The sequence below is a fragment of the Zalophus californianus genome, chromosome X (genome assembly GCF_009762305.2).
Source record: "Zalophus californianus isolate mZalCal1 chromosome X, mZalCal1.pri.v2, whole genome shotgun sequence".
Classification (NCBI taxonomy): Eukaryota; Metazoa; Chordata; class Mammalia; order Carnivora; family Otariidae; genus Zalophus; species Zalophus californianus.
The window spans coordinates 82,402,785-82,546,963 of NC_045612.1; the positions used below are offsets into that span (position 1 = coordinate 82,402,785).

At 44.7% G+C, this 144,179-nt stretch overlaps 2 protein-coding genes across 9 annotated transcripts; one reads left to right on the forward strand and one right to left on the reverse strand.

The window, feature by feature from the left end:
• Positions 1 to 10,945: 10,945 nt before the first annotated feature.
• Positions 10,946 to 111,754, reverse strand: LOC113931545 (guanine nucleotide-binding protein-like 3-like protein). Of its 8 annotated transcripts, none has more exons than XM_027609634.1 (17): positions 111,641 to 111,745; positions 111,388 to 111,478; positions 34,810 to 34,875; positions 29,018 to 29,058; positions 27,919 to 28,026; positions 27,033 to 27,149; positions 26,192 to 26,275; positions 25,890 to 26,025; positions 24,844 to 24,947; positions 22,972 to 23,116; positions 19,676 to 19,763; positions 18,972 to 19,146; positions 18,743 to 18,885; positions 18,287 to 18,423; positions 16,134 to 16,261; positions 12,857 to 13,076; positions 10,946 to 11,291 (listed from the first exon to the last, which is right to left on the reverse strand). In XM_027609634.1, the coding sequence occupies exons 1-17, from the start codon at positions 111,722 to 111,724 to the stop codon at positions 11,209 to 11,211; spliced, it is 1,950 nt and encodes a 649-aa protein (XP_027465435.1). In that variant the 5' UTR covers positions 111,725 to 111,745; the 3' UTR covers positions 10,946 to 11,208. The 8 variants fall into 8 exon arrangements, with proteins under 8 accessions (XP_027465435.1, XP_027465434.1, XP_027465437.1 ...); XM_027609633.1 differs by having other exon boundaries at positions 111,388 to 111,523; positions 111,641 to 111,736; XM_027609636.1 differs by lacking the exon at positions 27,919 to 28,026 and having other exon boundaries at positions 111,388 to 111,523; positions 111,641 to 111,736.
• FGD1 (FYVE, RhoGEF and PH domain containing 1) lies at positions 65,531 to 106,183 on the forward strand. The gene is made up of 18 exons (XM_027609632.2): positions 65,531 to 66,365; positions 83,636 to 83,809; positions 84,104 to 84,281; positions 84,408 to 84,846; positions 86,154 to 86,243; positions 86,946 to 87,094; positions 88,475 to 88,631; positions 88,737 to 88,875; positions 97,867 to 97,925; positions 98,063 to 98,209; positions 98,578 to 98,670; positions 98,837 to 98,916; positions 102,358 to 102,388; positions 102,898 to 102,999; positions 103,355 to 103,480; positions 103,657 to 103,818; positions 105,123 to 105,266; positions 105,809 to 106,183. Exons 1-18 carry the CDS (start codon positions 66,059 to 66,061, stop codon positions 106,112 to 106,114), a joined length of 2,883 nt encoding a protein of 960 aa, XP_027465433.1. The 5' UTR covers positions 65,531 to 66,058; the 3' UTR covers positions 106,115 to 106,183.
• Positions 111,755 to 144,179: the final 32,425 nt, after the last annotated feature.

Consider the following 144,179-nt stretch of genomic DNA (forward strand, 5'->3'; position numbering starts at 1 on the left):
CAAAGGCTGTCCTAAGAGGTAAGTATATAGAAATACAAGCTTTCTCAAGAAACAAGAAAGGTCTCAAATACACAACCTAACCTTACACCTAAAGGAGCTGGAGAAAGAAGAGCAAATAAAGCCTAAACCCAGCAGGAGAAGAAAATTAATAAAGATTAGAGCAGAAATCAATGAACTAGAAATGAGAAGAACAGTAGAGCAGATCAATGAAATGAGGAGCTGCTTCTTTGAAAGAATTAAGATTGATAAACCCCTAACCAGACTTATCAAAAAGAAAATAGGAAGGATACAAATAAATAAAATCATGAATGAAAGAGGAGAGATCACAACCAACACCAAGGAAATATAAACAATTACAAGAACATATTATGAGCAATTATATCCCAACAAATTAGGCAATCTCGAAGAAACAGATGCATTCTTAGTGACATATAAACTACCAAAAGTGAACCAGGAAGAAATAGAAAACTTGAACAGACCCATAATCAGCAAGAAAATTGAAGAAGTCATCAAAAATCTCCCAAAAAACATGAGTCCAGGGCCAGATGCCTTCCCAGGGGAATTCTATCAAACATTTAAAGAAGAATTAATACCTATTCTTCTGAAGCTGTTTCAAAAAATCAAAATGGAAGGAAGATGTCCAAACTCGTTCTATGAGGCCAGCATTACTTTGATCTCAAAATCAAAGACCCTACCAAAAGGGGGAATTACAGACCAATATCCTTGATGAACATAGATGCAAAACTTCTCAACAAAATACTAGCCAATAGGATCCAACAGTACATTAAAAGGATTATTCACCACGACCAAGGAGGATTTATTCCTGGGCTGCAAGGTTGGTTCAACATCTGCAAATCAAACAATGTGATACACCACATTAATGAAAGAAAGGTCAAGAAACATATGATCCTCTCAATAGATGCAGAAAAAGCATTTGACAAAGTACAGCATCCTTTCCTGATTAAAACTCTTCACAGTGTAGGGATAGAAGGATAATACTTCAATATCATAAAAGCCATCTAAAAAAAGCCCACAGCAAATGTCATTCTCAATGGGGAAAACTGAGCTTTTCCCCTAAGGTCAGGAACACGACAAAGATGTCCACTATCACCACTGTTGTTCAACATAGTACTAGAAGTCCTAGCCTTGGAGCACCTGAGTGGCTCACTTGGTTAAGTATCTGCCTTCAGCTCAGGTCATGATCCCAGGGTCCTAGGATGGAGCTTCACCTCTGGCTCCCTGCTCAGTGGGGAGCCTGCTTCTCCCTCTCCCTCTGCTGCTCCCCCTGCTTGTGCTCTCTCACTCATTCTCTCTCTCAAATAAATTTTTTAAAAATTTAAAAAGAAGTCCTAGCCTCAGCAATCAGATAACCAAAAGAAATAAGAGGCATCCAAATTGGCAAAGAAGTCAAACTCTCACTCTTCACAGATGACATGATAACAATGTGGAAAACCCAAAAAAAACTCCACACAAAAATTGCTACAATTCATACAAGAGTTCAGAAAAGTGGCAGGATATAAAATCAATCCACAGAAAACTGTTGCCTTTCTATACACTAAAAATGAGACAGAAGAAAGAGAAATTAAGGAGCAATCTCATTTACAATGGCACCAAAAACCATAAGATACCTAGGGATAAACCTAACCAGAGGCAGATCTGTACTCTGAAAACTACAGAACACTCATGAAAGAAATTGAGGAAGGCACAAAGAAATGGTAAAATGTTCCATGCTCATGGGTTGGAAGAACAAATATTGTTTAAATGTCTATGCTACCTAGAGCAATTTACACATTCAATGCAATCACCATCAAAATACCATCAACTTTTTTCACAAAGCTGGAACAAATAATCCTAAAATTTGTATGGAACCATAAAAGACCCTGAATAGCCAAAGGAATGTTGAAAAAGAAAACCAAAGCTGGTGGCATCACAATTCCGAACTTCACACTCTATTACAAAGCTATAATCATCAAGACAGCATGGTACTTGCACAAAAACAGACACATAGATCAATGGAACAGAATAGGGAACCCAGAAATGGACCCTCAACTCTATGGTCAACTAATCTTCGACAAAGCAGGAAAGAATATCCAATGGAAAAAGGACAGTCTCGTCAACAAATGGTGTTGGGAAAATTGGACAGCCACATGCAGAAGAATGAAACTGGGCCATTTCCTTACACCATACACAAAAATAGACTCAAAATGAATGAAAGACCTAAATGTGAGACAGGAATCCATCAATATTCTAGAGGAGAACACAGGCAGCAACCTCTTTGACCTCGGTCGCAGCAACTTCTTGCTAGACACATCTCCAGAGGTAAAGGAAACAAAGGCAAAACTGAACTACTGGACTTCATCAAGATAAAATATTTTATGCACAGCAAAGGAAACAGTCAACAAAACCAAAAGACAAATGACAGAATGGGAGAAGATATTCGCAAATGACACATCAGAATAAGGACTAGTATCCAAAATCTATAAAGAACGTATCAAACTGAACACCCAAGAACAAATAATCCAGTCAAGAAATGGGCAGAAGACATGAACAGATATTACCCACAAAGGAGACATACAAATGGCCAACAAACACATGAGAAAATGCTCACCCTCACTCGGCTAGGAAAATACAAATCAAAACTACAATGAGATACCACCTCACACCAGTCAGAACAGCTAAAATGAACAAGTCAGGAAACAACAGATGTTGGTGAGGATGCAGAGAAAGGGGAATCCTCTTACACTGTTGGTGGGAATGCAAGCTGGTGCAGCCACTCTGGAAAACAGTATGGAGGTTCCTCAAAAAGTTGAAAATAGAGCTACCCTATGACCCAGCAATTGCAGTCTAAGTATTTACCCCAAAGATATAAATGTAGTGATCTGAAGGGGCACCTGCAGCCCAATGTTTATAGAAGCAATGTCCACAATAGCCAAATTATGGAAAGAGCCCTGGTATCCATCGACAGATGAATGGATAAAAAAGCAGTGGTATATAACACACACACACACACACACACACACACACACACACACACACACACACAGTGGAATACTACTCAGCTGTCAAAAAAATGAAATCTTGCCATTTGCAATGACGTGGATGGAACTAGAGGGTATTATGCTAAGTGAAATAAGTCAATCAGAGAAAGACAATGATCATATGATCTCACTCATATGTGGAATTTAAGAATCAAAACAGAGGATCATAGGGGAAGAGAGGAAAAAAAACAAGACGAAATCAGAGAGAGACAAACCATAAGAGACTCTTTTTTTTTCTTTTTTTTCTTAAAGATTTTATTTATTTATTTGAGAGAGAGAGAGAATGAGAGATAGAAAGCACGAGAGGGAACAGGGTCAGAGGGAGAAGCAGACTCCCCGCCAAGCAGGAAGCCCGATGTGGGACTCGATCCCGGGACTCCAGGATCATGACCTGAGCCGAAGGCAGTCGCTCAACCAACTGAGCCACCCAGGCGCCCAAACCATAAGAGACTCTTAATCATAGGAAACAAACTGAGGGTTGCTGGAGGGGAAGGGGTGGGGGGATGAGGCAGCTGGGTGATGAACATTAAGGAGGGCATCTGATGTAATGAGCATTGGGTATTATATAGGACTGATGAATCACTGACCTCTACCTCTGAAACTAATAATACATTATATGTTAATAATTGAATTTAAATTAAAAAAATTTTTAAAGAGCTCTTTGGAATGGAAAATAAAGACACTTTTTAGAGAATGAAAAGGCAAACCAGGAACTGGGTAAAAATATTACAAAGCAATATCTGACAAAGAACTTGTATCCAATGAATATATAGAGAATTATCAAAACTCAACAATAAACGACCTAATACCAGATGTGGAAGAGATTTAAACACTTTGCCAAAGAACATATATGGATGACAAATAAGCACATGAAAATATGTTCAACTCACTAGTCAGTAAGGAAATGCAAATCAAAATCACAAAATACCACTTACATCCTACTAGAATAGCTAATGTCACAAAACCAAAAATGCCGAGTGCTGGAAAGGATGTAGAGCAACTTAAACTTTCAGACACTGATGGAAATGCCAAATGGTAGAGTTACTTTGAGAAACAGTATAGCAGTTTTTGAGAATGTTAAACACATACTTACCACATATGCCAGCAATCCAACTGTAAGTATTTACTCTCAAGAAATAAAAACACAAAAAAATGCATACAAATGTTTATGGCAGCTTTATTTGTAATCACCCAAAACTGGAAGTAACCTAATCAATGTCCCTTCAACTGGGGAATGGATAAACCAAATGGTGCTATATCCATACAATGGATTATGACTCAGAAATAAGGAACTATTGATAAACCCAACAACATGAATGAACCTCAGATGTATTATGCTTAGTGAAGGAAGCCAGTCTCAAAAGGCTAAATACTATACAATTCCACTTACATGACATTCTCCAAAGGATAAAACTATAGGGATGAATAATAAATCAGGGTTTCCAGGAGTTAGGTGTAGGGAGGTTTTTACTATAAAGTAACAGGAATGGAGCACCTGGCTGGCTCAGTCAGTTGAACATCCAACTCTTGATTTTGGCTCAGGTCCTGATCTCGGAGTTGTGGGATTGAACCCAGTATCAGGCCCCATGCTCAATGAGGAGTCTGCTTCTCTCCCTTTCCCTCTTCCTCTCCCCAAGCTGATGCTCTCTTTCCCTAAAATAAATAAATAAATAAATCTTCAAAAAATAAATAAAAATAAACTAGCAGGAATAAATTTGGTGGTAGAGTGCAGGGAATAATGGAACTGTTCTGTACCTTGATTGTGTTGTTTACACAACTCTGCATTTGTCAAAGCTTATAGAAGTGTACACCAAAAGGAATTTTATTCTATGTAAATTTTGAATAAAATTTAAAAACCTATAGGCATAAAATAAGCCTACATGTTGTATGATTCTTTTCATATCACATTCACACTAAAGCAAAACTTATAGGGACAGAAAACAGATCAGTGGTTCCCAGAATCTGAAGGTGGGGGTAAGGGTTGACTACAAAGGGCCCTAGTGTTTTGGGGGTGAAATAACTATTCCATATCTTGATTTTAATAGTTTACTACTGTATATATTTGTCCAAAGTGACAGAACTTACCCTATAAATGATGAACTTTATTGTATGTACATTAAACTTAATTTTTAAAAAATGAGTATGGAGTTAAGATGGCAGAGTAGTAGGGGGACCTAGAGTTTGCCTTGTCCTTTGAACACAGCTAGATCAACATCCAACCATTTTGAACAACTAGGAATACAATCTGAGGATTAAGAAAACAATCTGCACTGTTGGAGGGAGAGAACATGGCAGATGTGAGGTTCGGAGCCCTGAATTGGGGGAGAGGAAAGTCGTGCCACAACAGGGAGGGAACCCTTTTCATGGAGCAAAGTCAGGGAGAGGGAGAAAGTGGAAGAGAGCACAGTGGGTAGGGATTGTACATTAAGTTGTGGTGAGGAGCTCCCCTGGGTCGCATTGGGAGAGATCGCTCCCCTTCCTGGGGTGTATTTGGAAAAGGGTATTTTGCTTCTGCAAGGACAAAGGGACAGACAGGAGCCATTGAGCAGCACTCAACAGCAGGGTCAGAGGTGTGCACAGAGGGCAGAAGACCTCCTAACAACTTTGCTGTGAGCCACAATAGGCTTAAACCTCTGTATGCACAGAGCAGCTGCTTGTGTGCAGCAGAACTGAACAGAGAGCAGAGATAGGCAGACTGCAGATAACCTGGCCACTGCTCTTCACTGTCCGCCACAGTAGATTCAAGCCTCTGTATGACTGCTTTTCTCTGACAGAAGAGAGTAGGGGACAGAGTCACACACAGATGCCAATAACCTGGTTCCGGCTGTTTACTGAGTGCTAAAATCATCTCGAGACTCTGCTTGCGCACTGTATGACTGCTTTTTGGGGACAGATGGTGCTGAGCACAGCTCAAGACTCCCCTCCGAGGGAGGGGAGTGGGCCCGCACATTACCAGGCCCTTTAAAACTTGGAGTTTTGAGTCCCAGCCACTCGCCAGAGATAAAATACTGGAGATCTGTACTGCCAGGTGCACCAATGGCCAGGAACAGACAGGTTAAGGCTCATGGAACTGATGAAAGCCCAGGACACAGGAGATTGTTGGCTTTTCTGAGAGGGCCTCCTGAACAACAGTAGCCAGTTCCCCTCCCCAGGAATGAGAGGGCCATATTCATCCTCCTCCACCACCCCTCCCTCCCCACCACACAACAGAACAGTCCAACTTCAGAGAGAAACAAGCGCATCTAGTGGAGACCAGAGTTCCCTACACTAAACCCCACTCTCCTGCACCTGGCAGGGGCATCTTTACAGGGGCAAGTCAGGTTGTGGGCCAGCCCAGCAGGACACTCCCTCAAAAGACCAACATAGGCCCCTGCGTGTATCAAGTCTACTGATGAAAGAATGCTCTAAAACATGAAAATAGGACCAGATTTGCTTTGTTTCTCTTAATTTTTTAAATTTTTTATTTTTTACTTTTCTATTTCTTATTTTTATCTTTTATATTTTTTTCCTTTTTTATTCTTTTTGCTTTACCTTTTTTTGGTATGAGGCTTATAATTTTTTGTTCATTTGTTGCATAATTTGTTGTTCATTTTGTTCATTTGTTCATTTGTTTCCTTCCTTTTCGAATCAGGCTTATTTTTTTCTTCTTTCCTTCTTCTTCTTTTTCTTTATTCGTTGGAATCAGGCTTATAGTTTCTTGTTTGCATTTTTGTTCCTTTTCCCTTTCTCTTGTCTTGGATCAGGCTTTATTTTTCTTCTTTCTTCTTTTCCTTTTTTATTTTATTTTTAAGATTTTTATTTATTTGACAGAGAGAGACAGTGAGAGAGGGAACACAAGCAGGGGGAGTGAGAGAGGGAGAAGCAGGCTTCCCACGGAGCAGGGAGCACGATGCGGGGCTTGATCCCAGGACCTGAGCTGAAGGCAGACACTTAAGACTTAGCCACCCAGGCGCCCCTCCTTTTTTTTTTTTTTTTACTTTACATTCTTACCTTGACAAAAAAATCAAAGCACAGCTAGTTAAAGATCCAAACACTCCCCACTACAAAGAAGGAGGAATTCTGTAGAGGATGGGCCAGTGGGAAAGAGCAGTCAAAACACAGCTGACTGTACAGCAGACTGTACAAGACATACACCAGAAACACTTCTGAAGTTTTTGTTGTTGATCTTGTTGTTGTTATTATTTTGTTTTTCTTCTTCTTCTTTCTTCCTTTCTTTTCTGGACAAAATGACAAGATGGAGAAATTCATCCCAAAAAAAGAACAGGAGGCAGTACTCACCGCCAGGGATTTAAGGATATAATTAAGATATCTGAACTAGAATTTAAAACCACGATTCCCAAAGATACTAGCTGGGCTCGACAAATGCATAGAAGATACTAGACAATCCCTTACTGTAGAGATAAAAGAAATAAAACCTAGTCAGGCTGAAATTAAAAATGCTATTACTGAGATGCAGTCCCAAGTGGATCCCATAAAAGTGAGGATGAACAAAACAGAAGAATCAGTGATACAGAAGACAAAATGATGGAAAATAAGGAAACTGAAAAGAGAAAGAAAACTATTAGATCACGAAAGGAGACTTCGAGAACTCAGTGATTCCATTAAGTGAAATAATATCCAGATAATAGGGATTCCAGAAGATGAGGAGCAGGAGAAAGGGGCAGAAGATTTATCTGAACAAATTATAGCTGAGAACTTCCCTAATCTGGGGAAGGAAACAGGCATTCAAGTCAAGGGCACAAGGGCATAGAGAAACAAGAACATGAACAGACATTACCCACAAAGACATACAAATGGCCAACAGACACATGAAAAAAACGATCACCATCACTCAGCACCAGGGAAATCCAAATCAAAACCTCAATGAGATACCACCTCACACCAGTCAGAATGGCTAAAATGAACAAGTCAGGAAAAAACAGATGTTGGTAAAGATGCGGAGAAAGGGGAACCCTCTTACCCTGTTGGTGGGAATGCAAGCTGGTGCAGCCACTCTGGAAAACAGTATGGAGGTTCCTCAAAAAATTGAAAATAGAGCTACCCTATGACCCAGCAATTGCAGTATAAGTATTTATACTTATACTGCAAAGATACAAATGTAGTGATCTGAAGGGGCACCTGCAGCCCAATGTTTATAGCAGCAATGTCCACAATAGCCAAATTATGGAAAGAGCCCAGGTGTCCTTCGACAGATAAATGGATAAAGACGTGGTGTATATATACATATATATATATATATATACATATACGATGGAATACTACTCAGCCATCAGAAAAATGAAATCTTGCCATTTGCAATGACATGGATGGAACTAGAGGGTATTATGCTAAGTGAAATAAGTCAGTCAGAGAAAGACAAATACCATATGGTTTCACTCATATGTGGAATTTAAGAAACCAAACAAATCAACATGGAGGAAGGGAAGGAAAAATAAAATAAGATGAAAACAGAGAGGGAGGCAAACCATAAGAAACTCTTAACTACAGGAAACAAACAGGGTTGATGGATGGGAGGGAGGGGATGGGGTAATTGGGTGATGGGCATTAAAGACGGCACTTGAAGTAATGAGCACTGGGTGTTAATATGCAACTGATGAATCAGTGAATTCTACCTCTGAAACTAATAGTACAGTATATGTTGATTAAATTGAATTTAAATTAAAAACATTTTTAAATGAGGGTGTGGCTCCTGGGTGGTGCAGTAATTTGAGTGTCCAACTCTTGGTTTCAGCTCAGGTTGAGATCTCTCAATCTCATGACCCTGAGATCGAGACTCCTGTTGGGCTCCGTGCTCAGCGCATTGTCTGCTTAAGATCTCTCCCTCTTCTTCTGTCCCTTCCCCCACCCCCCCACTCATGTGCTCTCTCTCTGAAATAAATAAATCTCTTTTGTAAAAATGAGGGGAAAGACTCAAGAAACACCTTTTTAAAAAAGTTATGATGGGACGCCTGGGTGGCTCAGTCAGTCAGGTGCCCCACTCTTGGTTTCAGCTTGGGTCATGATCTTGGGGTCATGAGATAGAGCCCCATGTCAGGTGCCACACTCACTGGGGAGTCTGCTTAAAATTCTCTCCCTCTCCCTCTGCCCCTCCCCCTGGCTCTATCTAAAATAAAGAAATCTTTAAAAAAAAAAATGTTGTGATATGTTGTAGAGAATCTGGAGTCCCACATTCTTACCTTGACATGACTACTTCAGTTCTTCTAAGCCAAATTATGTTCCCATGCTTTACATTAAGTTCCATGCCCAGCATGGGGCTTGAACTCACCAAGAGAACAAGCTGCATATTCTACTGAGCGAGCCAGGCATGCTCCCCTCCCATCTCTTTCTTACTCAAGATACCTCTTATGTCTAGTAGTTCACCAGTATCTCTTAGGAGCACTAGAAAACATTTTAAATGTTCAACTATGAAATGCCATATAAGCTGTAAAATGGACTTACCTATCTTAGTATCCAATTTTTCATTATAACATCATTTACCTACCAGGAGAGTTTGATAAGATAGTGTGAAATAAGTTGGACCCCACCTAAAGGGACTTGAAGTGGAATTTTAGCAAGACCCTAATTTTTTAAAAAAAGTAAAACCAGAATGTATTTAAAGGGCTTGATAATAGAGGCTGGCACAGAGTGGGTGCTTAATCAATGTTAAGGAGACAGTACAATGCAGAGGAAAGAACCTGCACACAGCTTTTATCACATCTGGGTTCCAATCCTGGCACCAACATTTAATATGTTTTGGGTATGTCCTAACGGCTTCCTGAACCTGTTTATCTTTCATATGGGGAGACTAATCCCTTACTGGCGGAGCTGTATTGAGGGTTAAAGGAGCTAACAGGTTTTCAGGGTTTGGTGCAATTTGTGCTCAAGTAGTACTTAATTCTCTTCTTTGGCTGCCCCAGAATGCAGTAGGCTGCACTTCCCTGCCAATCAGCCTGCAGCCAACTGCTCCAGTCCATCATTTGGTTCTGCTTTTAGAATTTGAATAGGTAAATTAGGGGGTGACAGCATGAGGCAAGGCTAAGATGTGGCTATGGGTCCAAAGATGATGTGGAAGTTTGGGGTAGGGGGAAAAGACTGAAGTGATCTAACAGGCACTCCCTTCAAATATGTTCAGTTTCAGGTAGATTGCTGGGACAGATGTCATGTGCACAACCCAAACAAACCCGGGTAAAGTAAGAAGATTATGTTCCTGCTGCCATCTACTCCAGTCCCTTCCTGAGGGCCCCTTGACACTATCTTTGTCTGATGGGGTAGCCCCCCACCCAGGGTGGCTAACTATATTTTAATGGAGTATAATGACATCAGCCAAGGCACCTCCAATATAGCAGCTCCCTTGAGGATGCAGGCTGTGAATAAATGGTACCATAACCCTTTTGAATCACGGAATTCAAACACTGGTGCTAGATGGGAAGTGGTCATGGAAGGGTGGGGCCCAGCCAGAGTGCCTCAGTTCAAGGGATCCTCCAACCCAGTGTGCCTAGAAATGCCCCAAGATATGGTTTGCCCCTAACATATCTAGCCACCCTACTAACAGGCACCTTGTTTTCCTTTCATGGAAACAAGGTGGCACTTACCACACTTCAGCACCCAGCCAGGCTTATGTTCTCTTCTTCCCTCTATCCCAGCCCCAGACCCCTCCAGAGACAAGGCTCATCACTGTTCCCCCTACCATCACTGCCACCCAGGTGAGGATCTGCAGACTTGGTGGAAGATGCATAGCCTACAGCCCATCACAGGAACGTCTTACCACTGAGATCTGTTGCAGACTGATAAAGAAATCATCACCCTGCCAGGGACCCCCAGGTCTACCAGCAGCCTCGCCTTGTACCTTTAGCTGTTCAAGACAGTTTTGAGAGTTTATCCTCCAACCAGACCAACCTACAGGATGAGGAATAAATTGTTAGCCTCAGGGATCTGACAGTAATTTTACTTCTCTTGTAAAACAGAGTTGGGGTTAAATAAAGGGTATGGGGTTTGCTAGTTCCAGCAACTTGGGACTCTTTTTTTTTGGAAAAATGGAGGGGAGAGTGAAAAGGGGCACGGTGGGTGAAGAGTTCTTTTAATATGCTGGTACTTCAGGGAGAAGCACACCATTTCATCTGTATTCCCCCATCCCACTGGAACTGGTGCTTGGAGGGACGGGGGGCAGGGGGGAGAAGGTGAGATTAGTCGATCAGTCACCAGCACTGTCATCAGCGTTGCCAGAGAGGTCGAGGACAGACATCATGGAATCAGACAACTTGCTGGCGAGTTTATCTGCAGATGGAGAAATACAGGCAGTCACTTAGCGGCTGGCTCACCAAGAGGACGCCTGCAGGAGCTGGCCTAGATCTACCTTGGTCTACATCAAACTCCCAAACCGACTCACTTACCCCCAACACTAAACAAAACAACTGGGTGGGGGGTGTTGGCAGCCAGTGTGCAATCTCACAGGTAGAACCATTTGTCTACCTGTGAAATGATCACCCCAATATAGCTTCTATCTCAGAGTGTCAGACTCACTGGGCTCCAAGTATTTTTATCCCTTCCTAGTATCCAAACAGCAATTTTCTTTTACTGTGTTGAGCTTAGCACTCTGCCAGTACCCTCAAAGCTCTCACAGCAAAAGGGCAGCATGGATGTAGGGGCCTTAAGCCTGAATGCTCACCTCCCATCCTCCAGCCATACCCTGCTGTTCTTCAGGATTCCCCTCAGACATCATCTCCTCCAGGAAGCGATCACCTCTACCCCACCACCATCCGGGTTAGGTTCACCAGGCTGAGTTAGGTTTCCTTACTCTGCTTTCTGTGTCTGTGAATACTCTGTGTTGCCAATGTCTGTTTTATTTCCTCCTCACTCCCTTATAATAGGACCAGCAGTTTAAGGGTTATTCATCTCTGGATTCCCAGCACTCAGAGTGAAACCAGGCCAAGAGCAAAGAATTGGGCTTATGGGGTCAATCAATCCTAGGTTTACATTTTGGATCGATTAAATACTAGTTGTTTTACCTTGAGTGTGTCATTTAATGTCTCTGGGCCTCAGTTTCCCCACTTACCAAATGGGGATAAGACTTGCAATGAGTTAGTAAAGATTAGCATAGCATGAAGACCTAAATCAGCCAACCACATAACAAACCACCATTAAAATGAAGGAGGAAATTCTTTTGTGAACGGCCATTAAATGGAAACACGATGTGGCAAAATTATGTTCAGGTGACTAGTGTTCGCATATTTGCATATGTACCTATCTATGTACCATATTTGCCTGTGTACCTATCTCAGGAATGAGATAGAAAAAATTAACTGGTCACTCCGTGAGGAGGCCTAGATGACTAGGAGACTGGAAGGAGAAAAACATTTCACTGTATATCCCTTTGTACCTTTTGAATTTTGAGTATATTGCCTATGGATAAAGTAAACATTACATATAACCTATAAGCTTCCAAACACATAGAAAGCAGCTAAGAAATAAATCGTGGCTATTTGACACATAGACTAGGCCAATGGTTCTCCAAGTGTGGTTCCCAGAAGAGCAACATCAGCATCAACCAGGAACCAGTTAGCAACACAAATTCTTGGGCCCTATGGCCAACATACTCAATCAGAAACTCTGGGGGTGAATCCCAGAAATCTGTGTTTTAACAAGCCTGCCAGGCAATTCTAACAAGCTTAAGTTCGAGAACCACTGTGCTAGTAGGTGAGCCTCCTAACCCATCCCTGCCCCTTAACCAGGGTTAGCCTGGTGCTGGACACATGTAAATGCTCATTCAGAAGCTCCTAATCAGGGCCCAAGTGGGTGCTTTTTGGAGCATGGGGAAGAGGGGTATGGTCAGGTGCCCCCACCAGTACGCTTCTGCATCTTCTTCTTATTCTTCAGGGCAGATGCAAGAGCCTGGCCCTGCTGCAGGGGGTCGGTCTCCATGATCCTCTGCAGCACTGGGCGGCGGTCCACAGGGCAGACGTCCACCATGCTGTTGTTCCTGGGGCGGTGGTCCACGTTGCGTTTAGCCCACCCCATCTGATGTCGGTTCGGATTGGTGCAATACCCAGTGAGATCTCCAATCTAGAGAGAGAAAGGACAACAGTGAGGTCTGGGCCCCCAGAGTACCGCCAAGGACTTCTGCAGAAGAGACAGGGACAGGTTTGGTTAAGAACAGGAAGCCTAGAGCCTCGCAGAACTAAGCTCCGAGTCTGGCTCCATCACAAACTAGAAGGTAAGCTTAGTTAATTTCTCAGCTGTAGTTGGCTCATCTGTCAAATGGGGTAGACAATGGGTAGCTTGCATGCCTTTTACAAGAATAAAATAAAAAAGCAGAGTTACTTGATCAATGACAATTGGTATTATGATTCTTTTTTCAAGTGACCCTACAAAATCTTACTCAATTTAACAAGTATTTTCAGACGTCTCTTCTATGCCCAGCTCTATGTGGGGAAATGTTGGAAAAATGAATCAGATGCAGTCCCATCTTTGAGAAGCAACTGGTCTAAAGAGGATAAAACCAACCCATACCACAGGCCAAGTCAGAGTGTGTTAAGTGCCCACCAGAAGGACACAGCGTAAGTAGCAGCGGTTGTGGGGAAGGTGGTGGTCAATACGTTTCTACTGATGGGAAGGTCATTCCTGACCATGAACAATGGAAAAGCACAGAACATAGATGGGCACCCAAAAGGGTGTCTGTTTGGCTGGAGTACACGTGGGTACATGTGGGTAGTAAAAGCTAACATTGACAGAAAGCTCACTGTGTGCCAGGTACCATTCTAAGCACACACAAATACATGTGTGTATACATATATATGTACACACGTGCGCATGTGCACATATTAACTCATTTAATCCTTGCCAACAATGCTATGACAAACAAAGCACCTCAGGTCACACAGCTAGTAAAGAATGGAATAAATAAGAACCCTAGCAGCAAGGCTTGTATGTATATATGACTACCCATTACACTATGGTGGGGAAAAGGCAAGGCTACCAAACTATACATCTGGGGTTGCAGCAGGAGGCACCATTCACAATACGGCACACAAAACTGGTATCTCCCAGAGTTGTACAATGAAGTGGCCCTGCTCAGGTTCCCTGAACCTGAGTCTGGAACCTGCAGCATAGAGCGGGGAACTACTGTAGGTCCCTAAGGAAAAATGGTATGTTCTGGGGCTTATGGGCTCATTGGGGCATATGGGCCTTAAGCACACAACTCTACACTGGTTTTCCTGTAAGCAGAAGGGAAATCTTTAAAACTATGTGGGAATGAGAATGGCATAATTCCTGTCACTACCACACTGTAGGCCTCATCATCTCTTATAGAATATAAGACTGACTTCCTAGGCCCCCTGCCTCCACCCTGGTCCCTTTCTTTCTAACCTGATTTTTACTCTGGCTGCCAGAGTGACAGTTCTTTTTTTTTAAAGGTTTTATTTATTTATTTGAGAGACAGAGAGAGAGCAAGTACGAGTCCGTGGGGAGGGGGAGAAGGACAGAGGGAGAGGGAGAAGCAGGCTCCCTGCTGAGCAGGGAGCCCGATATGGGACTTGATCCCAGGACCCCAGGATCATGACCTGAGCAAAAGGCAGATGCTTAATTGACTGAGCCACCCAGGTGCTCCCAGAGTGACAGTTCTAATACACAAACCTAACCATGTCATTTCCTTAAGAAACCCTTCCAGATATTACGGAGCCATCAAAAATAAAGGACGGCTCTTTAAGTAATGATGTGGAACAATCACAAGATGAATTTTTAAATGAAATAAGCAAAACACAGAATACAAATAGCATGCTATTATTTGAATTAAAATGGATCTATCTGTGTATATGTACGTATGCATGTGCATTAAGATGGAATAGCTATGAAAAGGGCATTCAAGTGTGCTACTAGTGACTGCCTCCAAAGAGGGGACAAGGTGGCTGGGAGACAGCTGCAGGAGAGAAACTTACTTTTCACTATATACCCTTTAGTACCTTTTAAATTTTATACCACGTACACATACTACCTAGTCAAAAAATAAATAAAAGGTATCTTTTTTATAAAAAATATAAAATATAAAAAATATTTTAAATAAACAAAATGGGGAAAAATAGAAAATGCTTTGACAGAAAAAAATAACCGATTTTCAATGTTTTCCTAATATCCATGGTATAAGGTCTAACTCAAGGACTGCTGTGATCTAATTCCAGATGATTCATCCTTCCTTGCCTCATCTCTCATTCCAACCACCCCACACCACTAACATTTCCCCATAAAACACCACTCTCTCTCCTCTTGGGCCTCAGCATAAGCACTGTCTGAGCTCCTAGCCACGGGCTGCTGCCCGCCTCGTACAGAGAATTCCTCAGCCTCCAAGAAGGGGCGCAAGGATCAAGGCCTTCAGGAAGACTTCCCTGACCCACAAGTAGTATAGGTTAAGGCCCTCAGATCCATGCTTTCCCAACCTCTGTCCCCACCCCTAGTCTGTGTGTCTCCCATAACAGTGCAGAGGTCTATATGTGAAACCCACTAAACTGTGACCTCCTGAAGGGCAGAGATAGGGACACTGGCAGTAGAAGCTGAAAAAGCCTCCAGGAATCATAAGCATGGCATATTGACTTGATCACGCAGGTACTGGGGAGCCATGACAGGGGAGGTGACATGGTCAGATTGTGCCATTAGAAACCACGGGACATATGTCCAGGTGAGAAAGGGTGAGAAGCTTAAACTAGAGTTATAGAAATGATAGGAATCGAAAGAAGCTGATAGCTTCTCAAGAGACTTGGGAGGGAGAAGCCACAGGACTTGCTGACTGACTGTCTGGGATACTGGATGCTAGTTGGAGGGAAGAGTCAGGGGTACCCAGGTTTGCAACTTGAACAACTGAGTGGCTGAAAGGGGGATGGATACCTGCTTTCTAGGCTGGACCCAGGCTGGAAAAGCTGCTTGAGACAGCATGCTTCCTCCCTGGACCTGCCATTGCCTGGTAAAGGATGCACACCACCTGATGCCCAGGGCGCCCACAAGGAGTGAATGAATGACCTACATCTACCCACCATTATAGGCAGACCTTGTGGGAGCCAGATAGAAGGGACCAACCACTCCCCAGAGCCCTGGGTAGAAGAGAGGGTTACCATGAAGAAAGGGGATGGGTACCTTGTACACAGTGGTTTTATTTTCCATGGCATCTGCTATTTTCATCATCGGAGAATGGAGCCACTTGATCTCCATTTCGAGCGGGTCCATGTCACCCAACAGTTCATCTGCTTCTCCGGTAGCCAAGCCTTTAACACAACCAACACCACTGTCAGGGCCCTAGTTCCTCCCTGCTGCCAGCCCCCCCACCCATTCAGGCCTCAGTGGAAAGGATATGTGGACACTGCCCAAGGGAGTTGGGGAGGGAAGGCTCTTTCATTCCTGATGGGAGGCCACATGACAAAGGATTAAAGGCATGGGTTTTGCAGTAGGGCATTCGCCTGCTGGGAGCTGGTCTTGGAGCCTCAGCTTCTTCATCTAGAAAATGAGAATACCACAAGCCTATGACATGGGGCTGCTGTCACAGCAGAGGACACCTGAAATGCACTGGCCTGAAATACTGCTCAGTAAATGGCAGCCACTGGGTTTCCTTCCCCGGGACCAGGCCTCTCTCCCCTTCCTTCTGTCCCCTTGCCTGGAGTTGGCCTCCACTGCAAACCATTAATGCACCCATTGCCCTGGGCCCATGCTATCCTCCCGCCTGCTTCTAAACTTTGCTACCATCCCCTTCCTCTAATTCCTACTCACTCTTCAAGATACAACACTAGAGCCAACTCCCCTAGGAAATTCTCACCATTAACCTCTCCCTCTCCTCAATTTCCCAGACCTCAATCTTTTGCCAAAGCCCATTCTCAGTGATGGAGCCCCTCTTGCCCTCACATGCAGCCAGGGTCAAGCATCATCATAGGAACGTGACCTCAAATTCCTCCCAACTACCCACTTGGTAGAAGAGGGAGGTAAAGTTCAGAAAGCGAACTGACTTGCCAGAAGCCACCTGGGGAATAAACTCTGAAGCAGGCAAGTCCTCTTGTCCTCATCTATAATCTAAGGACACTAAAAGACCCAGAGAAGGAAAGCTAGTGGCCCTCAAGAGAAACAGAGAAACCAGAAGCCAGGCCAGCCAGGGCTTTTTCCACTGCCCGAGTGTCCACAGACAGGCCCAGAGAGCACCAGGCACCTCTCCGAGGTGGGGTAGAGAAGGAAGGAGCCGTAAGCCAAGGTTGCAGATGGTAGTACCTAAAGAGAACAAATTTCCCACAGGAATTTCTCAAAGCCACACCTCTGTACTGCAGCAAATGATCATCTTAGTAACAACTAATATTCACCAAGCATGTACTCTAAGCCAGCACTGCTGTGTTTTTACATATTAAATAAGTCTTCATGACCATCTTATTGGGTGAGTGCTACTGTCCCCATTTTACAGAGGATGCCACTGAGACATGGAGAAATGAAGTAACTTAATCACAGAGCTAACAAGAAACAAAACTTGAATTTGACTCCAGGCAGTCCATTCTTTTAACCACTTAGCTACTCCAAGCTGGGATGGTCTCAGACTAGAGGGCAGAAGAGTTGCTTTAAATGCCACCTCTGCCTGCCACTGACCATGCATCGTTCAGGAAATACCAGCTTTCTGTGACTCAGATGCCTCCCTGCCAGTGGGGGTGAGAACAAAAATCTAGGAACAGACATGCAGTAGCTGAGGCAAAGCCTAGGGCAACACGAGGGAAGGGGTTTTGGAGAGGAGTGTCTTAGTCCACTCCAGGTCCCAAGAGATGGGGAAAGGACCCTCATTATTTCCTGAGCAACTCACTGTGTACACAGTACTTTGCTGACTTTTTTTCCTATCTACCAAGAGCCCACAACCACCCCCAAGGCCCAGATTAGAATTCTCTGCCTTGTGGGAGAAAACATTAAGCTTAGAGCTGGTTAAATAATGTTCCCAAAGCCAGAGTAGGGCCAGGGCAGGGGAAGATCAACCATGGGATTTTTTTTTTTAAGATTTTATTTATTTATTTGACAGAGAGAGAGAGACAGCGTGAAAGGGAACACAAGCAGGGGGAGTGGGAGAGGGAGAAGCAGGCTTCCTGCAGAGCAGGGAGCCCAACGTGGGGCTCGATCCCAGAACCCCGGGATCATGACCCAAGCCGAAGGCAGACGCTTAATAACCGAGCCACCCAGGTGCCCCAAACATGGGATTTGTTGTTGGGTCTGTGTGGCTCCCACCCAGGGCAAGACAAAGTACCAGGCAGGCCAGTCCACTCGCCCCTACTTACATTCCATGGTGTCTTCATTGGCCTGCTCGGTATCCTCAATATCAAAGACTTCGGTCATCTCCTTAATGATCTCAGCACTGAGATGGGCAGGCAGAGTGTGGGTGGCAGGTGGGAGTGTATAGAAGCTGATCTTCCCACTGCATCGGGAAATGGGAGGAAACTGGTGATGTCATTAAGAGAGCGAATGACCAATCGAAGAGAGGATGAGTTCCCAAGTCAGAAAAAATGAGGAACAACAAGAAAACCCACAGTAGCTTCCGAACAACAAGAAGTTGAGTTGCTGGATAGTCACTGGCCATAAATTCCTGATGGGGACATGACCTGGTGCCTTGGCCTTCCCCTACCCTAGGAAACAGGCTGCCAGGCTGCCCCACCGCTGCAATAAACACAGATGCACCCCCCTTTGTGGAGTCTGACTCTCGGCAGGTGCACCCTCACCCCTAGCCCTCTCCTCACCTCACCCAGTCAGCCAGAACAGCTTTGGCTGCCTGCTCCTGACTGTATATGCCTCCTTTCTTCTTCTTCCCCAAGCGGTGAGCCACCGCAGTCAGAAAGTGCTCAGTGGTCTGGAACCCAGAGATGCCATAATAGTTGGAAATCTGGCGAAGAGAGAAAGAAAAGAAATCATGAGGAAAAATGAAGGGCGCTTGGAGTGGGGCAGGGCATGAGCAAGAACCTTCTGTACCTCCTCCAGGTTACAGCGTTGCAGGATGGTCTCTACCGGGGTCACGGGGTCTGCCAACTTCTGCACGTGGATGCAGTTGCGCAGGATGGTGCCCACCTCTGAGTTCGGTCCTGGGACAATGCCTGGGGCATCCAGCAGCCTGATGAACTTGTCCAGATAGACCTCCTGCATGAACCTAGGACAGGAAAGGAGGTAAGAGAATGCAGGACACTGATAAGCTGGGATGTATCTAGTATCCCCCAGGCCCCAGGGACACAGCTGGGAGAGGGGTGAGGGACAGACAGCATACAGATGAAGATGGGAGAGATGTGGGGCTGGGGGCTCTGGGGCCTACAGACCTGGGACTAATTCTAGTCTACTAATACTAGTCTAATTCTGCCACTGGGGACTGAGCTGCAGGGCTGTGGGCAAGCTTCTGATTCTCTGAGCCTCCACTGCTTCATCTACAAAGTGGAGTTGCTTATCTGTAGCCCAACCTTGCATGGCTGCTAAGAGACTTGAAGAAGCTAAGGGGGAAACCACCCAGCTCAGTGCCTGGCCCGCACCTATGGCGTACCAGGTAAATGAGAACTGTTAGTGAGAGTGCCCAGGGAAGAATCAGAGGCTGGGCCAAGATAAGGAAAAGGGCAGGGGCTGAAGTCATGAGAGATGGGGGAATGGGAAGGTCAAGGAGCTGTGGAGTGGGGAAGCAGGCAGGTGCTTACTTGGTGACACCAGGAACGGCTCCCACACTGCATGCACGGCTGCGCTTCAGGCTATTGATCAGGCTGCTCTTCCCAACATTAGGAAGACCTATAAAGGGGCGGCAGATGGCTCAGGGCAGGAAGGGCCCTCAGGAACATTTGGGCTGGCCTGTATGTGGGTGGCCCAGGAGGGGACAATGACCGAGCTATGAAGAAGCCAAAAACAGAGCCTGGCCTCCTGCCTTCCCATCCCAGGCCCTGACCAAGCCTCAACATGGCCTACCTACCCCTTTCCTCCATTTGTGAGCATACTGGGTAGACATGTCCCTCTCTCTAGATAGGACACTCACCTTCCACCTACAACCAGCCTGGGAAAGGTGCTCAATGCAAGGCCTCTGTAACACGATCCAACAGAGGGCAGACATCAGGAAATGTCTGTGAAACAGAGAACCATCTGTCCTGGTGTGAAATTCACCTAGTGGGGGGTGGGAGAGCCCTCTCCAGATGTCAGTCTCTCTGAGCAGCTGTCTGCCTGTGGTGCATGTTTTCTGTTCAAGCATCTGTGAGCACCTCTAGGCCTGTGGATGTCTTTGTGTGCTACCCCCTCACCAGGTCTCTTGTTCTCATCATTCTCCTTCTCTGTGTGCCAGAATTTATGCACAGACCACTCTCTCATTCTCTTAAGATTTTATTTATTTGAGAGAGAGAACAAGAGAGAGCATTAGTAGGAGGGGGAGGGGCAGAGGGAGAGGCAGACTCCCCACTGAGCAGGGAGCCCGATATGGGGCTCGATCCCACTGGGATCATGACCTGAGCCTAATGCAGAAGTTTAATCCACTGAGCCACCCAGGCGCCCCCAGACACCTCCCTTATGGATGTACCTATGTGTGTGTACCCCTCATGTGTGGAAGTCTCTGTACATCAGTGTGTGTGTACACACATGCACATCCATATCTCTTGGTTGTTCTCATTCTAAATATTACTTTTTCCATGTTTACTTTCTCCCGCTCAGTCTTTTTCTCTAACATATTTTTCTTTCTCTGTGTAGCTCTACCTAAGCACCTTACTCTGCTGGTCTGTCTCTTTGTCTCTCATTCTGGCCACTGTCATTTCTGATTCTCCCCACCCCACCAATTCTGCCCCTCTTTTTGGTTTTTGCTTTTTTAAGTTTAAATTCAATTAATTAACATATAATGTATTATTAGTTTCAGAGGTGGAGCTCAGTGATTCATCAGTGTTATGTAATACCCAGTGGTCATTACATCCTGTGCCCTCCTTAATGTCCATCACCAGTTATCGCATCCCCCCACACCCCTCCACTCCAGCAGCCCTCAGTTTGTTTCCTATGATTAAGAGTCTCTTATGGTTTTTCTCCCTGATTTCTTCGGTTTTTTTTCCTTTCTTCCCCTATGATCCTGTCTTGTTTCTCAAATTCCTCATATCCGTGAGATCATATGGATACTTGTCTTTCTCTGATGGACTTATTTTACTCAGTGCCCCTCCCCCTCCCGCTAATGCTCTCTCTTGTTCTCTCTCTCAAATAAATAAAATCTTAAAAAAGAATGAGAGAGCAGTCTGTGCATAAATTCTGGCACACAGAGAAGGCGAATGATGAGAACAAGAGACCTGGTGAGGGGGTAGCACACAAAGACATCCACAGGCCTAGAGGTGTTCACAGATGCTTGAACAGAAAACATGTACCACAGGCAGACAGCTGCTCAGAGACTGACATCTGGAGAGGGCTCTCCCACCCCCCACCAGGTGAATTTTACACCAGGACCTCTAGTTCTATCCATGTTGTTGCAAATGGCAAGATTTCATTTTTTTTTATCCTGCCCCTCTTTTCAATTCCCTCGATGACAACTTCTCTCAGTGTCTTTCGGTGTTTCTTCTCTCCATGGGCCCGTCTCTGTATGCTTCTCTGTACTGTTTCATTGTGCTTTCTTCTGTCTATGTCTGTATATCCCTAGCCTTCCCTCTGTCTCTATTTCTCTACGAACATGTATCTATCTCATCATAGACATGTTTGTGTATTTGTCTCCCTCTGTGACTCTGGGGAAGTGACTGGGTCCAAGGGTCCAGTGTATCTGGGCACATGTGTCTCTCTGTGCCTCTATTCGCTTGTGAGCAGAGTTGGGGCGAGTATGTGGGAAGGACCTGGGTCTACATGTGTGTTGCCTCTGGGTCTGGACATGTCTGCACAAGTGTGGATCTGTACATGTATTTGTGGATCTGCATGTGTTCCAGGACTGTGTGTGTGTGTGTTCCTCTATGTCTAACTCTTTGTCCCGGTTCCTTCCATATGTACCTCTCTCTGAATCTGTCTATCTGTGTCTGCCTGTCCCTCTCATTGTTTTGTTTTTTAAAGATTTTATTTGTCAGAGAGAGAGCGAAAGAGCACAAGCACAAGCAGGGGGAGGGGCAGGCAGAGGAAGAAGCAGGCTCTCTGCTGAGCAAGGAGCCCAATGCGGGGGGGGGGGGGGGGGGGGGGGGGGGGTCCTAGGATCACGACCTGAGCCAGAGGCAGACGCTTAACTGACTGAGCCCCCAGGTGTCCCTTTCTCATTGTTTCTTTGGTATGCATGTCTGCCTCTCTACAGGCATAAAGTATCTAGCTCTCTTATGTCTCTCTGCAGGTCTTCTATAGTCCTTCTGGTATCTTTTTCTGATCGTTATCTCCCTCTCTCGGCATGCCTCTGTCATTTAAATCCACCCTTCCTTTCCACTCCCCACCAATCCCATCATTTCCCAGTTCTTTTTCTATGTCTATTCAGGTCTGTATATCTCTCCCTTTTTCTCAGTGTCCAGCTCTCTCCCAATGTCTTTCTCTTTTGGCTTCACTTCATCTCCCTGACAGTCTATCTCTGCTTCTCTCAATTTCCCTCTTCTTTCCCCTATCATCCTTCCCTCAGTGCCCTGGGTTCCAGACAGGCCCAGGTTTGAGTACCAGCTCTACCTTGTCTCACACAGGGCTGATCCCCACAAGTCCCTTTCACTTCTCTGGGCCTCAGTGTCCTTATCTGTCAGAGATATGTTCACTCCTCCCCCCCACCACCCACAGCTCTGGTAGGATGAGATGGCACCAAATCCAAGCACAACCCTGTGTATTTGATCCACGGTTCTAATACTCAATGCATGGTGGTGATTCCCAGTATGCCTTCCTATGTCCACCAATATGTATCACAAGTCACAAAACCGTTTCTGAACTGCTCCTCTCTTCCTCAGAGGGGTAACACAAAGCTCCCAGAATCCTTTGCCCAGTGAAACCCCTGCCCAAAGAATGAGCCTGGGCCCCATGGCCTCCCCACAGGTCTTACCCACAACACCCACACGGATATGAGTGCGCACTTCGCCAAGGCGGCAATAGTTCCCCAAAACCCTCATGAGGTTTTCAGCTCCAAAGCAGGCTTTGCTTTTCAGCAGTGACTCGGAGGCCTGATCCACTGGTACAGTGCAACGATTCTGGAAACCGAGGGGTATTACAGAAGAGGCATCAGGTGGGAAATACAGTCTGAGTCCAGATTTCCAACTTTCAATGAAACTTTCAGGGCCACCTCCCTGTGATCACCGAGCTCCCCAAGGCTGAAGCAGAGGGCTTCTCATGAAGGCCCTGAATACCCGCCATTTCCCTGCTTGCACAAGGCTTGTTTTTCCACTGTCATTGCGTCTTCAGTCTTCTCTGTCCCTGCCTCTCTCTAGACACACGTATCTCTTGCCTCCCTCAGCAGGGAAAGGATGGCACCCCAGCTTCTAGTCAGGCCAGGTTTGAGTTCCAGCTCTGCCTCTCACAGGTGTGTGGGCATCAAATCCTGCTTCCCTTCTCTGGGTTTCAGTGCCCTCATCCACAAAATGGGGACACTGCTCTCCCTACCTGTGGTGGGAAGACCGCGCCTGGCCCATAGCCTACCTTCCCTTAATTCCTCACACAAGACAAGGCCACTCCAGCTTCCATCTCCTTACTCCTGATGCCACCTCCTCAGCCCAGAATGCCCTTCCACCTCTTCCTCTCTCCTTACTTACCCACCACAGCACTGCAAATTAGGAATTAAGCTAAATATCCATCAGTAAGAAATAGGTTAAGGAAATACATCCTTAAAGTGGAATACAAATGAAAGAGAGCTGTTAGAAAAGGATGCTCACCACATTTTTGCCATCGAGAAGGCCAAAAATTATATAAATGAGGTATCAGGTTTCCCCAAATGAGTAAAGATTAAAATGTTTAACGATAGCAAGTGTTGGAAAGGGTGTAGGGAAATAAGCCCTCTCACACATTCATCTACCCCAGGGGTAGGAAGATAAATTGGTACAGCCACTGGAAGGGAGGCAATTTGTCAGTGTCTAGGAAAATGTAAAATACATACCCACTCCACCCCTCAGTATCCAACCTATATAAGCGCTCGCCCACCAGCCAAGATAACATATGCAAGGGTATGTGCTAAAGTACTGCTTATAATGATTAAAAATTGGAAACTAATTTTATTTAGCATCAAAAAAGTACATCTCTATAAAAAAAATTGCCACGGGAAAAAAAAGCAAGCCCCAGGATGACACATAGGACACTCCCAAACACTTCCTTCTCTCTCTATATACATCTACATATGTATAAAGCACAGAAAAATATCTGAAAGGACACACACCAAGCTAACAATGTTGGTTACATCTGGGTATGGATAAAGGAGCCTAGAATTAAGGGTACTGGTAAAGGATATTTAAGCTGTCTATAATTGCTTTTTTTTTTCTACTTTATTTTTCATAAATAATAAGTTCTACACCTAGTGCAAAATTGAAAAAATATCCCCTAGAACCCAGTTTCTCTCCTCAGAAGCAACCAATGTTTCTGTAACACTTTAATGTTTTACAACTAAAATGTATTTGTGTTAATGATACAATTAGAAAATAGTGTGATTTGTGTTAAGGAGAAAAATGAAGACATATGTTTTTAAAAGCTAACAAATAGTTAACTATATTTTCCAAATTTTCTATGGACAGTATGTATTACCCTTACATCTGAGAAAGAAAAAAAAAAAAAAAAAACTTTCCCCAAAAGCTAAAATATAGGAAGAAGTGAAACAAATATTAAAAGGTCATCTAGTAAGGCAAAAAGCTCAAAGTTGAAAGCCCAGTTCAATTACCAAAGGGCTGGAGGCCCCAGTCCAAGTCATGATCCTCTAACCCTGGCCCCAGCTTACCAGGTTTTTGACCTGATGCTGTGTGCTGGCCTTGAAAGCCACGGTCGGCAGCTCATTCCGAAGGTAATCCAGCCACTTCTCCACAACCTCTTTGGGGACCAGGTCTGGGGAAAATAGAAATAGGTAGGACTTATAAGGAGAACATCACTTCAGTGGCTCACTCTAAAGATATATCCACCCACACCCAAGGCTAGGCCCACCTCCTGCCAACAGATGTCTCCCTGGCCCTATCAGTACCTGTCCAGCTCCCAGGTTAAAATTAGAAAGGAAAGTCTAGTCTAGGAGACTAGTTGGCCCTCTCTGAGGGGACCTCTGTCCCTTGGGGAAAATGGGCAAATTAGCTGTTTGGTCCCAGATGCCTTCCTTCCAAGCCAGGCTTCCTAAAGATTGTTTCACACTCTCTTTGTAGATCCTTCTAGGTTGGGCCAAATGTCAAAAATAACTCTTGACAAGAATATCGCTACCATTTGTGGGGTACTAACCATGCATACACCAAGCACTTTATCATTAATTCTCACAACAACCCTGTGAGATTGGGACAATCACAGCCCATTTTACAGCTAGAGAAACAGAAGCTCTCAGGTGACACGACTTGTCCAAGATCCTAGAGAAAACTGACAGTACAACTGGGATAAGACCCAGACCTCAGTGACTCCTGAGTCCATGTACTCTTCTGCCCTAGTCTTTGGTTCCAGTTTGGGGCAGAGAGGAATTCTCCAGGGTTGGCCAATAAGGCTCAAAATGGCAAGAACAAGGGACTGAAAGGCAGACAGGCTTTGACCCCATCCCCAATTTCTGTTATACTCGTGTGTGTGTGTGTGTGTGTGTGTGTGTGTGTGTGTGTGTGTGTGTGTGTGTGTGTGTGTCTTTAAACAAGTGATTTCACCTCTCAGACTCCTGGTTTTAAAAAACTGAACACAAATTCCTACCTCACACAACTGTTATAACTACCACTGAGTTGCTGAGGCTCAGGGTCTGGTCTGAGCTAGTCTTTCAAGGAGGTCTGGCCCCCGTCCTGCCTTACCCAATTCTGCCCCAACACCCACCAATCTTGTTCAAGACCAGGACGAGCTTCTTGTTGCCTTCTGCCTGCAGGACAGCCTCCTCCATTTGGAAGCAGCGGCAGCCCAATGGGTCCCTGGCATCCAGGACTTCCAAAATCACATCAGAGTATTCCACCACCTACAGGGGAAAGGACAGGGGATGAAGGCAGGGAAAGGACTGGGTGTGAATCACACAGGCCCATAAAAGAAAAGTCTTCATCTCAGTCAGGAAAAGCAGAAATGGAGGGACAATTGGATGGGATTGGTGCCCTCCCTAAAGAGCCTTAAGAAATGGGTCCCCATACCTTACGGAACTCCTTGTAATAAGCCTTCCTTGTTGCCTCATCATCCAACTGAGGAAACATATTTAATTCCTGCAGAACTTCCTCCTAAAGGAAAAAAAAAAAAAAGAATGGTCCAGAGAGGAAAGAGGGAGTGAAAGTCAGGGCTTTGGAAACCATGACAGGCTGGGGGAGCAATGGGAGTCCCAGCCCAACGAAGAGTAACTTTGACCAGCCAATAAAGCTGGGAACTGGAAGAATGGATGGAACCACATAATGCATGTGTGTGCCTATGTTTAAGTATGTGTTCAAGCACTAGCTAGGGACCTGAGTGTGCACCTGTGCATGTAAGGAAAGAATGTGAGAGGGAGGTATAAGTGAGAAAAACAACCCATGTGGGAACATGGGATGCGGGAGGCAAAATATGCACTTTACGTTAGGAAAGGAACTTTGAGCTGGAAAGTGCATATTATGTGAAGTGAGAACATATGCCAGAAGGGCAGTGAGTCCCAGAAGGAAGCTGGCATCCCCCTCACATACCATCCTCTGTCAACCCTTCCCTCTCACTTATTCCCTCTCCCCCTGTCCCCTGGTCCTAGGTCTCCCTTCCTCTACTCCCAACCCTGTCTTTGGGGCCTATCCAGGGTTGTCCAGTCACAGATAAGGCTCAAAATGGCTCTCTGCTTCCTTCTCATACCTCCCTCCCTCCATCCCCACTGTTTCTCATCTTCTCTGCACCTATTTCCTCCGTCCCCCCCCAAAAAATCTCCCATCTTTCCTCTTTCCCTTTCACAGAGCAACGGCAATAGATGCTTTTCAGCAAACCAGAACGAGTCTGAACCAGAAGCAAAGGTTGTCCTCTTACCTTATGCTCAAATTCCTCCTGGCATTGCAGCACATCCTGACAGTAGCTCTCGATAGTCCTGCGCCTGTGTCTCTCTTGCTCCCGGGCAGCCTGCTGCTTCTCCCTCATCTCCTCAACCTAACAAGGGAACACATAGCAGGACTACAGCTGGCTAGGTCTGTAACCTAAGGGAGGTGTGGGAGACCTACAGTAACAGAGAGCGGGTGACAGAGGGAAGAAACAGAGTTGATGTGGCAGAGGTAGGAGGGGCAGGGATGCAGGGAGAGAGCAGCTATGATAGTAGGAGATACAGGATTTGAGAGAAAGGAAACAAAAGATGAAGGAAGGGAAAGTGTGGCAGAGAACAATAAAAAGAGGGCGTGTGAAACAGAGAGAGAATGTGCTCTAGGCAAAGGGAGTCAAATAAGACCAGAGGGAGAGAGAGGACAAGGTCCTGGGATGGTCCATCCTCTAAAGAGCAGGAAAAGGAAGGAACAGCCAAAGAGACTGGGAACGAGGAAGGAGGACATCCAGGATAGTGAGATGACAAGAAAGTCAAAGTGACAGTGCTCCAAAGAAAGCATGGTCTCAAATTCTGACAATTCGGATGAGACAATGGAAGGAGACTATCCCTGAGTGTGATGGCACAGAACAAACTGGTGAGGCTGACCGGAGAGTTTTCAGTGGGGCAGTGGGAACACAGCAGGGCAGCAACGGACGGGGAGGTGAGAGGGAGATAAGCAAACAGAGACACTAAATCAAGTATCAAAGTGACCCCCTTCTCTTCCTTCTTCCACAAACAGCCTCAACAACCCTAACAACTCTGGTCTTTTCCCTTTCAGTCACCACTTCTGTGGACCTGGCAGTCAGGCCAGGCCCTCTCCTTCCTCCAAGGTCAAGGGCTTACCCTCTTCTTCTTTAATTCAGCCTCCCGACTGGCATGATCATTGGAGTGAACAAACTGGGGAGCAGAAGCCACTTTGGAAGCTGCTTTCTTTCCATTCTGCTTTGCAGGCTGGTCACCACACAAAAGGAAACAATCAAACTGAGCGAATGAACCCATGGAAATCACGCTTCCTGGAGGGTTAAAGCTGCTCAAAAGTGTACTTGTAGGGAAAAGAGAGGAATAAGCAAAAAGAAGGGCTCTGTCCTCAGAGGTCTGCCCATCTGGCTAGAGAAGAGACCCTCCCTCTCCTAGGCAGGGACTGACTGAAGAACCCCAGGAAAGGTGGGGGCAAGTGGAAAAGTTTCCCAAGTAAAGGCCAAGGGAAATGCTAAAGTAGCTCTCAAAGTGTGGTTCGTGGACCAGAGCAGCACCATCACCTGGAAACTGGTTAGAAATATAAATTATGGCATCAAAAACTAATGATGTAATATATGGTGATTAACATAACAATAAAATTTAAAAAAAAGAAATATAAATTATGGGATGCCACAACAGACCTACTGAATCAGAAACTCAAGGGTGAGGCCCAGCAATCTGTGTCTTAACCAGCCCCAATTACCTGGAGGGTTGGTTAAGGTTTGAGAACTTTAACCACGTTAAAATTTGAGAACCACTGCTCTGGCCCATCTTACCTGTCTCCACCTTTCCTAGCAGGACCAAGAGCTGGAGCCAAAGATTATGTTTTGGCCTCCCTCCTCAACAAGAGCAATAGGGACTTGGGAATCAGAGAGACTCAAGTCCCAGCCGTGCTACCCTGAACGCAGGAACTTTCTCACTAAGGCTCAGTTTCTTCATTTTAAAAATGGAGCAATCCCTACACCAAGGTAACTCAAGCACAAAGCAGCACATGGCTCATGGAGGAAAATTAATAAATGCTGCTGATTCTCTACCTCAGTCAACCAGAGAGGGAGGGAAAGCCAGATCCTCTGATTCCAATTTGCTGCTCTGTCTGGAATGACCCAACATCTACTGGGGTTTGTAGACCTCTTCTGGGGCAGGGAACCTGTTCCTGACCTTACCAACAATGGGTATACCTTACCTGGGGGTCAAGCCAACTTACCTTCTTGCAGCCTTTGGAACCTTTACCTGGTTTTTTATTTTCTACAAAAAAAAAAAAAAGCCATTATCCACCTACCCAACATCTGTTTATACCTTAATCAAAGCCAGGCCACACCGAGAACCTAAGGAGGACTGAGCTACTATGTCTGTCCAGGCCCAGAACAACAAAGACATGGAGATGACAGCAACAGGGTCAGAGGAAGTACTGGAGAAAATGTTTGAGACATTATTTCAATGCGGACTGAAACAGTGCTTATGGGAACCCTGTGAAGAGGGCTACCTGAATGCGTGCTTTTAACTCCTCTCTCTCCCCAAACTTCTGGCTGGGAGCAACTCAACAATTGCCACACCGAGCTCAAGTTGGGGGCTGCCGGCATGGGAAGGTGATCTGAGGAGGCCCAGGTGGCTAAGCCAGGGCAGATGCCCTCAGCACATGGGGAGAGAACTGCTCCTTCCTGCTGATCCTGCTCAGGCCATTAACTCCAAAGGGACTTGCTCTATCTAGCCAAACTGTGGCCTCCATTGGATACAAGGAAGAGAGAGCTCATCTTCTTCAGTCACATCTAAACAGAGCCCAAGAACTTAAGAGGCCTCACCCTCTTCATGAGAAGTCCCATCTGTCATCCCCTTCACAGATGGCCTCCTGGGGAAGAATGGTTGCCTTAATGCTTACTACCTGTAAGGGAGCTAAAGAAATTCCTAGAGCGGTAGGTTCTGGAAGGTCAGGATATATACAAACAAATATAGGAGCAGCTTGGAATTACCAGAGAACAGGCTCTCCAATAAGGTGGTTCACACCAAAGCAGAATTAATATAGGAAACAGAATTTAAATACTATTGCAAATACTTAAGGAGATTCAAGAAGATACCTCAAAGGAACTGTGTGAGAAAAAAAAAATTCCCAAAACTTGATGTTGGATAAAAATTCAATAGATGTAGTGAAAAACAACAAAGACACCATTAACAACCAAACTAATAAGCTGGAAAATCAAGAGAAGAGCTTGCTTAAAACAAAAATCTAAAGAAATGGAAATTATGAGTAAAAATAAAAAATGGAGAATGGGCCCAGGAGAGCTGGTATCTAAATAACAGGAGTTCCTGAAAGAGAAAAAGGTACAAATGGAGAAGCAATTATTTTGTTAAAATAATATATGAAAGTTCCTTAAATTGAAAACAGGCTTGAGGGTTCAGATTAGAAAGGCTCATAGGACACCAAGATTAACAAAAAAAGCCATACCATAGGCATACCCTGATGAAAATTCTGAACTCTAATGATAAAAAGAAAATCTTATAAACTTCCAAACAGGAGTTTCCAACAAAGGCAAGAGAAGCAGACAGCCTTCTCAAATCTACAACTCTTAACATTTAAGACAGAATAACCATTACAAAGTTCTTTTTTAAAAAGATTTATTTGAGAGAGAGAACAAGCACAAGCGGGAGGGGCAGAGGAAGAAGGAGAAAGAATTCGAAGCAGACTCTGCACCAAGCATGGAGCCGGACGCAGGGTTCAATCTTACAATCCTGAGATCACGACCTGAGCCGAAACCAAGAGCCAGACTCTTAACTGACTTCACCACCCAGGCGCCCCGTACAAAGTTCTGAAACAAGGAACTGTGTACCAAGCTAAATTCCTATACTTAACCAACAGATTACTCTTACACAAAGTTAAAAGGCATTTTCAGATGTGCAAAGATGAGCACCTGTGTTCTGGTAAAACTACAGTTGACCCTTGAACAACTTGAGTTTGAACTCCATAGATTCACTTATACACAGATTTTTTTGATAAATACGCATAGTACTGTAAATGTGTTTTCTCTTCCTTACGATTTTCTTAATAACATTGTCTTTCCTCTAGCTTCCTTTATTGGAAGAATACGGTACAGAGCACATCTAACAAAATATGTGTTAATAGACTGTTTATGTTACTGGTAAGGCTTCCCATCAGTAGTAGGCTATTAGTAGTGAAGTTTTGGGGGAGTCAAAAGTTCTATGTGGATTCTTGAGTGCACAGGGGCTTGAGGCCCCTAAGCCCCAGGTTGTTCAAGGGTCAATTGTACTAAGGAAGTATACCAGCAAAAATAAAAATTAATTCAGAATAAAGATCTCAAGCTAAAGGAAACAAATAATGATGGGCGGGATATCGATTAAAACTTATCACTAAATTAAAAAAACAACTTACATTAAATCTTCAAAATGCTACTAATGTAGCTAAGAACTATAATACATATTTAGAAAAGATTTTTAAAAACCAGGAAGCATATCATAGGAAATAGCTCAGTACCAAAATACCAAATTATTTCAACAAAATCCTGGAATCAGGCAATAGGGGTTGGAAAAGTAAAATCATGAAAGCATGATCTTACTTTGGAAGGATAGGATAAAAATAGTTAATACTTAACTTCGGTAAAGTGACAAGAGAAATTCAAGTTTAATTATGTTTGATATAAACATGAATGCAACTACTAACATAACTTTATAATCACTGGGGGACACCTGGGTGGCTCAGTCAGTTAAGCGTCTGCTTTCGGCTCAGGTCATGATCCCAGGGTCCTGGGATGGAGTCCTGCAGCGGGATCCTTGCTCAGCAGGGAGCCTGCTTCTCCCTCTGCCTGCTGCTCACTCGCACTCTCTCTCTGACAAATGAATAAATAAAATCTTTAGAGAAAACTTTATAATCACTGGTGGATTTTTTTTGAACTTGAAAAGTAAATAAATGAGACTAAAAAGAAACAAACAAAAAATATAAAATAAAATGGCAGAAATTAGACCAAATATATGAATACGAATGGATCAAATTTTCCTGTAACAACAACAACAACAAAAACAGACCTCAAGTCTCCTTTTGTTCCAAAGTACTCATGTTGCAATGAAAAGAATGTGAGGTTGGGAATGAACCAGGACTGGCCATTTTACTCAACAATTTCTATCTGCCTAACTTCCCTGGAAACCGAGGGCCTGTGCCGGATATAGGCACGCAATAAAAACAAAATAAATCACTTAGTAAGGAGAAAACACTCCTTGCAGGGCTCCTCAATAACCTCCCCAGATTTAACCATTATCATTACCATTTGGGTCCAAGGTATTGCTGAGAGTTCAAGTAGCTGCACCATGAGGCACCTTCCATTGCAGTCATTCCACTTAGTCTGATCATTACTTAGTTGCAATTTACCAATCACAGTCTGTGTTTTATGAGCACATGTTAAGTTTTTGTTTAATAATCACCATTTTTCCCACTCATGTAGATGTATATGATTGTTCTTTAACAGGTAATGGTCATATGGTTCCAAAATAAGAAGGTGTATTTTGAGAGGTCTTCCACACTTGTCCCTAGCCACTGCACTCTCCTCACTGCAACAAGAAACCACTTATTAGTGCAAACGCAAATATATGTAATCTTATTTCCCCCATTTTCTCCATTAAAGATAACATAGTATGTCCTCCTGTTGACAACTTGCTTTTTTCACTTAACAAATCCTAGAGATCTTTCTATCTAATACTTCTTCCATATAATAGTCTTTCTATATAATCTTTCCATACAATACTTCCTCATTTATTTTAACTGCCAGGGTTCTTGGGCGCCTGGGTGGCTCAGTCGGTTAAGCATCTACCTTTGGCTCGGGTCATGATCCCAGGGTCCTGGGATTGAGCCCCACATCCGGCTCTCTGCTCAGCGGGGAGCCTGCTCCTCCCTCTTCCTCGGCCTGCCGCTCCCCCTGCTTGTGCTCACTCTCTCTCTCTCTGTCAAATAAATAAATAAAATCTTTATAAACTGCCAATGTTCTTTTGTATGCATATACTCTACTTCATTCAACCAGCTCATTATTGTCTTTTTCATCACTATCAATAATTTTATTATCCTCTGGTATTTGATGTTCTTAAATAGAAAATAATTAATTTTGTTCATTTTTCTTGTGTTACTTGAAAAAAATGATTATTTGCTTTTGGTAGTCACATAACCAAAGTCTGATTCTTGTTGATTTTTTTATAATTATATAAAGTAAGTGTATTGAACTTTTTTTCACCAAGCCCACATAGGCAGGGCCACCATTCACACAGAGTATGGGGTCACTGGGTTGCACAAGTCTTGTCTAGTCTATGATGTCGTTTTCTATGTGGGCTATAGCAAGATAAAGGCAGGAAGCACAGAACCAGACTGGCCCTAATGCCCTTGCCTTCCCTCTTATACGGGAGAATCATGTATCACATTTGTCTTTTCTCTCTAGGCTGTAAGCATGGTGGGAGGAGGAGGAGGAACTGAGTTAGGACAACTGAGACATTCTAGTGCCCGGCACACAGTAAGTACCAAATAGCTATGCCCAGTTATGCTGGGCCCTTGGGACAAAAAGATAAACTAGATGTGGGTGAGAAGTTAACAGTGCAGTGGAGGAGACAGACCCAGTCATACAGTGCCAACAGCCCCAGTTCTTAGGGGTACAGACCATAGAAACCAAGGGAGAAGCTTAATGGGAGAGATTCCTAGAGGAAGTAATGTGTAAGTTGAAATCTGAAAAATGAGCAAGAGTTATCCAGTTGAAGAATGAGGGAGAAGGAAAGAAAAGCATCTCGAAGGCAAAAAGAAGAGCAACTTGTCCACACTGTCTGGTATTTACTGCTATTCACCTCAGATCAAGTCACTTAACTTTGCTGAGTCTCAGTTTCCTCAACTGTAAAATGGGAATGGGGGATAAGGGGAACACCACCATCAAGGAAGTTGGGAAGACAACAATGATACCATACGTAGAAGACAGACTAAATGATCTGGTACCTACTGAGCAATTTTTTGAGGGTTTTTTTTTTATTATTTTAGTATAGTTGACACACAATGTTACACTAGTTTCAGGTGTACAACGTAGTGATTCCACAAGACAAGTCTAAGTCTATGCATGATGCTCTGCTCACCATAAGCATAGCTACCATCTGTCACCATACAATGCTACAATACCATTGACTCTATTCCCTATACTGTATATTTTAATCCCAAGACTTATTCATTCCATAACTGAAAGCCTGTGTCTCTCACCCCCCTTCACCCATTCTGCCCCATCCCCTCATGCCATACTGAGCAATTTTTTAAAATAGAACTACCCTATGATCCTGTGATCACACTACTGGGTATTTACCCAAAAAATACAAAAACACAAATTCAAAGGGATACATGCACCCCAATATTTATAGCAGCATTATCTACAATAACCATATTATGGAAACAGCCCAAGCTCAGGTAGCTAGCTGCACCATGAGGCACCTCCCCCACCTCCCCCATCGACTGATGGATGGATAAAGATGTGGTGTATATATCCAACAGAATATTACTCAACCATAAAAAAGAATGAAATCTTGCCATTTGCAATGACACGGATGGAGCTAGAGAGTTTAACATGAAGCAAAGTAAGTCAGAGAAAGACAAATACCATATGATTTCACTCAAATGTGGAACTTTAAGAAACAAAACAAATGAGCAAAGTTAAAAAAAGAGAGAGAGAGAGAGACAAACCAAGAAACAGACTCTTAACTATAGAGAACAAACTGATGGTTACCAGAGGGGAGGTGGGTGTGGGGATGCGGGAAATAGGTGATGGGGATTAAGGAGTGCACTTGTAATGAGCAATGGGTGATGTCTGGAAGTGCTGAATCACTATACTATACACCTAAAACTAATATAACATTGTATGTTAACTACATTGGAATTAAAATTTTTAAAAAAAAGAAAGAATAATTTTTAAAAAGTTGCCATGAACTACTACAAATATTCATTAAAGCTTAGCATTGGGAGGGGTGGTAAAAGAAACTCACTGTGTCTGTGTTTCATCATGATGACTAGCTTGAAAGCAGGTAGGTTCAAATCTGCAGTCTTTCTTCCTGTCAGAATGGAAGAACCAATGTGAAGACAGAGGGGGGAACCACAATGCCACAAGCCCCCTTCCAAGCCCCCTACAGGCAAAATGAAATGTGCAAAGAACTTGATAAGGAAGCCCTAACAATTGGAGGAACTAGGAGAAGAGGCTATAATGGAGTTGGGGCCTGGTGTAGCTATCTACACAGGGAAAGCAGCATCACACTACCCAAAAGGAAACTCTCTTGATGGGTGGAGTCAGTGCCTCAATGCATCAGATGAAGTCCTTGGTCCTCAATCCTCCACCCTGTAGTGTTATACACCCTAGTACTAAACCTCTCTAGGCTGAGGGGACGGGGTATACAAGGATGGCCTGTTTCTACATATTAATAGTACCTCTTTTCCCAGGTAGGGGGTTCTATATCTGATCTACCCTGGAAGTAGGGGAAAAGACAGGTACCAGGAGTCTACCCTAGGGAAAAGGGACCTTAGAACAACGCTTTTAACTGTGTTTACTAAACTGAGGCTAGGAGCCAGTGCAAAATCTTGCTGGGGCAGGGGTTGGGGGGGGAATGTATGCCTGCATGTGTGGGTGGGGTCTGTTCCTTGTGAACGTGGGTAAGGAGATGCCTTCTGTTGCTCTACTCTGGGGTGTAGAGGAACTGGGAAAACCAGCACAGTGGCTGTGTGCATCTCTGCCACATGGGAGAGAAGCGCAGGTGTGTACATCTCTAAGTTGGCGGGGAGGAATCCTGGGTCTCTGTACCCTGGGGAGGGTTGGGGTGAGGGGAAGATGATATGCCTGTCTCCACTACAAGGTGATATTAGTTGACACACTAACAAACGGGGGGGGGGGGATATATGCAGTTTTGCATGAATGGGGTCTGCACCTTGCCTGTTGTGGGCTATTCTGGACCCTTCCATGTGGGTGGAATGGGGAACAATCTGTTTATCTTTTATATGGGTTGAAGTCAGCAGTGTGCTAACACTGAAGGGAATAGGACCTCTGGTTCTCCACATGGTAGTGGGGGGTAGGTACACAACTATAAATTCAGTGGATCAGCCCTTACACTTTGCAGGGAGGGGGGCGGTTATCCTGAATGGAGAGAAAGATGTTTGAGCTCCTCTACCTTGGGTAAGGGGGGGAGCCCACATACACAAAATGTAGGGTAATCAGTGATGTCACTGTCTCTCAACACTGCAGGGAGGGGGAGCTGCACCTCTCTGCTCCCTTGATGGGGGGGTGTGTCTCTGTTCTGCGACATTTGGTGATTCCAAATCTTTGGGGAAGGAGGAGGGGAGGGATGATCTGTTTACCTCAAAAGGAGAACAAACCTGAGCCCCTCTACCGCAGCTGCCCAATAAGGGGCAAATCTGACAATATTCCCTGGTTAAGGTCTGTTTCTCTTTGCTGCAGGGCATTTTTGGGGCCGGGCCTTTACAAATTCGGTAAACCAGTGCTTCTTATGGGGTGGGGTGAGGAGTCAGGTCTGATTTTCCACAACGGGGACTCACTCTAGGCAGGGAGAGGAAAATCTGCGTGGTTCTCTATGGGCTGAAGCGGGTGCCAACCACTTGGAAGAGGGGTGATCTAACATATCTGCAGTAGCAGGGGCGGGGCTTCCACAATTAGTTACACGGGGGCGAGGCAAGGAAGTCTCCAGCTCTTCCGTCTCTGTATATTAAACGTTTCTAAGCTCCTCTGTACTGGCGGTCCTGCCGGGGTAGGCGGTAGTGTATGTCTGTGGAGGAGGTAATATATCAAAGCCTCTGTCCAAAGTGAAGAGATGCGCCAAGGCGGCTGTGTGTGCCTCCGCGCCAGTAAAGGTCCGCGCCGCTCAGCCAGGGGATTGGGGGACGGGGAGGGCGGTATGTCTCTATAACCATGGGCTCGATGTCGCCACACGGAGACGCCTGTCTATACTGGAGGAGTGCAAAATGGAGCCTTGCTATCCTGAAGGCAAGAGGGCACTCGATGCTTCTCCACACAAGTGGGGTCTGTGGCTTTCTACATATTGTGACCAGAGGTCTACACCTGCCGAGATGGGGTGGGGCCGTGCTCCTTTACCCAGCGAGAGTGCATTTTCGCACATGCCCATTTGCGGAGCGATCCCTGTTCCTCATCTGGGCCCTTCTACCGTGGATGACAGCCGGTTCTCTATCTCTCCATTCCAGGGTGGAGGACACCTCTAGTTTCCAACTCAAATACACGATCCTTACTGCGCGGCTGGCTGGGTGAGCGCTCACAACGAGAAAAGAGGAGAGTCGTCTCTTACCTCCACTTCCGGCGGGGATCAGACAGGAGAGAATGGCAGTACGATAGGGTTGGTCTGCAAACTGCGCTCGCGCCGCTAGGCTCCGACTTCCGGACCCCAGCCTTGCGGCGCTGGTTGGCCCGCCTTACGTCCCCCCCGAGGGGCGGGGCCTCGGATTGACGGCTCGCGCCCGCCATCCCTACTCCACAAGGGCACTGGTCCCGCCTCCCCCGCAACCCTGTGAGGTGAGGAAGAAGCCGAGAGGTGGTAGGTTGGGAGCGGCGGGTCACCATATACCTACTTGTAAGCCAAGATCTTGTCTGCCGGCCTCTACCTGCGCCCGAATATGCGTGTTCCCGAATCATAGTGACCAAGCAATCACCGTGATCGCAGGTGGGGGTCAGTCCCTTTGTCTACAAAGGAAGATGGCGACGGGCAGGGTGTGGGAAAATGGCCGCCTGGGTCACATGTCTTGCCGAGTGCCCCCCCCCCCCCCCCAAAAAGTGACTTGGTTAGCTGTTCCCAACAACCTTCCTGGCTGGTAAGGCCCCAGACAAACCCTGAAGCAGGTACTCCCAGCTCTTTATGCAGAAATTCAAATCCATGGTCAGGCCCAGGAGCTGAACAACTGGAAGTCTCTCCCACCCGTTTTTCCTCTTCCCCTCCTCCCTCCTTGTCTTTGGCCGCAGAGCGGCAAATGCAGAAGGGAATGAATATATACCTCTGAAGTGGGAACAAATAAGGATTTCTTTAGAAACCATCTTGAGGAGCTCCTGACATGGCTGGAGAATGAGGTCTCCCCTTAAAAACAGTAAATATTAGTCTGAAAATGTCTTTATGATAATTTAATTCCAGCCCCTTCTCTTCTTCAAACCTAAACTTTGGGGTAGGGCCCAGCCCCACTACCCCTAGGGTATGTTCCTCCACTTCCAGAATATCCAAGCGGAAATCTCTGCCTACTCCTACCCCTTACGTACGCACTACTCACTGCCCCTACCTTGATGAAAGGCGCCTAACCTCTCACCCTGGAGATTAAACAGAACTCCTGGGGACTCCAAACCAACCCTAACCACCTTACCCCTTACCACTGCATTAGCAAATTCTTTTTTAAGACCTAACTCTTGTCACTTGTATGAACTTTCCCAGCTGAGTTAGAAACTCAGAACACCTTTCTGCACTTATCCCTTAATGCTGTAATCATTTATGTGGATGCATCTCCACATAAATGGAGTTGGAGTCTCGCCTCCTGAGACTAGGGACCATATATCTTCAAGACCTCAACAAGACCCAGCACAAGACTGGTACAAATCAGGCTTCAGCCAATATATGTGAAATGTGTGAGTTTATAGGCCTGCACCACAAATCAATGGGAAATGGACAATCTAGTAGATAGCACTGGGAAATTTGGCTCACTATAAGGAGAGAAATAAAACTGGATCCCTACTTATTTACATGTAAGATGGTGGAGAGTATCTTTGTCACCTACAACTGGGGAAAGACTTTTTCAACAAAGGCCCAAATGTGCAAACTATAAGGGGAAAATGCAATGAAATCTTTGATAAGAAAGAAAATTGGTGTTTCTACTTTGGAAAACAATTAGGAAGTTATCCAGAATAGTTGAAGGTGGGCCCTGGGACCCAGCAATTCTACTGGTAGAGATGTATATAACCTCCAGACTTTTAAGTCCTAGAGAAATTCTTATACATATGCATAAGGAGGCATGTGCAAGAATATTACGTTGCATAACTGTTTATAATAGAGAAAAAATCTGAACAATCTAAAAGTTCACCAACAGGAGAATGAATAAATAGCAGTACAATCATACAACAGCATACTATACAGCAGCGGAAAAAATGAAATTGAGTTACATATATCAACCCAGATAAATTTAAAAAACACAGTGCTGAGATAAAATATAAGTTATAGAAGGATATATGAAATATGAGACATTTATGTAGATTTTTTTAAAAAATTTTAAGTAATCTCTACACCCAATGTAGGGCTTGAACTCATATGACCCCAAGATCAAGAGTCAGGTGCTCTACTGACTTCGCCAGCTAGGAGCCCCTATATAGACTTTTTAAATCTAGAAAATAATGCACTAAATTACTTATAGGTTATATAAATAAATAAACAATATTTTTAAAACGGCATTAAATAGGAAATGCAGAATGGTAATTAGTTCTGGGGAAGAAAACAAAGGAACAGAAAGAGAGATACACAGGGGACTTCAACTGTTTGTCTAATACTTTATCTGGGTAGTAGGTATATGGATGTGTGTTACATTATTCTCTATACTTATTTGTATGCCTGAAATATTTCATACTTTTTTAAAGAAAGACTACAAGGATCTATAAAAAAAACTAATGATGGTTAAATATAGATCAGTGGTTCTCAAACTTTGGCCAGCATCAGAGTCAGTGGGAGGGCTTGTCAGAACACTGATTGCTGGGCCCTATGCCCAGAGTTGTGTTTCAGTAAGTCTGGTAGGGCCCAAGAATTTGAATTTCTAACAAGTTTCCAAGCAATGATGATGATGATGATGGAGAAGAAGGGGGAGGGGGAGAAGAATCATCTGGGGCTGCTGCTAGTCCAGGTACCATATATTGAGACCTACTGGCAAAGAATATGAGATTCTCAGTGAATTTTGTTGTCTTCATTGTGCTTTTCCGTGTTTTCCACATAATGAATATGAATTACTTTACAGAGAGGTTTTTGTTGTTTGTTTTAAATTCACCTTAATCTCTATTTCAAACTCTTATTTCCCTCATAGGCATCCATTCTATGGTATTTTATGCAGATCTTTTTGCTTATATGTGTTCTTGCAAAATATGTATTATTGTTTTAGGTGCATGTATTTCCTCAAAATTTTTATTTTTCACTTTTTCAAAATTCAGAAAACTTGAAAGAATAGTACAATGAAAGCCCATATACCCTTAATATTGCATTTCTCTGATTATTAATGAATTTTTCAGCATCACTTCGTGTGTGTGTTAAATGCCTCTTTTGTAAATTGCCTGCTTATGTAGTTGGCCCATTTTTCCGATGAGTTTCCTATCTTTCCTATTGATTTGCTAGAGTTCCTTATGTAGTCTAGCTACTAGTCCCCTGTCAATTTCAGGCATTGCAAATATTCTGTCCCTATTTTAACTTTGTCCATGTTAGCCTTTTTTGAATAGAAATTGTTGTTTTTAATGCAATCAAATCCATCAAATTTTTGCTCTATGGTTTCTGGTTTGGGGGTTTTATTTAAAAACTAGTTACCTCCTCCCAGGTCACAAAGATATTCTCTTATTTTTTTCTATTAACTTTATAGTTTTATCTTTCACCTTTAGGTTTTAATCCATCTAGAATCCCTCTCATATGTAGTGATAGGTAGGAATGCAATTTTATTTTTTCTATACACAGTGAGCCACATTTCCCACCATCAAACACCGAACGATCCTTACTTTTTCACTGATTTGCTGTGCCACCTTTGTCACATATTATGAAACACACACGCACAAGTCTGTTTCAGTTCTTGCACTAATACTGCCTTGCTTTTGATATTTTGTAATATAAGATTTGATAGGGCAAGTACCTCTGCTTTAGTCTTGTTTTAGTATTGTCTTAGCTATATCTCCACATAAATTTTAAAAAGAGTTTATCAAGCTCTTCAGAAATCCGACTGGAATTCTTATTAGGATCACACTAAATTTACAGATTAATTTGAGAGAGTTGACATCATCAAAATAATAACTCATCCAAGGACATGGACTATCTCCTCATTTGTTGAATTCACCTTCTATCTATGTCCTTTATTAAGAGTCGAGTTTTCTCTTTGGAATTGTGTGTTTTTACTAATTTAATTCCTAGTTGCTTTGTAGTTTTTGTTACTATTGTGAATATTTTATAGTTATTTCTTTTTGAATAGATAATACACATACATTTTGAATATCAAAACAAAATAAAAATTATACTTTGAAAAGTGTCACTCTTGTCCATTTCACCCAGTTGCCACTATACACACCCCCAGCAGTTACCACTTTTTTTTAATTTCTTATTTATGATTAATATGCAGTGTTATATTAGTTTCAGGTCTAATGATTCAACAATTCTATTCATTACTAAGTGTTCATCAAGATAAGTATACTCCTAATCCCCTCTATTTCACCCATCCCCCCAGCCACCTCCCCTCTGGCAACCTCCAATTCATTCTCTGTATTTAAGAATCTGGTATGTTGTTGTTGGTTGTTTTTTTTTTTTTTGTCTCTTTTTCTCCTTTGCTCATTTGTTTTGTTTCTTAAATTCCACATATGAATGAAATCATATGGTATTGTCTTTCTCTGACTTATTTCACTTAACATTATACCATCTAGGTCCATCCATGTTGTTGCAAATGGCAAGATCTCATTCTTTTTTATGGCTGCATAGGATTCCGTTATATACAGAATATTTTATATTTAATATTTTTTCTTGTATTTAAGTTTACTTTCAACAATCAAGACAGACTCTATGAATGACAAGAGGTTCAAAAAACCCTACATTTTAACATGCTTTTTAAAAAACAAAACATTCTGGGGCGCCTGGGTGGCTCAGTCATTAAGCGTCTGCCTTCGGCTCAGGTTGTGATCCTGGGGTCCTGGGATTGAGCCCCGCATCGGGCTCCTTGCTCAACCAGGAACCTGCTTCTCCCTCTCCCACTGCCCCTGCTTGTGTTCCCTCTCTAGCTGTCTCTCTCTTTCTGTCAAATAAATAAAATCTTAAAAAAATAAAAAAAATAAAAAACAAAACATACACACTGATCTCTATCTGGTATCTTTGTACAGTCATTTTGGTACACAGATACTGACTTCAAGCTTCTTTCCACCTTAAGAATGCTTTCTTTTAGGTTCAACAAAGAACATTATGAAATAAGAATTGTACCAAAAAAGGGACAACAAAGACTGTAAGGAAGGAAGGAAGTAGAGGGAACGAAGGAAGGAAGTAGAGAATGCCTCCTTAATTTTGATTTTTGTATATTGTTTCTTTAATGTATTAAATAGACAACCCAGTAACTGAACAGGCCAACTCCCCTAGAATAAGGAAAGACAAAATTAACAAAGACATGATGGAGATATGTAGGTACATTACAGTCAATCTCCCTCTTCAGAATGTTCTGTTAACCAGATTATACTGAAAAGTATCACATCACTGAAACATCCCTATGTTCAAAGGCCAGTGATCTATTTGATAAGAAGTTTGATATATATATATAAGTACTATTTCATATAGATATAGATCTAGACCACATCTTCTTTATCCATTCGTCTATTGATGGATGCTTGGGTTGCTTCCATATTTGGCTATTATAAATAATGCTGCAATAAACATAGGGGTACAGGTATCTTTTCAAATTAGTGTTTTCATTTTCTTTGGGTAAATACCCAGTAGTGGAATTACTGGATCATATAATTCTATTTTTAATTTTTGGAGGAATCTCTATACTGTTTTCCACAGTGACTGCACCAATTTGCATTCCCACCAATAGTTTTAGAGGATTCCTTTTTCTCTACATCCTCTCCAACACTTGTTATTTCCTGTCTTTTTGATAATAGCCATTCAAACATCTGTGAGGTGATATCTCATTGTGGGTTGTTTTTTTTTTTAAGATTTTATTTATTTGTCAGAGAGAGAGAGGGACTGAGCAAGCAGGGGGAGCAGCAGGCAGAGGGAGAAGCAGGCTCCCTGCTGAGCAAGGAGCCTGATGCGGGACTCAATCCCAGGACCTTGGGATCATGACCTGAGCCAAAGGCAGACGCTTAACTGACCGAGCCACCCAGGCATCCCATCACTGTGGTTTGGATTTGGATTTCCTGATGATTAGTGATGTTGAGCATCTTTTCACAGGTCTGTTGACCACCTGTATGTCTTCTTTGGAAAAATGTCTATTCAGGCCCTTTGCCCATTTTTTAATTGTATTGGTTTTTTTCCTTGGTGTTGAGTTGTATAAGTTCTTTATATATTTTAGATATCGACCCTTATCAGATATATCATTTGCAAATATCATCTACCATTCAGTAGGTTGCCTTTTCACTTTATTGATGGTTTCCTTTGCCATGCAAAAGCTTTTTATTTTGGCATAGTCCCAATAGTTTACTTTTACTTTTGTTTTCCTTATCTAGAAAAATGTTTCTACAGCTGGCGTCCAAGAAATTACTGCCTATGTTTTCTTCTAGGAGTTTTATGGTTTCAGGTCTCACATTTTAGGTCTTTAATTCATTTGGAATTTATTTTTGTGTATGCTGTAAGAAAGTGGTCCAATTTTATTCTTTTGCATATAGCCGTCCAATTTTCCCAGCACCATTTGTTGAAGAGACTGTGTTTACCCATTATATATTCTTGCCTTCTTTGTCACAGATTAATTGACCATATAATCATGGGTTTATTTCTGGACTCTCTATTCTGTTCCACTGATCTATGTGCCTGTTTTTTTATGACAGTACCATACTGTTTTGATTCACAGTTACCAGTTTTATTAGTTTATTTTTTATTCTTCCAGTGTTTCTTTATGCAGATACAAACAAACATAAATGTATCTTAATCCCTCTCCCCCTTTCTTACCCATGTGTATTCTGTTATACATGTTGCTTATTTCTCTTAATAATACATCCTGGAGGTCTTTCCATATCAGAGCATTAGAGTTTCCTGTACATAGAAAGTCACTGTATGGAAGCTTATAGAGTACTTATTCAAAGTGTTACATTATGTGGATATATAATAGGGTTTTTTTTAATGACTGCAGTCCCCTTTTGTGGATGCTTGGGATGTTTTTTAGTCCTTTGGTATTACAAATGGTGCCATAATGAATAGACATTTCATACATATGCAGATAATTATGTAGGATAAATTCCAATAGTTATATTTGTAATTATGTAAGATACATTCCAATAATTATATTTGTAGATATTGCCAAAATTTCCCTCCATAGGTATACCATTTTGCACTTACCACCCATGTATGAGTTTATCTGTTTTATCACAGCCTCACCAACAAAGTGTATTGTTAAAGACTTAGATTTTTTACAATGTGATAGGTAAGAAATAGTATCTCATGGTAGTTTTAATTTACATTTCTCTTATTATGAGTGAGGCTGAGCATCTTTTCATATGTTTAAGGGTCAATTTTACGTCTTTTTCTGTGAATTGTCTATATATATCCTGTATTTTTCTGTTGGATTATTGGCCTTTCCTTGATTTCTAGAATGTTGTTATATATTAGAGAGATTAGACCTTTGTGAATCATATGATTTGTCAGTGTTTTTCCTCAGTTTGTTATCCTTTTGACTTTGCTAATGGATTTTTTCCAGGCAAGTTTTATTTTATTTTATGTAAACAAATTTATCTTTGTTTTCTTTTATGGATTCTAGATTTTGAGTTGTTGTTGGTGGTATAGATTGCAATTAATGACCCCAATTTCTCATGTGTCTATGTATCCACACCCTTTCATAGTGCCCTGCTTTATTGACTCTGAGTGTGGCCATATAACTTGCTTTAACCAACAGGATAGTTGCAAACTTGATATTAAGAAGAGACTTGAAAAAGCTCTTGCATATTCTGTTTCCTCTCTTGGACCCCTGCCACTGCTACAAGAACATACCCAAGCTAACCTTGGAAGGATGTGAGAGACATGTAGAAATGAGCCCAGTCCTCCCAGTTAAGACATCCTATAGTGGCCAATCTCTAGTGAAGCCATCAACTTAGTGCAGACACATGAGCTAGCCCAGTTGAGATCAACAGAGCTTGATCCAGATTGTAGACCCTCCCAAATGACCCACAGACTCTAGGTTTTGGTACATAAATATTCATTTTGTCTTTTTACAGAGCATTATTATGGCAATAGTCCCATATCATTGCTCTTCCTTTTTGGAGATATCCTGGCTAAGCTTGCTCGTTATTTTTCCATTTGAACTTTTTTTAAAAGATTTTATTTATTTATTTATTTGAGAGAGCGAGAACGTGCATGTGCGTGAGCCACGGGAGGGGCGGGGGCGGGGGGGGGGCGGAGGCGGAGAGAATCTCAAGCAGACTCCTGCTGAGCACTGAGCTTGAAGCAGGGCTGGATCTAACAACCCTGAGATCGTGATCTGAGCTGAAACCAAGAGTCTGATGCTAAGCCAGCTGAGCCATCCAGGCGTCCCTCCATTTGAACTTTAATTCAGCTTGTCTAGTTTCAGAAAAAGAGAAAAAATGGCATTTTAAATGAGTTTATACTAAATTTATAAATTAATTTGACATCTGTATAATTTTTTTTGCTCTTTCAGCCGTTTATTTTTATTTACAGTTTGTGTTCAATGCAAATCAATTCCATAACATGAGAAGTTACTATGAATCAAAGCATAAATACACAAACACAGTATACAATCCAAAATAGATGTACATTCAGGTATGGAACAAAATGGAATGTTCATTCACACACACAGTAGCTTGAGATCTTTTGGGTATGGTTGTTCTGGTGTAGGTTCCTAAAGGTGGGAAAAAGTGACTTTGGTTATCAAGACTACTGTGGCCATATTAGATACTGGAACATCTAAGCATCAGTGTGTGACCATGCGAACAAAAGACCTTAGAGTGTCTACTTTTAAAAAGCTTTCTGTGCATCGAGGCAGTTGTAAAAAGATTTAATTTCCAGAATCAAGCCCACTTTAGGCTTAGGACCAGGTTCTAACTAAAAATATTGACTAACAGAAAGTGTTCCAAATGTGGCTATTCTGGTTCAGAGTTAAAAAAAAAAAGTATTTACAGAAAGAGTATAAAAGTTTTTCCAAATTTAATGTAAACTTCCAGTCTTCACTTCCCAAATACTTGATTTACAGTTTTGGCTCCTGCACATATTTTGCCTTTTTAATTTCAAGATTTGTCAATTTTACCTTCAAAACAGATCTTTTAAATTATAAAAAGTATTCAACATATGCAGAAATAAAAAGCATTTTGAAATTAGCAGAGGTCAATGATCTTCTACTCTTTGGAATCAGTGTAGCTAAATGAATCTGGCACTCTTGTTGAATAGGAATAAGTAATCAGTATATAAGCAAAATTTATTCCTTATGCTTCATTTGGGGGTAGATTCCAATCCATCATTGCCCTGGCATATGTCAATTACTATATAAAAAAAATCAAATGCGGGCGCCTGAGTGGCTCAGTCGTTAAGCGTCTGCCTTCGGCTCAGGTCATGATCCCAGGGTCCTGGGATCGAGTCCCACATTGGGAACCCTGCTAGGCAGGAAGCCTGTTTCTCCCTTTCCCACTCCCCCTGCTTGTGTTCCCTCTCTTGCTGTGTCTCTCTCTGTCAAATAAATAAATAAAATCTTAAAAAAAAAAATCAAATGCAATGTCAAATCCAAAGCCTCAGAGGAAAGAGTTCAGTTCCCAAGAAACAGTGATAGCTTAACAAGGTAAAACTTTTATCTAGAGTACACAGGCATTAAGTTAGTACTGCTGAAACAATGCATTGAGGATTTACAGTAACACCTGGAAGTTCCTTCTAATGTACATATAAATAGAATCATGGAAGCTTTTTGTATTAACTGTTTTATGGCTTTAAAGATTTAATGAACCAAATGAAAACTGAATCTGTTCACATCCCATCTTTCACATCTAGGTAAGATAAAATCTATTCTCATTTTCAAGGTAGGATTTTACATGTCCATACTTCCTAGGCCACATTTAAAGAAATTATCTCTTAAAACTAATCTTGGATGCTGTCTCTTCATCTTGTACATGAAACTCCAGTAGATTTAATAGACATTCATCATCTAGTCAAATCCTTCACATGTTCTTCAATCAAATTTGGGATCCTCAACACTTTCTGTGTCAATAAAATAAGGTGTGGAATTAGCAGATTCAATGAAGACCTGTGTTTTCCTTGTCACACTGGATATCTGATGCCATTTGGATTGGGTTTAGAAGATGGGAAAGTATAGATGTTTCTTGGCCTGAGTCTTTTAACAGTAGAGATGTAGAAGGGAGAACGAGATCACGAAGAGACTGGCTGATGACTGCAGAGCTCCGCCAGATGGTGTGGTGGTGGTATTAGCTGGATTTGGGGCAGTTGAGGTACTCTGGGAGGAGGAATTACTTGAAAGTGTTACAACAGCTGTTTGATTTGAATAAATCTGCGTGGGTAGGAGCTGCGCCAGAAGCAGCAGCCTCAGTCCGAGCCTGGCCACCATCGCTCTGCCCATGTCCGCTCCATCGGCGTCGGTGCGCCGCGCCTCTCACTGATGTGGGGTGAGTGGAGAACGGGTGGCTCCGGGCGGGCGCAGGCAAGGTCGACATCTGTATAATTCTGAATCTTCTTATTTCATAACATGGGATGCCTTTCCGTTTGTTCCTTCAGAGTGTTATAAATGTTTTGTCATAAAGGTTTTGGACATTTCTTATTAAGTTTGTTTCGAGGTATTTGCTATAGACTAAAGGTTTGTGTGCCTCCAAAATTCAGATGTTGAAACCTAATCCCCACTGTGATGGTATTTGGAGGTAGGGCTTTTGGAAAGTGATTAAGTCATGAGGTTGGAGCCCTCTGAGTGAAATTAGTGCCCCGGTGGACACAGCTAGAAGATGGCTATCTATGAGCCAGGAAGCAGCTTTCAACAGAGATCAAATCTGTCTGCCTTGATCTTGGGCTTTTCAGCCTCTAGAACTGTGAGAAATAAATTTCTGTTGTTTGTAGGCCACCCACTCTATGGTATTGTTATAGCAGCCACAATGGACTAAGACAGTATTTTGCCTTTTCTGTTGCTATAATAAATGGGGCCTTCTCTTCCATATATCTTCTTTTTTAAAAAAGATTTTATTTATTTCTACATCCAATATGGGGCCCAAACTCACAACCCTGAGATCAAGAGTTGCATGCTCTACCAGCTGAGCCAGCCAGATGCCCCTCTTCTATATATCCTCCAACTAAATGATTTCTATATATTAATTTTCTATCCTGCTACCTTATCTTGTTTATAGTAGTTTTTATATTGATTTGCTTGGGTTTTCTGGCTATATAATCTTATCTATAAATAATGATAGCTTTACCTCCTCAATTCCAATTTTATTCTTCTAATTTCTTTTTCTTTTTTAATTACAATGCTTGCTACTTCCAATACAATGTTAAATTATAGTGGAGAGAGTAGACATCCTTGCCTGGTTTCTGATTTTAGCATATAAATGCTGCTAGTGTTTCCTTGTTAAGTGAAATACTGGACTGCTGTATTTGGGGAGATACACACACACAAACACACATAATTAAATCATATCAAGGAAGAAACCTTATATTCCTCTTGTTGAATTTTTTTTTTAATAAAGAATGGGTATTGAATTTTTCCAAATGACTCTTTGGCATCTCTGAAAACGATGATATGATTTTTCTCCTTAGATTTAATAATATGTTAGATTATATTAATGGATTTTGTAATACTGAATGATTCTTGCTTGCTTGGGATAAACTCCACACAGCCATGGATTCTGTTTGCTAATATTTTATTTAGAATTTTGCATTGCTAAAAAAAAGAATTTTGCATTGCTACTTATAAATGAATATTGATCTATATCATTTTCTTTTTTTTTTGTAGAATCGTTGTCAGATCTTGGTATCAATATTATACTCACTTTATAAAAAGAATTTGAATGTGTTCCTCCTTCATCTAGACTCAGGAAAATAAAAATAGCATTCAAATTACTGCTTTTTAGTGTTAGTAGACTTCCCCTGTGAAAGCATCATAGTCTGGTACCTTTGAGGAAAAATACCTCTTTATACCTTTCTCTATTTCTTCCATAGAAAATGGCCTATATGGGTTTTTCTCTTTTAGAGTCAAATTAAAGTAAATTATATTTTCCTAGGATGTTTTCCATGTCTTCCAGGTACTTAAACAATTTGCATAGAGTTGGACAAGAAAGTCTTTTATGTTTAAAATGTCCTCTTACTATGGTTATGTCCAACTTTTCATTTCCTAACTTGTATATTTGTGCTTTCTCCTTTTATTCTTTTTCTTTCTTTTATTTTTAGAGGAGAGGGGTAAGGGTAGAGGGAGAGAGAGAATCTTAAGCAGGATCCGTGCCCAGCACAGAGCCCAATGCAGGGCTCAATCTCATGAACTGGAGATCATGACCTGAGCCGAAACCAAGAGTCAGATGCTTAACCGACTGAGCCACCCAGGGGCCCCAGCTTTCTCCTTTTCTTGATTATGCTGTTTAATGGCTTACATATTTCTATTTAACAGAATCAGCTCATCTATTTATTAGTTCTATTGTTATCTGTTTTCTAACTTCTTTATTTGAACTTTACTGTTATTTTTTCCTTCTGTTCTTAATTTTATTATTTTTTCTTCCTCTAACTTTTTGAGTTGGATGCTTATTCATTTAATTTTTCCCTTGTTTTTAGAACAAGTATTTTAAGGCTATGAACTTTGCTTTATCTGTATCCATGGATTCTGACTTTAGTATTTTCATTATCATTGTCTAGAAATTCAGCAGTTTTGATTTGAGTTTCCCTTCTGATCCAAGAGTTGTTTGACAGAGAGATATTACATATTCAGATGGAAGATCCATTTTACATTGATTTCCAGTTTTATTCAGTGTGATCAATGAACATTGTATTAGTTCTAATTTTTGGAATTTGTTGAGATTTTCTTCTTGGCCGAATATTGATTTTGTTATTTAGTTTTTTATATTCTCACTGGGTTTTTTGTTTGTTGTTGTTGTTGTTTTGTTGATTTGATCTGTCCTGGAATGAGAAAGGTGAGTTAAATTTCTCCTATTTTTAGTGTGTTTCAATCTGTTATCTATTTTTCCTTGTATTCCTTAATATCTTAGCTTTATGAAAGCTGCTATGTTATTTGGTACAAAAATAGTCAAAACTTTTATGTTCATTGTAAATTGTGGCCTTTTTACCTCAATTAATGCTTTTTTATAACAAACTTTCTATTTTGGAATAATTTTAGATTTACAGAACAGTTGAAAAGTTAGTGCAAAGTTTCCATATGCCCTTCACCTAGTTGCCCCTCGTGTTAATATCTTGTATGACATTTGTCAAAACTAAGTATTGGTACATTGCTATTAACTAAACTCCAGACTTTATTCAGATTTCACCAATTTTTCCACTAATATCCCTTTTATGTTCCAGACCCCAATCCAGAATCCCATATTGCATTTAGTCATCATATCTCCTCCAGTCTGTGACACTTCCTCAGTCTATCCTTGTTTTTCATGACCTTGACAGTCAGTTAATGCCTTTGGTTCTGAGTTCCTGACTTGTCTGGTAATTAAGATTGCAACCCATGTTTTCTTTAATTGCATTTGCCTGGTATACCTTTGTCCTTTCTGGTATTTTTAACCTTTCTGAATCAATTTCTTTTAATTGATTTTTTCTTTTTCTTTCTTTCTTTCTTTCTTTCTATCTTTCTTTCTTCCTTCCTTTCTTTGAGAGAGAAAGCACGTGCACACATGAGACAGGGGAGGAGCAGAGGGAGGGGACAAGCAGACTCTACCCTGAGTGCAGAGCCCATCACAGGGCTTGATTCCAAGACCCCACCCAAGACCATAACCCTAGCCAAAATCAGGAATCTGATGCCCAACTGACTGAGCCACCCAGGCACCCCTTAATTGATTTTCCTGGATACACCATTTGGGTTTTACTCAGTGATCCAATAGAAAAAATGTTTTTCTTTAAACAAATAAGTTAAGACCATTTATATTTATTGATACAAAAGATGTTTGGTGTTAATATTGTCTTATTATTTTAAGTTTTATTTTCTTTTTTAGCTATATGTTCATATATTAAAAGTATTTTACTATGCAGTCTGTTTTGTTTGGTATGTTTGTAGTTACCCTGATATTTAGGAAAGTTTACATTTTGGCTTAGTGACTAATTTTAGGTATTTTATTTTTAATTACATTTTTTTCTACTCGTTTACTGCTAATGTAAAAAAAATACTGTTCCTAGAAGAGAACACAGGCAGTAATTTCTTTGACATCAGCCTTAGCAGCATTTTTCTAGATATATCTCCTAAGACAAGCAAAGCCAAGGCAAAATTAAACTGTTGGGACTATACCAAAATAAAATGGTTTTGCACAGGAAAGGAAACCATCAACAAAACAAAAAGATGACCTACTGAATGGGAGAAGATATTTACAAATGATATATCAAATGATAAGGGGTTAATATTAAAATATATAAAGAACTTATACCAGACCTATGAAAAGATGCTAACATCACTCATTGTTAGGGAAATGCAAATCAAAACCACTGTGAGATACCACCTCACACCTGTCAGAATGGCTATTATCAAAAAGACAAGAAATAACAAGTGTGGAGAGGATGTGGAGAAAAAGGAATCCTCGTGCATTATTGGTGGGAATGCAAATTGGTACAGCCACTGTGGAAAACAGTATAGAGGAATCCATCAAAATACTAGAGGAGAACACAGGTAGCAACCTCTTTGACCTTAGACACAGCAACTTCTTGCTAGACACATCTCCAAAAGCAAGAGAAACAAAAGCAAAAATGACTGTTGGGACTTGATCAAGATAAAAAGCTTTTGCACAGGGGCGCCTGGGTGGCTCAGTCAGTTAAGCAGCTGCCTTCAGCTCAGGTCATGATCCCAGGGTCCTGGGATCAAGCCCCACGTTAGGCCCCCTGCTCAGCAGAGAGCCTGCTTCTCCCTCTCCCTCTACCTGCCACTCTGCCTACTTGTGCTCGCTCTCTATCTCTCTGTCAAATAAATAAAATCTTAAAAAAAAAAAAAGCTTTTGCACAGCAAAGGAAAGAGTCAACAAAACTAAAAGGCAGCCTATGGAATGGGAGAAGATATTTGCAAATGTCTTATCAGGTAGATGGCTAGTGTCCAAAATCTATAAAGAACTTAAAAAACTCAACACCCAAAAAACCAAAAAATCCAGTCAAGAAATGAGCAAAAGACATGAACAGACATTTCTCCAAAGAAGACATACGAATGGCCAACTGACATGAAAAAATGCTCCACATTATTCGGCATCAGGGAAATACAAATCAAAACCACAATGAGATACCACCTCACACCAGTCAGAATGGCTAAAATTGACAACGCAGGAAACAATAGGTGTTGGTGAGGATGCAGAGAAAGGGGAACCCTCTTACACTGTTGGTGCGAATGCAAACTAGTACAGCCACTCTGGAAAACAGTATGGAGATTCTTCAGAAAGTTAAAAATAGAGCTACCCTGGAGTGCCTGGGTGGCTCAGTCGTTAAGCGTCTGCCTTTGGCCCAGGTCATGATCCCGGGGTCCTGGGATCAAGCCCCGCATTGGGCTTCCTGCTCAGAGGGAAGCCTGCTTCTCCCTCTCCCACTCCTCCTGCTTGTGTTCCTTCTCTTGCTGTGTCTCTCTCTGTCAAATAAATAAATAAAATCTTAAAAAAAAAATAGAGCTACCCTATGACCCAGCAATTGCACTTCTAGGTATTTATCCAAAGGATACAAACAGTGATTTGAAGGGGCACCTGCACCCCAATGTTTATAGGAGCAATGTCCATAATAGCCAAACTATGGAAGGAGCCCAGATGTCCATCGATAGATGAATGGATAAAGAAGATGTAGTACACACACACACACACACACACACACACACACACACACACACACACACAATGAGATATTACTCAGCCATCAGGAAGAATGAAATCTTGCTATTTGCAACGACGTGGATGGAACTAGAGGGTATTATGCTAAGCGAAATAGTCAGAGAAAGATAAATATCACATGATTTCACTCATATGTGGAATTTAAGAAACAAAACAGATGAACATAGGAGAAGGGAAGAAATAAGAAAATAAGATGAAAACAGATGGAGGCAAACCATAAGAGATTCTTAACTATAGGAAACAAACTGAGGGTTGCTGGAGGAGAGGTGGGTGGGGGGATAGGGTACCTGAATGTAGGGCATTAAGGAGAGCACTTGATGTAATGAGCACTGTGTATTATATGCAACTGATGTATCACTAAACTCTACCCCTGAAACTAATACACTATATGTTAAATTGATTTTAAATTTAAAAAATTAAAAATACAACTGCCATATGATCTAGTAATTCCACTACTGGGTATTTACCCAAAGAAAGTGAGAACAGTAATCCAAAAACATATATGCACCCCTGTGTTTACTGCAGCATTATTTTACTATAGCCAAGATACAGAAGCAACCTAAGTATCTATCAATAGGTGAATGCATAAGGAAGATGTGGTATATATACACAATGGAATATCACACAGCCATAAAAAGGGTGAGAGTGTGCCATTTGAGACAACATGGATGGACCTAGAGAGTATTATGCTAAGTGAAATAAGTCAGACAAAGACAAATACCATATAATTCCACTCATAAGTGGAATCTAAAAAATGAATAAACAAAAAGCAGAATCAGACCTATAAATACGGAGAACAAACTGATGGTTGCCAGAGGGGAAAGGGTTGGAGTGGGGCAAAATGGGTGAAGGGGAGTGGGGTATACAGGCTTCTAGTTATAGAATAAACAAGTCAGGGGAATAAAAGGCACAGCAGAAGGAATACAGTTAGGGTGCCTGGGTGGCTCAGTCTGTTGAGCATCTGATGCTTGATCTCGGCTCAGCCCTTGATCTTGGCTCAGCTCTTGATCTCATGGTCCTGAGTTCAAGTCCCATGCTGGGCTCTGCACTGGGCATGGAGCCTACTTAAAAAAAGAAAAAGGAATACAGTCAATGATACTGTTATAGCAATGTAGTGGGACAGAGGGTAGCCAACTATACTTGTGGTGAACATAAGCATAATCTATAAACTTGTCAAATTACTAAATTGTACACCTGAAACTAATGTAACATTGTGTGTTACTATACTCAAAAAATGGGGGAAAAAAGAAATACTATTGATTTTTATAAGTTGGTTTTGTATCTGGCCTCCTCATGAACTTTTTTTTAAATTCTAATAGTATGTCTGTTGAATCTGTTGGTTTTATTTCTTCTCTTCCAATCCTTATACAACTTACTTCTTTTCTCTCATTATAGTATTGACCAAGACTTCCAGTTCTATGTTAAACAGTAGTTGGTGAGAGTAAGTATCTAGTCTTATCCTCAATTTTCAAGGAAATGCATCTTAAGTTTCTCCATTTAGTATAAAATATGTTGTAAAGTTTTAGTATGTAACCTTCACCAAGTTAAATTTGCCTTCTGGGGTACCTGGCTGGCTCAGTTGGTAGAGCATGTGACTCTTGATCTCAGGTTCATGAGTTCAAGCCCCAAGTTGGGCATAGAGCTTACTTAAAGAAGAAAAAAAAAGAAATTTACCTCCTATAGCTGGTTTTCATCATAAATGAGAAGGTAACAACTTATTCTACATTAATTGGGTAATCATATGAGTATTCTCCTTTAGTCTGTTAATGTGGCAAATTACATCAATAGATTTTCTGAGGTTGAACGAATTCTCTTTGCATTCTTGGAATAAACTCGATCTGATTGTGATGTATTTAACATACTGTTGGATGCAATTAGCTAATATTTTATTTAGGATCTGTGCATCTATATTCATAATTGAAATGAGCCTATAATTTTCTTTTCTTTTATTATCCTTGCCTAGCTTTAGACTCAAGGTTTGAAGATTGTACTAAACTAGTAAAATGAGCTGGGCAGCTTTCTCTCCTTTTCTATTTTCTGGAATAACTTGTATAAGAAGAAAAGTAACTATTCCTTGTGCGTCTGGCACAATACACCTGTAAATTTATCTGGGCCTGGATTTGGGGGAAAGGGATGATGTCCTTGTGTACCATTTCAGTTTCATTAATACTTAGTGGTCTATTCAAGTTCTTTACTTCTTACTATTCCATTTTTGCCATTTTATATTTTTCTAGGAATAAAATTTTATCGATTTTCTCATTATTTCTGCCTAGTTCCTAATAGGTTTCTGGCTTGACTGCCTAGTGCCTTCATAGACAGGGGCCCTGAAGGAGCAGCATATCTGTCATTTGGGGCCAGAGGGAGTTTGGATACCTTTGTACTTCCAGCAAAGCAATGGCTCTGGGTGCTTTGGAAATTCGTGATTGTATATGAATGTGTGCACTTTTATAAATGTGTGAGTTTACACATGATGCTCTAGTGTGTTTCTATTTATATGAAAATAGACCAAAAGAAAATCTTTCAAAGGGAAATTAGCTGGATGATTCTCTGTGTAGCTATTTTTCTGTGTCTATTCTTATGTGTCCCTGAGCTGTGAGGGGGTAATTCCATTGGGTCTCTCAGTGTCTCTGTGTATGTCTGCATCTCTGCCAGTGTTGATTCATTCTTTGTGTTTTTCAATGTCTCAGAATATCTGCAGCTATGAGGGTTCATGATTCTATGTACATCTTTATGTCTCTGCAAAAGTCTGTGTCTCTAAGTGTGTGGGGGGGGCAGATTCTGTATGCATCTCTGTGTTTCACTGTAGAAATATATGTATGGAGTGCACATGCTACGTGGCAAGTTCAGACTCTCCAAGTCTGGAAGAAACATTACAACAGGAAATGCTCTGGATTCCAGCTTCCGGATGGAATTTCACTCAGAAAAATACCCCTTCCTGGTCCTCCCAATAACTGCAGCATTCTTTGTCTTTTTTCAAGAGGCTGGGTTGAGGGGGTTTATACTAACCTTGACCTCAGAGGCCTTGTCTTTCAGGAGGATTTGGCAGAGCCATGAAATTCCACACCCTGCCACTTGCTTCTTGCCAGGCCTACTTCTTCCTCCTAAAGCCTTTTATAGTTCCACATTATCTACCAGACCAATTCTGATCCAAATTGTCCAGCGAGGCCAGGGGAAAACACAGGGAGATGAGGAGAAACAAACAGAATAAGATTTTTTAGAGTAAATAGATAAATAAAGATTCGATTTGGCAAGAGAGGAACAGATAAATGATAACAGGAGATAATGAGACAAGAGACAAATAGGGCCTGAAAGGTGGGAGCAAATAGTTAGAAATGGGGATAAATAAATAAGGATGGGTACAGAGAGATGAAGTGGGCAGGCTGGAAAAAGAGGGACAGAAATGAGGCAGGAAAGTAGGGGAGAGAGAGAGATGAGGTCAGAAAGGCAGCTACATAAAAGATGAGGAGAGAGAGGGACACAGAGATGATAACAGCCAGGTATATAGGAAGGGGGTGTTTGGATGAGATAAACCAAGACAGAGAGATAGGGATGAAGATGAGTAGAGAGATTGATGATGTAGCAGCTGAAATTTTTGAGCATTTGTTATGTCTGAGGCATGGCCCTACAAACTGTGCATGTGCTAGTTCATTTAATGCTCACAGTAATGCTCTGAAGCAGGTACTGTTATTAACCCTATTTTACAGATGAGGACACTGAGGCACAGCAAGTCAGAGGCACAACTAAGATTTGAATCCAAACAGTCTAGCACCAGTGACTGTATTCCTGACTACTCTGTCAGTGACAAAGAGAGACAGAGGAATGGGGAACTGGGGACAAGTTAGCAAACAGAAACAGATGAAACATGCATAGGGACAGAGAGATGGAGACAAAAGACAGGCACATGAGGAGAGCAACCCAATAAGAGAGATGGTAAGAGTTAGAAAAGGGGTGATAGATGAGAGAATCATATAGGGAAATGAGGGCAAAAAGACCAACATAGAGGGGTAAGAGAGACAGAGACAAAGAGTATAAATGTTACAGGGAGGAGGGGAGATGTAAAAATGGAACAGAAAGGTGAGAATAGAGAAAGATAGGTGGGGAAGAGAGACAGATGAATGTAGCACTACAAACAGGAGAACTGGGAAACAACCAAAGAGAAGTAGGGACAGGGTGATGGAGACAGAAAGGCAGACAGTAAAGAGGCCAAGGAGCCAAAGAAAACTGAAAGAAATAGAAAAGACAGAAATTCTGGAACACAGAGAAATTCAGAAACAGATGAGGTAGAGCAATGTGGTATTATATATATGAGGACAGAGACCCAGACCAAGATGAGAACCGTAAGTTAGATAGGGACGGGATGGAGACAAGGCAATTCTCAACACACGCAATATAAAAAGAATGGAGCAAGAAGAGAGACATGAAAAGAGAATAGGAGAGACAGGGAAGAGAAACCACCAGAGAGATGTAAACAGAGAGTCAAGAGAAAGCAAAATGTAGACCGAGATGGGGGTTGTCTGAGAGGCGGTCAAGAGTGATGGTGAACTTGGTGGGGGAGACAGTCAAAAATAAAGAGAAATAGAGACAAAGATAAGGTCTTCTTGATTCAACAACTTACAAGTCTCTTGGATATATCAGGGCTGGCACTGGGCAGTGTGGTACCCACTAGACTATGAGCTTAGGAAGGCAAAGCCCTGGCCTTTGTTACTACTGTATCCTCTACCCACAATGTAGTCCCAATCATATGGGGGACTACTGTTTGTTAAATATTAGGTCTTGGAAAATGTGCATGCATTGCATGGATTTTGTCATTGAATCCTTACAACTCTGACGTAGTAGGTATTATCATCATTCCCAGTTTACAGATGGGGAAACTGAGACTCAGAGTGATGAGTAACTTGGCCAAGGTCACACAGAGGAACTAGGAGTGAAGCTCAAGCCAGGTCCAATGGCAAAAGTATTTCATGAACCAAGGATTAGGATGAGTCTTTCCCTGACCGTGCACAGGTGCAAACAAATTCTAGTCTGCCTGATTCCAGGGTCTACACGTTTGACCACCATGACACACTGCTTCAGTGAAGGCTTGCTGACACTGATGGAAGCCTGCTAAGCCAAGGTGCACATGTCCTGACACCTCACCCTCTGGAGCTCCCTCCATCCAGTGAAGAAGGCTAAACTGCCTAGCTCAGAGAAACTTGAAAAAGTCCTATGAGTGGCAGTAATAAATTTCTGTGGAAGAACCCCAGCCTGGGGCAATCAGAGAATGAATGCTTCCTGGAGGAGGAGGTAATTCAAAGAGGCCAGAAGCAGATTTACACAGAAGTCAGTGAAGGTTCAGGACCCCTTATTTGCACAGGTCCCTTCTAAGGCCCTGCTTAACCATCAGTGAAAAATCAAAGAGTACTAAGGATTTGTTACTTTTCAAGAAAATTGAAATGCCCTAACATCTTACAGTTCATATATGAAGGAAACCAAACAAGTTTTCCCAAATTTGACAAGTCCTAAAAATGTACATTATTGTGAAGCTGAAACGTTTCTAAACTATCAATAATAAAAAACAAATTTCTATCGACCGTGCTATTAAGAAAGTCTAGTACTTTTCTTCTTTCTGCAGAAAATGGCCTTACCTCATGCTTCAGTGACAAAATTGAAGCCATTGGACATCAGGAATGGTTACTGGGCCCTCATCTTCCCACCACCGAATCTCTAAACCTCCCAGTAACTGTGTTCATCCTTGTCTTGTTCCTAACCAGTTACAGTGAGGGGCCTGAAGATCTCTCCTCCTCTTGCCCCAGATCCCAACCCCTCCTTTTTCTTCCTCTTCTGCATCTTGTCCTCTCCCTCTCTACTGGATCATTCCCAGCAGCAAATGAGCATAGTCTAGTATCTCCTATCTTTAAAAAAAATCATTCTTTGACCCTCCTCCTACCATCACCTTATCTCTCTGGGCTCTGTTCCCATTCACAGCCAAGTTTCTCAGCGGAATTGCCTATACACCTAGCTCTACTTCAGTGGGGATGAGGGAGGTATTCTGTTCCCTCTGATCTCAGGGAGGGTCCTGTAACAAATTACACTCTCACCAACACTCTATATAATTATTACTGTTTGTTAAATTAATTTTATTTTTCAGTATATTCTTTATGTATTTTAGAATTTACATATATAGACAGTTTGAATAAATAATAAATATCTGTATACCCATCACCTAGCTTCAAAACCAGATCATTTTCAATGACAAAAACCCCCTGGGTACCCTCCCCAGCCACATTTCTTTCCCCTGTCTGAGGTAACCACTGTTCTGAATTTTTCATTTTTCATTCTTTGCTTTTCTGTATAGTTTTATAACATATGACTGTATCCATATATTGCATAATTTTTCATGTTTTTCAACTTTACATAAACATATTCTTCCATAACTTTTTTGAGTCAGCATTAGGTTTTCTGAGTTTCATCCATGTTATTATGTGTAGCTAGAGTTCATTCATTTTTTATTTCTTTATAGTATTCCATCGTATAAATACATCTGAATTTATTCATCCCATGCTTGTTTCCATTTCTTGCTGTTAATAACAGGCTTTGGTGAATATTCTTGTAGTGTCTCCCAGTACACATGTGCAAGGATTTTTCTAGGGAAGCAATTCTCAAATTTTTTGATCTCAGGACTTCCTTTACATTCTTAAAAATCACTGCAAGATAAATAAACCTTTAAAAAGGGCGGGGGGAGCCTGGGTGACTCAGTGGGTTAAGCGCCTGACTCTTGATTTTGGCTCAGGTCATGATCTCAGGATCATGAGATCGAGCCCCCACCCCACACAAGGCTCCGAATCTACTTGAGATTCTCTCTCTCCCTCTCTCTCTCTGCTCCTCCCCCCCACACTCGTGCATGCTTTCTCTCTCTCTCTCAAATAAATAAATAAAATCTTAAAAAAAAATCACTGCAAGACCTCAAAGAGCTTTCACGAATGTGGGTTATATCAATTGATACTTGCTGCATTAGAAATTAAAACTGCAAAAGCTTCAATATATTAAAACTAACAATAACAAATCCATCATTTTCAAATAAATAACATATTTCATGAAAAATAACTATTTTCCAAAACAAAAATAATTCAGTGAGAAGAGTGGCATTGTTTTATGTTTTTGCACATCTCTTTAGCATATGGCTTAATAGAAGACAGCTGGATTCTCATATCTGCTTCTGCATTCAATCTGTTGTGTTATCTAGAACACTCCACTCTACAATCTTGATAGAATGAGAGTAAAAGAAGCAAATAACACCTTACTAGCATTATGGTTTTGGCTCCCTGCCCCCCACTTCTGCCCCCAGGATAACCCAGACCACACAGGGAGAACCACTGCTCTAGGATATATACCTTAAAAGGCTGGGTCATAGAATATGTGCATCATTCAGCTTTACTAGAAAACGTCCAGCTTCTTCTAGAGTGGTTGTATCAATTTACACTCTTACCAATGGTGTATCCATTCCCTCTTCATCCATTCTGGTGTTCACCCCTACCACTCCACCAAAACTGCTATTAAGGTCACTACCAATATCCACGTTGCCATATCCAATGGACCCTTTTCAATCTTCATCTTAGTTGACTTCTCAGTACTCTTTTCAAAAATCTCCAACACAATCCTAGTTATGTCCCCATCTCTTTATTTCTTTCTCAGTCTCCTTGCCACCTCCTGCTCCTTCACCCAATCTCTAAAGTTGGAGTTCCTTTGAGCTCAGTCGAGGATCCTCTTTCTTTTTCTTTGCTCTCTTCAGACTGACCTCTTCTCTCGTGGCTTTTAATGCCATCTCTATAGTGACAACTCTCATTTATATCTGAAACTCGGACCTCTCCTCTGGGATGTATACACCATTACCTGCTTTGACCTCTCCACTTGATTATCCTTAAGGGAGTGTAGAACTGAACCCTTGATCTTCCCCCTGAAACCCTGTTCTTCTTTCTGTCTTCCTCATCTCAATGAATGACCTAGCCCACATCAGATCCATGGGAGGTATCAAAGATGCCTCCCTCTCTCTCCCTCCCCCAAGCCACCACACCAACCCCTTTCAATTCTAAATATCTCCAAATCTGTCTACATCTCTCCATCTCCACAGCCACCACTTTAGTCCACTTACCATTATCTCTGACTACAGTAGGCTTCTAATCTTGCCCACCTCTAGTTCAATCCACAGCAGCCAAAGTACTCTTTTTAAATCATACCACTTCAATCCCCAATTAAAAACCTTTCAAGGTAGGGTATTTCAGCATTTGGGAGATGTGAATGATCTACAAAAGAGATACTAGCAATGTCCACAATAGCCAAACTATGGAGAGAGCCAAGATGTCCATCAACAGATGAATCGATAAAGAAGATGTGGCATATATATACAATGGAATATTATGCAGCCATCAAAAAAAACAAAATGTTGCTATTTGCAATGACGTGGATGGAACTAGAGGGTATTATGCTAAGTGAAATAAGTTAATCAGAGAAAGACAAGTATCATATGATCTCACTGATATGAGGAATTTGAGAAACAAGACAGAGGATCATGGGGGAAGGGAGGAAAAAATGAAACAAGATGAAACCAGAGAGGGAGACAAACCATAAGAGACTCTTAATCTCAGGAAACAAACTGAGTGTTGCTGGAGTGGAGGGGGTGGGAGGGATGGGGGGCTGGGTGAAGGACATTGGGAAGGGTTTGTGCTATGGTGGGTGCTGTGAATTGTGTAAGACTGATGAATCACAGATCTGTACCTCTGAAACAAATAATACATTATATGTTAAAAAAAAAAAGATAGTAGGAAGGGAAAAATGAAGGGGGGAATTGGAGGGGGAGATGAACCATGAGAGACTATGGACTTGGAGAAACAGAGGGGAGGGGATGGGGGATGGGTTAGCCCGGTGATGGGTATTAAAGAGGGCACGTACTGCATGGAGCACTGGGTGTTATACGAAAACAATGAATCATGGAACACTACATCAAAAACTAATGATGTACTGTATGGTGACTAACATAACATAATAAAATAAAATTCATTAAAAAAGAAATAACTATTTCATCATGTTTCAGTTTGTATGATAACCTGTAACAGAAGTTTCATGAAAGAAACTTACCCTTCCTACATGATTCTATGGTACATCAATATTTTCTATTCTTATCTCAACTTGATTTCAGTACCTTCTGCAGTTTGATCCACATTTAAAAGCACTGCTTCAATACCTTTCCATTGCTCACAGAATAAGATCCATTCTCCTTAACCATGGCCTATAAAGCCCTACATAATATGGCTCCTGCCTACCTCTTTGACCTCATATCCTACTCCTCTCACTCTCAGCTCACTATGCTCCAGCCACAGTGGCCTTCCTACAGTTCCTACGTATACCATTTACATTTCTCCCCAGGGCCTTCCCACATGCTGTGTCCTCTGTATGGAACACTTTTGCCTCTACTCATTGGCTAACTCCCACTCCTTCACATTCAGCTTAAATATCAGGCCTTGCCTGACCCCTCAGACTTAATTGCCCCCACCCGTTAACTCTCCCTCTCATATCACCCTGTTCTATCTCTTTATATAGCCTTATCACAATTTGTAATTATGTGTGTGTTTATGTGTTATAATTATGTGTTTGTTTACTTCCCGTCCTTTCCAGCACCAGACCATAAACTCATGGTCTTGTTCACATCTGTCTTATTCACTGCTGTATAGCTAGTGCCTCACATGGCGCCTGGCCCATGGTATGTGCTCAAAAAGACATTCATCAAATGAGCAGAGATCGGAAGAACAAACGAAGTGGAATTGGGGAAATGTGGAGTTTCACACAGAGGCAACAGCATATGCAAAGACTCAGAGGCTAGAGAGACTAAGGAATGGTCTAAGACTTTCAACTTAGACTCAAGAATGAAGCCTGGAGGGGCGCCTGGGTGGCTTAGTTGGTTAAGCGACTGCCTTCGGCTCAGGTCATGATCCCAGGGTCCTGGGATCGAGCCCCACATTGGGCTCCCTGCTCAGCCAGAAGCCTGCTTCTCCCTCTCCCATTCCCCCTGCTTTTGTTCCCTCTCATGCTGTTTCTCTCACTCTCTCTGTCAAATAAATAAATAAAATCTTTAAAAAAGAAATCTTAAAAAAGAAGAATGAAGCCTGGGGAGGCTGCCGGCATTAAATAAATCACCAAAGGTGCAGCTTAATCTTTCTTGTTGAAGAAGGTAGGTTTCCTTTTGAGCCCATGGGTACTCATTGAAGGGTTCTAAACATGAGAGGGATATGAGTTGACTTACCTTTTGAAAAAATCACACCGCTTACAATGGAGAGAAGGGATTCCAGGGAGCAAGACTGAAACAGGGAGACTGTGACAGTATACCAGTTTAGATGTGGTGCTGGCCTATACTAGGTTCATGTCAGCAGAAATGAAGAGATTGCATAAATAAATATGGGAGATACTTGAGAAGTAAACACGACAAGATTTGGTGATTGCATGGGGGTGGAGGAGAGAAAAGAGTCGGGGTATAACTCAGGTTTCTGCTTTGGGGTCATTCACAAAAGTAATGTACAAAGAAGGACAAACAGGTTGGGAGGAGGATGCCTTGAGGTGGTAAAAAAACTGAGGTTTTAGGTGCTTCCGGAGTGCTCAGGTAGAGCTGTCTAATAACCAGTTGAATGCATGGGTCAGGAGAAATATCTGGACTTGAGGTATCAATATAGGACTCATCAGCAAAGAGATGATAATTGAAGCCATGGGAGTGAATGTAATAATTGAAGGAAAGAGCATAGAGAGAGGAGAGAGCTCAGGCCAAATCCCTAAGGAGCACCGCCATTTAAGGGTTGGACAAAGAGGAGCCTGGAAAGTAAGGAGGAATTTAAACAAGGCGGTAGTTGGGTATTTACCCCAAAGACACAGATGTAGTGAAAAGAAGGGCCATATGCACCCCAATGTTCATAGCAGCAATGTCCGCAATAGCTAAACTGCAGAAAGAGCCGAGATGCCCTTCAACAGATGAATGGATAAAGAAGATGCGGTCCATATATACAATGGAATATCACTCAGCCATCAGAAAGGATGAATACCCAACTTTTACATCAACATGAATGGGACTGGAGGAGATTATGCTAAGTGAAATAAGTCAAGCAGAGAAAGTCAATTATCATATGGTTTCACTTATTTGTGGAACATAAGGAATAGCATGGAGGACATTAGGAGAAGGAAGAGAAAAATGAAGGGGGGGAATCAGAGAGATGAACCATGAGAGACTATGGACTCTGAGAAACAAACTGAGGGTGTTAGAGGGGAGGGGGGTAGGAGGATGGGTTAGCCTGGTGATGTGTATTAAGGAGGGTATTATACGCAAACAATGAATCATGGATCACTACATCAAAAACTAATGATGTATGGTGACTAACATAAGAGAATAAAATAAAATTAAAAAAAATAAATAAACAAGGCAGTAGAAGAAAAAATGCCAGTGCGGTGTCATGGAAGTGGTTTAAGGAGGAGGGAGTGGTCACAAGTGCCAGATACTACCAAGAAGTCAAGCAGGATAACCTCTGAAAAGATTTCTATTAGATTTTGTGAGCTAGGCCATGGCAGACCTTGATGAGAGAGCAGTATTAGGCAAGTAGTGGAGGCAGATTGGAGTGGGTTGAAAGATAAATGAGAAGTGGGAAAATGAAGAGAGTTAAGTGTAGGCAACTCTTTTGAGAAGCTTATAGAGAGAAGAGAAGGTGGTGGTTGGAGAGGGAGACTTTTCAGCAATTGTTTACTTGTTTTCAGATGGAAGAGACCAACCTGAGTATGTTTAGATGATGGGAAGGAGCAAGGACTCTGTAGGTTTGGTAGCAAGAAGTCCAGAACTTCCTTTCAGTGACTTCTGTTTACTCTGTGAAGTAGGACCTGGTTGGTCATCTGCTCAGGCCTGGGAGCAGATGGAAAAGTTGGGGGTTTGAGGAGAAGGGAGGTTTGAAAGGGCCGCTGTGGAGCATGGGGGAAAGAGCAGCCGAGGGACACAGTAAAGTTGTGGGTCAGTACTGAGGGCCTCATAGATGCTGGGGACCATGAGTTTATAGTGGCACAAATCTGTGAGACTGAATGGTTTTCTCCAGCACTGTTTAGCTGCCTTTGCGCAGGCATGGAAAAAGCGGACAGTTGGACTGATCCAAGGTTGGGATGTTGCCAGGCGGATGCAACAATCCTGAGAACTGAGGCTTTTGGCAAGAGAGTGGCGAAGTTAAGGACCATAAGGTCTGGTCTGAGCAGAGTGAAGTGTATCAAAGACAAGTCCTCTATGAGCCAAGCACTAGGGAGACTCTGGAACCTGTGGAAAGGTTTCTGGAAAAGAGACTGAAGGACGAGCAGACAGAGGAAGACCCGAAAGAGGGACAGAAAGGCACATTAGGGGGTTTGAGCCCAGAGACTTGCCTGTGTGGGACCACAGAGGGATGGGGAACGAAGGCCGAGGGGAATGTTTAAGGGGGAGGAGGGCCTTTGAGGGCAGTCGCAGCGAGAAGCGAGGCGGGTCCGAGTCAGGGGGCGTGGCCAAGCTCAAATCCCGGGCGAGGGGGCGGGGCCCGGGTAACTGGGTCCCAGCGCCGCTGTGGCTGCGGCTGCCTCAGCGACGGCTCCCGCCTCCCCATCCCCCTTCTCCGTCTCCTTCCTGCCCGCCGCCGCGGAGACCTAGGCCGAAGCCGTTACCCTGCCCCCGCGGCTGAAGCATTGTCCAGAGGGATTGGCTGAGGGCGAGCCCCGCAGCCCGAGCGCGCGACGCACACGCGCGCCCCCCACCAGCGCCATCCTCTCCTCCCTCCCTCCCCTGCCCTGCCCTCCCTTCCCCTCCCCTCCGCCCCCCAACCTCCGCTGCGGCGGGAGGAAGAACCCTTTCCGACCAGTCAGAAGAGCCCAGATCGATTCCCATTCGGGGAGAAAGAGACCCCGCACACCGAACAGACCGACCGCTCGCCCCTGGGCCACGGAAGTGGCTCGCCTCCTAAGGGAGCCAGCGCGGAGCGCAGCCCCCCGACCCTCACCCAGCCGCTGCCGCATAGACAGCGCTCCTCAGCGGGCCCCCGGCCCCGCCGAGCCCAATCCCCGCGCAGGGCCCGGGCTGGCGATGCCTGGCACGGCAGCAGCGGTGGCTGCGGCTGCTGCTGGTACTGCCACTGCTGCCACGGCTGCTGGCCCGGGCCCGGGCCGGGGGCTTGAATCTCCGCAGTGGGGCTGAGCCCGCAGCCCCGCCCCCCGAGCCTGAGGCCGCTGCTCCGCCGGGCGCCGGGCCTCCTCCGCCCGCGCCTCCGCCCCAGGAGCTGGAGCCAAGCGGGGAGCCCGGGCCCCGCGCCCAGGCCCGGACCATGCATGGCCACCGAGCCCCGGGGGTCGCCGGGCCTTCCGAGCCCGAACACCCAACCACGAACGCCTCCGGCGCCGCTCCACCGGTCAGTGCCGACACGGACCCTGGGGCCTCCGAGCCGGGACTGCCGGTGCTTAGGGGCTCAAGCTCCGCTCTCGGCGGCCCCCTGGATCCCCAGTTTGTCGGACCCTTGGACGCCAGCCTGGGCGCTGCTCCAGGCCCCCGGGTCTTACCCTGCGGCCCCAGTCCACAGCACCACCGGGCCCTGCGCTTCTCCTACCACCTGGAGGGCTCTCAGCCCCGGCCTGGTGAGTGATCCAGAGAGCATGGGAGCCCGGGCCACGGGCCTGGTACTGGGAACGGGTTCTTGTTCTCGGGCCCTCTAAGCCCCACCTCGGAGCCGGCCCGCTCACCCTGGCCCTTGGAGTCTTCTCAACCCCCACCCCCTTCCTCGCTCCTCTTCCGTCCAGTCCTTTCAACCTCTGTCCGCGGTCTCCTCTCTCTGTCCCCTTGCCCCCTCAACCCTTCCCACCCCCTTCTTGTCTATCTGCTGAGACTAATGGGAGAAGGAGCACTGCAAGAAAAACGGTCAGATTTGCAAGGCAGCAAGGGGAATTTGGTTGGGGGAACGGAGTTTGTTTGGGAGAATAGGAGAAAAGGAGTCTCCCATTTGCCAAGCGCCTACATTGTGCCAGGCACTGGGCTGGGTGCTTTGTATGGGCTCTCATATCATCTTCAGGAGCTTCCTGTGAAGTAGGTATCATTAGCCCCATTTTGTAGGGTAGGAAACTGAAGCCCAGAGAAGTTAAGTAACTTGCCCAAGGTCCCACAGCTAGAATGGAGCCAGGATTCAAAACCAGCTGTATTTGAGTCCAAAGTCTGTGGTCTTTCTCTTTCCCCAAACTGAGGTTGGAGACCATGAAAGTAATGCCAAGCCTTCTGCTTATGTGATTTTCTCCTGTACTGTTCAGCAGCTCTGGAGTATGAGTGGAAAAAAAAAAAAAGAGAGAGAGAGATGGTGGATTGATCCAGGTTGGGGTTTTGCCAAGGTGTGTGGGGCGGGAGGACCAGGGGAGGAGGGAGTAGAAGGTGCTGATGAGCGAGATAGGTGGAGGAGGTGGACCTTGGGGGTCAAGCTGGAGGGGAGGGCTGGAAGGGCTGATAAGTAGGGAGACAGCAGAAGGGGTGGGGGGGCAAAGTCAGTTGTAGCAGAGCTGTAGAGCTGCAGGGCTGCAAGGATGGGTGTAAAGAGAAATCAGGATGCTCGAACTTGGATTCGCAGAGGTGGAGCAGCTCTGGGTCAGGCTGGGGCCACAGACTCCTGCCTGGAGAGGCATTTGCCCTGCACAGACCTGAGTGTCTGAGGAGTCCAGCAGGGCCACCCCCATCTGGGGACATCCCCATGTGGACCTGAACCCAGGAGCCACAGAGAAAGAGCAGTGTATTTCTGGTTTGCCTTCCAAAGGAACACTGACAGAGCTGTTGAGCCCCTGGGACCCCCCCACCCAGGGCTCACATCCCCAGCCTCCATAGGTCTCTGGGACTGTGGCCCAGCACAGTTAGCAGTAGTGAAACATAAAGCACTGGCAAGATGTGCCCCTTACTGCTGTTGTGACCTTGGGCTAGTCATGGAACCTCTGGGAGTTTCCAGGGGCTCCTTCAGTGTGGGCTGGAGATATCCAGCTGACAAGAGGCCTTTAACGCCCTGCCCTGCATGTCACTCCTGCTAGCTTTCCAAACACCCCTTGACAGACACTGTGTGGAGCAGGCTACTTGCCCGCCCTACTGCAGCACCTTCTTTCAAATCCCAAAACATGCCATAAGGACTCCCACCTCAGGGTCTTTGCGTCTGCTTTTCCCTCTGCCTGGCAGCTCTTTCCCCTGCTCTCCACCTGGCTTGTTCCTCATCTTTCAGGTCTCAGCTCAGATGTCACCTCCACCAAGAGACTCTCCCTGACCACTTTGGTGGGGGCACTTGTGAGTCTCCATCACAGCTTCCATCCTTGCCCTTCGTACAGTCTGAAATTATCTTATTATATGTGTCCACTTGTTTATTGGCCATCTTCCTCCACTAGGAGGTGAACTCTGTGAGGGCAAGGGGATTGTATCTGTTTTGTTCACTGTTGTATCCCCAGTGAGTAGGGCAGTGCCTAGCACATAGTAGGTGCTCAATAAGTCCTCGTTGAACAAATGCCTGAACAGATATGAAGGGAGCACATAGTAGGCCCTCAGGAACTATTGTCTAAAAGAAGGACAACAGAATTCCTGGCCTCCATATGCTCTTGGTCTGAGAGTCAGTAGCTGGGCAGTGTCTCAACCCCTGGTCTCTTAGCCTCCGATTGCTGCTGCTGCCGCTGCTGCCCCCATGGCAATGATTTGGAGTTGCCATCTCACTCTCCCAGTCCTTACACATTACCAGTCACAATACCCAGCCTGAACTCCCCTCCTCCCCAAAAAAGCAAAACAAAGTTTCCAGGATACTTTTTGCCAGTCAAGTCCCTGTGTCTGTAATTGGTGGCTGTCTATATATATATATACTCCAAGATGGGGATTAGGAATAAGAAGAGTGTTAGGGAAAGACCCGGCTTCCCAACCAACCATTCCTACGTGACTCACCGTGTGACCCTGGGTGAGTGACTTCCCTTCTCTACGCCTCAATTTCCTCATCTATAGAATGCCTTGAGAAGTCTATGAGATACTGGTGAGAAACCTGCAGAATAAAATGAAATTTTTTAAAAATAAGGGAAAAACCTTCCGAAGAGGAGGTGGAGGAATTACTCAGGCCCTGGCAAAGCAGGCGCTGGGCCATGTGATTCACAGCAGCATGGGGTGTGAGAGGCCCGCCTCCCCCACTGCCCAGCCGGCCCAGGGGTAGGCACAAGTGACTTGCTTCTCTCTCCACAGGACTCACCTATAATTGGCCTAAAGAGGGCAGGGTTGGTGGTTGTAGGGTGTGTGTGTGTGTGTGTGTGTGTGTGTGTGTGTGTGTGTGAGAGAGAGAGAGAGAGAGACAGAGACAGAGACAGAGACAGAGACAGAGACAGAGACAGAAAGAGGGAGAGAGAGAGAGTCCTCTCAATTAAAGGGTTGAAACATTTTAGTCCACATGTTAAGATTTCTGTGTGCCTGCCGACTTCCTCCCTCAGACTGCTGAGGCTTTTAGTGAATCACCACCCGTAGGGACCAGCAACCCATCCTGGTGGGGGGGTGCTCTTAAAAATAATACAGTTGATCCTTGAACAATGGGGGAGTTAGGGTTATGAGCCCCCATGCCCCTACTTGCACAAAAAAATCTGTGTATAACTTTTGACTCCCCAAAAACATAACTACTAATAGCCTACTTTTGACCAGAATCCTTACCAATAACATAAACAGTCAATTAACAAATCATTTTGTATATGTATTGTATACTTTATTCTTAAAGTAAGCTAGAGAAAAGAAAGTGTTATTAAGAAATCATAAGGAAGAGAAGGGGTGCCTGGGTAGGCTCAGTCAGGTAAGCATCTCTCTTTTTTTTTAAGATTTTATTTATTTAATTGACAGAGAGAGAGAGAGACAGAGAGACAGAGAGAGGGGGAACACAAGCGGGGGGAGTGGGAGAGGGAGAAGCAGGCTTCCCGCCGAGCAGGGAGCCCGATGCGGGGCTCGATCCCAGGACCCTGGGATCATGACCTGCGCTGAAGGCAGTCGCTTAACCAACTGAGCCACCCAGGTGCCCCTAAGTGTCTAACTCTTGATTTCAACTCAGGTCATGATCTAAGGGTGGTGAGATCGAGCCCCACATTGGGCTCTGTGCTCAGCAGAGTCTGCTTGGGATTTTCTCTCTCCCTCTGCCCCTCCCCTCACTTGCACATGCACTCTCCCTCTCTCTCTGTCTCTAAAATAAATAAATAAATCTTTTTAAAAAAGAAAGAAAATTATAAGGAAGAGGAAATACATTTATGGTACTATACTATATTTATTGAAAAAAATCCATATATAAGTGGACCTGTGCAGTTCACACCGTATTGTTCAAGGGTCCACTGTAGTTAAATCTTATCCATGTGAAAAACCTTCAATTTCTTCAAAGTGCTTTCTCTTTGAGTTACCCTGATTTCTGGTAGGGGGAGGGGGCAATTGTTTTTATACCCATTTTCCAGGTTAATAAAACCTGGAAAGAGATGCCAGAGAGGGCTTTCAGAGAGTCGGAAAGGAGTTCCAAGCCTAGGTTTGCTCATAGAGATTTGAGGGAAACCCTACCCTATTCCTCAGTTTTGAGGTCTAGAATATCCTTCTGGTTGCTGGGTGGGGAGTAGCTTGGAGCCTGTCTTAGTCAAGATAGTTGCACCTGATGTAAGAGTCTTTTCATGGGTAGTGGGAGAACTGAGCCAATTGAGGGGGCAGTGATAGGGCTGGCTCCCTCTAATTTGGAGCCTAGGGCATCATCAGAGACTCCAAGAGTTAGAATGGGAGCTGGAAAGGACCCTGGACACCATCTGGTTCTGGGTTTCCCAAACTGGGTGAACATCAGAATCCCCTGATGACTTTGAAAAAATAAATGTGATTCCCAGACTCCACCTCAGAGCTCCAGAATCTTGGGGTTGCAATCCAGGAATCTATTTTTAAAGCTTCCCAGGTTATTCTGATGCACAGCCTAGAGTGGGAACTGATTTTTAGTTGGGGTTTTGGAGGCTCAGAGAGGCCATTTATTCATGGTCTTATGGTGAAACAGCATGATTAGGGCCAGAAGGATGCATTGGCCTCCTCTCTGAGGCCCTCTCCTCAGGACCCTATGTGGGCCTACCTCCCTGCCTCCCAACCCCAAAGGAAGGCAGGGGATCTAAGCTAAAGGGAGTGAGTCAACCCCTCACTCATATATGCACAAACACCGCCTGCCTTAGTTTACCATCTATACCTAGCTCTAGTGAATGGCTGCCATTTGGCACTTCAAGTTGGAAAGCAATTGCAGTTCTGGGACTCTAGGCAGGGGAAACTGTGGCATCAGCAGCACCCACCACAGGGCCTGGCCCAAAGCAAGGGCTCTAAAAGGTGTCAGCAGGGTTTGTAGAACTAGGAGGAACATGGAGGGCAGTTCAGGTAAGAATTTCAGTGGGAGGGGCGCCTGGGTGGCTCAGTTGGTTAAGCGACTGCTTTCAGCTCAGGTCATGATCCTGGAGTCCTGGGATCGGGTCCTGCATCGGACTCCCCGCTTGGCGGGGAGTCTGCTTCTCCCTCTGACCCTCCCCCCCTCATGCTCTCTCTGTCTCATTCTTTCTCTCTCAAATAAATAAATAAAATCTTTAAAAAAAAGAATTTCAGTGGGAGCAAGGGCACTGAAGCTTGAGGCATGCTGGGAACTGGGAGTGGTATTGAGAGGAGTAAAGGATAAGGCTAGGAAAGGAACTTTATCCTGAGGGCAAAGGGGAACTATGGAAGGGTTTATTAAGCAGGGGAATGATGTGCTCAGAGGTGGGTGTTTGGGAGATCCCCATAGCTACATGTGGAGAGTAGATGGTAGGGATGCAAGAATGGGAACAGGGAAACAGGCAGGCGGGGGTCATAGTCATCCCAGTGACAGGTGATCATAGCTTGGGTTAGAGTGATGGCAATAGGAAGGACAATAAGATCTGAGAGATATTTAGGGGCTAACATGGAAAGGCCTTAGTGGTGGCTTGGATGTACAGGCCAAGGAAGAAGGAGAAGTCCAGGATGAGTTTGGGTTGTTGTCTGAAACCAACTACAGTGACCCAGTGGATGGTGCTGGGGCCATCTACCTGCAAGAGAAGGAGCAGGTTTGAGGGAGGATATTGAGTTTGAAAGGCCTTGGGGGACATCCAGGTGGAAGCGGCCAGCAGGCATCTCGATGTAGGGGTGGAAAGCTCAAAAGAGAGAGGTCTAGGCCAGAGATGTTTGGAAATTCTCACCACTAGTGCATACCATGGATCACAAAGCAGCTCATGGGGAGAAGTGTGTGCAGTTCTGGGGGCCAGTCCCATCCCTAAAGACATAGATAGTGAGGTCGGCAGAGTCACACTCAGGTGGATCATTTATTACCTGCTGAAACTTTGCCTTAGAAATGCCTTGGGCGGGGAGGGCAGTGTTTTAAAGCACATTTGCATAAAGCTGAGACCCATTTCACAGATACCCAGGCTAGTGGCTTGTTGCAAAGAAATGAGGCAGTACTCCTGAAAAGCAAATCAAACACTGATAAAGGAAATTCCTGTGGCTCCCTCAATGTTCTCCCTTTTGAGGGCATCCCGAGAGGTCACAGAGGAAGGTTGCTCTTGGGAAGAAGAGGGGGCTCATGACAGGAGGCAGGGGTGGGCTCTGCTGGGGATTTTTGGAGAGCAGCAGTTTGAGATTCTGAGGGAATGTCTGATTTGGTTCAGTCAGCTGGGGTCTTCCAAACAAACACAACAAAACATAAAAGACTCTGGATAGCTGGAAAAAGGACTTCCCCAGACAGGACTAAAGGAATTGAAGCTTCCAAGTTGCAGATGGTTGGCACCCCCAATTCCTCAGCCCTTTCAGGTACCTCTGTCCCTGTGGGAGGGCCTGGTGGGAGCTACCTGCCTCCTTAAGGGTGAGTGGCAGCTGTGTCCGAGACAGACTCCAACCACGGCTTTCTGGGGGCCAGTTAGCTAAATGCCTTGGGCAGATGTGGAGCTGGCCAGATCCTGGCTGGGTGGGGCTAGGACCTGTCTGGAATGAGGGCAGGAAGCACAGTCGGCCATTGGCCAGCCCGGCAGTGTTATGTTCCCTCCTCTGGAGAGAGCAGACATCCTTGGAGCAGTAAGTCCAGACTCTCTGGGTTCTAATACCCAGTTCCTTGGACTTAGAAGGCATCGCATCTCCAAAATGTGCTTCAAAACCCACACAGAGCTGAAGACAAGGATGCAGGACAGTAGCTGAAGGAACCTCAGTGCTCCTGGCTCTGCCACTGGTGCACTGTGCCCCCCCCCCCCCGGGATCCTTTCCCCTCTCAGGGCCTTAGTTTCCCCATTTATAACCCTGGGACCTGATCATCACATTTGTCTGGCGTATAACACGGCATCAATGAATACTTGGTAATAAATAGTTGGCAGATAAGGGAAAGTGAAAGGGGAGGAAGAAGGGCATTTCTTTATTCAACAAATGTTTATTGAAGACGTACTATGTGCGTGGCCCTGTGCAAGGTGCTTGGTGTGCAGGAAGACAGGCACAATCCTTGTGCTCGCAGAGCTTCTTCCTAGCAGGGAAGATCTACATGACAAGTAATTCTGAGCACAGATGCTGCAGGAACATATGAGGATGCTTCGTAAGCAGGGAAAAGACGACACTTGAGTTGAGACTCCAAGGATAATGGGAGTCCAGAGGTAAGGCAAAGCGGAAAAGCCATTCAGGCCACGGGAACAACATGTGCCAAAGCCCCAGGCGGAAGAGAGCACTTTCGAGGAACAGACAAGAGGCCATTGTGGCTGGAGGGTGGGGGCGGGGAAGTGTTCTTGAGCTGGGCCTTAACTTGTCCCCAAGCTCAGGAGGTTGGCGTTCACCCGGGAGGCGAGCGGGAGCCCTTCACAGGGCCACAGGAATTGAAGCGACTGTTTTCATAGGCTGGTTGTGGTGTGGAGAATGCCTGTAGAGAGGATGAGAGGGAAAGCAGGAAGCTGGAGAGTGGGGCAAAGCTTATGGATTCTAAAGCTACGAAAGTCAGGTCTGCTAGGGGTTGGGGTCTGGCTGGATGTGTGAGTTGAGGGAGAGGGAGGAGACCTGGAGAAAGCCCAGCCTCTGGCTTGGGGAACTGCAGGGCTGGATGTGCCCCTCTTGGGATGGGGAAGGCAGGAGGAGGAGCCCCTAGGGGCTGGGTGTGGCTTGGGACGCACTGAGTCTGAGGGAGCCTGAAGATGGGTTAGGGCATCCTGGTGACAGTGCCCAGCAGGCATTGGCTGTGCCCCCGCCCCCGGGCCCCAGAGTTAAGGGCAGGAGGGTGAGGGGCACAGGTGTGTGGCTGAGGCCCCGAGAGAATTGGGAGGCTCTTCGGGGAGGCTATTCAGGGCGCTGGCAGCCTCCAGCCATCTGTGGTGCCTTCCTGTAGCCCGGGCACGGAAGGGGTTAAGTCACAGAGGGAAGGCGCCTGTAGAAAGCGGCAAAGGCGGGACTGGCAAGGCTGGCCCCAGGGAGCTGCAGCTGGCATAGCAGCCCTTCCGCTTGGGCCTGCTGGGCGCGCAGCAGCTGCCCACACCTCTACCTCTGCCTTCACCTTCACCTTCCCTGCTCCCCCGCCCGAGCTTCTTCCCAGTTCCCCTAGGCAGGGCCTCCCTGCCTAATGCATTCCAGGTGTTGACACAGCCCCAGGGGCGGCAGGAAGTAGGGCAGGGAAGGTGTGGGTCTCTCTTGCTGTGCATCTCTTAAGGGCTCCAGTCTCCAGGCCTCACTGACTTGCTTCTGTTCTCTGGAGAATTCCTTCAGGGATCTCTGTTTGGGTCCTGAGTCTCTGGCACGGTCAGGCAGTGGTGAGAGCCCCCGACCCCAGGCCCAGCTCTGCCACTTTCTAGCTTCATGTGACCTTGAGCAAGTCTCTTCACCTCCCCGAGCCTCAGTTTTAACATCTGTAAAATGGGGTTATCATGCCCACCTCTTAGTGTTGTCTTAAGAATTTGCCACAGGTATAAACCCCCCCCCACCCCCCGCAGCACTCAGCATGACACATTGTAGCCATGTTCAACAAATGGCCCTGATCTGCCTTGGTCTGCCTTTTTTGTTTCTTCCCATTTGCCTCTCTAAGCCTGCATCCCTCACTGTCCCTGTCTCCCTTCTGACTTGCCCCCCCCTTTACCGTTTCCCTCTCTAGCTGTTGGGCTCTCCGCAGTCTTCCTTCCGGTCTTCTCCCTCGTCTTGGTTCCAGTGCCTCTCTCTCTCTCTTTCTCTCTGCCTTTTTCCCTCATGATCTCTCTTACTAATTCTCAAATTTGACCAGGCTTCTGGTGACAGGGGAAGGGAGATGGGTGGATCTTGGGGTCCCTGGGGTCACACACAGCAGGGGTCAGAGGGGCCATCCCCTAGTGGCTTTGTCCTCACAGGAAGGGAAATCCCAGCCAGCGTGGCAGCCCCAGCACTGGGTAATTACTGCCCCCAGTGCTCCCAGCTGCAGCTCCACTCCCTTCCCTTCCTGTCCTCTGAAGTCCCCAGCCCCTCCTCGGGGTGGAGCAACCACCCCCATCCTTCTCTGGCCTCAGGTCCAGAGACACAGGGAGGAGGTGGCCAGGCCCTTACAGCAGTCCAGCAACTGGAAGAGGGATGGGCTGCCTGTGCTCCCATGTGGCCGGGTGGTGTGTGTGTGTGTGTGTGTGTGTGCACGCGCGAGCACGTGCGTGCGTGTGTGTGTGTGTGTGAGAGCACACGCATGTGTGCATGCATGCACGTGCATGTGTGCACATGTGCCTGGCTGCCTGGCTGTCTTTGTCCCCAAGGGTCTGTTTTGTGTGTATCTTAATGTTCTTATTTCTGTATGTCTGTCTGTATGTTTGAGTGTGTGTCTGTATATATCTCTGTGTGTCTATGTGTGTCTTTGGGTCTGTATTTGTTGTATGTTCCTGTTTGCCTGCTTGTGTGTCACCTTGGTTCTGTCTAAGCCCCTGGGAGTTTCTAGATGTTTCTGCATGTGGGTTTCTGTATGTAGATCTCGTGCGTGTGTGTGTGCGTGTGTGTGTGTGTTTCTGTGCCAATGTCTGTCTCTGTATGCCCCCTATGAGTTCTGTATCTTGGTTGTGGTTGTAGTTGGTGTGTGTGTGGGCAGGGATGCCTGCCTGTCTTTTGGCCCTTCCTGCCCTCTTCCTCCTGTTCTGGAACTTTTTTTTTTTTTTTACAAACCCGGGACTCGGTTCATTGTGCCCTCAAACACACTCTTCACCTTCCCACCTAGTATTCACACCTTTGCTCAATTTCTTCCCTTGCCTGCAGGACCATGCCCAGTCCACCTAAAACCAAAAAACAACATTAACAACAACAAAAACATACCCCATCCTGGATGGCTGAACTCAAAAACCGCCTCCTTTAGAAAGTCACCCCATTCCCCCCTCCAAATGTCATTTCTTTCCCAACTCAGCAAACATTGGCTGAGGATGTGCTCTGTGACTCTGGACACAGACATGCTTGGGATCCCATCCCAGCTCTAACTGTGTATCCTCAGACACGTTATTTTGCTTCTCTGTGTCTCGCTTTTCTTGCCTATAAAATGGAGCTAATAGTACACAGGATTGTTAGGAGGATGCCATACCGGAAAGCATCAACACAAAGCCTGACCCAGAGTAGGTGCTTAACAAACAGTTGAACCCCCATACTTTATATCCTCCACTAAGAAGTGAACACCTTGAGTTCCAGAGAGTTCTGGAGGTTCTTGAAATGCCCTGCTCTCTTCTCCAAGCGTCTTGCACAGGGCAAAGTGTAAACTGGACCAGGTGGAACCAAAGGATTCCAGTTCAGGGAACTGCTGACAAGTGTTGCATGAGCCTGCTCAAGCCCAGAGAAGATTGGGCCCTGGCAGAGGGTGGGAGAAGGGACCTCCAAGGCTGCCACCCAATGGCCAGAGCATGTCAGATAGGGCAGGAGGTAACTGGCAGAGGTGGAAGGGGCCTAAAGGACCATCTAATTCGGATACCACGAAGTGGTGGCCCACAAACTGAATTGGACTCACAAATATTGTTTGACCTACTCACTGTTTTCAAAATTAGGGGGTTTCACGTAAAAGTCTGGATTTCTAATTCTCTTGAAATATTGGAAGATCTGAAAACACAGGGCCCTGTTCCTGCAAAGTGACAATTAGATAGAAGGGAGGAGCTACTTCAGGTGAGGCATGTGGTCTCCAGTTTACCCCAGTCCCTACCATTCCCTAATGCCTGGTACTGTTCCATTTTATGGAAAGGTCCTCATTTTACATGAGAGTACACACTTTACAGAAACATCCTTCACTTTACAGAAGGGGCCTCACTCTACAAGAGACTTCCTCCATTTTACAGAAGAGTCTTCTGTTTGGCAGAGAGTCCTTCATTTACAGACAGGTCATCTGTTTTACAAAAAGGTCTTTATAGAACTCTCCTCACTTTACAGAATGTCCCTCCATTTTGAAGAAGTCTCCTCCACTTTCTAGAAATTTCTTCCCTTTACAGAAGGGGCATTCTTTTTATCAAAAAGACCTCCATTTTGTTGAAAGTTTCTCTATTTTGCAGGAAGGAACACTCTAGGAAACTCTTGGAAGTGGCTCCCACTTTCCAAAATCACCTTCACTCTGCAGAAGGTGCCTCTGTTTTTCTGCAGTCCTTATGTTCAGAAGACCAGTCCACTTCAGGGAAGGAACTTTCAGATCTACCCACAGGGTTCCTGTAGAACAGTTCCCCCTGCACTTCTCACAGTTGACAGAGCTTCGTGTTTGAGCTCTCAGAGAGAACATCTGTCAGGCAAAGCAAGGCCTGGGTCAGTCTGGCCGCAAAGGTGTAGGGCAGCAGGGCTGGACCTCACATTCAAGGGGAAGGTGGAAAAAGTGGGGCAGCTATACCTTTGTCCCCTGCTTTTATCTCAAACTGAGGGGCTCCCCTTCCCCCCCCAAACTGAGCTGGCTTTCCAAAAGGCACTTTCTTATTTGCTGTTGTTCTTTCTTCTCCACTCCCTCTGTTCCCTTTCTCCACCCCACCCCACCCCACCCCCAGGAATTCCAGCTGTCCCTTGGGGCCTACCTCTTAGCCTGGAGAGACAGAGATCTGGGGGCTGTAGGGAGAAGTATGCAGTGGGGGGTCAGGAAGCCTGAGGGCTGGGGCCAGCTTCTGCCCACTCTAGCATCTCACCAGGTCCTCAGAATGAGGAGTGCACACATATTCTCCCCCATTTTGCAGATGGGGAAATTGGGGTCCAGAGCTGTGAAGCAACTCCTCAGGTCACCATGGAGTTAATGGCTGAGGTCCAGTCTGAGGCCCCATTAGCTGACTTGAGATTAAGCCAAGGCTACAACTAGGAGATGGGAGAGGGGGTGTTGCTGGCCAGGGAAGGGGGATGCTGAGAGCTGAAATTACCAGAAAGAGGTGAGGGAGAGGCAGGGTCATTCCAGTGGAAATGGGCAAAGACAGGAGTCCTTATCTTCCAACAGCTAGAGGACGGACCTGCTCTGCTAGGAGCCCCAAAGCATGTGCTCAGGGCACCTGCCAAGTAGGGGCATGCAGCAACCAGAAACAATTTTTGGAATGATTTTGTTATTTCAATAACAACATGTTGTCATGGAAAAATTCAAAACTCTATTATACTTCTGAACACTTATATTACAGTTTTGTATGATTTGTATTTTCAATTGAGTTTGCATTGCAGGATGGGGTACTATTGTCTTTTCTTTGCCATGCCACCTCTAGTAGGAATCCTGCCCTGATCCGAGGAGCTGTCGAGGAGAATGGAGCTGGATTCTGTGTCCCTCTCTGGCTGGGTTTGCTCGTGTTTCTTGGTGTGTCAATAGCTTTGTGTTGGGTTGCAGCCTGCGGCCTGTGGGTTTATTATCTGTGTGCATAATTTCATGTCTGCGGATGTGCAATTCTGTAGGCTTTCAAGTTTCACTCACATTGCTGTGTGAGTGGGGGACACTGTGCTCTCTCCCTTCTTTGTTTCATGGACTCTCCAAAATCAGGGGCTGTGATTACTATCTAATTTTCCAGACAAGGAAACTGAGGTTCAGTAGATAGAGAGGTTTGCCCAGGGTCACACAACTAGTAAGTGGGGGTGTTGGGATTTAACCAGGGTCTCTATGACCCCTGAACCAGCTCCTCCTTTTTTTGTTAAAGAGAGGGAGAGAGTGGGGGAGGGACAGGAGGAGAGGGAGAGAGAACCTCAAGCAGGCTCCAAGCCGAGGGCCTAGCCTGTCACAGGGCTTGATCTCACCACCCCGAGGTCATGCCTGGATCCAAAATCAAGAATCAGAAGCCCAACCCACTGAGCCACCCAGCTGCCCCCTGAACCAGATCTTCCTAACGAAGGTGCCACAACACCTCAACACGCACAGTCCGGTCAGTGAGTGCAGTCATGCCACCCCTCTTTGGGATAGTCATATACCACAGGTTCTAAATGACTGTCCTTGTTTTTTTAATAAATAAGACCAGATTCAAGGTTATCCCTGAAATAATGTCACTGTCATGAGCACTCAGGTGCCCACTGCAGGGAAATTGGGTAGAGCCCACAGCTTGCCTGAGGCTTAACTGGACAAGAGACTAGGGGGCCCTGGTTGCCAGGAGCTGCCTCAGAGGCCTAGCTCTGCCTCATTCACTCTAAACCCTCCTTGACTGAGGTTGCTAAAATTTGCTCAAATAAAGTACAGGTAGATTTGAATTTCAGGTATTCGACAAACAATATTTTAGTATGGCATAATAAATTTTTAGTGTTAAGTATGCATGAGACATGCTTATACTAAGAAATTATTCATTGTTGATCTGAAATTCAAATTTAACTGGGCATTCTGTACTTTATCTGGTCGCCCTGTCCCTGGCCTCTCCCTCCCCTGAGCTTCCCCCATCCCAACAGACTGACCCCCCCCCCCCCCACGGCACTTCCTGAGCCCACTTAGGTGGTTTTCCTAAATGAGAGTCTCTTGTCTTTGAGATTGGGAACTCCCTGAGGGTTAAGATCAAGATTACCTTTTGCCTGCTGAAGGCTTGCCGGGATGGCACACCCCCACCCCCACAGAAGAGCTGGGACAGTGTCCAGGATGTGCTTCCGGTCAGTGACAAGAGATGCCAGAATGGCAGCAATGGCGGTGTGTGAGCATAACGTGCCAAGCACGTGGCATATGGACACGTGAACGACTCTGCGGCTCTCGTGAGGTCTTTGAGGGCTCTGCATTGCCAATGTGTGGCTGGGTACATTTTCACAATGTATTATAAAGTTCGGTGGTGTGACTTTCTCTCTGTGGGGTGGGGCCCTTTGTGGCCTCTGCTCTGATGGGCCCTGGGGACCCTGGTAAACCCAGTAGTTAAGGGGGCAGTGCTGGTGGAAGACTCCATCAGGTGTGTAGGTATGCGCACGTGAGAGATAATGCCATGGACTGTCAACTATAAAAAATGGGCTAGAGAAAACCAATGCAGGACCTAGCCAGGTGGGTATGGGATGGAGCAGTGGGAAAGGCTGTGGCATCCGGGAAGGGAGAAGGCATCCCTTGGGAGCTCCCTAGGGGCAGAGATGGGATTTCACATCTTCCAGCAGTGAGTCTACTGGGCTCAGAGTAGGGCTCAGAAACACCTGGGGGAACTGAGCTAAGCCTAGGGAAACCAGAGAGTTCAACAGGATCATGAGGTGCCATGGGGGCCTAGCTGAGAAGTTCCTATCTTCCCCATGGACAGTGGGAAGTCATAAAATGCTCTTGCGCAGGTAAGTGTCATGCCCTGAGCTGGAGGTCCATCTACCCTCATGGAGGGAGCAAGACTGGGACAAGGGGGCCACTGGGGGAAAACATAGGCGGAAACAAGGAAATGGAGGCAGAGGGACAGGCATGAGGAGCACTGACACAGGAGAGGGAGGGATCTTGAACCTTCTTCCTTCAGCGGAACCTCAGCCGTTCTTGGCCAGGCCTAGGCTCCTGAACTGGAACTGTGAAGTCATCTCCCTGGAGGTGGGCGTAGAGGTATTGTACTCACTAGCCACACTGCAGCTCACGACTTTCTGAAGCCCTGGGGTACAACCCTGCCCCTCCTACTTCCCCTCTTTTCCAGCTTCCCCTTGAAGGGCAGGGTTCAGAAAGGAGTCCAGTGCAGGACCCATCTGCTGAAGCTCCGCCATTGACTTGCTGTGTGACCTCGGGCAAGTCACTGCCCCTTTCTCAGCCTTCATCTCCTCATTAGATCCTGAGCTCACAGTCCCTGCCCCTCTCTCCTGCAAAGCCAGAGTGTGCCAGAATATTTGAATTTTATCCAGCCTTCCATTCTGCAGGGCTGCCTGCAAGGAGGCAGAGAGAAAGGAGAGCAGGCCCACTGGTGGGGTGGGTGTAAAGGGAGTAGAGGGTAGGCCAGAGCAGGGCCACAAAGAATGGTATGGTCACCCTATCCCCAGAACAAGCAGTGGAGCAGGGAGAGAGAGAAGCCCAGCCAGGGGCCCCCAGCTGCTCTGCACAGACTGTGTAGGGAGGGCTCACCGGGGAGGCCTGCCTGCTTTGAGGTATGGAGACAGGGCGAGATGGAGCCCTGAGGAGGCAGACAAGGGGCACCTGAGACCCTGGCATCTATGTGTGTATCTCTGGGGGGGGGTCTCTGCACAATGGGGTGTCTGGCTTTGCCTGCTGGGTCTCTGGCACCATCAGCTATTCTCTGTCTCTCTTGCTCTGGCCGTGTGTCTCTCAAACTGTGTCTCCTCATGTGCCACCCTCCAAGTGATTCCTCCTCTTCAACCCCACACCCAGGGGGAAGGCAGGGCAGGACCAGGCCAGGATGTGCTGAGCAGGGCAGGGTAAGCCGAACTGAGAGGAGCATGTCCTCCCTCCCTGTCAGGGCCCTGCCTGCTCAGGTGGGAAAAGAAGTGAGGAAACTGCACCCAAGGCAAAGGTGCAGGGTGGAGGAGTGGGGCTCAGCCTGGGGCCTGGAGCACCATGTTCCTGCTGGGAGGGACCACAGCCCGAGTCCCCTGGGGCCTGCCTGGCTGGACTGGGGCCAGAGTGGGGCCAGGGACCCAGGGAAGCTGCTGGAACACTGTGGGTTGGTCTATTCCTTCCCTCCAGGACTGGGAGACCTAAAATTCCCTGTGACTGTTTTTGCCCATGCGACCCCATAGGGTGTCTCTGCGTGTTGTAGCTGTATGTTTTTGCAACGGAGGGCACATGGGATTCCATGACCATTTAGACCAGTAGGCAAATGTCAGGTGTGTCTGTGTGCCTGAGCCCCTAAGACCTACGGACACCTTGGACATGTTTGTTTCATGAGTATGACATGGGAGTAAAAGAGGTCATACGTCTGTGATCGTGTGTCTGCGTTTCTGGACACATGGTGGTGTGTGACTTCGGGATGTCATCCCATTGTGTGAGGTCGTATCTGACATGGTATAATGACCCTGTGTGGCGATAGTCCTCATGACTATGTGACCACTTGCAGGTGTGTGAACCCGTAACACCATATTACGGTATGTGTGACACACTGTGGCCCTGCGATTGTGAGACACAATATAAATGACTCTGTATGTCTTTGTGACTCAGTGTAACCATCTTTGATGAGTGTGTATGATGGTAAGTGGTTGGGAAATTATTGTATGAAACTGCATAAAACGATGGGCTTGCCACTGTGTGGCTGTCTTTGTGAGTGTGTGTGCCTCTGTTTGCTTGTGTACGTGATACCGTGGGGCTGCGTGATAATATGTGAGTTTTTGACTGTGGGTCTTGGTGACTGTGTGTGAGCAGGCTTTCAGGAGCGTGATGGCATGTGATTGATTGGATATTGGAATTTGTGGGGCCCTGCAGTTGCCCGAGACCGTCTAAATAACACCATGTGGCTCCGTAACTGAGTGGGCCCTTTTGTGACTGGTCAGTATGAGACTCTGTAACACAGGGTAGCAGATCCTGTGGCTGTGAGAGGGTGTGTGGCTGGGGCGCAGCAAAACCAACACCACGTGTGGGTGGGAGCCCCAGGAGCTCTTGGCCGCTACTCACTCTCCTGTCCTCACACCTGTTTGCCTACGCCCTTCCCTACGCCATGGCCTTTCGTGACTTCCTTCTGCCCACAGGACGGTCAACTAGCTCCTCAGCCTGCCTCCGGGGTTTGCCCTCTCTGCTCTATCCCCCACCCCCACCCCCCACTGACTTCTCGGTGAAGACCAAGCCAGGCCCACCTGAGCGCCACACTTCTCCCTTTGGGACATGTCAGCCTGGAGCGTCCCTCATTGTCTTCCAAATGGAATCTTCTCTCCCAAAGGCAACCATCGTCTTCCCCTAGGACCAAAGACAGAGGTGGACTTAGGGAGCCCAACAGTGAGGGAAGAGGGACAGTGCAAAAAGGCCTCCCATTTTCTGCATTAGTTGCCTGCCGTTTTAAAGCCATTCCTGTGACCTGAACTCCGCGTGCTGGGTGTGTGTGGTTGTATGTGGGTGTGGAAGTGGAGGAGGGTAGTAACAGATTAGTGAGAGGCTGGGTTTTTAAGGAGCAAAACTTTTGTTCGTGAAATCCAGTTTTGTCATTTTTGAGCACACTCGGCTGTATAAAATTGTAGACAAGGAAGGCCAGGTATCCTCAGGACCTTAAGAAAAAGGATGAAGAATGGCTTAGGCTCAGCATACTCACTGTGGCCATATAAACAAGGGCTGCAAACATGTACACAAACTGGAGGGTGCTCGCACCCACACCCAGCCTGGTTAAACGCCCTAATAATAATGCCTGCTGACATACAAGGAATCAATGTACAGATCACAAAAAACTCTTGTCTATTGATGAAAACAGCCAGCCACAGCCCCGGTCCTGGCTCCCCATGTGAGGGCTGTGGTAGGGGCTTCCCAGAAAGGCAGTGTGCCATGGAAAGAGGCTCAGGGAAACCCAATACCCCAATACCTGCTAAGACATACAACTCCCCTGGTCCCTTTGGGGTAACATCAATCGCTTCACACCCAGGTTCTCCCTTTCTGCAGGGCTGCACCAAGGAAACCGGATCCTGGTTAAAAGTTTGTCCCTTGACCCTGGCCAGAGCCTTGAACCTCATCCAGAAGGTCCCCAGCGGCTTCGCTCAGACCCAGGCCCCCCCACTGAAACCCCCAGCCAGCGTCCTTCGCCACTGAAGCGGACACCAGGCCCAAAGCCACAAGGTAAGTGGTTCCAGCGAGGGGCGGAGAAATGGCCCAGGAGAGGGGAATGACAGAGGGGAAAGGCTGATCAGTGGCAGAGGAGAAGTCTTGTTAGAAGACTAGGTCTAGCGGCAGAGGGCTGTGGCCTGTGGCTGATGCATACACACTGGCATTTTGCCTCAGGCTTGCTCTGTACCCGCCTTGGGCAATGGTGCAGACTGGGGGTTTGTGGAAGGCCTTGTGGCCTGACCATGACAGCCACCTCCAAACTCAGCTCACTGGGATCTCCCCTCTCTTCCCTGTGCATTTCTCCAGTCCCCCCAAAGCCCAGCTACCTGCAGATGCCCCGGATGCCCCCCCCACCTGAGCCCATTCCCCCTCCACCATCACGCCCGCTGCCTGCAGACCCCCGAGTGGCCAAGGGCCTGGCCCCCAGGGTGGAGGCCAGCCCGAGTTCTGCAGCAGTATCCTCACTGATTGAAAAATTTGAAAGGTGAGTCTGGTCCCCGGGGGACGCTGTGGGGGTGACGGTGGGCCTGGGACAGGAAGGACAGCTCTAAGACGGGACTCTCAGTTGAGTTCATACCCTGCCTCCATGTGTGTCCACCACCCACCTCAGAGAGCCTGTGATTGTCGCCTCGGATAGGCCAGCCCCTGGCCCCAGCCCAGGTCCCACAGAGCCAGCCGTGTTGCCACAGCCACCCCCACAGCCACCAGTGCCCCAGCTTCCCGAGGGCGAGGCCTCCCGCTGCCTGTTCCTGTTGGCTCCTGGGCCCCGGGATGGCGAGAAGGTGCCCAACCGGGACAGCGGCATTGACAGCATCAGCTCGCCATCCAACAGTGAGGAGACCTGCTTCGTCAGTGATGACGGGCCCCCCAGCCACAGCCTGTGTCCTGGGCCCCCTGCCCTGGCAAGTGTCCCTGTTGCTTTGGCTGACCCCCAGCGGCCCGGCTCCCAGGAAGTTGATAGCGACCTGGAGGAGGAGGATGACGAGGAGGAGGAGGAGAAGGACAGAGAAATCCCAGTGCCCCCGATGGAGAGACAGGAATCTGTGGAGGTACTGACCCATGTTCACCAAGAGACAGGACCATGTGGAAAAACCAGGAGCCTGGCTCTTACACTTGGTTCTTCCCCAGCTCGTCAGTTCTCAAAATGGGGCATTGTTTCCACTTTGGATGTTTGGCTTCCCTGGTCCCCTGGTACACTAAATATCGGCAGCAAACCCGTACCTCGCTGCCCCCCCCTTCACTGTAACTACCAAAATGACCATGCATGGTCCCAAATGCCCACTGGGAAAATTGTTCTTCCCTTATCAGAGAACCACTAGCTGGACCTCAGTTTTTCTGTCTTAAAGATGTGCATCCTGCTTGGGGATCCTTAAAGTCCTCCTCCAGCTGGAAAATCCCAAGACTCGGTAGCTATGTGACACCGGGCAAGACTCCACTCCCCTACCACGAGCCTTGGTTTCCTTATTTATAAAATGGAAAGTCTCTCACATCCAGAGACTTCCCAGCAGCTGGCTGCCAGAGGGGCACGAGAGCTAGAGCTCCTCCTGCCCGAACGACCTGAGGCTGTGGCCATGAAGGCCCTTGGCAGCAGGAAACCCTTTCTGTGCCCCAGCAGTCTAAGGCTGCTTTCAAAGGCTTCCTCGCACTTAAGTTAGGTTGCAGCCAAAACACCTTCTTCACCAGAACCCAGCTCAAATGTGGGCGCTGAGGCCAGGGACTCAGCAAATATGTGTCTAGTGATTTGGAAACTGGGCCAACAGGCAATGAGTCGTATACATTTTTGTACTTTGGTGTTTTCTTCACACCCCAGGTACTCGGCAAGCCTTTGCTGACAGTGAACTGAGTGGGTGAATAAATAACATTTATAGACTACTTAATCTGTAGTCTGCTATGTTTTACTTATATTAAATCATTTAATCATCTCAACTACCAGTGGACTTAGGTCCTATTACTATCAGTTTATACAGATGAGGAGACTTAAATACAGAGCAGTTATACAACTTATGCGAGCTAATGAATAGCAGAGCTAGGATTTGAACCCAGGAAGTCTGACTTCCTGGCCCACACAATTAACCATTATATTATGCTAAATGAATAGAGAGAGCAGATGCCTGGGTTCACGAGTGGCCAAGGGAGAGAGTGCGTATCATTGGAATTGAGGAGTGGCTTTTAGGATACACTGGGGTGTCAGAGATTGAAGCTGGGAGGCTTATGGGTCCAGAGATGGGGAAGTAGGGTTCACCCAGGGTGGCATTGGGCTTAGAGTAGCATTTGAGCTGTTCTGAGAATTCTGTGGGCTTGGGTGAAGGTTAGGGTACGGGGTGATGGATGAGTGGTTGCCTCTTCTCCTTTCCAGTTGACTGTGCAGCAGAAAGTGTTCCACATTGCCAATGAGCTCCTGCAAACTGAGAAGGCCTACGTTTCCAGGCTCCATCTCCTGGATCAGGTGAATGTCCCCTTGGGGGTCCCAGGGCCCCAGGACCTGGTAGGTGGGTGCCAAGGAGGAAGTAATAGGGCCTGAGCCCAGCCATACCATTACCAATCTAGAGTTGGCAAGACCCGTTTCTGACCTTGACCCCCATCCTGTCTCTGAAGTCAATTCTGATTATGACCCCAAGCTTGATCTTTGTACCAACCCTCATTCCTAACTTTGGGTGGGTACATCAGCCCTGACTGCAACTCTGACCTAGATCCCGAATTGACCCCAGCTGTAAACCAGACCCTGATCCTCATTCTAATCCTGGCGCTATTCCTGACCCCAAATCCACTAGAATCCATATGGGTAGGAATTTTTGCTTGCTTTGTTCACTATGTTATCCCAGCCATTATAGCAGTGCCTGGCACACAGTAGGCTCTCAAAAAATATGTGTTAAATGAATGGATCTGACCCTGAATCTAATTCTGACCTTGACCCTGCTCCTGACTTCTCCTTGTTCCAGTGCCTACTTCCAGGTCCTAACCTCGATAACCCGAAATCCAACCCCACATAGAAGCCTAACTCCATTCCCTCTCTCCTCAGTCTCAAGACCAGTGCTGATCCCAAAGCTCCACAGAGCTGCCCACAAACACTGCCCTCACCTCCAAGCTGCCCCTTCCCCAGCCAAGTCCCAGGCCCAGCTGGGCTCAACACTCCTGCCCTGCCCCACAGGTGTTCTGTGCCCGGCTACTGGAAGAAGCTCGGAACCGCAGTTCCTTCCCTGCTGACGTTGTCCATGGCATCTTCTCTAACATCTGCTCCATCTATTGCTTCCACCAGCAGTTCCTGCTGCCTGAGCTAGAGAAGCGCATGGAGGAATGGTGAGGGACCCCAGATCTAGGCTGCCTGCCCTCCTGTCCACGCACCTGCCAAGCCCAGGGCACAAGTGTGCACTCGAGGTCATTCCCGCCCGTCCTCTCCTCTTAGCACCTTTCACAAAGAGAATCAGACCGAAGCTCCTCCCTCCATGCCCTCCCAATCTAATATGAAACACAGACCGGGACTCAGAAAATTACAACAGAATAGCACAACCCTTAAGAGTATGAGGTTAGGAGCCAAATTGGCTGGGTTCAAATTTCAGCTCTGCCGTTGGCTCGCTTTGTGATATTAAGCAAGTTTCTTAAATTACTGTGGTTCAGTTTCTTCTTCTGTGTAATGAGGATAATAATAATAGCCTACCTTAGAGGGTTGTTTGAAGGATTTAAATGAGTTGACACATGTCAACTTAGAACTTAGAACAGTATCCTGCATATAATAAGTGCTCAATGTGAGCTGTTGTGTTTTTTTTTTATCAGACCTATGATAGAGCTGAGAATAGGAGGCTGTAGGAATCCAGACAAATGGACCAAACCTAGTCTGGGGTTAGAGAAGGATTCAAGGAGGAGCTGATTCCTGAGCTGAGTCCTGAGGTAGAAGGGCAGGGTTTACAGGCAATCTCCCAGCCGCCAGGCTCTCCTTTTCCCATCCATCCTTTAGAGTCTACACCACCTGCCATAATGGTCTTTCTGAACAATCAGACTATGTTACTTCCTGCTTGAAAATCATCTCCATGCTCCCCACACCCACAGGATAAAGTGTGTCTCCCTCCCTAGACTGTCACCACTGAGCGCTGGCATGAAGCCAGTTCCTGCATCTTCCCAACTGACTGTTACACCTGAGGGATAGGCCTGGCCTGGTTCTTGTGTGTCCCCCAGCAGACCGTGACCAGTGAGGGCTAAGACCAGGTCAAGTGCCGTGTGTCCCTCAGCGAACTGTGACTCCTGAGGAGTATGACCAGGATTGTTCACTTTGTCTCCCCTATCAGACAGTGACCCTGTCGGGGCTTAGCTCAGTGTGACTCATTTGTGTCTTCAGAATCACCTGGCATATGGCTGGGCACAGAATCAATAAGAAGTGTATGAAGTGGCCCTCACAGTGAGGTCTGGGCAGGTATTTCAGGACATGTTATTCCTGGTACTTGAGAAGGGCAGAGTCGGGGCTGGTAGCAGCCCGGGCCATGGTTTCAGGTCAAGCTGAGCCTCTTGGCCTAACTGGCCTATAACATAAGCAGCAATTCCAGAGGAGCAGACCTGGCTGACAAGTAGATTGCCAGGAATGCGATGAGAGTAGCTTCCCTGGGACTAGAGACCTAGGAAGAACCCTGGGAGAGTTCTGGGGGACAAGGCTCAGCAGGACCGTGCCAGACCCCGCTTCCACCCCAGGGACCGCTACCCACGCATCGGAGACATCCTGCAGAAGCTGGCACCCTTCCTCAAGATGTACGGCGAGTACGTGAAGAACTTCGACCGGGCTGTGGAGCTGGTCAACACCTGGACAGAGCGCTCCACCCAGTTTAAAGTAATCATCCATGAGGTGCAGGTAAGCAGCGAAGCTGGATAGGACAGACTGGGGAGGAGAGGTCTGCAGGGATCCAGTGAGGGGTCTGTGGCCAGACCTGAGCCCCTCTGCTTCTGCCCATCACAGAAGGAGGAAGCCTGTGGCAACCTGACGTTGCAGCACCACATGCTGGAACCTGTGCAGCGCATTCCCCGCTATGAGCTGCTTCTCAAGGACTATCTGTTAAAGCTGCCCCACGGCTCCCCGGACAGCAAGGACGCCCAAAGTGAGTGCACGCATCCGGGCCCTGTCCCACTCCAGCCCCCAAGACTTAACTCACAGTGTCAGCCTTCCATTGCAACATAATGAGATCCCAGAAGAGGATCTCCAAACTGAAAGGCCCACATTGAGGCTCTAGAGTAAGACCTCAAGATGTACCTCCAGGTTGAATCTCTGCCCGAGTACCCAGATAGAGCACTCAGGGGTCTGCCAGTCTGAAGTCCCCAGCTGGAACCCCAGAGTTGGAAGAGTATACCCAGAATGATCCCCTAGAGGGAGCCATCTGTTTTCTAGGCCAAGACCCCAAAGCTCACCCCTAGACTCATCCTCAAATGAAGCTGTCCCAAGTCCAAAATGAAACTGAGCCTGAACCCCCAGGGACCGAGCCACCAGGCCAAGAGCCCAGACTGACCCCTCAGGCCAAGCCCTCTTTACTGAATCTCCACAGCTGAGCTCCCCACAAGGAGAGGTGTCTCATCAAGACCCTGACTTTACATCATCCACATTTAGAGCTCCACCCTGTGTTGCCAGCCGCTACCTAGAATGAACCTCATAAAGAACCTCCCAAGTCTGATCAGAGCCCTAAAGAATCACCTCTTCGGAACTGAGCACCCCAGGCTGGACCCCTAATTTTCTACCTCCAAGATTTGGATCTCTAGGCTGAGATACTATCTCCTCAGACTGAGTCTTCACACACTGAACCCCTAGAAAAGTATTTCATTCTGATTCCTCCAGTATGAGACCCACCCCCACCCCCAGGGTCACACCTCAAAGAGTGCTTCCCTAGAGTCTCCCCAACTTTCTCCCCCCAGAGTGTTATTTCCATTCATTCCTTCATTAATATAGCAGCTATTTACAGAGCACCTTATTCTGTGCATTGTTGTAGGCACAGGGGATATGGAAGTGGACAAGACAGACAGCAGATAATAAAGAGAAGTAATAAATACACAGGAGAACATTGGATACATGCTACATGTAATTCAGAGAATAAGAGGGTGATGTGACAGGGACTGGGGGGCTTACTTAAGGTTGGGTGGCCTCTCTGAGTAGAAGATATTTGAGTCAGACCTGAATGACATAAAGAAGGGAGCCACGTGCCGACTGGGGAGGAACATATTCCCCAGAGGCAACAGCAGGTGCAGAGCTCCTATGGGGGAGGAGGCAGCAGCTTGCATATCTCCGGACCAACAAGAGGGCCAGTGTGACCTGAGCATGATAAGTGAGGGTAGAATGGTAGAAGTAGGGTTGGAGAGAGGAGCAAGACTTTAAAGGCCTGGATAAGGAGATGGATTTTTTTCTGAGTGCAGTGGGTAGCCAAGGGAAATTTGGATCGGGATTACTACCAGTAAGAAGCCTTTGCAATAATCTAAGTGAGAAAAGTTGGCTTGGACGAGGGTAGTAGCAGTGGAAGTAGAGAGAAATGGTTAGATTCAGGATATATTATATTTGGAAGCAGCACTGAAAGAACCAGGATGGAGTGGGTGTGAGACTTGGGAGAAAGAGTCAAGAATTACTTGCAGATTTTTGGCTAGTGGTGATGGTTCTTGAGATGAGCTTAGGAGGTTGATTTTGGACATGTTCAAAGTGAGCTGCCAGGTAGGCAGTTAGATGAGTCTAGAATCCCAGGGAGAGATTTGGATGTCACCGGCTCATAGACAGTATTCAGAGCTGTGAGGCTGGCCCCGATCACCGAGAGTGAATGTAAATGGAGAAGAAATGGGGACCAACGACAAAGCTGAGGGAGGTTGAATCAGCAAAGGACTTAAGAAGGAGCAGCCCTACAGGGAGGAGGAAAGTTAGGAAAATGTGGGATGCTGGAAGCCACAAGAATCAGGAGCAGACAGTTGTGTCCACTGCTGTGCCTACTGCCCAAATTGAGGCCCCGCCACCCTACCACATGGGACACTTTGCTACCAAGCCTGGACCTCTAGAAAGAGCAAGAACCCTAGAACGTTTGACAGTTGAACTCTACAAACAGACATCTGCAGACTAAGGGCCTCAATCCTCTCCCCAAATGAGAGCCCCCACTGAAGTGCCAGGATGAGCTACATTAACCTAAACCTTGAGAAACAGCCTTCCAAACTGATTCCCTGGGAATAGTTCCATGGGCTGACATCTCCAACCTGAGCCCTCAGGCTGAATCCAGTATGAGGTCCCAGTTATAGGACCTCCCACACTTGGTTTCCCCAAACTAAGGTCTGGGCTTCCAGAATGTTCTCCCTACCCTGAGCTTGGAGAGCAAGTTCCCAGTCAGAGCCCTCAGCCTGAGGTCCCACAGGGAGATTCCCCCAAAGAACTTCCCAGTCTGATCTCCATGGCCACCATTCGATAAACAGGTATTGCCAAACTTAGCACCCCAGATTCATCCCCCATTTACTGTCCCTCAGATTGAGATATCTATCCTAGCCCCAAAGCTTGACTCTTTTGTCAGGGACCGATCCATGCCACAGACTAAGACCACTGAGGCCTCAGACTGATTTCTACAGTTCCCCAGTGTGAACCCCAGAGGGAACCCTGAGATTAAGCTGCCTGATCTGAGCTCCAAACAGAGACTCCAGATTGTGTTCTCACTAACCCCAATCCCCCAGACTGAAGACCCCTGTTTTCCATCCCCTTCACTGCACCCTGGGACTAATGCCCTAGATTTTCCCCCAAATTAAGTCTGATCCTCCAAGTCTGATCTTCCCAGTCTTGACTCCCAGACTGACTCCCCACAAACAGTGCCCCCCCGCAATTTTCTACATCTCAGCCTTGGATTCACAGATTGGATTTCCAGGCTGAGTCCTGCAGAATGAGGTCTCCAGATTGGGCTCTGTCTTGAGACCCAAGAAGGACACCTCACTGCCACACTGAGTCTCCACATTTTATAACCCTCCAACTGGAATCCCCAGAAGAATCCTCCTGGCTCATTTCTCCACTCAGAGCCCATGGATTCTATAGAATCACATATCCACAGTGAGCTTTCAGGACTGAGTTCTTTCAATTTTATTTCCACACTGGATCTCTAGCATGACATTTCCAAACTGAAATTCCCCAAATGAGCTCCCTGTACTGAACCCCCAAAGTGAGTTGCCAGTGTAATATTCCTAAACCGGGCACCCTGGGCAAGCTGCTTGGGCTCAGTTTTCTCGTGTGTAGAAGGGGGATGATAAGGATACCTCCCTCATAGAGTTGTTCTCAGGATAAATGAGATAATCCAGGTAAAGCTAGTAGCACAGTGCCTAGCACATGGCAAAGGTCCAATAAATGTTAGCAGTTTTTATTACTGAATGCCCTGACTGATGCCCTCCATACTGAATGCCCATAAAAATAGATTGAGTTTACCTAACTTGGGTTCCTATTTTGTACCAATCTCAACCCTATCTGAGTCCCCAGATTCAGCCTCAGGGCTTGAGCTTGCCCAACTGAGCTCCCCATGCTGAGCTCAAAGATGAACCCCACCACCACCACCACCACCACCCAAGAAAGAATTTTCCAGTCTGGTTTTCTGAGCCACTCAGAATGAGAATCTCTGAATGAGAGCCAGTCCAAGATATGCTCACTAAGCTACCCAGCCCAAGATCTTAAACTGACCTCCCAATGTTTTACCCCTTAGACTAAAATCCCCAGAAAGTGCCTCAGGGTCTGAGCCCCACTGAATCACATTTCTGGTTCCCTAGACTCACTCCCCCCACTTTCTTTTTTTTTTAACATTTTATTTACTTATTTGAGAGAGTGAGAGATTATGAGAGAGAGAGAGAGAGTGTACAAGCAGGGGGGAGGGGTAGAGGGAGAGGGAGAAACAGACTCCCTGCTCAGCAGAGAGCCTGATGCAGGATGCAGTCCCAGGACCCTGGGATCATGACCTGAGCTGAAGACGGACGCTTAACCGACTGAGCCACCCAGGCGCCCACTCCCCCCACTCTCTACTTCCTAGACTGAACTCTGGAACCTGGACTGTAGACTAGGCTCCTCAAACCAGGCTAGAGGGAACTACTGTCTGAACTGCATACCCTGAACCCAAGACTGAACTCCAAACCCAGGCTGCCAAAGCCCCACCAGAGCTTCCAGACCAAGCCCCTACACTCAGTTCCCCAAACTGCACTCCCTAGTCCACACCCCCAAATGAAATCCTAGACTGACATCCCAGACAGAGCCTACACACACTGGACCCCTGGAAATACCAGTTTGTACTCCACACAAGGCATCTCCAGACAGAGCTCCTGATAGGAAAGCCTCTAGTCTGAGCCCAGTGACCTGCCCTGGCCTGAGTGTGTATGCCCACAGCTTACCAGAGTCTTCTTCCTGTCCCTTCCCTTGTTACCTCCTACCTCTACCACCCAACATGCCCCCTGCCCTGGGGTGGGGGAGATACAGAACAGGTAGGAGAAAAGGCAGATGGCCGAGCAGTTCCAGCTCTGATGGCAACTCAGCCGCTTTCCAGGTAGACAACCTAAGGCCACCATCTCTTCTCCCTGAGTCTGTGTCCTCATTTTGGACAAACAGGGCACAAATCACACCTATCTTACAGAGTTGTTGTAAGGATTGAAAGGAGCTAATTTATGCAAAGCATCTGATGGGGAGCCCTAGAGAGGGTGGGGGGACTCTGGCCCCATCCTAGGGAGTTCCCGGTCTACTGAGGGATGCAGATTTGTCAATACGCGATGAATACACAGTATGACTGGTGGGACAGAGGGGAGCACAGAGGAATGTGGGAACTGAGACAGGGTCTCGGCCCAGCCTGGGAACTCAGGGCAGGTTTACTAGAGGAGGTAAGCTGAATCCAGAAGACTGAGTGGCAGTTAGCCAGATTAAGCAAGACAGGACATGTTTAGGGAGGTACAAGTAGAGAAAGTTGGAGAGGTCAGCAGAAGCCAGATCTCCAAGGGCTTTCAATGACAGGCTAAAGGGCTGGGTCTTTTCCCCTGCAGATACAGGGGAGCTATTGACAGATTTAAGCAGAAGAGTGACAGCAAGCTGTATGTGAGAAAGATCCCTCTGGCAGCTAGGGTGGAAGAGGGGTTGAAGATTAGAGACTCCTGAAAGGCCTGAGCTGAGACAGGGGCTACAGATCTTGAGTACCAAAACTTGGTCATGGAGGCAGAGCCTCCGAGAAAAGCAAGACTTGGTTTGCCAGGCATATGGACCCTCTTGAGAAGCACCTGTACTCCTGTGATCAGGCAGATTTTCCAGGGGGAAAATTCGGCATCATACAGACAAGAGTGGGATGCAGTACATCTGTAGCAGGGCCTCAAGTGTGGGCAGGATTTTCTAGTGTGGGGATATGTAGGGACTTACTTCCAGATTTTTTTTTTCCCCTTGATGATAACTGGTCACTATACCTGAAATATCGAAATTACAGAAAAGATGAAAGAGGTAGGGGAAAAGATCACCTGTGATACAAGCCCCCAGAGAATAAGCACAATGAACATTTTGACATATTTTCTTCCCAGTTTTTTTATACATATATATTTGTGAAATTGAGATCATTCAGTGTACACAAGTTGGTATCCTTTTCTTAAAATATCCTGAGCATTTCACAAATTATGAAAAACTCTACATAAGCATCACTTGTAAAGGATGTTCAGTATTCCGTTATATGAATGCACATGAATTTATTTAACTGACCCCCTACAGGGGGATATTTTTTTTGAGAGAGAGAGAGAGAGAAAGAGAGTGTGTGTGCAGTGGGGGGAGAGGGAGAGAGTGAATCCTAAGCAGACTTCCAGCTGAGCATGTAGCCTGACACAGGGCTTGATCTCATGACCCTGAGATCATGACCTGAGCCAAAATCAAGTCAGCCGCTTAACCTACTGAGCCACCCAGGTGCCCCTACAGTTGGACATTTTTGTTTCCGATAGACACTGTTGTAAACACCACTGCAATGAAAGTGTGTTTGTACATAAAACGTGTATTTTCCTTTTTATTTATTAAGTTTTTATTTTATTTTTATTTTTTTTAAAGATTTTCTTTATTTATTTGACAGAGAGAGAGCACAAGCAGGGAGAGCCCAAGGCAGAGGGAGAGGGAGGAACAGGCCCTCTGCAGAGCAGAGAGCCCGACGCGGGGCTCGATCCCAGTACCCTGGGATCATGACCCAAGCCGAAGGCAGACACTTAACCAGCTGAGCCACCCAGGCACCCCTAAGTTTTTATTTTAATTCCAGTATAGTTAACATACAGTGTTATATTAGTTTCAGGTGTACAATACAGTGACAATTTTACACATCACCCGGTTCTCATCAAGACAAGTGCACTCCTTAATCCCCATCACCTACTTAACCCATTCCCCACCCCTCTTCCCTCTAGTCTGGAACTGTGATACCTCTGTTTTGTTTTTCTTTTTCAATTTGCTTTGGCTATTCAGGGTCTTTTGTGGTTCCATACAAATTTTAGGATTATTTGTTCTAGTTCTGTGGAAAATGCTGTTGTTGTTTTTCTTTGTTTGTTTGTTTTTTATTTATTTATTTGACAGAGAGAGAGGGAACACAAGCAGGGGGAGTGGGAGAGGGAGAAGCAGGCTTCCTGTGGAGCAGGGAGCCCAATGCGGGGCTCCATCCCAGGACCCCAGGATCATGACCTGAGCTGGAGGCAGACGCTTAATGACTGAGCCACCCAGGCGCCCCGCTGTTGTTGTTTTGATAGGGATTGCTTTAAATGTGTAGATTGCTTTGGGTAGTACAGACATTTTATCAATATCATATCTTCCAACTCATCATAGAATGTGTTTCCGTTTCTTTTTTTTTTTTTTTCTTTGTGTCATATTCAGTTTCTTTCATCAGTGTTTTAAAGTTTTCAGAGTACAGGTCTTTCACCTCTTTGGTTAAGGTTATTCCTAGATACTGTGCAATTTAAATGGGATTGTTTTCTTAATTTCTCTTTCTGCTTCTTCATTATTAGTATGTAGAAATGCAACGGATTTCTGTACATCGATTTTGTATCCTGTGACTTTACTGAATTCATTTATCAGTTCTAGTAGTTTTTTGGTGGAGTCTTCTAGGGTTTTCTCTATATAGTATCATGTCATCTGCAAATAGTGAAAATTTTACTTCTTCCTTACCAATTTGGATGCCTTTTATTTCTTTTTGTTGTCTGATTACTGTGCCTAGGACTTCCAGTGCTATGTTGAATAGAAGTGAGGAGAGTGAACATCCTTGTCTTATTCCTGATCTTAGTTGAAAATCTCTCAGTTTTCCCTCATTGAATATGATGTTCCTTGTGGGTTTTTCATAGATGGCCTTTATGATGTTGAGGTATGTTCCTTCTAAATCTACTTTGTTTGTGGGTTTTTATCAAGAAGGATGTTGTACTTTGCCAAATGTTTTTTCTGTGTCTATTGAGATGATCATATGAATTTTGTCCTGTCTCCTGTTGATGTGATGTATCACGTTGATTGATTTGCGAATATTGATCCACCCTTGCAGCCCAGGAATAAATCCCACTTGATTGTGGTGGATAATTCTTTTAATGTATTTTTGAATACAGTTTGCTAGTATTTTGTTGAGGATTTTTCATCTATGTTCACCAGGGATATTGGCCTATAGTTCTCTTTTCTTGTGGTGTCTTTATCTGGTCTTGGAATCAAGGTAATGCTGGCCTCATAGAATGACTTTGGAAGTTTTCCTTCCTCTTCAATTTTTTTGGAATAGTTTGAGAAGAATAGGTATTTTTTCTAGAAACATAATTTTTCTTTTCTTTTTTTAAAGATTTTATTTGTTTATTTATCAGAGAGAGTGCAAACGAGACAGCACAAGTGGCGGGGGGCAGCAGAGGCAGAGGGAGAAGCAGAGTCCCCCCTGAGCAGGGAGCCCGATGTGGGGCTCAATCCCAGGATTCTGGGATCGTGACCTGAGGTGAAGGCAGACTCTTAACCGACTGAGCCAGCCAGGTGTCCCGAGAATAGATATTAACTCTTCTTTAAATGTTTGGTAGAAATCGCCTATGAAGCCATCTGGTCCTGCACTTTTGTTTATTGGGAGTTTTTGATTACTGATTCAATTTCCTTGGTAATAATCAGTCTGTTCATATTTTCTACTTCTTCCTGCTTCAGTTTTATTAGGCTATATGTTTCTAGGAACTCTTCCATTTCTTCTAGGTTGTCCAATTTGCTGGCATATAGTTTTTCACAATATTCTCTTACAGTTGTTTGTATTTCTGTGGTGTTGGTTGTTATTTCTCCTCTCTCATTTGTGACTTTATTTATTTGAGTCCTTTCCCCCCTTTTTTCAATGAGTGTGGCTATGGAGTTATTGGTTTTGTTGATTAGAACACGTATTTTCTTAGTATAGATTCCTATAATCAGTATTATTGAGACAAAGAATAGGCTCATCTCTTTGTTTCTTTTTCTTAAGATTTTATTTATTTATTTGAGAGAGAGAATGCACACGAGACAGAGAGGGAGAGAGAAGGGGGAGAGGGAGAGAAAGAGCATGAGCGGGGGTGGGGGGGAGACAGAGGGAGAAGCAGACTCCCCGCTGAGCAGGGAGCCCAGGTGCTGGACTGGATCCCAGGACCCTGGGATCATGACGCGAGCCACAGGCAGATGCTTAACCAACTGAGCCACCCAGGCGCCCCTCTTTGTTTCCTTATATGGCTTTTTTTCTGATTATAAAAGTAATATATGTTCTTCGTCAAAAATATGGAAAATACAGAAAAATCTAAAGAACACAATAAAAAGCACCCATAGTCCCACCATTCAGAGACAACTTGTTAAACATGGGTATGTTTCTTTCCAGTTACCGATGTAATTATTATTGTTGCTATTTTTAATGGTAATAATAATCCTGTTAAGCTTGCATTTTATTCACTGCCAGTTATTCCAGGTACTATGATTCTGCTGTTGTGGGATTAATTGAGATAGTTTCTGATTTTAAGTGATGTTGCTATGGACATCTTTGAGGCTGGTGCTTTCCGGGATGGGGCGGGTGTAGTCGGGCCAGGAGGAAGTACTCAGGGAACAAAGAAGCCCTAAGAGCCTCTTCTCTGCTGGTCCCGCACTTGACCTCCCACTCTGCCCACAGAGTCTCTGGAGCTGATAGCCACAGCAGCAGAGCACTCTAACGCTGCCATCCGCAAAATGGTGAGTGGCCCTTCCAGCCCCTGCCCTTCCTCGGCCACCCACCCGTGGTGTCTTTGTCCTGGGGGACTTGTGACCTGTGGACATGTCAGGGGAGGCCAGCACCCCAGCCCTGCCCTCTGCTTACTGTCTCCTGCCAGGAGCGAATGCACAAGCTGCTGAAGGTATATGAGCTGCTAGGGGGTGAGGAAGACATTGTCAGCCCCACCAAAGAGCTCATAAAAGAAGGCCATATCCTTAAGCTGTCAGCAAAGAATGGGACCACTCAAGACCGATACCTCATACTAGTAAGTGCCAGGCGTGGGGTTGCACACATTGACTTGGTACTCACTCAAGACTATACCTCCTGCTAGCCATTCTTTCCTCTATTGATTCATTGTATTTTCACTACCTACACTAGAATTTTTTTTTCTCTACTTCAGAGGTGATGTAACTAAGACTTAAAAGTGACTTGCCCAAGGTCACCCAACTAGGGGGTGACTCCCATGCCTAGGCTCTTTCCTTGTGACCCTTGTGCCCAATCTGGGCTGTGCATTCTCCATCTATTGCCTTGATTCCCCAGCAGTAAAGCTTCAGGAGTCCTATAAGGGTAGGGAGCTGGGCCACACCTGTCCTGGGTCCTCCACACATACATCCCCAAACTTTTCCTTCCTAGTTCAACGACCGCCTCCTTTACTGCGTGCCCAGGCTGCGGCTCCTTGGCCAGAAGTTTAGCGTGCGGGCACGCATTGATGTAGATGGCATGGAGGTGAGCACCAGGAGGTGGGAGATGGGGACGTGGAGTGGGGCCTTGGTGGTGGGAGGAATAAAGTTGTTCTGACTTTGACCCCAAGTCTTTGTGTGCATGTGTGCAGAGGGTAAGGGCCCCATGGAGCTTAGTAGTCCTCATAAAGCCTCTTTCTCCCTCCATTCAGCTAAAGGAAAGCTCCAACCTCAATCTGCCTCGGACCTTCCTGGTGTCAGGAAAGCAGCGCTCCCTGGAGCTCCAGGCTAGGTACTTGCCCTTACCTATACCTTCCCTCTAGCCCCCTCTTTCCCTTCAGATATGAGGCATTCTAGGCCTAGTGCCAGGCTACCTCTCCAAGGAAGAGATCCTTCCAGAGAAAAGATGGGCATCTTTTCCCAAAGATGCAGGCTTGGTCTTCTGGCGGGTTTTGTTAGAGGAGAGGGAAGAATGAGGTATTAATCCAAACAGGAAGAATAACAACATGGTTTACTGAAGATTCAGAGATTTAAGAGAAATACCAAATGCAATGCTTGGTCCACAATAGGAGCCTGATTGGAGCAAAACCCTAAAATACATTTGCAAGACAATAGGGAAAATCTAAATATGAACTGAACAATAGCTGTCGGGTAATTACTGCTAACTTTTTCAGGTGTGATAGTGGTATAATGGTTATACAGGAGAATGGCCTTGTTTTTTCATGAAGCATGCTGAAGATTTAGTATCATGATATCTGTAATTTATTTTTAAATGACTTACCAACCAAAAAAATACACACATATATACATACACACACACATATATACATACCTATATAACTATATGTGAATATATGCATATATATGAAGTAAATATAGCAAAATATTTTTTAAATTTGCATCTATATAATAGGCATACATTTAATGAATTTGTGCTATCCTGTCTGCTTTTTTGTATGCTTGAAATGTTTTATAATAAAACTTTTTAAAATAACATTTAAAAATAATGTCTAGCCATTTTACAAAGGGGCTTTCATATCCATCCTCTACTTGGTTGATTATAATAGCTCACATTTAGTGAAGACTTGCTCTTATGTTAGGCAGTGTTTTAAATTAATTTTAACTTAAACAATTTAAGTTTAAACTGACTAGTTGAATCCTTAAAACAACCCTTGAAGTAGCTACTGTTACCATCAATCCCATTTCACAGATGGGCAAACTGAGGCACAGAAGAGTTATGTACCTTGCCCAAGATCCTATAGCTAGAAAGGAGCAGAGCTGGAAATCGAGCTCATGCTGCCTTCTGAGGGCCCAAGTGATAGGGAATCAAGGTCAGGATCAGGGCCAGGGCATGGATGCATATGGGTAGATGATCTATTTCTGACAGGCTGCAAGGAAGTGAAAAATGAGAGTCAGAACCCTCATTGCTGGGACTGCATGGAGGCGGAAAAGAGAGATGAGTGTTACCTTTGACGCTCTGGGAGACTGAGAGAGCATCTCCGATGCCCGCAGCCAGGAAGCAAGAACAAAGCCAACATTGGGTACATCCAGGAGAGGGCTCAGTAGAACCTGAGTGACAAGTCACATGACTCAGGTCTTCTGCTAGGAGCAAGGGAGGGAGGGGGCTGCTGAGACAATGGAGCCAGAAAGGAGCAGTAAGCAGTGTAGGGTTTCCTCCTAGTGGCAGAGGAAAGGCATGGAGGGTTTGCCTTGCAATTGCTTGTACTGCCCTTACGAAAAATTTCAAATATCCAGAAAAGTAGAAATAGAACAAACACCATATACCTACCATTTGGACAACTGGTGTTCAACCTTGGCAACACAGGAATCAGCTGGGGAGCTTTTAAAAAATAGTTATGTCTGAGGGGCGCCTGGCTAGCTCAGTCAGTTAAAGCATGTGACTCTTGATCTCAGGGTTAGAGGTTCGAGCCCCATGTTGGGTGTAGAGATTACTTAAAAATAAAATCTTTTAAAAAATACCGATGTCTGAAACCCACTCCCAAAGACTGACTGAATTTGTCTGGGGCATAGCCTGAACATGAGGAGTTTTCAAAGCTCCCTTGGTGGTTTTAGTGTGTGCACCAGGGTTTAGAACCACTGACTTAGGAGTCAATTATTGACATTTTGCCATGTATATCTTTGGCTGAACCATTTTAAAGTAAATTAAAGACATGATACTTCACCCCAGGCCTTTCCTCTATTTGCATATATGTGTGTATGTGTATACACACACACACACACACACACACACACGTTTTCTTTCTATATTTTATTATGAAAATATTTCAAAATACAGAAAAGTTTAAAGAATTATACAGCGAACAACTGTAATCCCACCATACAGATTCTACAAGTGTTAACATTGTGCTATATTTACTTTATCACAAATCTATCCTTTTTATCCATCCACCAATCCATCTCGTTTTTCAACATGCATTTCAAACGAAGTTACAGACATCACTACACCTCATCCCTAAAGACTTTGGTGTGCATATTATTACCTAGAGTTCAGTATTTGTTTAATGTCCTCTCCTTTTCTTGAGGTCAAATTTTCACACAGTGAAATGCACAGGTCTTAAGTGTGTACCATCAGTAAGTTTTGACAAATATAAACACTCATGTCACATGTTTTTCAACAAAAATGGAATGCTATGTGTATTTTATATATTTTCACTTAACATAAAGAGCTTTCTATACCACTTAACATACTATATTTCACTTAACATATTATAAGCAGCTTTCTATACCATTTTTGTTGTCTGACAGTAATGATGTACCATCATTTCTTTTTCTTTATCTGATCCCTTGTTGTTGGACACTTAGGCTGCTTCCATTTTTTCATAATAAATAGCATTGCAAACCTAAATATTAACTCCTATCCTTAATTTTTCATGAAGTGGTTCTAAGGAGGTAGTCAGATTTTCGTATTAGAAAAATACTTTTGATGTCTGGTGGGTAGATGTAGAAGGGGATTAGAAGAGGCCAGGCAGGAGTCAGCCAAGAAACTGGGTCCTATTCCTAGTGAGAGGTTTATGGAGCTATCTCAGCACAGAGGCCTTGGAGACTATGGGGCAAAAGGAAGAGGTAACTCGCACTGATTGAGCACCTAGTGGACCAAGGATTGCGCTGGGCACTTTACATATCACTTCAGTTACTGCTCAGAACAACCCAGACTGATAATTCTCTCCAGGTAAAATGGAGAAGAAAATGGACTAAAGGAAAACAAGCTGCCCCCCTTTCTCAAATTTGCCATTCCAACAACAGGGAACTATTTATGGTTTCTTGTATGTTCCATACATTTACACACACCTCACCCATAGCCCTCTCTACCAGAGGCCCAGCACCTCCTTGAAGAAACCTTCCTTAACAGCCCCACCCAAACTCCAAGCTGGGGCAGGTCTCTTCTTCGGGGCTTCTCAGCCCTGTTTTCACTCTGTCACAGTGCTGATCCCCTGTATGTCCCTATCTCCCCTCCTAGACCATGAGCTCCTTGAGGACAGGGTCCTCTCTAAGCCCCAGGTTCCTAGCACAGGGTCTGGAAAGTATTAGTAACTGTTGAGTAAATAAACTCAGACAGGCTACATGACTTGCCTAAGGTCACACAATAAGTTAAGGACCAGAGGGTCAAAACCTTGGTCTGTCTGACTCCAAAATACTTAACTCTTTACCACTCCCTTTGCTTTTGGTTGGCCTGCCTAACCCAACATTTTTCTTTCCCCCACCCTTCCCCAAGGACTGAGGAGGAGAAGAAAGACTGGGTCCAGGTAACATCCAAGAAGGCTTTGTGGTAGGGGGCTGGGGGAGTATTAACAGGTGTCCTTGGGGTTGGTTGACTCTCCCCTAAAACTCATATCAGACCAGAATGAGCCTGGACACCTGCTTTCCAACACACTTTTTACCATCCCCATTTTACAGAGAAGCAAGCCGAGGTCCAGGAGTTAAACAGAAACTCACAAATTCTCCCCTTAGAAAGATGGCTCTGCTGAGGGTGTAACCTCAGTGAGTTAAATCCTGTAAAACCTTAAGCCCAGACTGTGGCCAGGAAGACCTGAGTTTTTTCAACCACTGATCCCCTCCATTTCACAAATTTAAGAACTGAGAACTGGATTTGGGATTGGGCTTGCTCAAGATCATATGCCTAGCAAGGGGCAGAGTTTGGCCTAGAAGCCAACTTTTCCAACTCCAGACTAAGTCACAGGAAGGTGAGGTGAGGGTGGAAGTGGGTGCGTTGTGAGGTGATCTGACCTCTTATTTCTTACAACCTCCTTTATAGGCCATCAACTCCACTCTCCTGAAGCATGAACAGACGCTGGAGACCTTCAAACTGTTGAACTCAACAAACAGGGAAGATGAAGACACACCCCCTAACTCTCCAGTAAGAGTCCCCACCCTCTCCCCCAGCCCTGGGACCCCTTCCAGGCTTCCAAGTCCCCATTTTACTTTGAAATGATTCTTGCCCCTTCCCAGAGAGTAAAGACCAGAGAGACAGTGCATGACCTCAGAAGCACAGTCTTCTTTTGGTATGGCCGCAGAGAAATCACAGGGGAAACTGAGGCCCAGAAAGTAAAAATGACAGTGAGGTAGGGACAGAGCAAGGACTCAAAGGCAGGTCTTCTGAACGTATGTGCTGCCTCCCAATGATGATCCAAGCCTTGGGGCAGAGGGCAGGGGCTGGCTGCACTGGGCTGGGGAGTAGCTATCTCTGACCTGGGACCTGGCCCTCTCTCCAGAACGTGGATCTTGGGAAGCGGGCACCTACACCCATCCGAGAAAAGGAAGTCACCATGTGCATGCGCTGCCAGGAGCCCTTCAATTCCATCACCAAACGCAGGCACCACTGCAAGGCCTGCGGGCATGTGAGTTTTGGCAGGCAGGGGCAGAGCTAGGGAGGGGACAGGCTGGCAGCCCAAAGGCCCACTTCTGAGTGGGTTACCCTCCAAGCGCGGGAGGCCACGAGTCCACTGTGGGAGTTGGTCCACTGAAGGGAAAGACCTGCAGGAACCAGGCTGTTTTTGCCCACTTGCCACCCCAGGTGGTTTGTGGGAAGTGCTCCGAGTTCCGGGCCCGCCTCATCTATGACAACAACCGCTCCAACCGTGTGTGCACGGACTGCTACGTGGCCTTGCATGGGGTGCCTGGGAGCAGCCCGGCCTGCAGCCAGCATACACCCCAGCGCCGGAGGTCTATCCTGGAGGTAAGAGCCAGTCCCCGACTAACACTCCCACGCTGACCACAGAGGCCCCAGCCACCCACCCAGTGTGACTGACGCCTGGGCATCTCTGAAACGCTAGGGTGCCATGTGCATCCACTGAGCAAGTGACCCAGGCTCGGAGTGAGTAAAATGAGTGCAAGAGTCAATGAAAGACGAATTTTTATTTAAGTGCTTTAGATGTTTAATCCTCACAGTAACTAATCTATCCATGCTATTACTATCCCTGGGTTACAGATGAGGAAACTGAGACCCAGGGAGTTATTTGCCCAAATTACACAGCCAGCGAGTGGCAGAGCTAGGATGTTTTTTCAATTAACAAATAATCTTTTCTTATTACAAAGTAGGATATGTGCACTGAAGAAAATTAAGACAATATAAACAGAAATAATAAAAACACCATATTCCTTTTACCCACTAGATTACTACTATTAATAGCTGTGCTATAGCATGTACACACATTTTTGGTTTTAACCAAATTGAGGTATTTATTTTATTTAACAAAGAATGCTTGCTCTGGGGGCGCCTGGGTGGCTCAGTCAGTTAAGTGGTCAGCTCTTGATTTCAGCTCAGGTCATGATCTCAGGGTCCTGAGATCGAGCCCTGTGGTGAGTTCCTCACTCGGCGGGGAGTTTGCTTGAGGCTTCTCCCCCTCTCCCTCTGCCCCCTAACTCCCGCTTGCGTGCACGTGCACTCGCTCTCTCTCTCAAATAAATCTTTTTTAAAAAAAGAATGCTTACTCTGTGCCAGGCACTATTCTGAGCATTTTGCATACATTAACTCATTTAATCCTTACAATGGACCTGTGTGTTCTCCTTCTAAGTCAATACATTTTCATCTCGAGCTGGGATTCTGAGCCAGACTGCCTTACCCAGCTTCCCAGTCCTCTTCACCACAATGCTAGGTTGCCTCTTGCTAAATGTAAGGCATGGATGTATGATGGAAGATGACGAACAGGGGAGGTGTAAAAGGCCTAAGTGACTTGAGGAATGCGTGGCTGATGGAAGAATGCCTGCCCGGCAACCAGGTGCCCCTGCTGAGACACCCCCCCCACCAACTCTTCGGAGGCAGCAGCCATGGCAGTTCAGCAGACAAGCCTGGCTTTTGGTCTCCAGTCTCACTCACTGGGGGGGGGGCGGGGGGGCAAGGGGCACTGGACAAATCCCTCCTGCCATCTGAGCTTCAGCTTCATCAATCCATCAATCCCTATGCTGAGGGGGTGTCAAAGCCAAGAGGAGCCAAGCCAGGCCTTCTATCGACACTGATGTCCCCCATGTCTCTGGCCACAGAAACAGGCCTCAGTGGCTGCGGAGAACAGCGTCATCTGCAGCTTCCTACATTACATGGAGAAAGGTGGCAAAGGCTGGCATAAGGCATGGTTCGTGGTCCCTGAGAACGAACCCTTGGTGCTGTACATCTACGGAGCCCCTCAGGTGTGCATCCTATTCCTTCAGGTCCTTCCCGCTGCCTGGCAAAACCAGGCTGTTCCTCCTCCCCTTCGGTCCTTGACCTCTCCTTGGCCTTGGGGGATTGGGTAAGGCTAAGGGGAAATCAGAACCCCTACCCTTGTGAGACAAAGACCAAGTAGAGACGAGGAGTGACTGGGCCAACATGTGTAGGGAAAAGCGGGGTGAGCTGGCAGAGCTAGTTTCCTGGAGGAAGCCAGAGTGGAGGTTAGGCACTGCTAGCTCCAGTTGGAGCAGGGAAGAACATGTAAGTGGAGGCAACAGCCGAGACAAAGGCCTGCAAACATTATTGGGTATGTGCTAAAGAGACGAGCCCAACTGGTTTTGGTTGTGGGAGGAAACAGGTATTTGAACTAGCCTGCATGCTAGTTGCCTCAGCTGACATTTTTCTATTGCTATCAGTGGAGCCACGGAAGGTTCCTGAGCAGGGGAAGGAAAAGAAGGGTTCAGCAGATGCAAAACTAGTGAGAAGCCCGGACTCGTGACCCCAGCTCTGTCCTGTTCCCTAGGATGTGAAAGCCCAGCGCAGCTTGCCCCTCATTGGCTTTGAGGTGGGACCTCCTGAGGCAGGGGAGCGGCCTGACAGAAGGCACGTCTTCAAGATCACCCAGAGCCACCTGAGCTGGTACTTCAGCCCCGAGACAGAGGAGCTGCAGCGGCGCTGGATGGCAGTGCTTGGTCGGGCAGGCCGTGGGGACACGTTCTGCCCAGGGCCCACACTGTCTGAGGACAGGGAGATGGAGGAGGCACTGGTGGCAGCTTCAGGAGCCACTGCTGAACCCTCCGAAGCCCCCCAGACCCGAGACAAGACCTAGAGGGTTTGGGAGGAACTGGGGCCCCCTGCCCCACACCCTAGCTGCCCATGTCCAGTTGGGGGGCCCCAGCCCCCTCCCTCCCAGCTCAGTCAATACTTGAACTCCCATCGTGGGCACTTTCAATCCCCAGTGCTGGGTCTTGGGTTTTTTTAATTCATCTTTTCACAAAACATGGGCTTTAAAAAAAATTCCTACAGTGATGTTAATTTTTTTAAAATCCCTGTCCCCAGGAAGGGTGGGAGCTGTTGCTAGACCCCCCCCCCGGACTTAGGCCATTTTGTCCCCCATCCCCTCAACACCCTACAGATCCTGCCTCCACCCAATTCCCCCCAAAGCACTGGAGGCAGGAGATCTGGATTCAAGTGCCAGCTCTGCCACTGACCCTACGGCCCTGGCCCAGCCCTGCCCCCTCCGCCAGTGTCTTTACACGTTACATGGGGCAGGGACCAGACCCCTCCTGCCTCTCCCATGGCTTACAGCTTCCACCCGGCCCCAAGGCTACCCAGTATTTTATCGTCCAGACCCATGGCAGGGCCACAGGGCAGGACAGGGGAATGGGGGGGAGGACAATGGATACTCTTTGTTTTGTTTTGTTTTTTTAAAGAAAAATACAGTTTATTTCGGGCTTATGGAAACTTTCAGAGTGCTGCTGTGTTCCATCTGTCCATCTGTTTGTTTGAAGTAACAGGCTGTGAGGGTGTGCCCAGAAACTGCTCCCCTGTGGAGCTCTGAAGCCCGGCTCCTGAAAGGCTGATTCCAAGGCTCTTCACGGGTCAAGTCACAGATTAAACAATAAGGTACTATTCATTGAGGTTTTAAGCCTCATCCCAGGATTTGGATAAGTGTACAGAAAGAGATTGGAGGAGCCAGAAAACAAAGCCCAGGTCCCCCAAGCTCACCACCTAGCTAAAGTGTTAGACTTCCTGAAGGAACCCAGGGCTGGAGGCTAAGCTGCAGAAAGGGAGTGTTCCTGGGAGGTTCCAATTTCTGCCAGGGGTACAGAGCTGCTGTGTGTGTGTATGGGCGGGGGGAGAAGATAGAGAGGTACCACAGCTATTTTCGTTCACATCTTCGACTCATCTCGCTTCTGGTTTGCAAGTTCATCTTACCCTTCCTGACCCAGCAGGGCTATTGGTTCTCCTGCTGGCCCTCTCCCTTCACAGATCCACCTGGCCCCTGTCAACCAGTGTTTAGCTTCTCCTCCAGTCATGCCCTCACCCACTCATCCCTCCCTCTTCACACTGACCGCACCTGAGAGGCAATGTGCTGGGAAACCAGGCCTCATCGTGCAGATAGTAACTTAAGGCCCAAGGGGATGTGGTGAACCAGGTCACACTACCTCGAGAGCAAGGACCCTAGCGCTCTTCTTCCCCTGGAGGAAACTGGACAGGGGAACAGGAAGAGGGTGGAGATAGGGCAACAAGTCCAGGAGTCCAGAACCCTCCCCCAAACCCCTACAGACAAGTCTCAAAACAACTAGCAAGCAAGGGCCCAAACCATTTCCAGCCCCACTCATTTCTTTCTCCGGACAATGGTCCAGCCATCCTCCACTATATCCTCTTCTTTAATAGTCTGGGAGTCTGGACCAGAGGATTCAGGCTGGGGGCAAACCCCATCTGTAGCTGCCCCATCATTCGTAGCTGTGACCTGGAGGAGAAATACAGGAAAGAGCTAAATACAACACCCGCTGGCTGTGGCCACTGGAGACCCAGGCTCTCTTCCCAGCTTTGCCAGGACTGGCTGTGAGACCTTAAGAAAGTTCCCTGCCCTCTCTGGATAGTATACCCCCCCCATCATTTCCCTATGAAACTAGCTGATTTCCCAGAAAACTGAAGATATCTGCATCTCCCCACCCAAGGGGCACCCCTTTCACCTCCATCTCCTCCACGCTGTCCGCATCATCTTCATCCGTTTCTCTGGCTGTTGTAACTGCAGTGGCTCTGACCCTGCACTTTCTTTGGGTGATGTGAGAGGCCATCTCCTTCAGAGCAGCCCCATCACCCCTCTGGAAGTGGTAGAACATGGTCTGCAGCTGCTGGCTCACCTACCAAGAAAACATTCAACCAGCTTGGATTTCCTAGAGAACCTACAATACAACCAGCACGTGTTTGCAGCAAGAGTAGGGAGGGGTTTGGGATTTTCCAGAAGAGAATGGGGCTTTTTCTTCCCCAAGGAGTTCACTAATGAAGGAACCATGTATGAAAGACTCAGGTAAGAGCCTAAAGTACGGAAGGAGAGCTTCCTAGCAAGGAAGGCACTAGAACTCGGTTTGAAAGACAGAAGAGGTAAAAGAGAAGGCAATCCCAGCAGGAACTGATGGGGAGAAATGTTAACCAGAAGAGGGGTGGAAATGTACCTGGCCTGCCCTGCCCTTGGGATGGGGGTGAAGAACGGACCTGGCTGAGAATGTTGTATGGAGAGAAATAAAAAAGAAGAGGCAGAGTTTGGAAAGACCTGGGAAGACGAGACTTTTCCCTTTAGGCAAAAGGGAGTCACAGAAGGTTCTTGTCCAGGACTCAAGAAAAGAATGGTTAGACCCAAGAGTCTTGGCCTAAAAACAGACAGTTAGGGAGAAGAAAGACTGCGGGCAGGGAAATGGCAGTTATGTCCACGATATGCTCACCTGGGGCAGACTCCCATCCTCCACAACTGTATCAAATTCGTTCGTCATGAGCTCCCCGAGGAAATCCTCCACCTCATCTAGCTCCAAGTCAGCTGAGTAGGAAAGCAAAGACCAGCCAACTGAATCACTCCGGCCCACTACTATTCAATACCTACTTGGTGAGTCCACATGTGATTGGTGGGTAAAGGCCCAAACAGCAAGCCTTTTATTCACTGTAGTGCTCTGTACTCCAGGTTTTTACGTGATTTTTAAAAACCCACCAAACACCCACTAAATATAAATACCTAATATCCAATCTCCTGCGTCCTACCAAACCCTCTTATTCCCACAGCATCCCGACCACACTCACCCTCTTTCATCTGACCTATTTTAACTGGCCTCCTCTCTGTGACCTTGAGCAAGTTACTTATCTCTGTGCCTGTTATCTCATCTGCAAAGTGGGGCTAATGGTGACCTTCTTGGAGGTCTGTTATGAGGAGTCCCCTAAATAATGCCTAACATAGGAGAGACCCATAATCCATGTTAATCTCCATCACTCAAGGGCTGAAGTTTCTGAAATGTAGGAACCCTTCACAACTGTGGCTCCACTGAACGGGACAGGTAAGAAAAAATGGATGTTATGTACTTTGAATGATGAAATCATCACAGCCTTCCCATCAACATCCTATTGTGTGATTTTTGGCTAATCCCTCCCCTCTAGGCTTCAGTTACCTTCTGGGCCCATGCTCTACTTTTTCTGAATTAGAGAATTACTCAAGAGAGTCTTCCACAAAGCTCCTCACTCTCCCTTCCCTCTGGGAGAGCTCAATTCACTCCCTTGACTTTCCTTACTACTCTCATCTAATATCCCCCAAAGCTGTCTCCAACCCAGACTACACTCTACCTGTTTCACAGATGCCTCAGGCCCTCCATCTCCAAAGCCAAACTCATCACCTTACCCTTCAAACCTACTTCTCGTCCTCCAGGGTTCCTCTATTCCATGAAAGGCACCTAATCCACCCAGCGACTCAAACCAGAAACCTGCCTCCTTTTCCCTCCCTCTTCACAGCCAAACAATCTCCAAGGCCCTAATTCCTTGCTACTGCCACTGCCCTAGTTCGGGCCTCATTATTTTCTAGACAGAAATAACCTTCTCATGAGTCTTTCCCTCTCCAGTCCATGCTCCATACGTATTATTTTCTGAACTTTCTAGTCAACAAATCCCATCCCATTACTCACCTTAAAAAGGGCCCATGAATTTTTAATCACCTACAGCAGTGTTTCATATCCTGCTTTTCAGAAATAGCTGTCCTGCTGGTTTTTAACGGAAGCTATCCATAGAAAGCTAATGGGAAACAGAGGAAAAGAGGCTTCTTTTTTGTGGTTCTCATCTTTATCCAAGCTTGTATTATGTTAATGATTATTATGACTCTTAAGGAGGAGCTGAAAAAAAGTTCTTACATTAATTCGACTGGAGAAGCTTTTTCTTCACTGAGGACCAGTTCACAGAACTAGTCTTCCACAGCCTACGTTTTGGCAAATGCTGGCCTAACAGACAAAACCAAAGGCATGTAAGGTCTTCCATATCTTAACCTCTTCCCGGGGTCTCCCCACCTCCCCAGCTTCATTCTCAACCACTCCTACCCTTCTTACACCCACAAGTGCACACACACACCCTTACTCCAATACTGAGCTCCCTGCCACTTTCCAAATGTAACACATAATCTTCTCATACCACAGAACTTATTTGTTCTCTCTCTGTCTCTCTATCTCTCTCTGTCTCCCCCACCTAGTTAACTCCTTTTCATCCCCTAAGACTCAATCCAATCACTACCTCCCTGAACAATCTCCAAAAGAAGCCTCCTCAGTCTCAGGCTACCCAAGCACCCTGAGCTCCTCCTTATTAGAACATCTATCACCGCGAGTGTAAATGCCTACTTACTTAAGTGGATCCATCACTAGATGGTAAACTTCCTTGAGAGAACTCTGCCTAATGTCATCCCCAAGACTAAATACCTGAATAAAGACTTTTGTAAAAATCTTAATATGCAAAAGACCCTCTACAGGGTCCCCTATTCTTACATGACCTTCAAGACACATCAAAGGCGTAGATCTTTGCTGTCCAAAAAACCAAATGCGGTTATTGAGCACTCAGAATGTGGCTAGGCCAAACTGCGAACGTGCTAAAATTGTAAAATACCCACCAGATTTTGAAAACTTAATACGAAAAAGGGATGTAAAATATCTCATTAGTAATCTTTTATACCGATTACCTGCTGAAATATTTTACATATATTCAGTTCAGTAACATTAATTTCATCTGCTTTTTACTTTGTTGAAGCGGCTGCTCGAAAAATTTAAATGACATGATGTGATTCGCATTGTATTTTTATTGGACAGTGCTGAGATGGGTACTTTAATATCCATTTTAGGAATTAGGAAACGGAGTCTCAGGTAAAATAACTTGTCCAGAGTGATACCGCGGGTCAATGGCACAGCCTGTAAGGCATCAGAACTCAAGATTCTGACTCCCAAAGCCTGTATTCATTCTACTTCGACCTTAGTTAGGTACCATCCCACAACTGTTCAAGCGGAAGTGCGCGCTCCCCAGGACCCGCCTCCTCCTCCCCACGCCCCCACAGACAGGTCGCAGCGCCTCACATTCACTCACCATTGCGGAAAAAGTACTCCTCTACTGCACCCCCCAGCCACTCGGCCTTCTCCTGGCTGTGCACGCCCCCGAAACCATTCTCCACAGCGATCTGCGAACATAGGCCCGAGCCCACCACGTCAGCCTGGAAGCCAGCCTGGGGAGGTGTAGGGTTGGCTGTTTATGCGGCCCGGTGGAGCCTCAGGCGCGTTGTCCAGCCAACTCCTGTTCTGCCCCAGACCCTAACCTTTATCCTAGCCGTGGCCCCACTCACCTGCAAGGCCGGCCAGGCTTCCAGCGCCGCGCGGACGCCAGCCCCGAAGAGCGCCCGCGAATCTTCCCCAGCTCCTGCCATCATCCGGCCTCCGACCACGCGCTGCCCAGGAGGCCCAATCGCTGCGCAGCACGGCCCAGGCGGAAGGAGCCGAAAGCCGAACCTGAGAACGCCGATGTGCCTTTCCGCTGACCGGGCAGCAAGACTAGAGCAATAGAAAGGTCTGTCAGAGCAATGGATGACATCACCTCGGTTACGCCTATGTAATAAACCAAAGGAAGCCAGGAGTGGAGGTCGCGCGGGGCGATGGGTTCTTGAAAAATGTGGGGAACTTAATAAAGACACAGATTCCAGGCCTTGGGACAGAGGACTCAACCTCAGGGAGCGTCGCCTTAAAATCTGCATTTAAAAAAAAAGCATCCTAACACCCATAGGACACTGCACCCAAAAGCAACAACAGAATATACATTTTTCTGAAGTGCACCTGGAACTTTCTTCACGACAGACCAAATGCTAAGTCATAAAGCAGGCCTCAGCAGACTTAAAGGGATCGAAATCATACAAAGTTCGTTGTCCCACCACAATGGAGTGAAATTAAAAATCAATAACAAAGAAATTTGTGAAATTCACAAATATGTGGAAATTAACACACTTCTAAATAACAAATGGGTCAAAGAAAAAATCATGAGGGAAACTGGAAAACAAATGGAAAGGAATGAAAATGAAAGCACAGCACACCAAAATTTATGAAATGCAACCAAAACAATGCTTAAAGTGAATTTTATAGCTATAAACACCCATATTTAAAAAGAAGAAAGATCTCAAATTAATAACCTAACTTTTCACCTTAGGAAACGAAAAAGAAGAACAAAGTAATCCCAAAGCAAGCAGAAGGACGGAAATAATAAAGATTGGACAGAAAATACATGGAATAGAAAACAAAAGCAGTAGAGAAAATCAGTGAAACAAAAGTTGGTTATTTGAAAAGATCAACAAAATTGACAAATTTTTCGCTAGGTTGGCTAAGTAAAAAAGAGAGAAGACTCAAATTACTGAAATCAGGAATGAAAGAGGTGACATCACTACGAACTAGCCAAAAAAGACTACATATTGTATGATACCATTTAATATGAAATGTACAGAATAGGCAAACCTACAGAGATAGAGAATAGGTTAATGGGTTGCCAGGGTCTTGGGGAGGGGGGGAAATGGCGTTTCTTTGGGGGGAGATGAAGATGTTCTAAAATTAGATGTGTGATGGTTGCTGTTGGGGGGCTGAGTTGTGTGTCATCCCCTCCTCTCCGTTGAAGAGCTAACCCCCAATACCTCAGAATGTGACTGTATTTGGAGACAGAGCCTCTAAAGAGGTAAATAAGGTAAAATGAGGCCTTAGAGGTACACGCGAATCCAATATGATGGGTGTCCTCAAAGGAAAAGGAGATAGGGCATAGAGACACAAGATGCACAGAGAAATGACTCTGTAAACACTGAAGGTAGACATCTGCAAGCCAAAGAGAAAGGCCTCAGAAGAAACCAAACCTGCTGACACCTTGATCTTGAAGCTCGAGAAGTTCGAGAAAATAAATTTCTGTTGTTAAAGCCACCAGTCTGTGGTACTTTGTTATGGCAGCCCTAGCAACCTAATACAGTTGCACAACACTGTAAATATACTAAAAACCACTGAATTTTACACTTTACATGGGTGAAATTTATGATACATAAATAATATCTCAATAAAGCTGTTCTTAGAAAAATAGCATAGGTGCTTTCCTCTCACAGCATGGATTGCAAACTTTGGACTAGACCATGTTAACAAACAGTACGGAAACTTCTGTGCCTGGGCCTGTGCTGAATGCTGCTGGGTCACGAATGGGGTTTGATCAAATGCCTGAGGAGTTTACAGTCTGTCATGCAAGACTGGCCAAGGACCCTAGAGAATGATCTGTGCTTCTGGGTGAATCTAGGTGTTAAAGGGCTGAAGCAGATAGAATTTTGCAAACTGTCTTTAAGAGAAATAGTACAAATTAGGTATGAAAGTATTGCTTTATTTTTATAAAAGAAATCACAAATGTTACAAATTACAAAAATTTTTAAAAACTGACAAATACCATAAACATTCTCAAACCCCCCAAATAAAATATTTTTATCAATTTTTTGACTCGCCTCTCCACTAATTTTTTTAAATATCTTATTTATTTATTTGACAGAGAGAGAGCACAAGCAGGCTGAGCAGCAGAGGGAGAGGGAGAAGCAGGCTCCCCCCCCCCCCCCGGCCCCCGAGCAAGGACCCCTGTGGGGCTCCATCCCAGGACCCTGGGATCATGACCTGAGCCGAAGGCAGCTGCTTAACCAACTGAGCCACCCAGGCGCCCCATCTCCCCTAATTTTTGCTTTGGTTATGAGCTCCTTGATACCCTCTTCTAAATGAATGCGACAATTGTTTTATAATAACATTTTCTAGAGAGAATACAAAGAATTCAGTTGAATTCAATGTCATTCAGGTGATACAAATTTTTGTTATTGGTAGTTTAGAAAAGTTTTGACTTCACAATTTGTTATTAGTAAGGTAAATTTTAAGATTGTTGTTAAATTTGGGGGAACCTCTATCTAGTTTTTTTTACATGTGAGCTATAAAATTTCAGGGTATTTTAACTGTTCTTGTGCAGTGACAAATCTTAAATGCTCTTCAAATTGACAGCACTCAATTATCAGGGACTCGGAAGTAGCCTGTGTAAGCATGGGGTGCTGAGGCTTAAGCTTTACTAGTTCTATAATAAATCCATCTCTGTGCAGATTTAGAGAAGGGAGCACAGGGGCTCATGAGAGTCCAGCAGAGGGGGCCCCTGACCCAGCCTCGGGGCTTGTGGCAGGCTCTCAGAGATGATGCTTGAGCTGATTCTTAGAAGTTTGAGTGGAATTTTGCCAGGTGGTGGGATGTGTTACTAAAAAAAAAGAGAGAGAAAGAGACTTTCATGCTGAAGAAACAATGTATATACAAAGACACAAAGGTAGAAAACAGCATGGTGTGTAATGATAACCATGAGCATTCCCAGGCTGATAACTTCAGGAGGCATGAACTCCTACAGAACTATTGAGACTCATTCCAACAGACTCAGCAACTTAAATTGAGTTCAAAGAAGCCCAAACAAAGATACTGAGACTAATCACCTCTGCATGAGTTTCCAGGGTCTAAGGCCCCAAATGTACATGGAGAGAGTAGGTAAGATGCTGGTCACCAGTTCCAGTGTGTTGTGGAGGTTTTTCCCACACCACCAAGTAATTCTGACATCAGCTGTGTGTCTTCCAATTCAACTCACTTCTGATACTGCCTACCTGGAGATAGCCTCTGATCCCACAGGTTAAAGGTTCAGTCTTACAAAACTGCCCCCCCCACACACACACATCACATGCCAAACACAAGAGCAGGTTGTCACCTGCGCTTCTGACCAAAGGGCTACATATGGGAGGGCACAACAACCCCCTCCTCAGGTTCATTTAATTTGCTAGAGTGGCTCACAGAACTCAGAGAAACATTTTACTTACTAGATCATCAGTTTAGGGACACCTGGCTGGCTCAGTCAGAAGATCATGTGACTCTTGATCTTGGGGTCATGAGTTGGAGCCCCACACTGGGTGTAGATAGATAGATAGATAGATAGATAGATAGATAGATAGATAGATAGATAGATAGATAAATTAACTAAAGTTTAGATTATTGGTTTATTATAAAAGGATATAAGTCAGGAACAGCCAGATGGAAGAGATGCATACTGCAAAGTGTGTGGGAAGGAGCAAGGAGCTTCCATGCTCTCTGTGAATCTCCCTGTGATCATCAACCCAGAGGCTCTCTGACAGGGTTTTTATGGAGGCTTCATTACATAAGCATGATCGGACATTGGTGATTTGTTGTTGGTGTTGTTTAGCTTTTATTTCATAATCATAAACTTCACTCTGCAATCCAACTAGACTTGGAGTAAGGAAAATATGGAACCCAGAGAACTGCAGCAAGAGCACAAAGATTATAGGATATTTCGAGCAGATGGAGGTGAAGGGGTGCTCTCCTGAGCTACAGAAGGAATGGTCTGGAGGTTAAGATAAAACACAAGTTAAATTTATTATATTTGTCCACAGTCAGCAATGGTGATCTTCTTGCTGGTCTTGCCATTCCTGGTCCCAAAGCACTCCATGGCTTCCACAAGATTCATGCCCTCATTCATCTTGGCAAAGACCACATGCTTGCCATCCCACCACTCAAGTGTTGGCAGTGCAGATGAAAAACTGGCAACTGTTCATGTTGGGTCCAACATTTGCCATGGACAAGATGCCAGGACCCATATGCTTCATGATGAAACTCTCATCATCAAATTTTCCCCATAGATGGACTTGCCACCGGTGCCATTATGGCGTGTGAAGTCACCACCCTGGCACAGAAATCCTAGAATAATCCTGTGAAAGCAGGAACCTTTATAACCAAATCCTTTCTTCCCAGCACTCAGAGCATGAAAGTTTTCTGCTGTCTTTGGAACTTTGTCTGCAAAGAGCTGCAATCTGTTAAAACAGATTTATGGATTAGATGAGCAGTCACTTCTTGGTTTCCAGGTCCCTTACCTTGAAGGACATGCAGCCCAAGGGCTCACTATCCATGGCAATGTGCACAGTGAGGTTTACCATGGCTGGTGGCATGGGAGGCTCCAGGGCAGTGGTGTCTGCAATGCCTTTGGTGATTGAATTCAACCTCCAGCCCCTCTCCCCTCCCAAGAAGACTGAAACTTCCAAACTTCTAATCACAAGGTTGGCTCTATAGGCAACCAGCCCCCATCCTTTGTTACCTAGGGGCTTTCCAAAAGTCACCTCACTAACATAACAATAGATACCTTTTAACATTCTCATCACTTAGAAGGTTACAAAGATTTTAGGAGCTCTGTGCCAGGAACAGTGTCAAAGACCAAGTATATATTTATTCTGAATCACAATATCACAGTAGGTCTTCTAGAAATAACTACACTTGGAGCCCCACTCTGGGCTCCAACAAACCAAGACCTCGGAATGAACCCTGAGATTTAGCCTTGAAACTGAAGTCCAGGGTTGAGTATACTAAGTGACAGACTTTACCTTTTCTGTGCCTTGAACCCATTTGGCAATCTGGTGAAGCCAATATGTCCCTTCCCAAATTAATGTTTTTAAATGCATAAAATAAAACCTAGGTTACAAAGGAAACCAATTATATTAAAATATAGTTATCAAAACATTACAAAAATTAATTGTAATACACATGTTTCTTTATTAATGCCTTAAATACAATGCTCTACTAGCAGGTTAGCAGTTAAGTGACTACTGTGATTTCAAATTAATGATGATTGTAAATAACATTTTAAGAGATCTGCTATTAGGGGTGCCTGGGTGGTGCAGTTAAGCGTCTGATCTTGGTTTTGCTCAGGTCATGATCTCAGGGTCGTGAAATTGAGCCCTGCATTGGGCTCCATGCTGAGCGTGAAGTCGGCTCAAAATTCTCTCTCCCTCTCCCTCTGCCCTCCCCCTCTATAAAGTAAACAAATAAATCTTTCTTTAAAAAAATTCTGCTATGAAAAATATGTGTGTTGGTGACAAATTAGTATTACTGCTAATACTACTGTGGTTGGTTGCCTACATTTATTATTGAAAGAAATGCCTAATTTCATTGGAGGTTAGTGAAAATAAGATGTATTTTTTCACATCTAAATTCACACTCAGTTCTATGCATGACACTTACTCTACTCCTACTCTAGACCTTATTCTAGAGTGTACATTTCAGGCTAGAGTAAGCCTTCAGATGAAGAGGACCAGATTGATGTGGTAAAGACTGAACTCCCAAAACCTAAGCCTAAACTCAATTCCCAACATGAGACCTGAGACTAAGCTCCAAGATTAAAACACAGATTGAGTTGCCAAACTGAACTGCTAGTGTCTAAATGCAGCAGGTGCTTCCAGATGGAAATTTTTCATACTTGAACCCAGCCTGGAATCCCAAGACAGAGCCCACCAGACAGAGATCCCCAGGTGAGGTCATCATACTGAGATTCCCTAGGTTTGGCTCCTCAAGCTAAAATATCCTGGACTGAACTCCAAAAATCTGATTGTCCCAAAGCAGGCCAGACCCAGCCACCCAGACTGAGCCTTGAGCCGGGCAATCACTTGGTGAGAGGCTCAGTCATATCTTAGACCAAAAATCAGGCTTCCCTATTGAATCCTTGGGTGTTTCAAGAGTGAACTGTCAATGTTTAAGCCTTCAAAGTCACGTCCCCATAATGAGCTTCTAGGCAGAGGCATGGGATTGAGACCCTAAATTTAGCTCCTTGAAGGAGGACAAGGATGATTATCTGGAAGTGGGCCAAGGCTGAGTTCCCAAAAGGACCCCTCACATGCTGAGGCCACAGATACATCTCCTCACTGTAAGTACAAAGTGAGCCCATGTTCTGAAACAAGTTCCTCCAGAATGAAAACCTAATGTCTGAGCCCCCAGTTAATGTGCCCAGAATGAGCCCTAGAGGGACTCCCCAGAAAGAACCACCAGTATGTATCCAATGGTAGCCATGAGAAAGCATCTCATAGACTTTTTATTTTTTTATTTTTTAAAAGATTCTATTTATTTGAGAGAGACAGAGACAGAGAGAGCACTAGCAGGGGGAGGGGCAGAGGGAGAGGAAGAAGCAGATGCCCCGCTGAGCATGGATCCCAAAGCGGGGCTCAATCCCAGGACCCCGGGGTCATGACCCGAGCCAAAGGCAGATGCCCAATCAACCGAGCCACCCAGGTGCCCATCTCATAGACTTTTTAGACTTCAGGGAGCATAAGTAATCAAGTGCGCAGCTGCTGTGTTCTGAAATCCATCCCTACACTTCTGCAAAGACCATGCTTCCCACAAGCTACTCCTAGCCTGAGTATGGCAGAGATACTTTGATGACTTTGGTTCAGGAATCCCAGACAGCCTTGCCAAACCTTCCTTGCACCGCACAGCTGTCTAGAACACTTCCATTTAACCTTCCCCCCTTCTCTCCTTGGTTGGGTCAGACTACACTGTGTTCTGATAGCTCTCTCAGCCCTCCATGGCACCTATCCCATTTTTTATCATGGGCATTTCCCCTGATAAAATCTTGCTCATTTAATGCCATCTTGGTGTTTGCTTCTCAAGACTAACACAAGCTCCTGGGCATGAGATTATGTTAATTGCTCCAAACTGAGCTTCCATTTTTAGAATGAGTGTATAGATGGAGATCAGGAACCACAGTATTCCCAGATGAGCTAACAAGGTCTCAGCCTCAAACTAATATCCCAGTTTGAGTCCTCAGACTTGTATGGAAGAGGGAGCAATCTAGGTGGACTCCAGAGGCTGCCAGATTGAACTCCCACTCTCAAAACTTTAGGTTTATCTTTGTAGAATTAGCTTTCAAGACTGAGCCCTCAGTCCAAGTGCCCCAGTATGAATTACTAGATTATCCATTTAACTGACTCCCCTGAGGAAGCTCCCACACCAAAGCCCAAGACTGAGCTCCCAATATTAGAGTTCCTAAGACATATGCCAAAAATGGATCTCCAGATAGGCATGCAGAGAGAGGGGGTCCTTGACAATTCAGATTGAAGACCCCACACTGAATTCCAAATGTGATGAATAAAGGCTGATCCCCCAAATTGAGCTTGTTCTCTTAGATTGAGCCTCCAAAAGCTGGGCTCACAAACCCAATGCCCAGAATGAAGCACCAGACTAGCAATTCAGAGACTCAGACATACCCTGGACTGAGCCCAAAGGTAGAACATCAAAAATCAGGCTCCCAGACTGAACTCTCATTGAAATACTAGAATGATCGCCTAGTCTGAGCACCCCCAGACTGAACTTCCTATAAATGGAAGACCAAGAATGGGAATCTGTAGACTGATTCTACCAGACTGTCCACAGACTCAGAAATTGAACTGAATCCTTTAAAGTAAGCTTCTAGACCGAGGTCCCCCAACTGTGATCATGAAACTGATTCCCCAGAATGAACTTCCAATCTTTCAGACCCTAAATTCATACCCCCAGAATGAGTACTCAAAATGGTATCCACAGAATCAGGGGCTCAGACTGAGAATCCCAGGCTGAGACATCTGTGCAGCAAGGCTGCTAGCTTCACATTCCAACTTACATTTTCCCTTTTCTCCTTTGGAACAGAACCCATATTTTTAGCTGGGTGGACATAAGTCCGGCTAAAAGACTACATTTCCCAGTACCCCTTGCAACTGATGACCATGTGATATAAGCTTTGGCCAATAAGATTTAAATGGAAGAGTGAGGCAGTTCGTTGGGACTGCTTTTACATGAGAGAAATAAAGGCTTTTATCTTGTTTGAACCATCAGTATTTGTTGGTTCTCTGTTACATGCAATTGCACCTGATGCCAGCGGAGCTCCCTTGGTTGGGCTTAAGTCTGATCCACAATGACTCATCATTCTAAGCCCAAATTCTGATGCTGAGTACCTAACAGTGAGTGATCCAGACGGAGCTCCTGACTGACCAGTAAAGTGAGACTAATCCCCAGTATTAAGCTAGCAGTGCCTTAGCCCTTAGACAGGCAACCATAAGGTAAGTGGTTCAGTTTCTAAACCAAATCCCCCAAAATGATGTCTCCAGAACAAATATCCTGCCTGAGCTCCCTGAAGAAGTTTCCCAGATTGTGTACAAGAGATAGTCTGCAGAACAAAGTTTCAGATCCCCATACTGAGGCCACACTCAGCCCCCCAAAAGGAAACTCCTTACCAACCTCAGAATGAACCACTGGATGGAGCACCAGCCCATTACATCCACAGTAAGCCCCTTCACTGTGCCTAGTAAACAGAATCCCCTAATTGTAGCCTCCAAACTGAGTTTTCCAGATTAGAATTCCCAGATAAATCTCCCTGAAGCTGATCTGCCAAACTGAGGTCTCAAGATCAAGTCCCTCAAGCTAAAACTCCAAAATCACCTCCAATGATAGCACTAGGTGGTCCACTCAGGTTGTTCAGATTGAACCCAAATATAGGCCCTCAGAGTGAGTGCCTAGGCTAGGCCCCCAAATAGATTCCACAGATTGAAATTTTCAGATCAAGGTCCTGTACTAAAATTGAGATAACCAGTGACAATGTCAGAACTTATCTGAGTCCTGTCTTCCTGGAAAACAGCCATGGTCCAAAACTCCTCCACACTTTGTGCCCTGAGAAAGGACTACCAAGGATTTTCCTGCTCCCATATTCTGAGATAAGACTCAGCTCTCCCTTTCCTCAGTGACTCAGATAAGATCAGTCCCTACTCTTCCTAATTACCCTGTAAGACTCCTAAACTGTCCACCCTTGTCTACTTGCCACCATAAAATTTCAGTCTCCCTTTCTTTCCTTTAAGACATTTCTCATTAGTGTATGGTCTCTCTATTGCAATAGGCTGAATAAAAATATCCCCTTAATTGTCCAGTGTATTCTGTCTTTCATGCCAATCTCAGGTCCTCACGTTGAAGTACATTGCACTTAAATCCTCAGTGCCTCATTCATTCGTTCATTCATTTACTCATTCACCAAATATTGATTGAGTGCTGAATATATGCCAGGCACTACATTAAGCTCTGAGCTAACAAGGCTCTGCTTTCATAGAGCTTACATTCAAGTAGGATAACAGGGGAGGGAGGAACAGTTTTTAATATGGTGGTCAGGAAAAACACTTCTGAGGATGTAACATTTAAATTGTTCTCATAAGGAGGAGATAGAAGGCCAGAAGAAGATGGTTTCAAAAAAGGTAACAAGCATAAAGACAAGGATAATGGAACTTAGTATGAGAGGAAAAGAGGTACAGGTGTGGGGTGTGAGGTGTGTGACACCGGCAAGGGCCTTATTAGTCCATGGCAAGAAATTTGAATTTTATTTGAAATGCTATGGAAAATGTTCTATGCAGGGGAATAAAATGATATGATTTACCTTTCTGAAAGACTACTCTGGCTACGGGGTGGAAAATGAATTATAGAGAAGCAAAAGCGGAAGCAAGAGACTGTCAGAAAGCTATTACAATAGTTCAGATAAGAGACAATGGTAGTTTGGTGTAGGTTAGTGATAGTGGAGACAGACAGGTGGACAAATTCAAGACAAGTTTTAGAGATAAAACCCATAGTACTCTGTAAAGTACTACTAAGTGTGGAGGAGATGGGGGAAAGGCATGATTCTCAGTTTTCTAATTTAGTAACTGGTAGTTGCACTGAGATAGAGAAAGGTGGTGGGAGGAACAGACTTGGGGAAAATATCAAGATTTATGTTTTAAACATGTTTAATTTGAGGTGCCTATTAGATATTCAAGTGGAGATAACAAGAGGGCAATGGGTCTACAAGATCAGAACGTCAACATTTAGAGGCCAGCAAGGAAGGATGAGAAGACATAGATATGTTTCAAGAAGGAGGAACTGGTTGACCAACCATGTCAGAGGCTACTGAGAGCACAATAAGGATGAGCAAAGACAAGTACCTGTCTGTTGGATTTGACAACATGAAGTCTTTGGTGACTTTAACAAAAGCAGGTTTCATGGAGTGGTACAAAACTAGACTGGAGTTAGTTGAAAAGTGAATGGGAGGTGAAGTGGGGACAAAAATAAGTAATCCATGTCTTGAGAAGTTTTGCTATGAAAGGAAGAGAGAAATAGGCAGTAGCAGGAGGGTCTCATGGAATTCAAGGAGTACTCTTAAAAATGGTAGTTAACAGCAAAAAAAAAAAAAAAAATGGTACATAACAGAGCACATTCATGCACTTTTAGGATGGCCCAAAAGAGAACCTGGTGATACAGGAGAGATGGGAGTACCTGAAGGAGTAAAGACCTTGAGTAGGTGAAAGGAGTGTAAAGCAGAAGTGGAGGGACTGGTCTCTGATATGAAGAGGGATAGTTCCTTCAGGTGACAAGTCAGAAGAAAAGGAAGTTGTATGCAGAGAGGATTGTAGATCTAGTGGTGAGATAAGGGAATTTCCATTTGAATGCAGCTATCCTCTTAATGGAAGGTATGTGAAACCAACAAGCTGAAGGCGAGAACAGAGGCTGGAATGTGGGAGGTTTGGGAGGTGCAGATAAGATACAAAATAGTATTCTCTGAGAGTGGGGAAGTGAGCATGGCAGGATTGCTATGCTATTAATGCCCATTTGAGGTCTGCAATCAATGATTTAGAGTGAAATCAATTGACTTGTGTGGTTTTTGGTTTTCTCTAATAACATTCAGCTGCTCAGATACAGATGTAGCATTGGTGGGGCATTCATTGTGACTAACCTGGGTTGTGTTTGGTCAGGCAAGTATTAAGATGGGAGGGAGGGGCTGTATTAGTTTTCTATGCTACAGAACAAATTATCACAAACTTAGAGGCTTAAAACAAAATGTATTTATTATCTCACAGTTTCTATGTATCAGAAGTCTAGGAATAAATTAGCTGGGTATTCTCTAGGGTTTCATGAGGCTGCAATACAGATGTCAACTAGAACTGCAGTCTCATCAGAGGCTCAACGAGGGAAAACATCTGCTTCCGGGCTCCCTTGGGCTGTTGGAAGAATTTACTTCCTTGAAGCTATAAGACTGAGGTCCTCATTTTCTTGCTAGCTTTCAGGTGGGGATGGCTCTCAGCTGCTAGAAGCCAAGTTCCTTGCCACATGATCCTCTCTATAGGCCTTTTCACAACAAGGCAGCTTACTTCTTCAAAGCTAGCAAGAGTGTCTTTAATTCTAATCTGCTAAGATGCAGTCTTATGGGAGCGACATCCCATCACTTTTGTCATATTCTATTGGCTAGAAGCAAGTCACAGATTCTGCTTACACTCAATGGGAGGAGATTACACAGGACAATGAACATCAGGTAGTGGGGATTACTGGGAGTTGCTTTATGGTCTGTTGGGCACAAGGGCTAGAATAGTAAGGATGTTTGCAAGGGACTGATTATAATGATGGATAATGAAATCTAAGCTGAGTGTATTAGTTTTCTATTGATACATAACGAATTACCACAAAATTGCAACTTAAAACAACACACAGTTATTATGTCACAGTTTCCATGTGTGAGAAGTCCAGGTACAGCTTACCTGGGTTCTCTGTTCAGGGTCTCACAGGCTGCAATCAAGATTTTGGCCAGAGCTCAGGTTTCATATGAAGCCACATATTATTTCATATTCTCTTCCAATCTCACATGGTTGTTGGCAGAATTCAGTTCTGCGTGGTTATAGAACTGAGGTTCTCAGATCCTAGGGTCTGCCCAAAATTCCTAGCCATGTCGCCCTCTCCGTAGGCAGTTCATGACATAGCAGCTTGCCTCTTCAAGGCCAGCAGTTGAGTTCCTTGCATGCCAGCAAGATGAAGCCAGATAGATAACTAGATAGGTAGATAGAGATATCTCCCAACACCTTTGCCATATTCTATTGGTTAGAAGCAAGTCATAAGTCCTGCTCATACTCCAGGGAAAGGGATTATACAGGGCATAATACCAGGAGGTAGAGATCATGGGGACCATCTTAGAGTTCTGCCTACCACACTAGGTAAGGAGGGAAGTGAGAGCACAAGGGGAGTGCAGGGCAGTGAAAAGGTGGTGGGGTAAAAGAATCAGAGGTTGAAATGTGTTTGAAGAATTCTTATGCAAGATAGGTATGAAAGTAAATCAGCTAGAGGACCAGGAAATGATGATTAGAGGGTGGTATGTTTGAACTCAAGATTTGGGGAAGAGGTTCCATTTTTGCTGAGGATAAGGGTTAGGCCGTGACCATGAAAGTGGGAGGCTGAGGTGGCTGGAGAGGAAGGTTGGAAAGGAGGAGGTCAGAGATAGGCCAGTATGGTGGATTGCTCATCTACATCTGGGACCTAGCCATCCAGGAGAGCCTCATAAATTGAGCCCTCCTAAATGGATCCCTCAAATTGAGATCCTAAGGTAGAGCCCCATAGATTCGATGCCCCCTAAATCAAGCCCCTTGATTGAATGAAGAAGCTCACATAGGCCTGAGTAAATTCCCATGGAGAGGATATGGCCCTAACTTGTCCTTTTCCATACATAATCTCCTACCCTGAGTATCTATCTGGGTATCCTGCAAGGTTTCGTCTTGTTTCCCTCAGTCTCTCTCAAGCTAACAGTCTTTTATCCTATGTTGTCTCATCCTTCCCAGCCACCTCCACCCATCTCCTCTACAACCTACCCCAGGGAGATGCAGCAGGTAAGGCTGCTACTAGCCCATACAGTAATGTTCTCTGAATGTAGTTAAAGAGGCACTCCCCTGGCTGGACAAATTACAAAAATGAGCCCCTTCCACTGGATAAGCACAAGTTCACAAAGGGGTAGCTGCCTTGTTGAGTGCATCACAGGTTAGATTTCAGACCAGTCCCCACTGAGCCTCTAGATTGGGTATTCTTGTAAATGCATAAACTACACAACCATATACAGCAGCCAAGGCAGCATGTGTAGGGGAAATGACCACTGTGAGGGAGCCTTAGCTCTGCCATCTCCTAGCTAAACAACCTAATGCCAGCCACCTCCCTTCTCTGAGCCTCAGTTTCCTCATTGGACGAATGAGACATAATCATACTTATATTACAGGGCTGTCCTGAAGATTAAAAGGACCACTTAATGCAAAGTATTTGATGGGGAGCCCTGGAGAGGGGAGTGGGACCTGGGCCCTACCCTAGGAGGCACAGCCTGATAGTGTATGTATGTGACCTCCTGTGGGTAGGGACCACCTCTGGTCATCTAATGTCTCTCACGGTGTACTCTCACACTCATTCCTGCACCATATTTCCTTATCTGTGAATGGTCTGTTCATATCCCTTGCTTATTTTTCTATTGGGATGTTGGGGCTTTGTATCCAGCAATGCAAAGATGGGGAAAATGATTGGTGTTCATTCACTTCTTCCAGAAGTAGTGCCTGGGGGAACCTGTTAATAATTTTATGCTATTGTCAAGTTCCCTGAAGGGCTTTTGTCTGTCCAGCCTTCCTTTCAAACCTGTGAGTTTCTCTTACTTTCTGTTACTTGCAGCCAAAGAATTCTAATCAAAATCCACATTTATAACTGGAGAGATGAAGTTGGGCTGGCCTTCTGCTAACCTTATAAGAATGATTTTGAGGGGAGACCCTCAAACAGCATTCTGAATACTAATAAATGAAGTCTTACAGATTCAAATTTTGCTCTTTATGGGTGGACTGTAATAAATTACTATGTGATATGGAGTAATAAGCCTATTGTAAACCAAAGTTTGAGTCAACATAATACTTTATACCATTCACTGTCAGAAAATTACTGGAGCCTTGGCAACAGAGTCATTTGGGCAAAATATTGGGCAAGTTGGAACTATCAATTGTGAGAACAGTTCAGACAAGCAGAACTCACCCATATTTTTGCTTCCTCCACTATGGAATCTGCTCCATACCAAATATGGCCCTAGATGGAAATCCCATAAGAGTGTCCTGTTACCTTGCCAGGGAGAAACCAGAGCTGAACAGTTCCTGGAATTCCCAGCTGCTGGGCCTCATCCACAATAATGCCTATGTCCTTAGGCATTCATTCCATCTCTGGGAACCAGGGCTTCATTTGAAGGTTTTATTCAAAGATTAACCCTCATGGAGAAGTTAAGGCTGTTTTTATTTTTATTTATTTTTTTAAGGAGGAACTTTCTGAATTGTCCTTATCAGCTGGTAGCAATATCTTTGGTACACACTGAGAAACTTGTACTTTGTCTTGTAGCTGTGTATCTGAATTGTGAGAACGGTGAGTTTGGGACATGGAGTTCAGATCACCCCTTAAACATATCTCCCTTCCGCCACATACCTTTTAATAAGCTACTGCATTTTGTAATGCCAACTCTTTTAAACATGGCCTTCCAGCAACTTAATGAACCGAAACAATTATTAATGGAGCCTCTGACATCAATGCAAAGAATCTTAGTGATGTGCAGACCTCCTTTCTTTACCAAAGCAGTAAAACTAGATGAACAGTCATGCATCTATGCACATAGTTTCCCAAAGTTTTCTTCCAGTTGTTGCTGGACAAAGAAACTTTCAACCACCTTGAAGATGCCCAAGAGCCTTTATAGTCCCCCAAAGAGGCTCACAAAATAGAATGTCTTTGATGACATCAGCAACACATAAAGGCTGAAAACTAGGTGCTGGCTATAGGGACAGACAATGGCGCTTTGACCCAGTTGCGTGTTGAAAGGAAATTGCTCTCACTCTCCCTCCTTACTTCCCTCCCTCTCTACTTCCCTCTCTCCGGCTTTCCTTCTTCCTTCCTCTAGAAAGGAGGACCAGATCCAGAGCAGCTCTAGAATGATAGTCTTTTAAGGTTTGCTGCATCTGGATGAAGGTATTCCAGCTGTTTGCCCACTCTGCTCTCTTTTTGCTCAAAGGGCGACCTGTTGGCATCATCTGGGAGTTTTTTAGAAATGCAGGATTTCAGGCCTCACTGACTCAGAATCTGCCAGACTCCCAAGTGATTCATATGCATATTAGATTTCAGAGACCTGTCTCAGTCAAGATCCAGCTGGTCTAGTTTGGGTCTTCTGCCCAGCCCTTGACAGAGGAGGGCATATACTATGGTTGAACTTCCTGCCAAACTATATCCAGTAGGGGAAGTGATCGTTTAAATTTCCCAAATCAAGGTGCTATTACCAAAAGAATGGGAAACAAATGCTGGGTAGCCAAGAACCAAATAAATATCCATTTCACCTTTGGTCTTCTTTGGGAGGATGAGGTTTGGAAGGTATTTTTCCCCCCAGGAAGGGTTAATAAAGCTTTGTGTGTTCATTAGCTCTGGTTCCTCCTTGTAAGCAATGGAAGTTACTTTGCCTATAAAAGGGAATTTCAGGGGCTTGGAAAGGAAAGCCTTACAAGGCCTGGGATAAATCCCTAGGAAATGGAAAGAAGAAGGGTCTGTGATGAGCAAATACCTGATTCATTCTGAATCCTGTGCCTCTGAGGCAGTGAGGTCTCCAAGAAGAGCTAAGTGTAAGCTCAGAAACACTGGTTACTTAGAGTTGCAATTTGGGGAATATTTGAAGGACCATAGTGACCTGTGCTGGAAGGTGGAATCAGCAAAGCTTTGCTCTGGAGTAGACCAGAAGTGCCAGGGGGAAACAGACCAGTGTTCAGGAGTGATACATTGTGGCATTGAGGGACAATGTCATGCCTGGCAGTGGAGATTTTTCTCTGCCAAGGCATAGACATCAGGCTAACCTCCTTTGTGGACTGTGGTCTAGTCCTTTGTGGACTTATCGTTCTGGATAAGTCAGAGGAAGAGAAGAGCCAAAGCGGGTGGTGTTACATTTTTTGCTAATCTGGCCCATGAAGGTTCAAGCCTGTTTTTGTTTATTTTGGAGAAATACAAAAGATATGACTCTACTTACACTTGAAGAGTTCTAAAGCTCTTCATAGAGTCTACATGTGTTTGTATGTAATTGTTAGTTCAGTGTCTTTCTTCCCAACCAGAAAATACCAAGAAGGGCAGGGATTTTGCCTGTCTTATTCATGCCTCCATCCCCAGAACCTAGCACATGGTAGATGCTCAACAAACATTTATTGAATGAATGAATACGATGGAGTATCAGTGTTGTGGGGCTTCAAGACAGGCAATGATACTGGCCAAATCCAAAAGTCATTTAAATGCCTTCTGCCTAGATGTACCCAAAAAGTACAGCCTGATATGGTTTCCTTCAACCATAAAGAAGGCTTCCTTCTTTAACATTCTCATAAAATGGCTGAAATCCTAGCCACTTAGAAAATCCAATATCTCCCCTGATATCTCTGAAGATTCTTGGCAGAATCTCATTTATTCTGGCCGGATTTCCTACTTCTTCTGGGCCCGCGTACTATTTTGCACTGCCCTGCGAGGTGCCATTAGCCACTCCCGTTGTTACGTACACCAGGAGCAGTCCTTTTCCCTGGGGCTTCCCTGAGCTGCCACCAACAGTTCTTGGCATTGTTTTTACTCTGTGCCTGCTTTTCTTCATGGTCCCCCTCCCATTCAATCCTTTCTTCTTAGACCTCTTAACCTCCTCTAAGGTCACTGCCACTACTCTTTCCTCCCCAGACCAGATTAAGTGACTGTCAATTAATATCTGGCATCTGGTAGGGGGAGAGCCCCACAAGATGGCCTCTATTTTCCTCTCTTCTCTTTGCAGTCTTTATTATAATATGTTCTGCTCTAATTAAGGATTTCTCTTTTGCAGAGTCAAAGTGCATTATCTTTGCACAAAAGCCTAAGTTAAGAGCAAAACAAAACAAAAAACTGAGCATTATCTACCTCTTCCTCTTTATGTTTCTTCTCTAACAATTCTAATTCCAAATTCCCTTCAAGGCAATAATGTACTGCATTGAATGGTCCTCTCTGCAAAATTATGTGCACTCAGAACCTACGAATATGACCTCATTTGAAAATACTATTTTTGCAGATATAATCAAGTTAAGATGAGGTCATACTGGATTAAGTTGGGCCTTAAATCCAGTGATTGGTGGCCTTATTAGAAGAGGGAATTTTGAACACAGAGACACAGAAGACAGACACACGGGGAGAAGGCCATGTGAAGATGGAGGCAGAGATTGGAATGATGGATCTATGAACCAAGGAACACTAAGGATTGCCAGCAACCACCAGAAACTAGGAGACAGGCATGGATCAGATTCTTCCTCAGAGGCTCCCGAAGGAACTAACCTTGCCAATACCTTGATTTTGAACTTCTGTCCTCCTGAGCTGTGAGAGGATGAAATATCTGTTGTTTTAAGTCATTCCGTAGGTATTATTTTGTTATGGCAGCCCTAGGAAACCAATACAAACATGGATGCTCTTGTCTCCTGGTAGAAGAGCTAGGAAAGGTAAGACAAAAAAAGAAAAGCACAAAGATTAAGATTTCAAGATTGTATCCTGAGATTTTTTTTAAATTTTTTAAAAGATTTTATTTATTTATTTGAGAGAGAGAGAATGAGAGATAGAGAGCACGAGAGTCAGAGGGAGAAGCAGAGTCCCTGCTGAGCAGGGAGCCCGATGCGGGACTCGATCCCGGGACTCCAGGATCATGACCTGAGCTGAAGGCAGTCACTTAACCGACTGAGCCACCCAGGCGCCCATATCCTGAGATTTTTAATATGGTCTACAACCTTGTTAATCAAAGTAGGTCCAAAGAGCAGCAGAATTACAGGTTAAGAAGGGCTGACCCAAGGAAATTCTGGCACATGCTGCAACATGGATGAACCTTGAGGACATTATGCTAAGTGAGATAAGCCAGTCATAAAAAGACAAATGCTATGTGGTTCCTCTTCTATGAGGTACCTAAAGCAGGCAAATTCATAGAGACAGAAGGTAGAATTGTGGTTGCTCAGGACTGGAGAGAGGGGGGAAATGAGAATTTATTGTTTATGGGTACAGAGTTTCAGCTTTGCAAGAGGAAAAGAGTTCTGGAGATGGATGGTGCTGATGGTTGCACAACAATGTGAATGTAGTTAATGCCACTAAACCATACACTTAAAAATGGTTAAGATGGTACATTTTTTTTAAAGAGTTTTTATTTTTTATTTTTTTAGTAATCTCTATGTCCAATGTGGGGCTTGAACTCACAACCCTGAGATCAACAGCTACATGCTCTTCCAACTGAGCCAGCCGGGTGCCCCTAAGATGGTAAATTCTATGTTATATGCATTTTACCACAATTAAAAATAAAAAAAGAAAGGCTGGTCTATAAAGTCACTTCTGGCTTCTGCCACCTCTCTAGCCTCATTTGGCCCATTGTTGTCCTTACTTTGTGCGCCAAACAACCAGGAATTTCTTCTATTCCCCGCATGTACCACCTGTGGACTTTGACAAGATATGGTTTTTTTTGCCTGGTGCACTTCCCCTATCGTATTGCCTAATGTCAAATGTCCCTTTCTCAGGGCAAACCTTTCCTGACACTATAGACCAACTCAACCTCCAACTGGACATTCTCAAGACACCCTGTACTTTTCCTTCCTTATGTGGATTGCATCAAATACTTATACAATCCATTGTTTAAAGTCTGTGTCTCCAACTAGAATGTCAGCTCCACAAGGACAGGGATTGTGTCTATTTTGTTTACTGCTGTATCCCTCTCCTAGAACAGTTAGATATTCAGTAAACATTTGCTGACTGAATGAATGACCTACTCATTGATGGGTTCAAGCTCCTTACCTCCTATAATCCAAGGCCTATGAACTTCAGCTATGTGGATCCAGAAACCTGACTTTGAAGGAACACACAGAGATGATCCAACTCAGAGCTGGGTGACACAGCAAACAGTACAATCAATTACTCCACAAAACAGATGCCATTTAATTAATTTATGGAGTGGTTGCTTGGTTGAGCAGAGAACCAGTGCCAAGAGAGATTAAGAGTCTTGAGTGATACTTGCCTGATGAAACGAAATGAAACAGAGAGTACCTCCTAGTGATTGGTATATTTCTGTCTCTGGGCCTGCATCTCTGTTAAGGCTGTTGGTTGTGAACAATAGCAATCACGTCTGTGCTTGTAGAATCCATGCTCTCCTGGAGGACCAGGCTGAGAAGGGGGACGGGGACTGCAGGAATGCTAAAGGAAATGAACAACTTCACACTCTTCCCTCCATCCTTGTATTCTTTGCTCATAATTCAAAGATAGCATCTGGTTCGCTAAGTTTAGTTTATAAGCCCACTCCCCTCAACATACTAGGGAAAAAGAGGTAATGTATTATTTCCCAAAACAAGAAGTCCTAAGGTGACTGGGGGAGAACTCTGGGGTTGGTTAATTCAGTACCTCAAGGATCCAGTCCTTTCTACCTCACCATTATGTGAAACTCAGTGCATTGACTTTGTTCTTAGAAGCTACCTTGCCTTGCTGGCTGCTAAGTCCCTGCATCACTTCCAGACAGGACAATATTAAAAGACAAACCAAGGAATGGTTGCTTCTTCATGTGTTTCCTTTTCAGATCAAGGAAACCTTTCTTATAATACCACCCCATAGAGGACCACCGTTTCTGTCCCATGAGTCAGGACAGTGTCACATTCTCCTTCTTTAACCAATTTCTGGGACGAGGAATGGGAACCCTATGATTGGCTTAAACCAACTGTTCTCAAAGTTCTTGGCTTCAGGACATCTGTATACCCTTAAAAATTATTGAGGACCTCAAAAAGCTTTTGTTTATATGAGCAATAGTTGACAACTTTTATAATATTAAAAATTCAGACTAAGAAATTTTAAAAATATGGTTGCAAAACAAAACAACAAAATGTACTAACTTCTTGTGTGTTTCCATGTAGATGCACGAATAACTTTGGGATTTAAAAGTAATGATGGGTGCCTGGCTGGCCCAGTTGGAAGAGCATGTGACTCTTGATCTCAGGGTTGTAAGTTTGAGCCCCACCTGGGTGTAAAGATTACTTAAAAAAAAAAAACTTTAGAAAAGAAAAAAAGCATATGCTAAAAAATTTTTAAAAATAAAAGTAATGATGTATTGGATGATAATAAGGTTGCAGAAATTATAGCTAGTAACAGCACAGAAGTACTGATATTAAACTGAGTTAATCTGTAAAAATATTTGTGTTAAACCTTAGAAAATTCTAGAAAATACAAGAATACACAAAGACACATTCTATTCACTGTCAGAGTGATGACATCATATGTCATGTAACCTCTAGAAAACTCCTTCATATACTTGTAATTAGAGTGAAAAAGGAAAAGAACATCATGAAAAGGGTTAAGTAATGGGAGTGAAAAAGGAAAAGAACATCATGAAAAATGTTTTGACATTGCAGTATGAAAAGGTCTTGGGGATCCCCAGGAGCCCCAGGTACACCTTCAGAACCAGTGGCTTAAATCAATCAGGACTTAGTCCTGAGTCACACAGGGAAAGAGTGGGCCCTGGAACCAAAGCAGGGTCCTGACAGCCTGGAAGAGGGAGGGCCTGCTACAGTGGGTCAGAGAGAATTCCCCAAAGACAACAAAGGAAGGGGAAGAAGTGCGTCTGAGCAAACATAAATCAACAAGCAGTATCCCCATTCTCCCTCCCCTGGACAGGACTACTGTCCATTGGACACACTCTTCTAATTTCTGCATCTCTCCTTTTCAGGGCTGAGCATGGTTGTCCATGGAGCCATTTTTCCTTCAGATGTGTTCATAGCCCTGATGAATTTGTGTAGGTACTTGGCTGCCTCCCATTATATATTACTTTCATTAGATCGGTGTTTGCTAAACAGCAGCTGCTGGAGAAGAACCTTAGAATGTTTGCCAAGATCAAGCACCACCTTGGCTATTATTTATTTAATCTTCATCTTTAATTCAACTGAATTTATTTCAAAAAGAACATCTTATTCACTATCCACACCATTGATTGAAAGTCTCTTTAAGCTTCTCCAAGGAGTCGCAGGAAAAATGATCCACTAGACTATTGATTCTTCCTTAGAAGTACATTTGTGTGTGGGTTAAATTGGTTTTAAAAGCCTTTTCTGTTTTTATTGTCTTATCAGATGCTGTGGTCCAGGCAAACCTAGCATTTCAATGATGTGGTTTCTTAGAGGAGTTGTTTTTTTTTTTTCCTAGAAAGTCAAACCAAACTCTGACCATCATTAATTGTATCAGGGGCAAGACAAAAGGAGAGTTTTAAATTCCTCATTCGTTTCACTTTTCCCCTCCAAAATGAATGGTAAAAAAGAAGACTACAAGTGTAACAACACCCCCTTTTTCCTGTTTCTCCTCCCCCTCCGCCCCTCCTGAGGGTCATCTTTATTCAGGCCTGGGAGGTGGGAGGCCCCAGTGGCTTTGAACAGCTGCAGAAGCTCCAGAGTCTTGGAAGTTGCTCATCCTTAAACCTGGGAGGAGGGAGGAGTGCAGAGAGGGGGTTGGGGTGGTCACAAGAAAGATTGCAGAGGGGTGGGTGGAGCGTTAGATTGACCCAAAGGCCAACCCATTGAAGGGAAGGAGAAGAAAGAGACAAAGAAACAGAAAAGCAGAAATCTGAATCACAGAGAAGAGAAAGGACAACACATAGAGGGGCCAAGAAGGAGAAAAAGTCAGAGAAAGACTAAGGGAAGGAGAGACAAAAATAGAGGAAGACAAGAAAGAGGAAAGAAAATTAGCAGGAACTAGCTCCTCTAACCTCCCTGACGGAATGATTACCATTTTCTGAGTACCACTCCACTCAACTTTCTTAGGGTAATCTCATTTCTCCCACATCCAAGTCCTTGCAGGGCTTGCAGGGCACCTAGCTGTCATCTCTCTGTTCAAATCTGGTGGACTTTAGGGATCCAATGCGAGTCTGGGAACAAGGGCAGACATACCTAGAGCTGAGATTCAGGAAAACTGGATCAGGCAGCAAGGAGACCAAAGTTGAGGTAACTAGCGGGAAAGCTTTTTCAGAAGTTCTGGCAAAGGGATAAGAACTGCACTAGTGGGACAGTGAGGAGGGAAAGAAGGGCTGCAATATCATGATGTCACCAGGTACCTCACGGGCAGCCTTCTAAGAGCTTTCTTCACAGCCAGGATTTCATTTTAGCTACTCCAACAATTTTTTCTTTACAGGGAATATTATATCCATTGTACAAATGAGGAACCTGAGTCTCAGAAAGTGAAAGAGCTTTGTCTAAGATCTCTTAGTGTGTCTGTGGAGGAACTAGGATTAGGGCCAAGGTCTTCCGAGTGCCTATTAAGTACCAGGCCCAGTCTTGCTGCTTTGAACATATATTTGATCCTCACAGCAACCTTATAACATTAAGGAGGTATTAATATCCTCATTTCTCACAATTTGCACAAATGTACAGCTGCTCCTGGACTCCTTTGGGAGGGCAGCCTATTGGCTGTTATTCTTTCTGAGGGTCAAAGCTTCCTAGGGGCTACAGCTTCTTTCCATGGGGAGAGAAACCCTTCATAACCACCCCTACCCCTCCCTTGGGGTAGTTGTTCAGGGCTGGAATGAGTCTGAGCCTACATATTTGGTAGACCTTAGAGCTGCTCTTAGAAAAGCAATAATATTCCATTCTTCCAAGGGCTAGGGCTGGGACCCAGGGCTAGGATTTCCTCAGCATATCCCTTGTGCATTTTCCTCCCTCTACCGTGCTTCCACCCTCATACAAGCCATTACCGTCTCTCACAGGATTACTGCAACAACCTCCTACTAGTCTCTTTGATGAGGACTGTAGACAGTAGTTGTGCGCTTCGTGCACTGCACAAGGGCATCTGGTTGAGGGGCCCAGTAGGGGCTGAAATCCAGCCTGTATTCTGGTGCTAAGTCGTGCATGCTGGTTTGGGGCTGCATCTGCAGGAAGAAGGGGCATATTTCCCTTTAGACAAAGGCCCTCTTCCCCAAGCCAAGTGCCATAAGGCTATGTCCACTTGGAGATGGCACCTTTTATAAAGTCATACATTGACAGGCAAATAGCACCTAAACAGCAACCTTGTTCTTGCTTTCACCCTTGGCTCCTTCAGTCTATTCTCACAGCAACCAAAAGGGTCATGTGAAAACTTAAGTGAATCCCATCTCTCCTTTGTTCACAATCCTCCTGTGGCTTCTACCTCACTCTGAGTCAAAATCAAAGTCCTTACAGTGGCCTACAAGGCCCTACATGATCTCACCTCCCAATACCTCTATAATCTTAACTCTCATCTTTCTCTCCCTCATCACTCTATCCTAGCCACACTGGACTTCTCACTGTTTTCTAAACACACCAAGTCCATCTCATCTCAGGATCTCTGTACTTGCTTTTCTCTCTGCCTGGATTCCTTTTCCTCCAGATATCTGCATCACTGATTCCTCATCACAGACAACATACCCTCAGTTCTACAAGATCCAAAGTAGTACCCAGAGCACATGTTTCTTTGATTATTGATCCTGAGGAGTGGGGAGGAAAAAAAGGTTTGTGACAGGGGTGCTTGGCCAGCTCAGTTGGAAGAGCATGCAAGTCTTGATCTCAGGGTCATGAGTTTGAGCCCCATGTTGGATGTAGAGATTACTAAAAATAAATAAATAAATAAATAAACTATTTAAAAAAAGGTTTGTGACATCATTGGAATTGCAGCGAATGTTCTCACTTTCAAACTGTCCTCCATCATTGCATTACTCATGCAGGATTCAGTCTTAAAAGAGAGCCAAATTTGGGTCAAGTGCCCACATAGTGTTTATACCAGGGGGAGGTAAAAAAAGGATCTGGCCCCATTGGCTTTTGTAATGGGAGCCAGTAGTGGGGAGCAGGTGTTGGGAATTCCCCTCCTGCCAAGACTGCATGCAGTGGAAAGTATGAAACCGGATAGCCCAAAAAACAACAACTGTCATGTTTTTAAGCAATGAAGTAGGAGGCTCAGTCTAAAGCAATTGTGGGACAATTGCCATGAGGAAGTAGAAGGTGGTGAGGTCCTTAAAGGTACTGACTACTATGGCCATCTTGGCAGGAAATGTAAAGCCATGCCAGGGCAAGTGTCAAAGCTGGTCAAGGAAGAAAGAGGCCAGCAGAGTCCTCCTGCCACCAAGTTGAAGATGAATCTCTTCCCAGGAATTTTTCTTTTCTTTTAAAAATTTTTAAAAGTCCCTTAAAATTGTTTTAAATCCTGGCTTTCTGGGGCCCAGAATGGGATTGATTTGCTCTATCATGTGGCAGATAGATCCTAGGATGAGCCTGAAAGATTCCCACATCCTGATGTTCATGCATTTAGGCAGACAGAACTTGTAACTTGCTTCTAACCCATAAAACATAGCAAAGGGGATGGGTTGGTCATTCCCATGATAACATTATGTTATACATGACTCCACCTAAGAAGACTGGAGTCAGAGAGACTCTTCCTTGCTGGTCCTGAGGAAGCTAGCACCTGTAGCACAGCCTGGTGATATTCTGACAGAGAACTCAGCTTAACTACGCAGAGACTCCTGACCCACAGAAACTGGGAGATAATAAATGCATGTGTTGTTTTAAGCCACTAGATTTATGGTAATTTGTTACACAGCAGTAGAAAACCAATACAATCATACTCCCCAGTTAGTGACCTCATCATCAATCCAGACATGGTACCACATTGAGATAATAATAGCATCTTCCTCATAAGGTTGTTATAAGGATGCCTGAGTTTAATTTTATAAAGGACTTAGAACAGTTCTAGGCACATATATGTGTATTTAGGGTTTTTGTTTGTTTTTTAAAGTGGGGTGTGTGTGGTCCCATCTTCATCCCAATAGCTTCCACATTTGCATTATTGAGACTTGCTTCTGTTGTCAATTTTACCATCTTTGCAGAGCTCACAGGTTTCTGGACCATTCCATACCCTATTTGGTATATCACAGACTGAACCGTCTTGTATTCTGGCTTAGAGGACAATATATTTAATTTAGTTGTTTTGACAAGATCTCTTCATTTTTCTCTTTTTTTTCATTTTTTATTGTGGTAAAATACACATAACATAAAATTTACCATTTTAACCATTTTAAAGTGCACAGATCGTTGGCATTAAGTGCAGCCATCACCAGTATCTATTTCCAGAACATTTTTATTACTCCAAATAGAAACCCCATGTCCATCAATCAGTCACTCCTTATCCCCCCATCCCTAACTGCTGAAACCACAAATATGCTTTCTGTCTCTATGAATTTGCCTATTCTGAGTATTTCATATAAATGGAATTGTTGTCCAAAACCAACCTCTGTGCTCTGGAGCCAAAATATAACATAAAGACAGAGTTTGGGAATAAAGAAGAACAATAGTTTTATTACTTTGTCAGGCAAAGGAGGCTGCAGGAGTCTAATGCCTTCAAAACTGCAGACCCACCAGGGGTAAAAGGCTGAGGGGTTTTATAGGAAAATACAGGGCCTAGGCAGTTGCAGTAGAAATCTGGTACGTGTTGCCGGCCGCGTTTGTCAGGTCTTCAGTATGGTCTCATGATTAGTGCTGGCGCCGGCAGGCCAAGTTTCTTTACTAACTATACATTGAGGTCAGCAAGATGTCAATATCGATACTGAGTTCCTGGAACAAAGGATTCTACAGAAAAAAAAGTGAAGGGGAGGAGGAGGCTTCAAGAATGAGGAAGAGTAAAATTTGTTCAGTTTAAAGTCAAACCTTGCTGAAGCATTAGTATGTCTATCTTAATTTCCATCCATCTTTACGTTTCTAAGATGGTTTCAGAATCATATGATATGTGGCCTTTTACATCTCGCTTCTTTCACTTAGTGTAATGTTTTCAAGGTTCATTCATGTTATGGCATCTATCAGTTGTTCAATTTTAATGGCTGAATAATATTCCATTGAACGGATATGCTACATTTTGTTTATCTACTCATCAGTTCATGGACATTTGGGGTGTTACCAACTTTTGGCACTTGTGAATAGTCTTGCTCTAGATATTCATGTACAGGGATTTATTTGAAAACAAATTTTCTTTTTTTTTTTTAAAGATTTTATTTATTTGTCAGAGAGAGAGAGCACACACAAGCGGGAGAGTGGCAGGCAGAGGGAGAAGCAGGCTCCCTGCTGAGCAGGGGGCCCGATGTGGGGCTCGATCCCAGGACCTTGAGATCATGACCTGAGCCGAAGACAGACGCTTACCTGACTGAACCACCCAGGTGTCCCTGAAAACCAATTTTCAATTATTTTGGGGATGTACCGAGGAGTAGAATTTCTACTATGTGGTAATTCTATGTTTAATTTGTTGAGAAACCATCAAACAATCCACAGCGGCTACACCATTTTACATTGCCACCAGAAATGTAAGAGGGTTCTAATTTCTCCATATCCTTGCCAAAACTTGTTAATTTATTATTATTATTATTATTATTATTATTGCCATCCTGGTAGGTGTGAAGTAGAGTAGGTAGTATCTCATGTTTTTTTAAAATTTTTTAATTTAAATTCAATTTAATTAATATATATTATATTAGTTTCAGAGGTAGAATTTAGATTCAATGCAGCTGAATTTAGATGTATGCAACAGATTCATCAGTTGCATACAACATCCAGTGCTCATCACTTCAAGTACCTTGCTTAATGCCCATCACCCAATTACCCCAGCCCCCCACCCACCTCCCCTCCAGCAACCCTCCGTTTGTTTCATATATTTAACAGCCTCTTATGATTTGCCTCCCTCTCTGTTTTCATCTAGTTTTATTTTTCCTTCCCTTCCCCAATGTTCATCTGATTTGTTTCTTAAATTCCACATATGAGTGAAACCATATGGTATTTGGCTTTCTCTGACTGACTTACTTTCCTTAGCATAATACCATCTAGTTCCATCTACATCTTTGCGAATGGCAAGATTTCATTCTTTTTGATGGCTGAGTAATATTCCATTGTGTGTGTGTGTGTGTGTGTGTGTGTGTACACACACACCACATCTTCTTTATCCATTCATCTCTCAATGGACATCTGGGCTGTCCCCATAGTTTGGCTATTGTGGACATTGCTACTATAAACACTGGGATGCATGTGCCCTTTCCAATCACTGTGTTTGTATCCTTTGGATAAATACCTAGAAGTGCAACTTCTGGGTCATAGGGTAGCTCTATTTTCAACTTTTTGAGGAACCTCCATACTGTTTTCCAGAGTGGCTGCACCAGCTTGCATTCCCACCAACAGTATAAGAGGGTTCCCCTTTCTCTGCATCCTCACCTACATCTGTTGTTTCCTGACTTGTTCATTTTAGCCAATTCTGACTGGTGTGAGGTGGTATCTCATTGTAGTTTTGATTTGTATTTCCCTGAAGCCCAGTGACGTGGAGCATTTTTTAATGTGTCTGTTAGCCACCTGTATGTCTTCTTTGGAGAAATGTCAGTTCATGTCTTTTGCCCATTTCTTGACTTTTTGTTTTGTTTTGTTTTGTTTTTTGGGTGCTGAGTTTTGTAAGTTCTTTATAGGTTTTGGATACTAGCCTTCTATCTGATAAGACATTTGCAAATATCTTCTCCCATTCCATAGGTTGCCTTTTAGTTTTGTTGACTGTTTCCTTTGCCGTGAAGAAGTTTTTATCTTGATGAAGTCCCAATAGTTCATTTTGCTTTTGTTTCTCTTGCCTTGGGAGACATGTCTAGCAAGCAGTTGCTGTGACCAGGGTCAGAGGTTGCTGCCTGTGTTCTCCTCTAGGATTTCAATGGATTCTTGTCTCACATTTAGGTTTTTTATCCATTTTGATTTATTTTTGTGTATGGTGTGAAAAAGTGGTCCAGTTTAATTCTTCTGCATGTGGCTGTCCAATTCTCCCAGCACCATTTGTTGAAGAGCCTGTCTTTTTTCCATTGGATATTCTTTCCTGCTCTGTCAAAGATAAGTTGACCATAGAGTTGAGGGTCCATTTCTGGGTTCTCTATTCTGTTCCATTGATCTGTGTGTCTGTTTTTGTACCAGTAACTTACTGTCTTGATGATTACAGCTTTGTAATAGACCTTGAAGTCCAGAATTGTGATGCCTCCAGCTTTGGTTCTCTTTTTCAACATTCCTTTGGCTATTCGGGGTCTTTTCTGGTTTCATACAAATTTTAGGATTGTTTTCCCAGCTCTGTGAAAAAAGTTGATGGTATTTTGATAGTGATTGCTTTGAATGTATAGATTGTCTAGGTACTGTAGACATTTAAGCAATATTTCTTCTTCCAATCCATGAACATGGAATGTTTTTCCATTTCTTTGTGTCTTCCTCAATTTCTTTCCTGAGTGTTCTATAGTTTTCAGAGTACAGATCCTTTATCTCTTTGGTTAGGTTTATTCCTAGATATCTTATGGTTTTGGGTGCAATTGTAAATGGGAACAATTACTTGATTTCTCTTTCTTCTGCCTCATTGTTAGTGTATAGTAATGCAACTGACTTCTGTGCATTGATTTTATATCCTGCGACTTTGCTGAATTCCTGTGTCAGTTCTAGCAATTTTTTACTGGAGTCTTTTGGGTTTTCTACATAGAATATCATGTTGTGTGCAAAGAGTGAAAGTTTGAATTCTTCTTTGCTGATTTGGATGCTTTTTATTTCTTTTTGTTGTGTGATTACTGAGGCTAGGACTTCCAGTACTATGTTGAACAACAGCGGTGAGAGTGGACATCCTTGTCATGTTTCTGACCTCAGAAGGGAAAAGCTCTCAGTTTTTCCCCATTGAGGATATTTTCTGTGTGTTTTTTGTATGTGGCTTTTATAATATTGAGGTATGTTCCCTTTATCCCTACAAGGTAGAGAGTTTTTATCAAGAAAGGATGCTATATTTTGTCAAATGATTTTTCTGCATCTGTTGAGAGGATCATGTGGTTCTTGTCCTTTCTTTTCTTTTTTAAATTTATTTTATTTTATTTTTTAATGATTTTTAAAAATATTTTATTCACTTCAGAGAAAGAGTGAGAGAGAGAGAGAGAGAACGCGCATACAAGCAGGGGGAGGGGCAAAGGGAGAAGCAGGCTCCCTGCTGAGCAAGGAGCCCAACATGGGACCCAATCCCAGGACCCTGGGATCATGACCCGAGCTGAAGGCAGATGCTCAACTGACTGAGCCACCCAGGCGTCCCTTTTTTTTTTTAATTATATTAGGTTATTCACCATACAGTACTTCATTAGTTTTTGATGTAGTGTTCCAAGATTCATTGTTTGTGTATAACACCCAGTGCTCATTGATGGATTTGCCATTGTTTAACCATCCTTGCAGTCCAGGAATAAATCCCACTTGGTTGTGGTGAATAATCTTTTTAATGTACTGTTGAATCCTATTAGCTAGTAACTTGTTGAGAATTTTTGCATCCATGTTCATCAGGGATATTGGTCTGTAATTCTCCTTTTTAGTGGGGTATTTGTCTAGTTTTGGGATCAGGGTAATGCCGGCCTCATAGATCAAGTTTGGAAGTTTTCCTTCCATTTCTATTTTTTGGAACAGTTTCAGAAGAATAGGTATTAATTCTTCTTTAAATGTTTGGTAGAATTCCCCTGGGAAGCCATCCAGCCCTAGACTCTTGTTTGTTAGGAGATTTTTGATTACTGATTCAATTTTTTTGCTGGTTATGGGTCTGTTCAGCTTCTCTATTTCTTCCTGTTTAAATTTTGGTACTTTATATATTTCTAGGAATGCATCCATTTCTTCCAGATTGCCTAATTTGTTGACATAGAATTGCTCATAATATTCTCTTATAATTCTTTGTATTTCTTCAGTGTTGGTTGTGATCTCTCCTCTTTCATTCATGATTTTATTTATTTTGGTCCTTTATGTTTTCTCTTTGATAAGTCTGGCTAGGGTTTTATCAATCTTATTAATTCTTTCAAAGAACCAGCTCCTAGTTTCGTTGATCTGTTCTATTGTTTTTTTTTATTTCTATCATTGATTTCTGCTCTATTCTTTATTATATCTCTTCTCCTGCTGGATTTAAGCTTTATTTGGTTTATTTATTTTATTTGCTGTTCTTTTTCCAGCTCCTCTAGGTGTAAGGTTAGGTTGTGTATTTGAGACTTTTCTTGTTTCTTGAGGAAGGCCTGTATTGCTATATACTTCCCTCTTAGAACTACTTTGCTGCATCCCAAAGGTTCTGAAATTTCATGTTTTCATTGCTTCCATGTATTTTTTAATTTGTCTTTAATTTCCTGGTTGACCCATTCATTCTTTAGTAAGATGCTCTTTAACCTCCACATATTTGTGGTCTTTCTAAATTTTTTTCTTGTAGTTGACTCCACGTTTTACAACACTGTGGTCTGGGGGGGACCTGGGTGGCTCAGTCGGTTAAGCATCTGCCTTTGCCTTGGGTCATGATCCCAGGGTCCTGGGATTGAGCCCCACATTGAGCTCTCTACTCAGTGGAGAGCCTGATTCTCTCTCTCCCTCTGCTGCTCCCCCTGCTTGTGCACTCTCTCTCTGTCAAATAAATAAATAAAATCTTAAAAAAAATAAAGCATTGTCATCTGAAAATATGCATGGAATAATCTCAGTCTTTTTGTACCAGTTCAGACCTAATTTGCAACCCAGTATGTGATCTATTCTGGAGAATGTTCCATGTGCACATGAGAAGAATGTGTATTCTGCTGCTTTAGGATGAAATGCTCTGAATATATCTGTGAAGTCCATCTGTTCCAGTGTGTCACTCAGAGCCCTTGTTTCCTTGTTGATCTTCTGCTTAGATGATCTGCCCATTGCTGTGAGTGGGGTGTTAAAGTTGCTTATTATTATTGCATTATTATCAATATGTTTCTTTAACTTTTTTATTAATTGGTTTATATATTTGGCTGCTCCCAAGTTGGGGGCATAAATATTTACAATTCCCTTTTATTATGATATAGTGTCCTTCATCTCTTATTACTGTCTTTACTTTAAAATCTAGTTTGTCTGATATGAGAATTGCTACTCCAGCTTTCTTTTGATGTCCATTAGCATGATAAATGGTTCTCCACCCCCTCACTTTCAATCTGGTGGTGTCTTTGGATCTAAAATGACTCTCATGTAAATAGCATATTGATGGGTCTTGTTTTCTTATCCATTCTGATATCCTATGTCTTTTGATTGGAGCATTTAGTCCCCTTATATTCAGAGTAATTATTGAAAGATATGAAGTTAGTGCCTTTGTATTACCTGTAAAGTCGCTGTTCCTGTAGATTGTCTCTGTTCATTTCTGGTCTTTGTTACTTTTGGGCTCTGCTTTCACTCAAAGGATCCCCATCAATATTTCTTGTAGGGCTTGTTTAGTGTCTACAAACTCCTTTAGCTTCTGTTTGTCCTGGAAACTCTTTATCTCTCCTTCTGTTCTGAATGACAACCTTGCTGGATAAAGTATTCTTGGTTGCATATTTTTCTCATTTAGCACATTGAATATATCGTGCTAGTCCTTTCTGGCTTACCAGGGCTCTTTGGACAGGTCTGCTGCCAGCCTTATGTTTCCACCCTTGTATGTTAGGAACCTCTTGTGCTAAGCTGCTTTCAGCATTTTCTCTTTATCTCTGAAATTTCCAAGCTTCACTGTTCTGTGCCTCTTGGACTTGAAAGTCTGTTTCCTTCCCCAGATTAGGGAAATTCTATAATTTTAATTATAGAAGAAATTGTCTCTGTTTTAATTTTAAACATTCTGATAGGTATGCAGTGAAATATCATTTTGTTTTTAATTTGCATTCCCCTAACGGCTACTGGAGTTGAGCATCTTTTCACATGCTTCTTTGCCACCTTTATATCCTCTTAAGTGAAATGCCTCCACATCTTTTGTCCATTTTCTAGCTGAATTTTTTTTATTTTTTGTTTTATTTATTTATTTGAGAGAGAGAGAGAGAGCATGTGCATAAGTGGGGGATGGGGGAGAGGGAGAGGGAGAAGCAGACTCCCCACTGAGCAGGGAGCCCGATGTGGGGCTTGATTCCAGGAACCCAGGATCATGACCTGAACCAAAGGCAGAAACCTAACCAACTGAGCCACCCAGGTGCCCCTGAATTTTTTTTTTACTATTGAGTTTTGAGAGCTCCTTATTATATTCTACACAGTAGTGTATCAGTTCTAGCAGTTTTTTCATGGAGTCTTTAGTGTTTTCTATATACAGTGTCATGTCATCTGTAAATAGTGAAAAGTTTAATTTTCCTTGCTGATTTGGATACCTTTTATTTCTTTTTGTTGTCTGATTGCTGAGCTAGGACTT

What these genes read in the sequence shown, in the direction of transcription:
- FGD1 (XM_027609632.2), top strand. Translation starts at nt 66,059, where the DNA reads ATGCATGGCCACCGAGCCCCGGGGGTCGCCGGGCCTTCCGAGCCCGAA. An exon ending in TAATCATCCATGAGGTGCAG is followed by an intron (nt 88,632 to 88,736) that starts GTAAGCAGCGAA and finishes TGCCCATCACAG; the next exon opens with AAGGAGGAAGCCTGTGGCAA. An exon ending in GCCGGAGGTCTATCCTGGAG is followed by an intron (nt 103,819 to 105,122) that starts GTAAGAGCCAGT and finishes CTCTGGCCACAG; the next exon opens with AAACAGGCCTCAGTGGCTGC.
- LOC113931545 (XM_027609633.1), bottom strand. Translation starts at nt 111,724, where the DNA reads ATGATGGCAGGAGCTGGGGAAGATTCGCGGGCGCTCTTCGGGGCTGGC. An exon ending in AGGAGGAATTTGAGCATAAG is followed by an intron (nt 26,276 to 27,032) that starts GTAAGAGGACAA and finishes TTTTTCCTTTAG; the next exon opens with GAGGAAGTTCTGCAGGAATT. An exon ending in AACGCTGTAACCTGGAGGAG is followed by an intron (nt 18,886 to 18,971) that starts GTACAGAAGGTT and finishes TCTCTTCGCCAG; the next exon opens with ATTTCCAACTATTATGGCAT.